Source organism: Schistocerca gregaria, chromosome 9 (assembly GCF_023897955.1).
Source record: "Schistocerca gregaria isolate iqSchGreg1 chromosome 9, iqSchGreg1.2, whole genome shotgun sequence".
Taxonomy (NCBI): domain Eukaryota; kingdom Metazoa; phylum Arthropoda; class Insecta; order Orthoptera; family Acrididae; genus Schistocerca; species Schistocerca gregaria.
The window spans coordinates 140,333,281-140,477,459 of NC_064928.1; positions in this window are offsets into that span (position 1 = coordinate 140,333,281).

Genomic DNA, 144,179 nt, shown 5'->3' on the forward strand with positions numbered 1-144,179 from the left:
CGTCTGATTTTTAACGAAACCGCCCATTCTAACAAACATGGAAGTTTGTTTTATGTGTGAGTTAATGATACGAAATGGGCTACTGAAGAAAAGTACATTCTAAAATATTTGCGATGAAATGAAGTCCATGTATTATAACTATGAATAAAATTGTACATATAACTGCTGTATTTTGAGGTTGTCTTAAGGAAAAATAACCCACTCTAAATCTTCCGGTTTTATGTCTGGTTGGAGATAGTATAAATGTGCTCTCTGTAAGAAATAATGTTGAGTAACCTGTAGTAAGAAGCTGTTGGATATTTGTAAGCGTTTCTTGTTGATGAATACGATGAATAGAAAGAGCGAGAATTTTTGTTAATTTATTGGTGAAGGACAGAATTTTAAATGTGGATATATATGTTCCTACCTTTCTAAGCCTAACTGGCACAGTTTATTGCTTAAATTTCTATTAAAATCATAGTTTCACTTAATGTCTGGCATTTAATTTTTTAGCACTTTTTTGCTTTCTACAAAAACATTACTTTCCATTGAAAAATTAAATTCTAAAATTTCCAGATAGTTTGTACATGACGGACCAGTTTAAAATATAGCGAAGGAAAAGCACAGTAAAATTCAAAATTTTCATTAAAAAGGAATAAATTAATTAATGTAGGGCAAATTGTGGTAATGCATGTATTTAGAACAGGGAATACTAGTCTGTTTGAAGGACAGGCATTGTTTGTACTTATAGAAGATAGGAAAATGAAAAATTGGAATTGTACAAAATTTTATTTTTCTTGCCAGTTAGAGAAATATGTGTACTGTGAAAGTACCAGGAATATGTGTTTGACAATGTGGCCATTCAGAGAATAGCATCATATTTTGATGAATTGTTGAGCACACTGCTCCATGACCATTTCAGTGTTTTTCAGGGAGGAGAAACAATTATAGTACGACGACTTGGAGACCATCTCTCAATCAACAATCAAGCCTTAATTTCTCAGCTCTGTGCCACTGCTTTGTATTCTGTCGGTGAACAAAATACACTCCTGGAATTGGAAAAAAGAACACATTGACACCGGTGTGTCAGACCCACAATACTTGCTCCGGACACTGCGAGAGGGCTGTACAAGCAGTGATCACACGCACGGCACAGCGGACACACCAGGAACCGCGGTGTTGGCCGTCGAATGGCGCTAGATGCGCAGCATTTGTGCACCGCCGCCGTCAGTGTCAGCCAGTTTGCCGTGGCATACGGAGCTCCATCGCAGTCTTTAACACTGGTAGCATGCCGCGACAGCGTGGACGTGAACCGTATGTGCAGTTGACGGACTTTGAGCGAGAGCGTATAGTGGGCATGCGGGAGGCCGGGTGGACGTACCGCCGAATTGCTCAACACGTGGGGCGTGAGGTCTTCACAGCACATCGATGTTGTCGCCAGTGGTCGGCGGAAGGTGCACGTGCCCGTCGACCTGGGACCGGACCGCAGCGACGCACGGATGCACGCCAAGACCGTAGGATCCTACGCAGTGCCGTAGGGGACCGCACCGCCACTTCCCAGCAAATTAGGGACACTGTTGCTCATGGGGTATCGGCGAGGACCATTCGCAACCGTCTCCATGAAGCTGGGCTACGGTCCCGCACACCGTTAGGCCGTCTTCCGGTCACGCCGGAGGGACGAATGGAGACGTGTCGTCTTCAGCGATGAGAGTCGCTTCTGCCTTGGTGCCAATGATGGTCGTATGCGTGTTTGGCGCCATGCAGGTGAGCGCCACAATCAGGACTGCAAACGACCGAGGCACACAGGGCCAACACCCGGCATCATGGTGTGGGGAGCGATCTCCTACACTGGCCGTACACCTCTGGTGATCGTCGAGGGGACACTGAATAGTGCACGGTACATCCAAACCTTCATCGAACCCATCGTTCTACCATTCCTAGACCGGCAAGGGAATTTGCTGTTCCAACAGGACAATGCACGTCCGCATGTATCCCGTGCCACCCAACGTGCTCTAGAAGGTGTAAGTCAACTACCCTGGCCAGCAAGATCTCCGGATATGTCCCCCATTGAGCATGTTTGGGACTGGATGAAGTCTCGTCACACGTGGTCTGCACGTCCAGCACGAACGCTGGTCCAACTGAGGCGACAGGTGGAAATGGCATGGCAAGCCGTTCCACAGGACTACATCCAGAATCTCTACGATCGTCTCCACGGGAGAATAGCAGCTTGCATTGCTGCGAAAGGTGGATATACACTGTACTAGTGCCGACATTGTGCATGCTCTGTTGCCTGTGTCTATGTGCCTGTGGTTCTGTCAGTGTGATCATGTGATGTATCTGACCCCAGGAATGTGTCAATAAAGTTTCCCCTTCCTGGGACAATGAATTCACGGTGTTCTTATTTCAATTTCCAGGAGTGTATAATGTAACTTACACAAATAAGAACCCTGTCTGTACGACTAAAACGGAATAAAGAAGGGAAATAAAGTAACTGATATTTCTTATGCGCTTGGCACGGTCTAATAGGAAGATAACCAACTGTCGCAAATAATAATAATAATAATAATAATAATAATAATAATAATAATAATAGTATTTTACTATTAATAACAGTAATAATAATAACCACACAGGCACTGACAAGTGATTAGATAACGTATTTCTTTTCTTTTCAGTGTGTAAGTCCTAATATGTACGCCTCTCTGTGAAGCAGATAACGATTTTGCTCACGTACGTTTCCATATTAAAAAAAATGGTTTTCGAAAGTCAGTTAACTTTCTGTGTATGTCTTTATTTTTAGACGGGATGGCTTTTGAAAATAGTTTATATTTACAAAATATGTCCATGATCTGAATAATAAAATGTTCACGCTCTTTGAGGACATATACTAAAGTCCACATTTATGTGGCTCTGTGTGTTAGAGGCAGACAACACCCACACCAGTGTCTCTTTTCAACCAGCTACCTTACGGTGTGTAGCGGTGGTTACTTCTGGTAACACTATCCTTTTCCCTGTTTCCTGTTCCAAAAGACCTAAAGAAAATTATTGATGATTCGAAATACAATGAAATTTGATGATATAAGATTATCTGTTAGGTAACACTTCATCAATGTCTCATGATTCAACGGTTGCTGATTTTTTAGTTTCGTAGTATATCACAAGACGCCAATGATATCTTTGTAACCGCAACTGTAGAAAAGTGGCTTGTAAGCCTAAATATGCGCTGCACAAAGTAAACGAAGTTTTTGAAGCATAAACGAAAGGTGTTTTTCCTTATGGAATAAAACTGATATGTTTGCTCCGAGGCATGCATTCAACAAAACGTTAGTTTCCTCATTATTGGGGAAATTTCACTTTCTGTTTGTATACAAACACTGTAGATGTGTGCGCCCCCGGTAGCTGAGTGGTCAGCGCGACAGAATGTCAATCTTCAGGGTCCGGGTTCGATTTCCCGCTGGGTCGGAGATTTTCTCCGCTCAGGGACTGGGTGTTGTGTTGTCCTAATCATCATCATTAAATCCCCATCGACGAACAAGTGGCGTCAAACCGAAAGACTTGCATCCTGCGAACAGTCTACCGCCGGCCGAAGAGGCCGAGCGGTTCTAGGCGCTTCAGTCTGGAACCTCGCGACAGCTACGGTAGCAGAATCGAATCCTGCCTCGGGCATGGGTGTGTGTGATGTCCTTCGGTTGGTTAGGTTTCAGTAGTTCTAAGTCTAGGGGACTGATGACCTCAGATGTTGTCCCATAGTGCTCAGAGCCATTTGAACCAGTTTTGAACAGTCTACCCACCGGAAGGCCCTAGTCACACGACGTAAAAATATCCTTCATGTGGTGACAGTTTATGGCAAACAGATAATTATTGCGTTTCGTCTTTCTGTAAGAGTTGTTCAAAGTGTCAGACAAACCTTTCCTGTTCCACTCTCGGGAAGAGCTAGGGCAACACGACTGTCTGTAGGCCTCCCTAAGGACCTTAATTTCTCAAATCTTATCTTCGTAGTCCTTACGGAGAATGTACACTACTGGTCATTAAAATTGCTACACCACAAAGATGACGTGCTACAGACGCGAAATTTAACCGACAGGAAGAAGGTGCTGTGATATGCAAATGATTAGCTTTTCAGAGCATTCACACTAGGTTGGCGCCGGTGGCGACACCGACGACGTGCTGACATGAGGAAAGTTTCCAAGCGATTTCTCATACACAAACAGCAGTTGACGGGCGTTGCCTGGTGAAACGTTGTTGTGATGCCTCGTGTAAGGAGGAGAAATGCGTACATCACGTTTCCGACTTTGATAAAGGTCGGATTGTAGCCTATCGCGATTGCGGTTTATGGTATCGCGACATTGCTGCTCGCATTGGTCGAAATCCAATGACTGTTAACAAAACATGGAATGGGTGGGTTCAGGCGGGTACTACGGAACGCCGTGCTGGATCCCAGCGGCCTCGTATCACTAGCAGTCGAGATGACAGGCATCTTATCCGCATGACTGTAACGGATCGTGCAGCCACGTCTCGATCCCAGAGTCAACAGATGGGGACGTTTACAAGACAACCATCTGTACGGATAGTTCGACGACGTTTGTAGCATCACGCACTATCAGCTCGGAGACCATGGCTGTGGTTACCCTTGACGCTGCATCACAGACAGGGCTGCCTGCAATGGTGTAATCAACGACTAACCTGGGTGCACGAATGGCAACACGTCATTGTTTCCGATGAATCCAGGTTCTGTGACAGCATCATTATGGTCGCATCCGTGTGTGGCGCGCGGTGAACGCACATTGGAAGCGTGTATTCGTCATCGCCATGCTGGCTAACTCCGGCGTGATAGTATGGGGTGCCATCGGTTACACATCTCGGTCACCTCTTGTTTGCAATGACGGCACTTTGAACAGTGGACGTTACATTTCAGATGTGTTACGGTCCTTGGTTCTACCCTTCATTCGATCCCTGCGAATCCCTACATTTCAGCAGGATAATTCATGACCGCATGTTGCAGGTCCTGTACGGGCCTTTCTGCATACATAAAATGTTCGACTGCTGCCCTGGCCAGCACATTCTCCAGATCTCTCACCAATTGAAAACGTCTGGTCAATGTTGGCCGAGTAAATGGTTCGTCATAATAAGCCAGTCACTACTATTGATGAACTGTGGTATCGTGTTGAAGCTGCTTGAGCAGCTGTACCAGTACACGCCATCCAAGCTCTGTTTGAGTCAATGTCCAGGCGTATCAAGGCCGTTATTAGGGCCATAGGTGGTTGTTCTGGGTACTGATTTCTCAGGATCTATGCACCCAAATTGCGTGAAAATGTAATCACATGTCAGTTCTAGTATAATATATTTGTCCAATTAATACCCGTTTAAGTTCTAGTATAATATATTTGTCCAATTAATACCCGTTTATCATCTGCATTTGTTCTTGGTGTAGCAATTTTAATGACCAGTAGTGTATGTTGATGGAAGTAGAATCGTTCAGCCAGCTTCAGATACCAGTTCTATAAATTTTCTCAATTGTGCTGCTCTAAAAGAAGGTCGCCTTCCATAAATTTATTCCCATGTGAGTTCCCAAAGCATCTCCATGCACGTACGTGTCGTTCGAACCTAGTGGTAAAAAAAAAAATCTAGCAACACACCTCTTAACTGCTTCGATAGGACTAGCGTCCTGTATACAGCCTCCTTTGCAGATGAAACACACTTCTCTTAAATTCTCCCAATAAACCAAAGTCGACAATTTGCCTTCCCTATCACAATCCTCAAGTGTTCGTTCCACCTCATATCGATTTCCAACGCTACGCTCAGATATTTAAACAACGCAACTGTGCCAACTAACAAACTACTAATGCTGTAAACGAATATTACGCATTTCTTTTCCCTATTCATCCATATTAACTTACTTTTTCTCTACATTCAGGGTTAGATGTCCCTCATCACACTAACTAGCAATTTTATGTCAGTCATCTTTGATCCAACTACAGTCACTCAACGCCTAGACCTTACCGTGCACCACAGCAACATCAGCAAACAGCCGGCAGATTACTTCTCACCACGTCGGCCACATCATTTATGTATGCAGGTAACAACAGCGCTTCTATGACGCTTCACTGGGGCACACCGGACGATGCTCTTGTCTCTAATGAACACTCGTTGTCGGGGACAACACCCTGGGTTCTATTGGTTAAGAAGTCTCTTAGTCACTCACATATCCAGGAACCTACTGCGCAAGGTCGTACCTTCGTTAACAGTCTGCAGTGTGGCATCATGTCAAATGCTCCTCGGAAATCTAGGAATATGGAATCGGCAATTTTCCATTCGTCCATAGTTCTTCTTTAATGGAGAAACACATTATAAATTAGAACAGAGAACGCGGTGTTCATTATCATCCATTTCGTTAGATGTTACAGTTGTTCCTACTCTTCTTTTGTAACGATAAACGATGAAGAAGCTAATAGAAGGTATCGTCCACCTTGCACAGGAATCATCAATTTGAGAGGCAGGAAAATCACTGCACCTGAGCTAGTGCCCTGTGCACGCCCATAAAGTAAAGAGGTTGCTGTGTAGTGTCAGATACGTCGGTAGTCTTCAGACCGATGCAGGCTTAGGTTGTGAGATTTTCAATCTCGGCCACAGAAAATCAGATAACGAACTGGTAGTGTATTAATGGATATATCCATCAGTGATAAAGAGTTACAGTATCTATGTGTGTTTCCTGCTCTGCACTTCTGCTAAAGCAAACACTCAGAGAATGATAACGATTCGCGACAGGCCAGAATTTTCTTAAATGTATTGCGAGAAGAACACTCATCAGTAACGTCGAATAATTCGGGATCGCATATTATTGTTACACTCACGCCCAAAAATAAAAAAACAATTGAGGACAAGCGAGAAATAATTAAGAGATGATTTTTATGATTCTGTAACTGGATTCACTGATAAATATGTTTTAAGTGTTGTCGGTTTTTGTTTTGAAAACATTTCAGTCAGTATAAATTTGAAAACTGAATAAATCACGGAATAATGTAGATAGAGAGGTACAAATTGACACACATGCTTGGAATTACATGGGGTTTTATTAGAATCAAACAAAGACAAAAGTTCAAAAAATGTCCCACAGATGGCGCTTCATCTGATCAGAATAACAATAATTTGCATAACAAAGTAAGACAAAACAAAGATGATGTTCTTTACAGGAAATTCTCAATATGTCCACCATCATTCCTCAACAATAGCTGTAGTCGAGGAATAATGTTGTGAACAGCACTGTAAAGCATGTCAGGAGTTATGGTGAGGCATTAGCGTCGTATGTTGTCGTTGAGGATCCCTAGAGATGTCGGTCGATCACGATACACTTGCGACTTCAGGTAACCCGAAAGCCGATAATCGCACGGACTGGGGTCTGAGGACGTGGGAGGCCAAGCATGATGAAAGTGGCGGCTGATCACACGATCATCACCAAGGTATCTTTCACGCGTCTAGCAGTACTTTTTTTTGTTCTAATAAAACCCCATGTCATTTCAAGCATGTGTGTCAACTTTTACCTCTCTATCTACATTATTCCGTGGTTTACTAAAAAAAATGGCTCTGAGCACTATGGGACTCAACTGCTGTGGTCATAAGTCCCCTAGAACTTAGAACTACTTAAACCTAACTAACCTAAGGACATCACACACATCCATGCCCGAGGCAGGATTCGAACCTGCGACCGTGGCAGTCGCACGGTTCCGGACTGCGCGCCTAGAACCGCGAGACCACCGCGGCCGGCGTGGTTTACTAAGTTTTCAAATTTATACTGACTTTTTGATCACCCAGTACATGAACATCAATGTAAGAAAATATTACATTGGAATTGATATCTGTGGTTACTTTTAGATATGATTTTGGTTGGTAAGTGCTCCTTTATTTATCCTGTTTCTTGAGTGAATGGCTATTTATTCTGTTTTTTTCTTTTGTTTTTTTATACTGTTTTATTGCATGTCTGGATATTTTGTTCCAAAATAAGGAAAGCACACTCCTTACTCTCTCCAGCAGCTGGACACAGACTGAGTCCTTTTCCCACCATTTTTCCCCAGAGCGCCAGGGAAAATTTACGAGTTGTTTGCGTGTCTGTACATCAGTGAACTGCATTACTTTGGTGATTTATGAGTAGTCTGGAGGTTTGTAGGTTATGTATTATGACTGCAAGTATGTCAGAGTGAGTGTTTTGTATTAGCATAATAAGTAAATTACGTGAAATCCATCCCTAGGTAAATTGTTCCAAGTTCCCACTGAAAATAAATAAAGTACACTCCTTCCTCTCTCCAGCAGCCCTGCACAGGCTAAGTCTTTTTCCTGCCAGTTCCAAGGAAGAGGTGATGATTGGATGACTTAGGTTAGTGGAGGTAGCCCACTTGACCTTTTTTCCCCCACCAAAACTTTACGGCAAAAGTTGAACTTCCCATCATTTTCTTGGGGAGGGTGAGGACAGGGTGAGAGGGGGTGGGTGGAGGATGTTAGGCTAGTGGAGGAAACCCAATTGACCTATTTTCCTGCCATAATTTCAACTTCCCTCCATGACACCATTGTCACATTGTCACATCTATCGCCGCCATCTTGGATCTGCCATCTTGAATAAATTTGGCAACAACGCAAAGTTGCCCCACTACTGTTGCCCTACTACTCACACATATGCATGATGACAATCGAGATCGGCAACTTAAAGGGGCCTCTAATAGGAAGAAGGTACAACAATTATGAGTCAGCAAGAAGGAAATACCAAATGGAAAAACTGTTGTGGTTGGCAGGAGAGCCAACACCGTGTTATTAAAGGAGGCCGAAATGCACGCGTTTTAGCTCACACAGGCACTTCTAATTCCCTTGTCATGTATCGAGCTGGAATGGTATCACTTTGCCGTTAATGTCCAAGTCCACAAAAAGTTTATTGTCCTGCTGACGACAAGAGCGACTGTCTCATGCAACGTGAACTGACACTGGTACATAATCACTTGTGGCTTGACGGGAGTTCCGGCGATGTCGACGCACACTATTTTTGGGACGAACACAGTCACTGTGAGAGAGAGTGGCACTGAGTGGTGTGGAAGGAACTACATGAATTTCCATGGGCGAAGGTTCGCGAGCCTGAGTATCCTTGGTTCGATTCCGATTCCAGCGCGAAGCAAAGGGCCTGGAATGGTTTTGAGCTTCGGATCTGAGCTTTTTCTGGCAAACACTCTGAACATGTCCTTTTTTATTACAATAAAAGCAAATAGCTTGGCGTGACGGGCAATTCTCACGCGAATGTTCAGTAGCACATCGCGGGCATGATTTGATCACTGCATTTGCTTGCCGGCGCGGCACACGCTGAGAGCCTGGCGGCAGCGGCGCGGCCGGGCGCGAGGGCTGTATACTGCTGCCACACTGCTGGCGAAGTTTCAAATGATTCCTGTGCAAAGTCAAGTGTGTCCTGCCGATCCAATATGTCCATCACTTGTTGAAGGGATGGATTTCTAGTTTCAAAATCTGTTCCCTTATACGAACATCAGAAACGTTCTGTGCAATTGCATCACGTACCATAGTATCTGAATAAGGGAGTCCACATTGACACTCAAAAGCACAATCCCTAGTACGGCCTTGCAAAGTTGCAACCCACTCCCGATTAGTCTGCCCTGCCGTACGTTTTGTACGAAAGAAGGAATACCGTTTCGCAACTATATTGACTGATTCCTTGAAATATGCATCTAATGCAGACAAAATTTCTTCGTAGGACAGAGTTGCTACGTCGTGGCGCGGAAATAATTTGACTATCACACGGTACGTGTTCACGCCGACCGACGATAACAAAAAAGGCTGCCGCTCGTTACCTTGAATTCTGTAGGCGGCGAGATGGAATCCAAATTGGCATGACCACTCCGTCCAGCTTTCCAGTGCAGCATCAAAAGGTCGAAAAGTGCTGATTCTGTAAGCGATAAAATTCGGACAATACATCTGGAGATTGTGGCGAAGCCATTACACAAGTAAATCAGGGCAATATCGATAAGAACACTTTTACTCTCGTCGTCAATGTTGTGGTTGGCAGGAGAGCCAACCCGTATACCTAAAGGAGGCCGAAATGCACGCGTTTTAGCTCACGCAGGCTGGCGTGAGGTCTGGAACATGACAAGGGAATTAGAAGTGAGAGAAACGGACGTAGCTGGTGGAATACTTAATTTTAATCCATTAATGACGAATGCCGCTCTCGACATTACATGATTCACAGTATCAATCGTAACTGATAATGGCGCCTTGCTAGGTCGTAGCAAATAACGTAGCTGAAGGCTATGCTGACTATCGTCTCGGCAAATGAGAGCGTAGAAGTAAGTGAACCATCGCTAGCAAAGTCGGCTGTACAACTGGGGCGAGTGCTAGGTAGTCTTTCTGGACCTGCCGTGTGGCGGCGCTCGGTCTGCAATCATTGATAGTGGCGACACGCGGGTCCGACGTATACTAACGGACCGCTGCCGATTTAAAGGCTACAACCTAGCAAGTGTGGTGTCTGGCGGTGACACCACATTCCTCCCCCGCAAATCGGCGTACGGTTGTGGCATAAGACTTCTGCCCGCTGTGGGGAGGACCCCATGTTCACGTATGAGACGAGGTGGGGAGCCTAACAACAGGCGAGGCTGTGCCACCCGCACCCTGCCATTCGGACCGCAGGGAGCTGGGAAATGCCTGCTCCGGGGTGCACGCCAACATGCGGTGTATGCGCTCGTAGAGAGACAGGAGGGGCCGAAGGGTCGACCTCCATCGGGCCGGGGCACCCGACGGGCGAAGACGACATATGGTCCGAAGCGGGCAAGAGTTCCGTGTCGGAGGAAGTTACGGGAAGCGATCGGTGGCGCGTGCCCCGGGGAGGCGCCCGGCGGTTGCAGTGACGCGTCCACCGCAGGCGTCGCCGGCGGGAGAACAGGCGGCGGAGGCGGTGGCGGCGGCGCGTCGCCATGGGGCAAAATGGAAGGCAGCGCCGGTAACACCTGGGGCTGAGGCGAGCCAGTAGATGGGTCCCCGGGGCGCTGACCGGACGGGTAGGGAGACACGATATAGAACAAACAGCCACCACCATGAATGTTTAGAAACCTATCTGTTAAATCTTAATTAAAAACTGATAGTGTTTTTTTGGATGGATATCTTACATACAGTCGACTAAAAGATGTCTTATGGTAAAGTAACCTCATTATGCTATTCGTATAAGTGTACTTAGCATTACGCGTACATGTTTAAAACATGTACCGTTTGTTGACAATTTGCAGAAATGCCATTCATATTTCTCAAACAGAGAATATTGAGAAATTTATAAGCAGCTGTCTTAAGGTGTTCCACAAGACATCGTCACTTGAGGATAAATCTGAGACCGAGAGAAGCTACTACACTTTCGAAATGAATTTCCCATGGATGCACTGGTCCATAAAAGTCATGGTGTTGTATCCTGTATGAGGCGTAACATTTTCCTATTGAAATCATCTCTCCTGTGTTCGTGTTTGAGTACGGTGAAGTGTTTATAAACGTTGCAATATTCTTCAGTGAGCTATGGAGGAGTCTGAAGAATACTGACATGTCTGACACTGCACACCAAACTATTTACTTTCTGGGCGTGCACAGGGCCCTAGCTCAGCTAGAGAGTTTTTCGCGCCTCTCGAATTGGTGATTTCTGTTCAAGGTGGAATATACCTTCTCAGACCAAAACCTACCATTTTCTTCCCCGTCTATTGTTACACTTGAACTCTAGGAACAACTGTATCATCTAATGGACTGGATGACAATGATCACCGCGTTCTCTGTTGTAATGTATAATCTATTTATTTCTCAATTAAAGAACTACGGATGGATGGCAAATGACGGATGCCATATTCCCAGATTTCCAAAAGGCATCTGACACGGTGCCACACTGCGACTGTTAACCAAGGTACGAGCATATGCACCAGGTCCCCAGATACGTGAGCGGCTCAGAGGCTTCTTAAGCAACAGAACCCAGTATGTTGTCCCAGACAGAGTGTTCATTAGAGACAAAGGTATGATTGGAGTGCCCCAGGGATATGTAATAGTAACCACTCCTGTTATTTGCGTACATAAATGATATGGCCGACAGGGTGAGAAGCAATCTGCCCGTTGTTTGCTGACGATGCTGTGGTGTATGGGAAGGTATCGGCGTTGATTGACGGTATTTGGATTAGATTAGATTAGATTACTTTTTCGTTCCATAGATCCGTGTTGAGGAGATCCTCGTGGATGTGGAACATGTCACGTTTTTTTAAAAAAAAAAGCTGAAATAACAATACTAATAGTATGAATATATACAATACATCATTTGTTTCTATTAAAAAACTCGTCAATGGAGTAGAAGGAGTTGGCCACTAGTAAGTCTTTCAGGCTCCTTTTAAACTGATCTTTATTTGTTACTAAATTTTTAATGTTTGCTGGCAAATTATTGAAGATGAGTGTTCCTGAGTAGTGGACCCCTTTTTGAACTAAAGTAAGTGCTTTTAACTTAGTGATACATTCAAATTTTCTGAGGGAATACATGCAGAGAATATCTGAGTGTTACTCAGATGCCTGAGGCAGAATGTCTAGTTGGTGTGATGAATGCAGCTATAAATGTAGAAAAATCTAAGTTAATTCAAATGAATAGGAAAAACAAACAAACTCGTAATATTCGTTTACAGTAATAGTAGATTGCTGGTTGACACAGTCATGTCGTTTAAATGTCTGCCCGTTACGTTGGGAAGCGATATGAGGTGGAACGATCAGGCGAGGACTGTGGTAGGAAAGGCGAATGGTCGACTTCTGTTTCTTGGCAGAATTTAAGGGAAGTGTGGTTCATCTGTAAAGCAGGTCGCGAATAGGACACTAGGGCATCTCATTTTTGAGTACTGTTCGACTGTTTGGGATCTGCATCACGTCGGTTTAAATCAAGACATTGATGCAATTCAGAGTCTGACTGCTAGATTTGTTACCGGTAGTTTCTAACGACAAGTAAGTGTTACAGAGATACTTCGGGAACTCATACGGGAATCACTGCAGGGAGGGCGACATTCTTTTCGAACAACACTACCGATAAAATTCAGAGAACCCGAATTTGAGGCTGACCGCAGAACTGTTCCACTGCCGCCAACATACGAGGTCTATCCACAAAGTACATTACGTTATGGAATTAAAAATAAATAAAGAATTGGAATTTTTGTTATTATATACAGATGAAAGCCACACTTATATACTACTTTTCTACACAGTTGCCATTTAAGTTAAGGCACTTATCGTAGTGATGGACGAGCTTGGAAATTCCTTCGTCCTAAAATTCGGCCGCCTGAGCCTTCAACCACATGGTTAGCTCTCCTTGAAGCTGTGCGTCGTCATCAAAACGCTGCATAGCCAACCACTTCTTCATTGCTGGGAATAAGTGGAAGTCGCTCGGGACTGTACGGCGGATGAGGAAACAACTCCCACTTAAAAGATTCGAGAACTTCACGAGTGGCATTTGCCGTGTGGGCCCGGGCGTTGTCGTGAATCAGCAAGATCTTCGAGCCCAACTTTCCCCTGCGCTTGTTTTGTGTTGCTCTTCTGAGGTTGTTCAGAGTTTGGCAATACCCTTGAGAGTTTATTGTAGTGCCTCTTTCCAGGAAATCCACAAAAATCGTATTTCTACCGGGTTACTGATTAACCACGTTGTTGAAGGCGCAGGCGGCCGAATTTTAGGACGAAGGAATTTCCAAGCTCGTCCATCGCTACGATAAGTGCCTTAATTTAAATGGCAACTACGTAGAAAAGTAGTATTTAAGTGTGGCTTTCATCTGTATATAATAAAAAAATTTCGAATAGTTTATTTATTTTTAATTCCAAAACGTAATATACTTTGTGGATAGCCCTCGTACATTGCACGTAAGGACCACCAAGGTGAGATATAAGAAATTTATGTCCGTACGGACTGATATAGACAGTAGTGCTTGCCCAGCTCTATCTGCCAGTGGAACCGGACAGGGCTATGTGATACTTTGATCATCTGTTACAGATGAAACGCAGTAATTAGCTGTTTGTCATAAACTGTCGCCACATCAAGGATCGTTTTACTCACAGAGTGTTTGTATACAAACAGAAAGTGAAATTTCCCCAATAATGAAGAAACTAACGTTATGTTGAATTTATGCCTTGGAGCAAACATACACATTTTATTCCCTACGGAAACACGTCTTTCGCTTATGCTTAAAAAATAACGTCATTTTGTGCAACGCATATTTAGGCTTAGAAGTCACTTTTCTATAGTTGCGGCTACAACGTTATCGTTGGCGTCTTGTGGTGTGCTATGAAACAAAGAATCTGTATCCACTGAATGATAAGACATTTAAGAAGTGTTACCTAACAGATAGTCTTATGATGATGATGATGAGTGCCATACTTATTTACAGAGCGTAGGGGAGCGACGCCTTACTAGGCAAGGTCCTAGTGGAGGTGGTTTGCCATTGCCTTCCTCCGACCGTAATGGGAATGAATGATGATGATGAAGACTACACAACAACATCCAGTCACCTCGAGGCAGAAAAAATCCCTGACCCCGCCGGAAATCGAACCTGGAAACCCCTGATCGGGAAGCGAGAACGCTACCGCCAGTCTTATCACCAAATATCATTGTAAATCGGGATATATTTTGAATCACCAGAAAATTTCTTTAGGTCCTTTGGAAAAGATAACAGGGAAAAGCACAGTGTTACCGAAATACCCTCCGCTACACACAGTAGGGTGGCTAGTGCAGTAGAGATGTGGGTGTTATCTGTCTCTAGCATACAGATCCACATATATATGTACGTTTGTATTTGTCCTCAAAGACCATGAACATTTTACTATTCAAATACTGGACATATTTTGTAAATATAGGCCTAAACTATTTTCGACAGTCATCCCGTCAAAAAACTTACGTGAGCAAAACCATTATTTATTTCACAGATACGCTGACATCTGGAAAACCAAAGGTTCTAGGACGCGAACACTGAAAAAACAAAACACTCTGTAGACAAGTAACCATATTGTTTTAATAACTGGGTGATTGTTAAAAAGAACATTGTTGTTGTTGGGGTCTTCAGTCCTAAGACTGGTGTGATGCAGCTCTCCATGCTACTCTATCCTGTGCAAGTTTCTTCATCTCCCAATTCGTACTGCAGCCTACATCCTTCTGAATCTGTTTAGTGTATTCATCTCTTGGTCTCCCTCTACGATTCCCCCCCCCCCCCCCCTACGCTGCCCTCCAATACTAAATTGGTAATTCCTTGATGCCTCAGAACATGTCCTACCAACCGATCCCTTCTTCTTGTCAAGTTGTGCCACAAACTCCTATTCCCCCCAATCCTATTCAATACTTCCTCTTTAGTTGCGTGATCTACCCATATAATCTTCAGCATTCTTCTGTAGCACCATATTTCAAAGGCTTCTATTCTCTTCTTGTCCAAACTATTTATCGTCCATGTTTCACTTCCATACACGGCTACACACCATACAGATACTTTCACAAATGACTTCCTGACATTTAAATCTATACTCGATGTTAACAAATTTCTCTTCTTCAGAAACGCTTTCCTTGCCATTGCCAGTCTACATTTTATATCCTCTCTACTTCGACCATCATCAGTTACTTTGCTCCCCAAATAGCAAAACTCCTTTACTGCTTTAAGTGTCTCATTTCATAATCTAATTCCCTCAGCATCACCCGACTTCATTCGACTACATTCCATTATCCTCGTTTTCCTTTTTTTGATGTTCATCTTATATCCTCCCTTCAAGACACTGTCCATTCCGTTCAACTGCTCTTCCAAGTGCTTTGCTGTCTCTGACACAATTACAATGTCATCGGTGAACCTTAAAGTTTTTATTTCTTCTCCATGGATTTTAATACCAACTCCGAATTTTTGTTTTGTTTCCTTTACTGCTTGCTCAATATACAGATTGAATAACATCGGGGAGAGGCTACAACCCTGTCTCACTCCCTTCCCAACCACTGCTTCCCTTTCATGTCCATCGACTCTTATGACTGCCATCTGGTTTCTGTACAAATTGTAAATACCCTTTCGCTCCCTGTATTTTACCCTGCCACCTTCAGAATTTGAAAGAGAGTATTACAGTCAACACTGTCAAAAAATTTCTCTAAGTCTACAAATGCTAGAAAGGTAGGTTTGCCTTTTCTTAATCTTTCTTCTAAGATAAGTCTTACAGTCAGTATTGTCTCACGTGTTCCAACATTTCTACGGAATCCAAACTGATCTTCCCCGAGGTCGGCTTCTGCCAGTCCTTCCATTCGTCTGTACAGAATTCGCGTTAGTATTTTGCAGCTGTGACTTATTAAACTGATAGTTCGGTAATTTTCACATCTGTCAATGCCTGCTTCCTTTGGGATTGGAATTATTATATTCTTCTTGAAGTCTGAGGGTATTTCACCTGTCTCATACATCTTGCTCACCAGACGGTAGAATTTTGCCAGGACTGGCTCTCCCAAGGCTGTCAGTAGTTCTAATGGAATGTTGTCTACTCCCGGGGCCTTGTTTCGACTCAGGTCTTTCAGTGTTCTGCCAAACTCACGCAGTATCATATCTCCCATTTCATCTTTAACTACATCCTCTTCCATTTCCATAATATTGTCCTCAAGAACATCGCCCTTGTACAGTCTACTCCTTCCACCTTTCTGCTTTCCCTTCATTGCTTAGAGCTGAGTTTCCATCTGAGCCCCTGATATTCATACAATTCGTCTGTTTCAGTTAGTGATAGATTCGAATTTTCTGAGGGAAGACATGCAGAGGATATCTGAGTGTTACTGCAGCGTCTGTGCTGTTCTGCAGTACGATGCAATGAAGGGCTTATCGTGATAACCGGGAAATCCAGTTTTGAGTCCGGGTCGGGCACAAGTTTCCACTGTCGTTATTCCAGTATCCAGCTGGTGGCTTTCCACATTCGCCACTGCGAAAGCATTTCACGTATTTCATGGCGGCTGTAGTCGTTAAAGTGTCCGTTCTGAAAAACGCACGCGACAGCAGTATCGGATTTATGCGCCGACACAGTGCAACGGACTTCCATTTAAAATGACTCTGCTGTACGGGAGTACACATAATGAATGCACGAGTGTAGGTTGTAGACACATGGTTCACGACAAATGGCAATTTGGGTGTAGCCACGAAGCGTGCTCGAACAGCCTATGGTAAGACGACAGCTTGCTATAAGCGGCAAATCCGGGTTCGAGTCGCAGTTAGGCACGAATTTTTACTGTCGTCCTTTCATTATGCTGCTGATGGTTATCCATATTCGCAACTGCCAATAAATTTCATGTTGACCTTTAAATTTCATGTCGTACTTCTGTCATTGTCTATCGGGTCATGAGTTTTCAGAATGAACTGTAACAAGCGACCTGAATCATTGATTTAGGTGCGTTTCAATACGCAGTGCCCGTAGCATGCTTTTTCTGAACTGTTTTTCATTTGTTTCATCACCTTGTGTTTGAGGTTATGTCTACGCTACTGTCCGTGAAAAATTGCTACGTTACTATAGTTTTTATTAATATTTGCGGCGGCGTCTGGTGGTTATTGTACAGTATTAAGGTTTGGTACCAGATAATGTGATTCAGCTCCAGAAAAGACAAGAGAAAGAAAAAATAACCAGTACAATATAAAGAAATATTACGCTGTTCTACAAAGAAAACCTTTCTTTCTATTTCTGATAAAAAATATTGTGATCCTAGTTGTAGTTTGAGAGCTGAATTGAAAACTGTTTTTGGTTTTTTTTCTGCCAGGGATAGTTTATGAGTAATCGCAATTTTATTTCTCTTTTCAATTCCTGATATAGTGCAGCAAATGTGAGGTGAAATTCGGCAAACAAATGCACATCTTTATGATGTTATAAGTTCATCACATTAATGGAGAGTGGGATCTAACATACAACACAGTAACCTTTGTGTATACACTTCGAAGCATTTATTTGACATGAGAAATTACAGAAAATTGACAAACAATGAGCCACTGCCTTGTAATGCACATCACTTTTTTCTCTTGTATTGTGAATCTTTCTTCTCTCTAATGATATTCCAGCAATAACCTGCTAACATAGAAGGTACCCACTTCCCTTCATAGCGCCTTTCTATGGAGAAATATCTTTATGGAATCTTTCCCCATGTTCGTTCGATACGTCACTACAACTCTCTGTGAAGTAGTCCAGATGTACCTTCAAAGACATATTGCACCCCAAATCCTGATATGCTTTGATCAAATCCTTCACCATTGCTTTGTACTTAGTAGCTCTTCTTCTTCCGAGGAAGTTTTCCGACACTTTCTTGAAACAGTCCCATGCGGTTTTTTCTTTATCAGTTAAACATGTTTCAAAATTTGCATCTTTCTGCAGCTCCCTGATCTGTGGGCTTACAAATACACCTTCCTTTATTTTTACAGCTGAGAGACGAGGGAATTTGATAGCTAGATATGCAAACCCACAGCCTGTTGGATCCATGGCCTTCACGAATTGTTTCATCAGGCCAAGTTTGATGTGAAGCGGTGGAAGTAGTATTTATTCAGGAGCTACCAGACTTTAAGGTTGTATATTCTTTTCTCCAACTTTCCACCTTCGCCTAGGCAATTTCTTTTTCACGTAGTCGGTCTCGACTATCCCAGTTGCAAAGAAAACAGGCATACTTTATGTAGCCTTGTTGCATTCCCTGTACCATAGAAATTACCTTGAAATCTGCACATATTTTCCATTTGTGTTTATTGTATTTTAATGAATTTCGCATCCTTTGTACGAATTCGTAATTCTCTTTTGTCAAACTAGCGTAAGCTACTGGAACAGAGGGTATTTTATTTCCGTTATGGAGCAAAACACCCTTCAGACTTGTTTTCGATGCATCTATGAAAAGTCTCCACTCCTGTGAAATATAAGTGAAGTTCGGCACTTTCATCAGGCCAGCAACATCATTGCAAAATTTCAGTGCTTCGTCAGTTGAAAAATAAGAAATAAAGGCACGTTCTCTGTGCCTGAACACACTGATTTTAGTACTTTGGTGCAGTAGATTATACCCTTGTAATCTTGAACCAAGCAGCTGCGCCTTTTGTTTACTTAGTCCTACATCAAGTACTAAATCATTTAAATCTGCCTGTGTTAACAAATGTGGCGATGACTCAGTTGTGCAATGATATAAAGAATCATCATCTGTGATTTCTTCAGTACTACTTATTTCACTGTCACTCGGAATTTGACCTCGAGCTCTTTAAGGTACTGGAAGGTTGTCGGCATTCTCGCTGAAGGCATATCTGGGTAAACAATGTGCCTCTTCGACTTTTTGTTTGTAAAACTCTGAATTTTTGTTAGACAGAAATAACAATCAGTAACATGGTCCTTAGGCTCCCTCCACACCATGGGAACAGCAAACAACGCCACATTCTCTTTACCTTTCCACCACTGAATTACTTTGCAGTAACATGTAGCACAACAGAAATGTGGTGCCCATTCATTATCTTGATCTCCTACCTCTACTCCAAAGTAATGTTTGTATGCTTTCTTTATGACTGAAGAAATTTTCTTCCTATTTCTAGCAAAAGTGAACTTCTCACAGATGTAGCAAAAGTTGTCCGGCTTATATCGACATCCACGACGACGCGGCATTTCTGCAAATTTAAAAATACCACTTTGGTAATACACCTGTATTAAATTAATAGTAGGGAACTAGAGGAACGCTGATGTGTAAAAACAAGCAGTAGTTTTACCTTCAGCACTAGGCTCAATCAGTTTACACACAGGAACTAAAAAATACAACCGCGCTCGGAAATATGACAGTCAGTTACTTGTCAGACAAAACACCTACTCGTTAAGACTGACACAAATTGCGGCTAACACCACTGTTGTAAACTCGATGCACCTGCCCCTAGGAGGCGTGAAGCTTTACTGCCGAGACAGCGACCGGTTGTCGCCGTTCGAGTTAATGAGATGTTTCAAGTGGTCTTAATGACATAGGTGTGGCGGGGGATAACGTAATGATGTCTGATTCTTCCCACCTGCTGTTGCACAAGAAGTTATCACGTTCTATCACCACTGGATGCGGCAACATACCCGTATTTCTCTATAACGTCTCTGTGTTTGCCATGAATTATATATATATATATATATATATATATATATATATATATATATATATATATATATATATTAAAAAGTATCCCTGACAACGATATTTTGTTTACATATTTGAATTTCCCCCGGTAAAATGGTCTAGAAGCACATACTTTAATATCAGGACTAGAACCCATGTCGAACAGTGTTATTAAAACATCTCGTGTCAGAAGAGAACACTACATTGACCATAGTGGAGTTGGAAGAAGCGAGTGGTTCACCTTCCAGGTATGTGTCATTAACAACATACTGTTCGCCTCGGAACAGACCTACTTATTCATTTATAGGATCTGACTAATTGGAAGCGCTGTCGTTTTTATCAGAGGTGCCGGAGAAACTGTTATAAGCAGTTTGATGATGTTGACAGAACTGATTCACTGAATATTTTTTGGGTCCCAAAAATGAAAAAGATTTATATCTACAGAGCATGAATATTGTATATGAAATGGTGAAATGGGTAAACACCGGTAAAGATAACAAGAAGCCAGCTTCAACGAAAAAGTTTCAAATATTGCGTGCTAGTACGTGAAAAAAAGAAGAGAGTTGTAGAGAAGCCTATTTTAGACTTTACGGCGTTTCAGATAAGAGAATAAGAGATTTTCGAAAACTCTTGTTGGAGGGAAAATCCGTCAAAGATAAGTGAGGCTGTCATCCCTCTTCTTTGATAAATGAAGGGACTGATCTTATTCAAGTGCGGCCAAATATAAGTTCTCTCCCTGTCAAACAGGCTCGTTATACTTGAGACAGTTGCACTTACTCTGCAGCAGTACTTTGTTCCTTCAATGTACAGAATTATTGAAGAAAGTTAACACGATTTAAGAATTTATATGAGTTATATTTACGGTATTTCAGTGAAAATTTTAATGTCAAGTTTGGCAGGCCATGGATAGATAATCGTTACCAACGTGAGGAGAAGGAGCTGAAGTACAGGTTGTCAAACGATGCTGCTGGAAGAGCAAATGATGTAGAGTTAATGCTTCACCAAAGGAAATCGTAACAATTTACATAGCCTATACATGTGATTTAACGAAAGTCTAAATATTATGAGATTCTGAGGCTTATTTGCAACTACATGCAGTATCTTTTACTACCAAAAATTCCTGTACAGGAAATTTTGTGTCTAAAAGAATTACCATAAACTTGTTCCCTATGTATAACATGAATGATGATCTAACGCAATACCACATATACCACAAAGGAGAAGCTCGGAAAGGGGTGAATGAGGTTGCACTCCTTGCTTTTTGCTTGACTAAATCAATAATAATGTGCAATATAATGTCCAGGAGCTTAAGATCTTTGCAGAAAACTATTCAGTGGGAAGTAGGAAACACACCTTGTCGAGTTTATGCTTGGCTCTCACAGATACTGGGCGATTCAAGACAGTCACGCTGTTTTTCCCACATGGAGGTCAACCGAACTTTCCTTGTGACAGAAAGTGGCCGTTCGACACACTGAAGGACATCTGCGGTTTCATTTGTGATGGGATCAAGGTGACTCGAGAAACTGTAATAATATCTGAGAAAAATATAATTCTTGCAAACGATCAATCAACTCACTTGAGACCCGGAATGCTCCTCGTTCAGAAAGATAACGTCCCAGCATATCCACGTAACATTATTTTGATTTCGGAAGTGAGCTGAAAGGTGTTGTGAAGGACGAGTAGCCGTCTATACTCACAACTCCTGCCATACGTTTGTACTTCACGAAACGACACCAGTGAACCTTCACTATAGCAACTTCACAATCATTACATCACTTGAAAATAACCTTAAATTGTTACGTAAAAATCTTATAAAAGCGTATATGACAAAGTAAACACGAGAGGTGGTGTCTGCGTGTGTGTGTGTGTGTGTGTGTGTGTGTGTGTGTGTGTCTGAATATGTTACAACTGGATGTGTGTGATTTAGAAGGGCTAGGTATTACCTAGCTATCTGAAAATAAACTCAAACAAGAGTGACATGCTAAAACAAACTGACTTGGGACTGTATTTGGTAAGCCATGTACTCATTGACAAGAACAATGCAATTTACCATCCCATTACCCATCATTCAGACCAATGCCTCGTACTACAATAATAATGTTTTGGAAACTTGCGGTAGCTTAACTTTCCATGACGTCATTCATCATGAAGTGTGCAGTAATGATTCTGAGGAACCTCATATTATTCAATAACAGTGACTAACTGGAACACGATCAGCAGGCCTTTGATTTACAATGCATATGACTCCAGCAACCACAATGACTGCCGTTTCACAACAATTTAACCACCCAAACGAATTTCATCAATGAGTGTACTACAACTACTATCAGATAGTTACATTCACCCTGGTATATGTAATTATTAGCCTTTGAAATAAACATTCTCAGAGGAGAACAGCTCAAAGAATGACACTGTAAAGACAGTCCTGATGAGAGGAAAGAGGGAGATAGATTGTATTGATGTGCGAAAGTGTGAAAGCCGAGTGTGGTGATAAAAAGCCATAACGCTTAACAGATCAGTACAATGGACATGCAGCAGTAAACTTGAAATACTTTTATTTCACATTTCTAATCGTATGGCGTCCTAAGGGTTGGTAAATATTCTTAACAGAGATAATTCATTATACTGGATTTCATATAATGTTCTAGGTAAGTGTTATTACCATTTCTTTTGTTATATAAATATTATGAAATAAATGAGGATTAATGCCATATTACTCATATTGTATTTCTTAAAGATATCAATAAACGTTATAATATCTGATTCACATATGTACATATACAAAACTGTAATACAACTAAATTATGAGTACAAATAACTGTGAAATCTGCATCAGGAACAATAATTGTATATTACTTACTGTCAACTGAAGGATCATGTGGAAATAGTACTTATTGTTAAAAGTTATAAACTTACTGTAAGGAGAAAAGTGGAGAAACGAATTGAATAAAGTTTATCACATGATTATGAATCTGGCTTGTGGAAAGGTATGAAGCACTGCAAACATGTGGCTACATTGAATTTGATGCAAACTGTTGAACGTTTTTGTTTCTCGGGACTACTGTTATTGGCACACCTTCAAAGGGTATCACTTTTGACCTTTCGCTGGTAGAGGCTGTCCTACATTTATAAGACGGATTGGTTTGGTTATAGTTGCTCAGCCATCAGCACGGTCTCCCTTCTTTCCTCTTCCAGTATGAACTACTAGGCCTTTTTTGATTCGTGCAGAGAAGTCACTAGTGATTTCAGCTTCTAACTGTGACCTGTATTTCAAGTGACTCACAGTTTTTTTGCGATACATACACTTCTGACGGTGATTTTACAGACGGTGTAGTTAATTATAATGCTTGTTTCAATACAGTAGTAAAATAACTTTAGCCACCATCGTCGGGATTTTCGTGAAATGTTATAGATAGAGAGAAGGTGATCAACACAATCCATTGCTCCCACATTTAAGCTGTAATACCTGTTTCATTCTGGACAACAAACGCTTTCCCTCACACCTTTCTATTAGTTCTCACACTCAGAATAATATACTCAGACTCAACATTATGTGTGGTGCTAGTAACAGTAACACACTTCTTTGCCCTGTCTTTGCATTTTGCTATTCCTATAACTTCAGCCATAACTGTACCACAGTCTCTCATCTTCAGGGTTTTGTCAGTAGCAAATTTTTGTGGAGAAAAGATCTTTCGTGTTTGTCTGACTGTGGCACAAGCAAACAAATTTTATCTTAGTACATGTTTCATCACAAAAGAAAAATTAGCGAAGAACGTACATTACCGTAGTCCTTCATAAGGAACTGAAAATTGTTCCTAGTCTTTGCCCACACAAAACCCGACATTTATAGACAGAATCCTGTTAGCACACGCAATCATCCATGCCTTAAAACCCCTTTCAATTGGTTTATTTGGCATATATTGTTTCAAGGAATTTGAATCTCACCCTATAATCATCAACTGTAAAATATTTTGGCAGGATGGAACAATTTCTTGAAAGCAGTATTCACATGTGAACATAGATCTAATTTTGTGCAATCGATAAAAAACAATTGCACCTTTTTATTGCAGTTAGAATTATCATTTAGGAGTAAACCTCACAAAATTTTCAGGAAAGGTTTTAAAAGCATCAGCTGCGCATCTCTATTGTTATATAAGTCTCTATCACTATTTCAGTACGGCCTAAAACCAGGTAGTGGATTGAATTATATAATAACACGTGTACCTAAGGATGCTTTCAGTTCGTTCACAGTTACATTAACTCATTTTTCTGTGGGGCATAAAAATTTGACTGAGCAGTAATCTGCTCCAAGAACTTATCAGTGAAAATGAGGTTCAAAACGGGCATCAGATTTCACTTCAGTCATGTTAGATATAGAAAGAGCGCTGAGAAAAGTAGAACTGTCGGGGCGCATGCCCTGCTCTACACCATGAGTTGGTTTCACTTACAACTCTATCAGTTTCATAGTCTCTTTCTGTTTTTTCGAAAACTGAAGAGTTCGGTATATTTCATGACAAATATGCATCACTGGTGTATGATGAGGATGTACGTAGCTGAACTGGTAGGCAATCATTTCCAACTTCGTCCCCGTCTTCTTATGGATCATCAGCCATCTCATCTAATTCTAGTTCCTCTAAAATTTACTTCTCCGTCAGGCATCTACTCATGAAACCCATGATTAGACCGACAAGAAAATGTAAGTTAAGAACTAATTCCTTCAGTAAACACTGCGGTTACAACTAATAATTTTTCGATGATGTTTCAACTAGTAAATTAAGGACAAACGTTCTCATTCGAGGCTGAAATCTTTTGTCACCTAACTTTTGGTGACATGTGTGATTATAACACTGTGACATCTTAGCCGATATTTTGAGAACGAAATTGTACCCACCACGTAAGGAAACACTCTTTAGTAAAACTTAATTATAAGCTACAATTTAATCAGAAAGACGAGAACTCAGTTCGAAAATGAACAAGTATCGATTGTTCTTAGCGGTTTGCGCAAAGCGTTAAGTTCATTATCGTAATAAATACTTCAGCGCGCGACGAAACTGAATAACTTATACCACAGTGTACCCAAAACTGAGCATGGAATTGTTGCCTTATCTTGGAATGCACTGACCTTAAGCGCTGCCTACCTTCAGAACAAGTTACTGTCGACTGTGTACAATACCACATCCAGAGACGCTTAACAATAAGAATGCTTAACACTCTCACTTGTTGTTACACGTTCAGAAGGCAGTGACGTGTGAATTGAAAAAATGGTACGTATTTCTGAAATTGTTCGCTAAAGTTCAAATGGTTCAAATGGCTCTGAGCACTATGGGACTTAACATCCGAGGTCATCAGTCCCCTAGAACTTAGAAATACTTAAACATAACTAACATAGGGACATCACAAACACCCATGCCCGAGGCAGGATTCGAACCTGCGACAGCAGCGGTTGCGCGGTTCCAAACTGAAGTGCCTAGAACAGCCCGGCGTTCGTTAAAGTAAGTGATTTGTTACAATAAAGGTCCATGTAAAAAGATCTTTCTGTATACAGAAGCGGATGGTAAGCGTACTTACCAGTAACCTATAAAGGAATAAAAAGTGACAATTAAGCACTAAAAACTTCAGTTTATGCAAAAATATATAATCTTAAATAGTAGAAAAACAGTTCCGTAGCGCTATCTGACTGGTAAAATTTAATTAAAACCCTCACACAGGCGCAAACTTTCATAATACGGATCAACTGAGAAAAATGGGTTTGGCCAGCTTTTATTTGAATACTACATAGTGAACGATGATTCCATAAATCAGTGAGCCCAGATTAAACTGACGTCAGTTTTCTGCCTGGAGCATCAAGCTGTGATATGACAAGATGATCTCAGTTTTGTAATTTATGACTAAACCAACAGAGGAAAATATAAATGTCATTTTTTATGAAACATCATAGCAACGAGTGCTTAATATCGGTACTCATGTTGCTTAAGTGAATTATCTGATGACATGGATGATGAAAGAAATTGTCTCATTAGTAAGACAAATCATAATGTAACTCAAATGACCGAGTTAACGAAAGAAATAGGCTTGATTTTTATAATAAGATAATTAACGATAAGTGCCATCATGCTGGATCGTTAGGTCATCAGATAAAGCAATGTCAGGCGGAAAAAGAAATCCGTAATGGTTGCTTTCGAAATACAAAAAATTTTCAAGATTATTAACATGGGTGACAACAGCAGATAATCGATGCCATAATACCTACTCAACTCCGCTACAGTGCCTTTTTTTTTTTTTTTTTTTGGGTCATCTGTCTACTGACTGGTTTGATGCGGCCCGCCACGAATTCCTCCCCTGTGCTAGCCTCTTCATCTCAGAGTAGCACTTGCAACCTACGTCCTCAATTATTTGCTTGACGTATTCCAATCTCTGTCTTCCTCTACAGTTTTTGCCCCCTACATCTCCCTCTAGTACCATGGAACTCATTCCCTCATGTCTTAGCAGATGACCTATCATCCTGTCCCTTCTCCTTATCAGTGTTTTCCACATATTCCTTTCCTCTCCGATTCTGCATAGAACCTCCTCATTCCTCGCCTTATCAGTCCACCTAATTTTCAACATTCGTCTATAGCACCACATCTCAAATGCTTCGATTCTCTTCTGTTCCGGTATTCCCACAGTCCATGTTTCGCTACCATACAATGCTGTACTTCATTGACTTCGTGACCATCAATCCTGATGTTAAGTTTCTCGCTGTTCTCATTTCTACTACTTCTCATTACCTTCGTCTTTCTCCGATTTACTCTCAAACCATACTGTGTACTCATTAGACTGTTCATTCCGTTCAGCAGATCATTTAATTCTTCTTGACTTTCACTCAGGATAGCAATGTCATCGGCGAATCGTACCATTGATATCCTTTCACCTTGTATTTTAATTCCACTTCTGAACCTTTCTTTTATTTCTATCATTGCTTCCTCGATGTACAGATTGAAGAGTAGGGGCGAAAGGCTACAGCCTTGTCTTACAATCTTCTTAATACGAGCACTTCGTTCTTAATCGTCCACTCTTGTTATTCCCTCTTGGTTGTTGTTCATATTGCATATGACCCGTCTCTCCCTATAGCTCACCCCTACTTTTTTCAGAATCTCTAACAGCTTGCACTATTTTATATTGTCGAACGCTTTTTCCAGATCGACAAATCCTATGAACGTGTCTTGATTTTTCTTCAGTCTTGCTTCCATTATTAGCCGTAACGTCAGAATTGCCTCTCTCGTGCCTTTGCTTTTCCTAAAGCCAAACTGATCGTCACCTAGCGCATTCTCAATTTTCTTTTCCATTCTTCTGTATATTATTCTTGTAAGCAGCTTCGATGCATTAGCTGTTAAGCTGATTGTGAGATAATTCTCGCACTTGTCAGCTCTTGCCGTCTTCGGAATTGTGTGGATTATGCTTTTCCGAAAGTCAGATGGTATGTCGCCAGACTCATATATTCTACACACCAACGTGAATAGTCGTTTTGTTGCCACTTCCCCTAATGATTTTAGAAATTCTGATGGAATGTTATCTATCCCTTCTGCCTTATTTGACCGTAAGTCCTCCAAAGCTCTTTTAAATTCCGATTCTAATACTGGATACCCTATCTCTTCTAAATCGACTCCTGTTTCTTCTTCTATCACATCAGACAAATCTTCACCCTCATAGAGGCTTTCAATGTATGCTTTCCACCTATCTGCTCTCTCCTCTGCATTTAACAGTGGAATTCCCGTAGCACTCTTCATGTTACCATCATTGCTTTTAATGTCACCAAAGGTTGTTTTGACTTTCCTGTGTGCTGAGTCTGTCCTTCCGACAATCATATCTTTTTCGATGTCTTCACATTTTTCCTGCAGCCATTTCGTCTTAGCTTCCCTGCACTTCCTATTTATTTCATTCTTCAGCGACTTGTATTTCTGTATTCTTGATTTTCCCGGGACATGATGGTACTTCCTCCTTTCATCAATCAACTGATGTATTTCTTCTGTTACCCATGGTTTCTTCGCAGCTACCTTCTTTGTACCTATGTTTTCCTTCCCAACTTCTGTGATGGCCCTTTTTAGAGATGTCCATTCCTCTTCAACTTTGCTGCCTACTGCGATATTCCTTATTGCTGTATCTATAGCGTTAGAGAACTTCAAACGTATCTCGTCATTCCTTAGAACTTCCGTATCCCACTTCTTTGCGTATTGATTCTTCCTGACTAATGTCTTGAACTTCAACCTACTCTTCATCAATACTATATTGTGATCTGAGTCTATATCTGCTCCTGGGTACACCTTACAATCCAGTATCTGATTTCGGAATCTCTGTCTGACCATGATGTAATATAATTGAAATCTTCCCGTATCTCCCGGCCTTTTCCAAGTATACCTCCTCCTCTTGTGGTTCTTGAACAGGGTATTCGCTATTACTAGCTGAAACTTGTTACAGAACTCAATTAGTCTGTCTCCTCTTTCATTCCTTGTCCCAAGCCCATACTCTCCTGTAACCTTTTCTTCTACTCCTTCCCCTACAACTGCATTCCAGTCGCCCATGACTATTAGATTTTCGTCCCCCTTTACATATTGCATTACCCTTTCAATATCCTCACATACTTTCTCTATCTGTTCATCTTCAGCTTGCGAAGTCGGCATGTATACCTGAACTATCGTTGTCGGTGTTGGTCTGCTGTCGATTCTGATTAGAACAACCCGGTCACTGAACTGTTCACAGTAACACACCCTCTGCCCTACCTTCCTATTCATAACAAATCCTACACCTGTTATACCATTTTCTGCTGCTGTTGATATTACTCGATACTCATCTGACCAGAAATCCTTGTCTTCCTTCCACTTCACTTCACTGACCCTTACTATATCTAGATTGAGCCTTTCATTTCCCTTTTCAGATTTTCTAGTTTCCCTACCACGTTCAAGCTTCTGACATTCCACGCCCCGACTCGTAGAACATTATCCTTTCGTCGATTATTCAATCTTTTTCTCATGGTAACCTCCCCCTTGGCAGTCCCCTACCGGAGATCAGAATGGGGGACTATTCCGGAATCATTTGCCAATGGAGAGATCATCATGACACTTCTTCAACTACAGGCCACATTTCCTGCGGATACACGTTACATGTCTTTAATGCAGTGGTTTCCATTGCCTTCTGCATCCTCATGTCGTTGATCATTGCTGAATCTTCCGCCTTTAGGGGCAATTTTCCACCCCTAGGACAAGAGAGTTCCCTGAACCTCTATCCTCTCCTCCGCCCTTTTTGACAAGGCCGTTGGCAGAATGAGGCTGACTTCTTATGCCGGAAGTCTTTATCAATTAATCTGCTCTATTCTAAACATCGAGGACAAAAGAGAACGCTAATCAGAGCGAGTACAGTTGTATAAGTTATTTCCAAAATTTTGTATCACTATATAGATAGAAACGTAGCGCGCAGATCGTCGCTGGGATCTGTACAGAAATATAGCAAGGCGTAGTTAACAATTTTGCACGTACGTGCTATTATCACCGAATGGAAAAGAAATTTATTACATAGTAAACGTGGTTTCACATTCTAAAGTCTTTGTTGAGTATTAGTTTAGATCTTTGACCAATGGCTTCTGTTACAATCAGTACAGATCGTATTATATTTCATTTGTTTACAAAACAAGTATGTTAGGAGTGAGAAACATAGAAGTGTAAGTTGTTTGTAGCGTTACTAATTCCAGAGTATGCCTTAGTCCAGTTCATATTAAAGTTTGTTATACTGGTGCGCATAGCAATTTTTTTAAAAAAGAAACCTTTCTGTGGTAGAGGCACATTTTTTAATACAAAGAGCATTTGCATACTTTGTCTATTTAACATAAGTGGACTCCCTACCAGAGGTTGGATTAAGGATCCCTAGGCCATCTCTTCCGTTCCCCATATCGAATGTGAACTATGGCAAACCATGGTATTCTCATACCAGAGTAGCTTGGTCTTTTTGTTACCGTCAGTCCATTTTTTTTAAGTTTTACAGTTAATTTTCGACACATAAGTTTCATTGTTAGAAGAGTGGAAAGTTTTACAAAATATGGAAGTAATACTTATATATTCATCAACAGCGTTACATCGTGAGTAGGAACTATGCTCGTTAGCTCTTATGAACTTTTTTTCTTTTGTGAGTACAAGTTAATTATAGTAATAAAAATTATTATCATTCCTTGTTGAGTGGAGGACGAGCTTTACACAGTGCATATAGTTCCACGGAAGAGAAATAATCCTTGTGGTAAATCACATGACAGTGTATTACATATGTAGGATTCTGACGGTGCAGTGGTGTGTCGTCTTGAATAGGCCAACCAATGGTGTGAGGTCGTATCAGCTAAGAGGGACTCCCAGGATGGACCAACAATAGTCCACAGAACAGCCATGCAGTATGCCAGATATGGAGGACATGAAACATCTGTAAATATGTATGAATGACTCACAAAATCTGAAGCTAGTTGGAAAATAAACACCATTAGAATACAGAAGCACAGGCATCTGTTATCACAGATTCAACGAGCTAACATAACTAATCTCAAGTAAATCCGAGGATAGACTATATTCAGTACTTTGTTTGACATTAACACACATATCTGCCTGTGACAGAAGCAGATCACTATCTATCATACTTAACATGCCACAAGTAAGACCTCATAGTTGTTCATAACGGCTACACACACAATCACCTAGCATCCTTGTAGAGTTAACTGTATTAAATGCAAATTACATTTCAAATCAACAGTGGATACGTTATAGGGATTCGAGCACAATCTGGCTTGGCAAGTTCTTGATTGTCACCGTACCATCTGCAGTACATAGGGCTGTCATGTGATCAGTCCCAAAGGCAGTGTCTGAGTACTGTTTCCATGGGTTTTAGACGACATGTCGAAACCTATGCTCATGGACAGTTCTGCAGTTTACACATACACACAAGGAACTGACTTTCCAGCTCAAAAATCGAGCGGTGCTGTTAAAAGGTAAGTGACAAAGCTCAGTTCTAAGCAAGGTTAGACTAAATTTGTTACCTATGACATCACTCATAGGTCGGCAACGGCCTTGCCGCAGTGGATAACCGGTTCCCGTGAGATAACCGAAGTTAAGCGCCGTCGGGCGTGGTTGGCGCTTGGATAGATGACCATCCAGGCTGCCATGCACTGTTGCCATTTTTCGGGGTGCACTCAGCCTCGTGATGCCAATTGAGCTACTCGACCGATTAGTAGCGTCTTCGGTCAAGAATACCATCATAAAGACCGGCAGAGCGGTCTGCTGACCCCACGCCTCTCCTATCCGCATCCTTTCCCTGAGGATGACATGGCGGTCGGATGGTCCCGGTAGGCAACTCGTGGCGTGACGACAGAGTGCTTTATCACCCACAGGTGTTTTTAGCACAAATTTGACTTACACTTTTCAACAGTGTAAAGTCTTAACCTTCCGGCAAGCGAGCCTAAGGGCACGTTTGCGCTGCATCGTCGTTGCTGACACCTCGCTGCCGGCACACCACACCTCGCTGGGCAGTGGCGCTGCTGGAGTGGCCTTGAAGCAACCAATCACAGCTCTCTTTTCAGGACATACGGCGATGGTCTGAGTGTGAAACACAAACCAGGTTGATATCATCACCTTAGGACGATCGTAGTGAGCATGACGGAGAGCAGCGATGGTACAGGTCGAGTGGGCCACTCTGGTAAGACTCAGTGGATTTGCTTCATCATCGTCGTGTCACGCCAGCAAACACTGGGCAGTACAGTAAGGTGGTAGTGTAAACGCACCCTAATGTTGTCAAAGGAGCAGGTGCATATTGTAAAATTTACAACTTGGACATTTTTAGGTAAAGGAAGTCTACAGCAAACAAACTATTATTCATACACTAAGACAAGAAAGAGACTCACTCCAAAGCGATTATCCGAAGTAGGGAAAACAAACTGAGCATGTCAATAATGCGTTGGCCTACCTCTGGCCCTTATCAAGCATTTATTTAGCTTGTCACTTACTGTAAGAGCTGTTAGATGTCTCCTGAGCGATATCGTGTCACATTCTGTCCAACTGTTGCATTAGATCGTCAAAACCGCGAGCTGGTTGGAGGGCCCTGCTCATAATAGTCGAGACGTTCTCAGTTAGGCCCAGGCACAGTGACCTTGCCGTCCAAGGCAGGTTTTGCTACGCCCAAAGACAAGCAGTAGAAAGTGTCACCATGTAGGTGCTGCCATAACCTTGCTGAAATGTAAACACTGGATGGCCTGCCTTGAAGGGCAACAAAATGGGCCTCAGATACCGCCGACCTACAGCTGTGTTGTAAGGGTACCGCAAATGACAACCAAAGGGATTCCTGCCATGAAGACAAGTGGTACCTCAATCTATCAGTCCTGGTTATTGGATGATATGGTGGGCAACAAACTGGTAGGTAGCCCAACAACGTCCAGCACATCGCTGGTCATCAGGGCTTAATTAAAAGCAGGACTCATCACTGAAGACAGTTCCAATGAGATTCCAGGCCGACAGTGCCCAACAGTATCACAAACGGTCTTCTTGGTGTAAAGAGGTCAACAGTATTCGGCGCAAGCACCGCCATGGTCCTTGTGGTCATTGAAGCACTAGTAGTCCGTTGGATGAATCATAATGATGAATCCGAGGCTCTGAGCACCCCTCTAATGATTGCTCGTTTTTCACTTGATAGGCCACTTCCTTCTTGATACTGCGTTCAGCCATTGTACACCCATACCTGCCAAACTGTCAAACAGTGGCATCGCTCTTAGTCCAACGTAGAGCGATTCATCATAAACCAGCTTCTTTGAACCCAGCTACATATCGTCTCTCAAATTCTGACATCTGTACATACATACATCAAAAAAAGTTTTTCATCACTTCGGTTCCGAGAGTTCCGGAACTTGTACAGAAAATTGGGATGGATATCAACATAAACATAAACATCATTTCCGCCCTTTTTATTGCTCGTGAAAACCACACATTGCATGTTGTACAATCATACAGGAAGACCTTCAGAGGTGGTGGTCCAGGCTGTTGTACACACCAGTTCCTCTAATACCCAGTAGCACGGCCTCTTACATTGATGCATGCCTGTATTCTACGTGGCATAGTATTCACAAGTTCATCAAGGCACTGTTGGTCCAGATTATCCCATACCTCAACGGCGATTTGGTGTAGGTCCGTCTGAGTGGTTGGAGGGTCACATCGTCCATAAACAGACCTTTTCAGTCTATACCAGGCATGATCGGTAGGGTTTATGTATGGACAACATGCTGGCCACTCTACTCTAGCGATATCATTACCCTTAAGGAAGTCATCCACAAGATGTGCACGATTGGGGCGCAAATTGTCGTCCATGAAGACCAATGCCTCGCCAATATGCTGCCGATATGGTTGCACTATCGGTCGGAGGAAGGCATTCACGTATCGTACAGCAGTTGCGGCGCCTTCCATGACCACCAGCGGCGTACGTAGGCCCCACATAATCCCATCTCAAAGCACCTTGCTGGACAGTGTGTTCATTTTGACCGGGTTGCCTCCAAACACGTCTCCGACTATTGTCTGGTTGAAGGCATATGCGACAATCATCGGTGAAGAGAACGCGATGCCAATCCTGAGCGCTCGAGTCGGCATGTTGTTGGGCCCATCTGTACCGCGTTGCATGGTGTCGTGGTTGCAAAGGTGAACTTCGCCATGGACGTCGGGAGTGAAGTTCCGCAGCATGCAGCCTATTGCGCACAGTCTGAGTCGTAACACATCTTTGGGCGGGCTTAGTGACAGCTCTGAACAGTTAAAGGGACTGTGTTTGTGATACAATTCGACGTCTATATTCAGGAGTTCTGGGAACCCGGGGGTAGCAAAACTTTTTTTGGTGTGTGTATCTTGTTCACGTTCCTGTCTGCGAGTCATAGTTACTGTGCAATTGAATACAAGAAATGAAATTCGGAAATACTCTGTGCCCTCGTATCGACGTGTTTCCTGTTTACTATCCTTGTCAGCTGCGCAGCGAAATTGCACTCCAAGCGTCACACATTCATCCATTGGCCACCATAGTCTACAATTTTGCATTTTCCATTGATAGCTATCTGAATATCAAATTATGACATGCCTGCAAGTTTTCACCACTCGTTCGTGGTGTCTATTTACCCTTTTTTTGTCTTAGACTGTATTTAGAATCGATCACTTACCGTATGTTCATTTAACCATCTATAATCACAACAGATTCTACACTCTCTTGTCCTGTCAGGTAACTTTTTCAGCACGATTGTTGTACTTTCTGACAAAGGACTACCGCTGTGTCTATTATGCGTTCTTTGAGTTGTTGATCTACGACTTGTTCTATTGACGGCTGGAGATGTTTCGGTAACCCACACTGCTTACGGTGCACTGGAACATGGCTACCCGTCGGAATACGAGGCTGTGTTATGGTTGTGGCTGGAAAAGGACCTACTCAACAGAACAATCATCTGCACCAAAGTAACAGTGACTCCATTACCGATGGAACATTACCCTTTAAAAGGATAATCTAGTTACATAATGGAGACGTGATGACGATTACAGAAAAGTGTATAACTGGCATCTTTCAGAACGAAACAAAATCAAAAATAAATATGAAGCAAATGTGGAAATCCAATTTTTTATAGTAACTAGTAATACCTTAAAAAATCTCCATTAATGAGGCGTGGAGTGAATGACCCAATAACAATTGATTACAATCATTCCCACCGAGTCAATGTCTACCAAGCATTTGAACTTGCTGCTTTATCAGCAACTGAAACGTATCTTGAAGGTGGCGTAATAACTGCAGCAGATAATCTTATCATGAATTGGCTATCGTTGAGAAATGTGCGAAAAAAGATTACATTATCTTGTTTAATCTACAAGTAAACTGTCTGTACGAACAATGCGTCGTGGAACATACAGAACGCGAGACATTAGTGATGTCGTGGACTTTTAAAAGCGAAAGAAGGTTGACTTACGTAACGCAAATCTACGAGTGTTATATTTGTTAAGGAAGAACGAACTGTATCGACAGTAAATACGATTACTACAGAAAGATCGTTAATGGCTGGTTTGGCTGATGAATAGGTGTTTATTTATTCAAGTGGATCATGCACACAAACAAATGACTGTTACGTTTACATTTGCTGCAACGAAAATTTGTGCTTTACGTGTTCTCATTTTGCACACAAATCAAAAAAATTACGTGCATGCCTTTCAATCTGAAAAGGATTCTTTAAAGGAAAATTGTCAGAAGCACTTCCAACCAAAAATAACCATGACAGATGGTAGCAGCATAGAACTAAATGCCTTACGAGCTGTACTTCCAAACAGCAGGTTACTTCTCTGCATATTTCATGTTAATCAAGCTCTTTGGTGTTCGTCGTGGCAAGTGATCACGACGTTATGAAGAAATCCGAACTGTAATGTACGCCACCCCTACAATGCAAGAAACCGAACTCAGAATGGCTGGCCGGCCAGAGTGGCCGAGCGGTACTAGGCGCTTCAGTCTGGAACTGTGAGACCGCTACGGTCACAGGTTCGAATACTGCCTCGGGCATGGATGTGTGTGATGTACTAAGGTTAGTTAGGTTTAAGTAGTTCTAAGTTCTATGGGACTGATGACCTCAGAAGTTAAGTACAATAGTGCTCAAAACCATTTGAACCATCAGAATGCCTGATTTATTAAATGAGGAGAAAGTAAGGAAAAATAAGAAGTTGGAAAACACCTAACAATTTTGTAGGAACTCTGCCAGGAGTGGTAATTAGCATATCACCCAGACGCCTTAACACAAGGTAAATACACGTATAATTTCTGTGAATCCTCAATAATAATTGTAAATACGTAGCACTGCATCCATGTAACGTTTTTGAAGTTTCCACATTAGTACACTATATCGCGAAGACTTTTGAAACATAATGGAAGAAGAGGTTGATTTAGTTTTGCAAAGTGAGAGCGAGGAATCTTACGTTAGCATATAAAAAATAAGGATATTGTACATGTGGATGACAATACTTATTTCGTCAGAGAGAAGACTTTTGTGTACGTTGTTGATTTTCAAATGGCAACATGTGACTGTGTATATGGAGCTGGAGGTCGATTTTGTAAGCATCTCTGTGCTGTAAGGAAAAAAACACGTCGGTCTGTACTTATCACATAATTATATTTAAATGATTCTGATCGACAACAGTTCGGAGCATATGCTCTGGATGACTCATTATGAGCGTCGTTCTTCGAAAATGTTACTGATGAATCAAGCGCAAATAATGAAAGCAACCAAACTGACTCAATTATATCAGATGAAGTACCGGACACATTTAAACTTCCAATTCATCTAGAAGAAAGCACCACAACTATCAATAATAAAAATATTTCAAATTTTTAAAGTCTAGCGACAAAGAATTACTGATATCTTGGAACGGAATTCAGATGCTGAAAACTCAAAAATCGTCACCAACTTTGGATCTAACTTGCCGAAGCTACAGACTTCATCAAGCATTACATTACTTACTGTTGAAATAATCAGCGAAAATTAATGGACAATATGCAGTCGCTTGGTGCAAAGAAAACAGCAGAATAATTCAAACAGAAACCCACCCAAGTCCGGATTCACGAATAAATAACATGTTCACAAAATTTCATCGATAATGAACATACTGCCAAAAAATCGTTGATTTTATAGAAATACACTATGATATTTGTATATGCATATAGTTACGTTGATTACCTTACACCATGGGCGGCCAAGATTTTGGCATGCGGCTTGTGCTAGGGCACAAACGCCTAAGTGCTCAACCTCCCTTCACATTTCCCATCCCCCTCCCCCCCCCCCCCTCCCCGCGCTGTCTGAGCTCGAGGAGGTTCAAATGGTTCAAATGGTTCTGGCCACTGTGGGACTTAACATCTGAGTCATCAGTCCCCTAGACTTAAAAGACTTAAACCCAACTAAGCTATGGACATCACACACATCCATGCCCGAGGCAGTATTCGAACCTGCAGCGCGGTTCCGGACTGAAGCGCCTAGAACCGCTCGGCCACAAGCGCCGGCTGCGCGAGGAGGGGAAGACTGCGAACGCACCGCATTTAAATGGCAGTTCAGTCGCACTGCACGCCACTTGGTTTTATATGTCACATTGCTCAGCAAAATAAATGTACTGTATTATTTAATTATTTATGGAGCGCTTAAGAAATAAAAGAATTTTTCCTCCGGTGCAGACTGTCGGCATACAGGCAGGTGCGGAAAATTTCACGGATTTTCGTGCTCCAGTTGCTGTGTGATCGTCTATTATTTCGTTTCATAATCGAAAAAAAGGTCTTTCACACTCATATGTCGATCGACATACTGTAGTACTTTTGCCACCTCATTATGGAGATTTGGAAACTACACCGGAAAATTATTCCATGCATGCCCCTTGACTTAACTAATGCACTTAGTAATAGATGAAGTCCCCATACTATTCGTTCAGTTCCATTGCAGCTGACAATGAAATAATGCATGCAACTTCAGAAATTTTTTCTATTCGCACAAGCAATTTCTTCACGTGCTCCAGGCGTGTAAATTTAGCACAACGTGGTTTTTAATGTGCGTAACAATGAATCCCTCCTGTCGACCGTTGTAATTGTTTTCTCCTTTTATAGTCAATAAAATCCTTAAGTTCTTTTTAATGTTATTATAACGTCGTTTCATAGAAAAAGTACAGTACGTGTCTCTTACGCCAATTAAGAATTCTCATCCCTCTCTTCTCTCACTCCCACTCATTTTAAAGAGTTGCGTCAACTTATCATTAGAGTGCCTCATTTTGTACAAACAGTCCCGTGCGGTTCTAGGGCAACCGCTATGGTTGCAGATTCGAATCCTGCCTCGGGCATGGTGTTCTTAGGTTAGTTAGGTTTAAGTAGTTCTAAGTTCGAGGGGACTGATGACCTTAAGGATTTCCGAAACAGAATGTCCAATGCGTCTACCTACAACAACCATTACATGTTTACTTCCCGTTGGAAACCTTTTCACACGATTCACCTGAGTACAAGTGACAGCTTCACCAATGCACTGCCCTTTTATACCTCGTGTACACAATATTACCGCCTTCTGTGCATGTGCATATCGCTATAATATGACTTATCTCACCTCAGCATACAGCATCACTTGTGTTTAAGTTTGTGTGGCAAAATATTTTTCTGTGAATTTTTTGTGTGTATTATTGCTGACTTCGTATTACTTAAGGTTTTAATTTCATGCTAAATGTCCTATTGAAGGATGGTTTGCTATATGTGTATGATGTCATTTTATTACTGTTTACATGCATTTCTTCAGTATTGAAATGGGATGAAAGAGTAGCGAGGGAGTTGAATACGTAAATGGTTATCTGATCTGGGGTTGCAAATATGAGTAAATGTAGTGACACACACAACTTCCTGTATTGTGTTTGATATTCCTGTTTAAGATGGTTTGCAAATGTTGAGGTGTTTCCATGCCCTGCTGTGTTCATTAGACCTCGTATTAAGAGTTCTCGTCAGTTATCCTGATTTCGATCTCACCACAGCATCTGAATTTCAGCTGTTAGAGAGCATACTGATGTGATTACTTCCCTAAATACTTAGGTGACCACCCTCGATCAGGCACGTTCAATTAACTGCACGAACCTGTGAAAGAAAACTGTCGCAGGAATAAATGAATTCTACAAAATAGCCCGAGAGATGTGGGAAGCAAATGCAGAGACGCTGTGTAGTCTCAGCCGTGTAGTCAGCCGCTGAACATCGTGCCTCTGTGTAGTATAACAGCATCTGAATGAGGCCACGAGAACCATTACTGGCGCTGTCAAATCCACTCACACACAATGGCTACCTGTTCTGTTACGGCGTAAAGACAAGCGCCGGCACGCCACTCGGGAACAAGAGAGCAGTGAGGGCTGTGAGAAGACGTCAGCCAATCGCACGCTGACCAACCCCTCTACAGCAACGACATCTATGTGAAGAGGATATAAGCGCCGCGCCAGACTGGCCGCGACCCCGCCGAGAGCGGCCTGAGCTGGCGAGGCGTGCGCATCGCTGCCGTTGCGCGCTACGCTAACTCGGCCGTTGAGAGCTCGTGAAGAGGTTTCTGTGCTGTGGGAGCCGCGCAGAGCAAATTGTCGTGTGTTGTTTTGACAACGCGTGCAGATTGTCGTGTTTCGCGCCTCACAGCATGGGAAAGAAGGGTGCGCAGAGGAAACCTGCCGCTACGAAGGGTCCTTCGGTTGCGCAACTCACTAAGTCTGCCGACCATGCAAGGAACTCCCGAGAAGACGAGTCGCGGCCTGTCCCCCCTTTATACATCAAGTGTAAAGGTGGGTGGACAGCGCTGTTCGACACCATGACGAACTGCGCACGGAACGAAGTGGTCTACGAGTCTGTTGACACAGACTCGCTGATCTGCGTTCGAGCCGCAAACGTGGCCGACCACAGGGCGATCAAGGTCGCAGTGGCCGACCACATCGTCGACGCGCCGCCGGCGCGTGAGAAGGCACCTTCCCCAGGAAGGATGAAGACGACCAAGGCGCTCCTCAGGGGGCTACCTTGGTGCTGTGACGAGGCAGCGGTCCGGGAAGGGCTGCTGCGAGCCGGGTTTGGTGGTGTAACCGCAAGGCTGCACAACCGGACCAACAAGAAGAGGGCGCCGCTCTATGCCGTTACCGTGCATACGGTCGACGGCGGGAGCGACATCTTCGACTTGCGGAAGCTGCTGGGCTTCCCGGTGACGTCAGAGGCTCTCCCGACCGCCATGGACCCCCTGCCCCAGTGCTTCAGGTGCCAGGGCGAGGGCCATGTTGCGAAGTATTGCCGCAACGCGGTGCGGTGCGTCAAGTGCTCAGGGGAGCACGACAGCCGCGCCTGCGACCGCGGCAGCAACGTTCTACCGACCTGTGTCCGGTGTGGCGGCCCGCACGTCGCCAGCTGGCGCGGCTGTGCTGCTTTTTCAAGCCTCAGCCGTGTCGGGGGCGGCGAGGCGGCCGCGGCCGCACCGACACAGCGGAAGATGCGAAGACGACGTCGGAAACGGCGTAGGGCGCAGAACAGCCCGGCGCAGCAGAGGGACGGCGCAGCAGCAGCTCCACCTGCCAGGAGCAGGGAAGACCGCTTGGAAACGGGCGGCCAGGACGCAGCCCGCGCTCCCGAGAAGATACGTGACCTCGAACTCGGCAACGCCGTGAAGGAGGCCACTGCAGCCCTCAGAACCGTCATTGCGACAGAGAGGGCTGCCTTCGCAGCCGCCGTGGCTGCAGAGAAAGAAGAGGCCTTAAGGCAGCTGCACGCAGTCTTCGCCCGAGGCCCCGGCGCAGTAGAACCTGCGAACACTCCTGCGACCTCGCAGAAGGACGTCCGCGCGCCTGAGCCAGCGGCTGCCCCAGCAGCACCGCAGGTGAAAGGTGCTAAGAAGAAAACCGCCGCTCCAGCTGGACCGGTGGCAACGCCGACCGCGACGGGAGCGGGTCCCCCAAGGGATCGAGAAGCCGAAAGGGCAGCCTTCGTCGCCAAGATGCGACTGACCTTCGACACTTCCTCGGACGCTGAACTGTCGCATCTCTTCGAACAAACGGAGCTCCTTGGAGCTGCATTGGAAAAGGGCTGCGGCGTGCAGTAGAGGAGGACACTGAACGGTAGCCGATCGCTGTCGTTCTGCACCAGCCTGATGAAGCTGCACCAGGTCACCGACGACAAGGCGCAGCAGAGGGCCCAACAGCAACGCATGCGTTGCCGCGCCAAACTCATATGTTACAGGGAGGAAGCCACTGCAGCCGGCCCAGGGGACTACAAGCGAGCCCAGCCGCAGCACTCGGACTGACCCAGCTAACGGACACGCAGACATAGGTAACGATGCATGATACCTCACGCTAACCGACCTCACCTTGCATGCTCTATCGCAGCTAGCAAGCCGCTACTGCCCTTACTACCCGTCCTACTGTCGCAGAGGTTTTTTTTCCCTTGGCTCTGGCCTTGGCACTTTTTTTCCCTCTGCCCTTACAACCGCTACCCTTCAATCGCTTTCGACCACTTCTATCTCCTGATGGACCATGTAAATGAGTAATCTTACCCAGACGCATGGACAACATCACAGCCTGCATCCTGTGACGCCTGATTCAAAACTAACATGCTTACGGAGGTGACAGTAGAACTTTTGGTTTGGTCACCACGTTGATGCGGGCGTGGAGGGGCCCCATCCTTTTGCTTTTTTTTTTGTTGGCCGCGACCCACTCCGCTGCTCGACTCGCTTCGGCTCACTTCGTTACCGTCGCTCCCGCACTCCAGCGCCACTAGCCCAACGCCATGCCGAGAAGTAGGAATGGAGGAAGAGGCAAGATTGCTGCTGCTGCTGTGGAGCTCCTGCTAAACGCAATGGTTGTGGCAACAAGAAGATGAAGCAGAAGCCTGTGGCACAATTACAGTGCTATAAATGTCAAAAGCCTGGACACATAGCCAAGGGTTGCGACGGTGTGGTTGCGTGTGGTAAGTGCGAGAAACCGCACGACACGCGCTACTGCACCAAACTGAGGGGTACGGCAGCGCTGTGCGTAAACTGCGGTGGCTCGCACGCCGCAAACGCGCGCAGCTGCAGTTACCTGAAGACGTGGAAGCAGCGAAAGTTGGCCACCACACACGAAGAGGTGGCCCAAGAAGAGGAAATGGTCACCCCGCCCCCTGCCTTAGTAGGGGAAGCGGGCCGCGCCACCAAGACGATGTGGACGCCTTCCTCCAGGCACTGCGGGAAGCCAACGAGGACGCAATCACTGCGCTCAAATCCGCCATGGCGGAGGAGAGTGCGGCCCTGAGAGCAGAACTAGAAGAGATGGTGACTCAACTGAGGGTCGCCTTGTACCTCGCGTCCCGCACGACGCCGGACCTGGTACCGACCCCCACCAATACGGCGGTAGACGTGGCAACACAAGCGACCGGCTCCCTGGCCGACGTGGCAACGCAGGTTGCTAGGGAGGTGGTCATACAGTCGGGGAAAATCATCGACAAGAAGGAGATGGCCCCCTCAGAAGAAGTCATCACTCCTGTCTCTGCGGAAACGCAGACGACACAGGAAGTGTCGATGGAGACCGAAGGAGAAGAAGAAGACGAGCCGTTCGAGTGCCTCCCTCTCCCCAACAAGAACTGTGTGAGGGAGGTACTCACAGAGATCGCCGATTCCCCGCGAGATGGTAGCTACCCCTATCATGATCATCCTTACCTTTCACGGTAGATAACGCCCCTCCCCTTCCTCACAAACCTTATCATTTCCACTGGTGGTGTGAATCCTTGAACCAGAAGCTGCACGGGAGGGAACTCGTCAGGCGTGGAGATCTAGAGCTCATAAACAAGCACCCGACCTTCACCCACGAGGACTGGAAATACATGACTGAGGAAGCAGTCAAGTACATCCGCACACAGACGCCGCCAGTGGACTACTCCCGCCTGAAGAAAATAGAATTCGGGCAGTCAGGAAGCAGTAAGAAGAAGAAGAAGAACAAGAAGCCGCCGGAATCAGCCGGCAGACAGGCTACTGCATGCACAGAAACCAAAGGACAGACCAACACGCGAAGAAATATGTGGTGTCACTGCCAGACACCACACTTGCTAGGTGGTAGCCTTTAAATCGGCCGCGGTCCGGTAGTATACGTCGGACCCGCGTGTCGCCACTATCAATGATTGCAGACCGAGCGCCGCCACACGGCAGGTCTAGAGAGACTTCCTAGCACTCAGCCCAGTTCACAGCCGACTTTGCTAGCGATGGTTCACTGACTTCTACGCTCTCATTTGCCGAGACGATAGTTAGCATAGCCTCCAGTTACGTTGTTTGCTACGACCTAGCAAGGCGCCAGTATCCGTACTATAGATATTGTGAATCATGTACCATAAAGAGCGACGTTCTCCATCAATGGATTAAAGTTAAGTATTCCACCAGCTACGTCCGTTTTTCTCACTTCTAATTCCCTTGTCATGTTCCAGACCTCACGCCGGCCTGCGTGAGCTAAAACGCGTGCATATCGGCCTCCTTTAATAACCCTGGTTGGCTCTCCTGCCAACCACAACATTGGCGACGAGAGTTAAGTGTTTTATCTAATTTGCCCTGATTTACTTGTGTTGTGGCTTCGCCACATTCTCCAGATGTACTGTCCGAATTTTATCGCTTACAGAATCAGCAGACGCAGGCCTTACTGGATGCCCTTGGAGAGCTCGTCCAGGGTCAACGTGCGATGCAAAACGATGCGGCAGCAGCCGCTTCACCGCTAACGCAGCCACAACACGCTGTTGCACCCACTTTTCGACCTTCTGATGCTGCACTGGAAAGCTGGACGGAGTGGTCACGCCAATTTGGATTCCATCTCGCCGCCTACAGAATTCAAGGTAACGAGCGGCAGCCTTTTCTGCTTTTATCCGTCGGGGTGATCGCGTACCGTGTGATAGTCAAATTATTTCCCCGACGCGACGTGGCAACTCTGCCCTACGAAGAAATATTCTCTGCATTAGATGCATATTTCAAAGAATTAGTCAGTGTAGTTGCGAAAAGGTATACCTTCTTTCGTACAAAACGTACGGCAGGTCAGACTAATCGGGAGTGGGTTGCAACCTTGCAAGGCCTTACTAGGGATTGTGCTTTTGAGTGTCAATGTGGACTCCCTTATTCAGATACTTTGGTACGTGATGCGATTGCACAGAACGTTTCTGATGTTCGAATAAGGGAACAGATTTTGAAACTTGTAAATCCCTCCCTTCAACAAGTGATGGACATATTGGATCGGCAGGACACACTTGACTTTGCTCAGGAATGATTTGCAACTTCGCCAGCAGTGTGTCAGATTAACCGGCCCGTCGGGCGAGCTGCATGGAACAGTAAACAGTCCTCGCGCCCCACCGCGCCGCTGCCGCCAGGCTCTCAGCCACGTGTACCGCGACGGCAGCTAATGCAGTGTTCAAATCATGCCCGCTGTGTGCTACTAAACATTCGCGTGGGAATTGCCCGCCACGCCAAGCTATTTGCTTTTATCGTAATAAAAAAGGACATGTTCAGAGTGTTTGCCAGAAAAAGCTAAGAGTGGAAGCTCAAAACCGTTCCAGGCCCTTTGCTTCGCGCCGGAATCGGAATCGAACCAAGGATACTCAGGCTCGCTAAACTTCGCCCATGGAAATTCATTCCACTCCGCCCAGTGCCACTCTCTCTCTCAGTGACTGTGTTCGTCGCAAAAATAGTGTGCGTCGACATCGCCGGATCTCCCGTCAAGTCGCAAGTGATTATGTACCAGTGTCAGTTCACGTTGCACGAGACAGTCGCTCTTGTCGTCAGCAGGACAATAAACTGTTTGGGGACTTGGACATTAACGGCAAAGTGATACCATTCCAGATCGATACCGGAGCTGCAGTTTCACTAATCAATCAAGACACTTACAAACTGCTGGGCACACCTCCGTTGCGTGCCGCAAATGTTAAGCTACGTAGTTATTCCAGTCAAAACATCCCTGTGTTAGGACAGTGCAGCCTTCTTGCAACATACAAAGGACAAACAAAACTTGTGTCATTTTACGTCCTTCGTTCTTCTTCTGCAGTGAACTTGTTTGGTTTCGATTTATTTCAGTTGTTTAACTTTTCTATAGTAAATCAGGTCCTATCAGTGAACCAGACGTTGCCTTCAGACAGTGTTTCTTGTCTATGTGAAGAATTTCCAGACATTTTTGCACCGGGCCTCGGTTGCGCTAAGAACTATAAAGCACATTTGGAACTGAAAGTAAACGCGCAACCGAAATTTTTCAGAGCGTGCCATGTCCCCCACGCATTGTGTGATGAGGTCGCAAAAACATTACACGATTTGGAATCTCAATTTGTAATTGAACGTGTGCAAGCTTCTCTATGGGCATCACCCTCAGTAATTTTGGTAAAACCGTCCGGCAAATTGAGACTTTGTGTGGACTTCAAGGCAACAGTGAATCCATAACTAGTGATTGCAACTTTTCCTTTACCCCTCCAGGAAGATCTTTTTGACAAACTGTGCCCAGGTAAATATTTTTCAAAGTTGGACCTCGCAGATGCGTACTTGCAAATACCGGTGGACGAAGAATCCCGGCGTGTTTTGGTGGTTATCACGCATTTTGGGTTGTATCAATTCAAACGACTGCCATTCGGGTGTGCATCCGACCCTGCATTGTTTCAGTAATATCTGCAAACTGTTTGTGCGTCGGTCCCAAATGCAGCAAATTATCTGGATGATATTGTGATCTCCGGAAAGACGGAAGAAGAACATTTGGCCAATCTCGGAACATTATTTCAGGTCTCGCGACAAAATGGTCTTCGCTTGCGGAAGGACAAATGTGTATTTCTTGCTCGGGACTTGCCATACCTGGGACATGTAATCAATGCCCAAGGCATACATCCCAGTCCCACGCACCTTCGTGCCATTCGCGACTTGCCTTCGCCGCAGAATTTGAAGCAGCTACAGAGTGTGCTGGGAAAAATAAATTACTACCATCGCTATGTGCCGCATGCCTCTTCCATTTCAGCTTCGCTTCATCGCTTACGCCGTAAGGGTGTTCCATTCGTCTGGACGACGGAATGCGAACGCGCCTTTCGCCAGTTAAAATCGGCGTTGCTTTCCAATACTTGCCTAACGCCATTCGATCCCCAGAAGCCCCTCTTGTTGATGGTGGATGCATCGGATTTCGGGATCGGTGCTGTGCTTGCGCACAAAGATGGATCGCACGATCGCCCTATTGCCTTTGCGTCCAAATTGCTGTCGTCTGCTCAAAGAAATTATTCACAGATCGAGAAAGAAACATTGGCTCTCGTATTTGGTGTTACAAAGTTTCATGATTTCTTGTATGGTCTTCACTTTACCATAATCACAGACCACAAACCTTTGACATCGCTTTTTCATCCGACCAAGCCTGTACCTCCAAGTACAGCGCACAAATTCATTCGCTGGTCTATTTTCCTCTCGCAGTACCGCTACGATGTCTTGTATCGGTCCACTGCTAAGCACGGAAACACCGATGCGTTGTCCCGCTTGCCTGTTGCTGAGGATAGGGCATTCAATTCCTCCGAACTTGCTTGCATGTTCATTGATGCGGAAACCGATGATGTGGTCGAATCGTTTCCGATTGATTTTCGTCGTGTAGCTACAGCCACAGCTGCCGACCCTGTCCTTGCTCCCGTTCTGCGTTTTGTTGCTACGCAATGGCCCTTGTCAAAGTCACGCATCGGGGACCCGTTGGTTCTCCGATTTTTTGCTCACAAGGAGAGACTTTTTGTACGACGTGGTGTTTTGCTGTTGCGTGCTGATAATGATCAGTCCAGGGTCGTGGTACCACGTTCGTTACAGTCCTCTGTCTTACAGCTTCTGCACCAAGGACATTGGGGTATAGTGAGAATGAAACAACTTGCTCGTCAGCACTGTTCGGAAACGATGCCGCGATTACGAATATGTGCTCTTCTTGCATGGTGTGTGCCGAACAACAATCAGCACCACCGCGGAAATCTTTGCATGGCCAAAAGCCCTTCCCCCTGGCAACGCTTACACATCGATTTTGCTGGTCCATTCTGGAATCCTCGATGGTTGGTTGTGGTAGATTCATTCAGTAATTTTCCTTTTGTTGTCCGGATGTCTTCCACGACGTAATCTGTCACCATCCAACTGTTATCTGCTATCTTTTGCATTGAAGGTCTTCCACAGACTATTGTTTCCGACAATGGCCCACAATTCATGTCCGCAGAATTTGTCATTCTGCAAGGCCAATGGTATTCAACATCTGACGTCCGAGCCGTTTCCGCCACAGTCAAACGGTGCCAGCTACGTCCGTTTTTTTCACTTCTAATTCCATTGTCATGTTCCAGACCTCACGCCAGCCTGCGTGAGCTAAAACGCGTGCATATCGGCCTCCTTTACTAACCCTGGTTGGCTCTCCTGCCAACCACAACAAAAAACATTCCAAACCGAGAGGACTTCAGGAGCAACAGCTGAAAACAGCTTAAACTCCGCTACCTCAGGCCAAGGCAGGCCCGTCAGTATAGTGAGTGAGTGAGTGGCTGCGGCCCAGTCGAGCAGCAACCTCAAGACTACCAACTCGAATAGCAGCGTCTAGGCCCATGTGTTCACTTGTATTAGAACTGTTATAGTGAAGAAGCTTGTTAATGTCGGAAGTCGCTCTTTGCTTGTGACACATTTAAGTAATTCTCACGGTCAAGTATTGACATTTACTTTACGTGATGAAACTCAGTAACGCGATTTGCTTGATTTTTGTCTAGCGATCCTAGAAAGCATTGAAACGGTACAGTAGTTTCCGCTCTAAGCAGCAGGTTTTGCTGCTCGCTCGCACCGAGAAATAGAAACAGAGGCGGCTCTCCCGCCAATTTTATTGCACGACGCGGCCAGCCGCGGGTGCAACAGAACCCCTGTGGACGGGTGGAAGGAAATGTGTCAGGCTTTATAATACGTATTTATATGTAACGTGTATTAAACATTTCTTGTACATGAATGTGAATCTGCACATGAACTTTCCTAATCCTCCTCACACCTTTCCGTAAAGTGTGGCCAAATCTTAGTTGGGAAGCAGTTCTGTAGAATAGTAGTGCCAACCTTACTCCTGGCTAGGGGATCAGAGCGACAGCACAGGCAGGTAAAAGTGAAAGACTTTCCAGTGTCACAAGATCTGGGGAGGAGAGGTTGGTGACAGCCAAGTGGTTCGACCAGCCCCTCCACCGGGGCCCAGGAAGACCTCCGGGTGCCCGCCAAATTCGTGGAGTGTTACAGAAGACGTGTAAGTGAGCAGACGTGCCCTCAGTGCGTCTGTCTCTATGTTCAGGCGTGGAAGAGAGGTATTTGAATATTTTTACTAATTCGTTTATTTCCAGCTTCGGATTGTGTAAGGAAATGAATGTTTTCGTTTAATTTCGGATATTTGACCCCCTGTGTTAATGTATCTGGTCCCCAGTTTGCCCGTTATCCTCCCCACGTAGTGGATGTCCCGTGTAAAAGATGGGGAGGCTTCGGAGGTATACATACGCAATTCCATCTTGCCTGTAGAATTGTGCGTGCAGATTAGTACATACTATACCGGAGCTATAAGTTGTAAAATTGTAATATCTGTACACTGGAACGATTGCTGCAACCGCTGTAAAATCGAGTGATAATGTTTAAAATAAGTAGGTAACCAGTCGTCATCAATCTTTAACATACCTTAAAAATCACAAAGAAGTCAAGTTAAAAGAATTCATTTAAAATAAAAGATATAGAATGCACGGACCCACACATCAGCGTGTGAGCCCTCCAGCCCCTTGCCAAGTATCGTACAGAAAGGGCACGCTCTCTAGGTAGCGCTCTCAAGCTCCCCTCCCCAATTATCCGTTGCGCATTTTCATTCAGGGCTTGACGACATCAACTTTTATCTGGCGTCCTTAGGCAAGGAGGTTAGACGGGAATCTTTCCTGGAAACCCCATATTCGATGACTAGACACGATTCAACAAGTTCCCCCTTATATCGCTCCCCCAGATTCAGAGGATAGCTGGCAAGGTGCGATCTGTTAAGAAGGTCGAGTTCTATAGAACTCGTTTCCAGGTAGTGCTTTTTCGACTCCATCACCTATAAGCCCGATGTCACGCAAGCCACCACAGAGCAGTCTTCTTGCCATACTCGTCTTTAAGTGGAAAGAACTCGAATTCAAAATGATTCTTCGAAGGTTGCAGGGATTTCCGAATGCGACAAGGGAGAAGCGTGGTTGCTGTGAAAGAGCTGCGTGTCGCTGTGGTGCCAAGGGAGAGACAATAAGTTTCTGGATGACTGACCACCCTGATACTGCAAAAGGTCTGAAATATTGGCGTGATGTGGCAAGAATCGCTGTGATCTGGTTGTCAAGTTTAAAAAGTAACCTGTCAATTCATCGTGTGCCTACATGTACTTGTTCTGTTCGCCGTACGGTAAAAGTAGTAATAATAATGATAGTAACAACAGTTTGTCATCCAACTGATGCGCACTTCTAAGTACCAACCACGGCCGCATCATTTACTTGCGGCAGTGTTACCTGGCTAGTACAGCCCTGCATTTGTTCGACATTAGGTTGGTGTTTGAGAAGTCGAGATTGTCTACGATGCTACATCCCTCCCTCCTCCCATTCAGTTGCAGAGGTGGTAATTGCACAGCGTGTACAGAAACCAGAATGCAGTTGTGAGAATCGGTGGAGATGGAAGGAAAGCAGTGGTTGAGAACAGAGTGAAATATTCAAGGGAAACTGCAACACTCTTTCAGTGAGCACTAGACGGAGAAACGGTAGGCTCTAGTTCAATAGGTTCACGTTACCCATTGCACAGAAATGTATACGCTGTTGAGTAAGTTTCATTTCAAGTGGGTTTCCACCTAAACTGAAAAATTGAGCCGGCTGTTGTGGCCGTGCGGTTCTAGGCGCTTCAGTCTGGAACTGCGTGACCTCTACGGTCGCCTCGGGCATGGATGTGTGTGATGTCCTTAGGTTAGTTAGGTTTAAGTAGTTCTAAGTTCTAGGGGACTGATGACCACAGATTTTAAGTCCCATAGTGCTCAGAGCCTTTTGAACCATTTTTTTGAAAAATTGAGTGATAAGCTCCAAGCACTCGCCGTTTTATTAATTCCTTAATTCTTTGTTTACAACTTTTCTGATCAGCCGTTCTGTCTACTATTTGTACTGACTCGTTCCAGAAACGGTAGTTTCAGCTCGCCTGGTCCCACAGAACACAAGTGCTGGCTGCTCAGACTTATAGGCCGACACTCCACCTGAATCTTACTGATCTTGTATTTGAACTATGTCCTGAAATAATGGATCAGGCTGTTTCAAAATCTGTTCTCTAATTCTGACACAGTACACGATCACATCATGCAACATAACATCTAAAGATAGAGCATCACAGGCACATTTGAGTTTGGATTTCCTCGTTATACCCTGCAAATCTGTGACCCACTCGCCAAAAGTTTGCCCGGGCTGTTTCTTGCAATTAAAGAACTGAAACGTAGCTGCTACCACATTCACTTGTTGGTCATAATAGTGAGTTAGCGAATCTACAACATGTTCATAGAAAAGTTCGCCTGCCAGAGTGGCCGTGCGGTTCTAGGCGCTGCAGTCTGGAGCTGAACGACCGTTATGGCCGCAGGTTCGAATCCTGCCTCGGGCATGGATGCGTGTGATGTCCTTAGGTTAGTTCTAACTTCTGGGCGACTGATGACCTCAGAAATTAGATCGCATTGTGCACAGAACCATTTTGAACCATTTTTAGGAAAGTTCACTCGGATTGGCGTTAGGGGAGAGTTTCTGGGCCAGCCGAAACACTGCACTTCCTAGCGTTGACAAGAAATAATGGATTTTCACAGTACCTGGTATGCTGTGAACAATTACGTGGGCTTCAAACTGTTGCAACCACTCGAGCCATACTTTCGTTCATGAAACTAGCGAAAAGGGGCAGAGCACTTGGAGCTGCTGTAGGTGTAGTTTCAAAAAAATGGCTCTAAGCACTATGGGACTTAACATCTGAGGTCATCAGTCCCCTAGACTTAGAAGTACATAAACCTAACTAACCTAAGAACATCACACACATCCATGCCCGAGGCAGGATTCGAACCTGCGACCGTAGCAGCAGCGCGGTTATGGACTAAAGCACCTAGAACCGCTCGGCCACAAGGTGTAGTTTGTTGTTCTATCGGGCGCGCAGAATTGGCCAGTAGCTGCTGCACCGTTTAGTGGCAACGAAATTTGTTAATTTGTTGGCTCTGAAACTCAAATATCTGCATAAGCTGCGTTGCATCTATCGCTTACATCTGAGGCGCCTGAGCAGGTGGTGGGATAGGTGCGACAAACAGACAAGGCAAGCACTAACAATCAGTACAAAACCAAAGAAAACTTCTGAACGCCAACCTGAAAACACTGATTAGTAAAAATACTATAGTTGACACTATTGGAGCAAGTAAATAAACCCCCGCAAAGATAAGACAAAGTAGAATTAACGCGCCAGCAAACCACAAAAGAAAATTTCGATGACTGAAAGGCGCCAACGTTGAGTCCTGCCTCTTGTTGTTGTTGTTGTTGTTGTTGTTGTTGTTGTTGTCTTCAGTCCTGAGACTGGTTTGATGCAGCTCTCCATACTACTCTATCCTGCGCAAGCTCCTTCATCTACCAGTACCTACTGCAACCTACATCCTTCAGAATCTGCTTAGTGTATTCATCTCTTGGTCTCCCTCTACGATTTTTACCCTCCACGCTGCCCTCCAGTACTAAATTGGTGATCCCTCGATGTCTCAGACAATGTCCTACCAACCGATCCCTTCTTCTAGTCAAGTTGTGCCACAAGCTCCTCTTCTCCCCAATTTTATTCAATACCTCCTCATTAGTTATGTGATCTACCCATCTAATCTTCAGCATTCTTCTGTAGCACCACATTTCGAAAGCTTGTATTCTCTTCTTGTGTAAACTATTTATCGTCCACGTTTCACTTGCATACATGGCTACACTCAATACGAATACTTTCAGAAACGACTTCCTGACATTTAAGTCTATACTCGATGTTAACAAATTTTTCTTCTTCAGAAACGCTTTCCTTACCATTTCCAGTCTACATTTTATATTCTCTCTACTTCGACCATCATCAGTTATTTTGCTCCCCAAATAGCAAAACTCCTTTACTACTTTAAGTGTTTCATTTCCTAATCTAATTCCCTTTTGTTGATGTTCATCTTATACCGTCCTTTTAAGACACTGTCCATTCTGTTCAACTGCTCTTCCAAGTCCTTTGCTGTCTCTGACAGAATTACAATGTCATCGGCGAAACTCAAACCTTTTATTTATTCTCCATGGATTTTAATACCTACTCCGAACTTTTCTTTTGTTTCCTTTATTGCTTGCTCAATATACAGATTGAATAACATCGGGGATAGGCTACAACCCTGTCTCACTCCCTTCCCCACCACTGCTTCCATTTCATACCCCTCGACTCTTATAACTGCCATCTGGTTTATGTACAAATTGTAAATAGCCTTTCGCTCCCTGTATTTTACCCCCGCCACCTTCAGAATTTGAAAGAGAGTATTCCAGAATGAGATTTTCACTCTGCAGCGGAGTGGGCGCTGATATGATACTTCCTGGCAGATTAAAACTGTGTGCCCGACCGAGACTCGAACTCGGGACCTTTCCCTTTCGCGGGCAAGTGCTCTACCAACTGAGCTACCGAAGCACGACTCACGCCCGGTACTCACAGCTTTACTTCTGCCAGTATCCGTCTCCTACCTTCCAAACTTTACAGAAGCTCTCCTGCGAACCTTGCCCGACCTGCGAACCCTCGTCTTTTTTCCTACTTTATCCTCTGCTGCTTTCACTACTTCATCCCTCAAAGCTACCCATTCTTCTTCTACTGTATTTCTTTCCCCCATTCCTGTCAATTGTTCCCTTATGCTCTCCTTGAAACTCTGTACAACCTCTGGTTCTTTCAGCTTATCCAGACACCATGTCCTTAAATTCCCACCTTTTTGCAGTTTCTTCTGTTTTAACCTATAGGTCATAACCAATAGAGTCCACATCCGCCCCTGGAATTGTCCTACAATTTAAAACCTGATTCCTAAATCTCTGCTTACCATTATATAATCTATCTAAATTTTTTTACTATCTCCAGGATTCTTCCATGTATACAACCTTGTTTTATGATTCTTGAACCAAGTGATAGCTATGATTAAGTTATGATCTGTGCAACATTCTACCAGGCGGCTTCCTCTTTCAGTTCTTAGCCCCAATCCATAATCACCTGCTATGTTTCCTTCTCTCCCTTTTCCTACTGACGAATTCCAGTCACCCATGACTATTAAATTTACGTCTCCCTTCACTACCTGAATAATTTCTTATATCTCATCATACATTTCATCAATTTCTTCATCATCTGCAGAGCTAGTTGGCATACAAACTTGCACTACTGTAGTAGGTGTGGGCTTCGTGTCTAACTTGGCCACTATAATACGTTCACTATGCTGTTTGTAGTAGCTTACCCGCATTCCTATTTTCCTATTCATTATGAAACCTACTCCAGCATTAACCCTATTTGATTTTGTATTTATAACCCTGTATTCACCTGACCAAAAGTCTTGTTCCTCCTGCCACCGAACTTCACTATTTCCCAGTATATCTAACTTTAACCTATCCATTTCCCTTTTTATATTTTCTAACCTACCTGCCCGATTAAGGGATCTGACATTCCACGCTCCTTTCCATAGAACGCCAGTTTTCTTTCTCCTGATAACGACGTCCTCCTGAGTAGTCCCCGCCCGGAGATCCGAATGGGGGACTATTTTACCTCCGGAATATTTTACCCAAGAGGACGCCATCATCATTTAATGATACAGTAAAGCTGCATGCCCTTGGAAAAAATTACGGCTGTAGTTTCCCCTTGCTTTCAGCTGTTCGTAGTACCAGCACAGCAAGGCCGTTTTGATTAATGTTGCAAGGCCAGATCAGTCAATCATCCAGACTGTTGCCCCTGCAACTACTGAAAAGGCTGCTGCCCCTCTTCAGGAACCACATGTTTGTCTGCCCTCTCAACAGATACCCCTCCGTTGTGGTTGCACCTACAGTACGGCCATCTGTATCGCTGAGGCACGCAAGCCTCCCCACCAACGGCAAGGTCCATGGTTCATGGGGGGAGCTGTGACTTATTATAGTTCGGTAATTTTCACATCTGTTAACACCTGCTTTCTTTGGTCCTGGCTACCCAACGAATATGAGGTGCCTAGGAAACCTGCTTTCCCGGGTCGCTAGACAACATTTCAAGCAAATCGAATTAATGAATTTTTATTACAGTAAGATAAATGACAATACTTTGAGAATTGTTTACTCTTATGTGTCACAAAGAATTGGCGACAGACAAAATAAGCAATGCCACTAGTAAAGACAATGCCTAATACAAGTAAAATTATGGAGTTTCGCTGGTGTAGAGCTCATAGAACGGACAGTCTTCAACTGGGCTGCAGACAGGCAGCGCGGTGTTTGTGTTCTCTTCGCCTTGAGGCCGCTGCTGTCTCGTTGCCGTCTTAGACAGGTGTCGGTCAGCGCGCTATTGGCTGATGTCTCCTTCATAGCCCTCGCTACTTCCTCGTTCCCGACTGGGGCGCCGGCGCTTGACTTTTACGCCAGAACAGATGACAAACGAATTGAAAGACCAGTTGACAGATGGATGGTGTCTCGAATAGAGTCCATAAGATTAGTATCAGCATGTGCAAAACAAGAGTAATGGTACTCATGGGCATCAGTTCAGACAAAACTGAGGGAATTTTACACAGAATAGCCAAAGAAACTGGTACACATGGCTAATATCGTGTAGGGCCTGTGATATTCGCTATTTTTGACTTCATTAAAACAGAAAATAGTTAATAATTTCAGCCAGAAAGCAAATACATGTTTATAAAGAATGATTAATGTATAATAAGGCGTCGCATAGCGGCGGTGGAATTTCCTAAATAATGTAATTCGTCGTCCTTGGGCGGCAATAAGAAAAATATGGATAGATATGCGATCCTTCACTATTTTGTTCGCTAGAGAACAAATGAAGCCTTGAGCGATAAACACTTGGAATGTTTTTCTTAAGTAAGACGGACGCAGATTTGTGGCAGTCTGATCTAATTTTCACTAAATGTATAAAAACGTGTTATGTCTGAGTGAAGTGTAAAAAAAAGAACTGTTATAACTTCGTGACGGCGCACGAGCGGTTCAGAGAGGACAATAGCTATATAAAACACCGCTCAATGGACATGAAATGGACACAAAAATCTAGCGTCATTGTAGTACTAAGCTTAAGGTACGATATATGTTTTAGTTATAATAAATATTTGTTCCGGGAATACCGAACCATTTAGCAGTGCTCATTCCTATCATCTAAGTATTATTTTCATTTAAACTTTGCATTTTGCTAAGATTACAGACACCAAGATCAGCATCCAATGTGTGTGTTACATTGATAAAAAGAAAACTGTTTTATCGTCTTCTTGCATCAGCTTTAACATTGAATTTCCCTTTTGTGTGATGTTACAGTTGTTTTTGCGCCCTTAAGAACTTTCTGGTCCCTTAGGAAATTGTTTTGTCATAACAATAACTTCACAACCGGGTATGATCGTACCTACGACCATGAAGTAATTAGAAAGACGATAATGCAATTTCTTAATCAATGGCATGCTAGCAGTGACTGCTTCCAGCCACGCGAAACTGCAAGTAAAGACTATTCACATTTCATAGTGCAATATTTTATGACAATGGTCAATCCATGATTCTTACGCCAATTGTGATTGATAAAACAGTAAGCGAAATCTCAAATTCAAACTTTGATATGGAATAACAACATCACTTTTATTTTGTTACATCACAGGCCCCCGCGATAGCGCATAAGTGCCACAAGACGACATGGCATGGACTCTACTAATGTCTGAATTAGTGATAGAGGGGACACGATGAAGCCTTTAGGGATGTCCATAAATCAGTAAAAGTACAAGGGGGTTGAGATTTCTTCTGAACAGTACGTTGCGTATATGATCAATAATGTTTATGTCTGGGGAGTTTGGTGGCAAGCGGAAGTGTTTAAATTCAATTCTGGACGTGTGCGGTGTGGCATTGTCCTGCTGGAATTTCCCATGTCCACCGGAGTGCCTAATGCACATGAATGGATGCAGGTGATCAGACAGGATGCTCACGTACGTCTCACCTCAGAGTCGTATCAGGGGTACCATACCACTCCAACCGCACACGCCCCACACTATTACAGAGCCTTCTCCATCATGAACAGTCCACTGCTGACATGCATGGTCCATGGATTCATGAGGTTGTCTCCATATCCGTACACGTCCATCCACTCGGTACAATTTGAAATGAGACGTCCGACCAGGCAACATGTTCCTGTCATCAACAGTCCAATCTCTGTGTTGACGGAGCAGGCGAGATATAAAGCCTTGTGTTGTGGAGCCATCAGGGGTGCACTAGTGGGAGATCCACTCCGGGAGAGTTCCGTTAGTGGGAGCCCCTCTGATCCTCAATTGATAAATTAAATGTTCCCTTTTCAAATGTTTTAGTCCCGGGCACTCCCGAGGCTTCGGATGGCTGGTCTCGTCTCCCTGTAACACAATGAAACGAACAGATTCTGTTCCACACCAAATACAATTTAATCAAATACCAATCAATGATGATAATTGCCCCAGCAACCGTAAATCGAAACCACGCTCTACTACCAATGAGGTGTCAAGTCAGAGGGATGTTCTGAACACAATTTCGACACAAAGCAGCTCAATAGGCTGTGGAGTGGAAGGGGTAGGCTAGCAATAGAACAGTGCATCGCCATTGACTAGACACATTTATTGAACACATAAGTCAGGTATTATCCAAAAGGATCAATCAGTACAAATTAGAAAATAATATTCTTTTCCTTTAAGTCACTCAAACATTTAAACAGGCAATTAGCAATCATTTAACTGAAAGCCTTTTAAGAAAGCAAGACTAGACAATTTGAATGATGAGTTAAAATCATATTTAAATAGGCTCTGACCGAGCACATATTTTAAAACTAAATACTTCCTTTAAGGAACCAGCGATCAAAATTACATAATCCTCAACAACCATCTTACATCCAAGACATTTAAGATTAAACAGTAATATATAGCATCAGAGAGCTGCAGTCCCAAGTTTTAAGCAGCACTTTTCAGATGGACTGCACTGCAACAGTACAATACAAGCCCCTCAGAGGATCTCCCCACACGGGAAGTTATTGCCGCAATCGACAAAATATCAACATCATTCCATGTACAGACCTAAAACAAACTAAAAGCTCTCTTAGGTTGGAACAGTTAATTCCCTTTCAACATAACATACATCACAAGTCTACCCCTAGGACGCCACCGACACCCCACAATTTAGAACGCGAAAACTACAGCGATGCACTCATCACGTATCCTTACACAATACAATAACAGAGTGTCGGCTCCCCAGTAGCGGAACATTTAACCACGCGCAGCGTGCGGGTCTGCGGGATGCTGATCTCGCCCTTAACCTCAACACCAGTTCAAATACTAGTCAGCCTCCAGTCTTGAACCACCATACACATTCCTTCAGTTGCTGCATAGAAAGCCAGTGTGATAGGCAAACAGACCAGCATATGATAAAAGCTTAAGCAATTTCTTTACTAGACAACCCTTATGAATAGTAGCTGTAAATATTTTTTTAACGTGAGCACACCCACAATCAAAAGACAAACAACGCCAATCATAAGGACAGTAGCACGTAAGCAAGTAGCAATGGTAAATTATGCTTAGATTGGATACAAATCAGCGGGTGATTTAACGCACCAGAGAACAGTCTTTACGATATAACCATCAATACAATAGCAAATTACTCACTCGTGTACTCCCCCACGATTTCGATTCGCAAAGCCATGGACAAAACGTGGAGAACGTATCACTTAGAGCAACATAATGGTGCTCCCTCAGTTACCACCAATATCTTACTCCCTTAGTTGCACAGCAAAGAACCAGACCTAATGAAACCACCACAGTTTTCGCCTCTAAATTGTCACAGTACAAGTGAGACTCAATCACAAATGTAATTTTACATCAGTTCCCGTATAGTCAATACAAGCGCCTGATTTTCACCAGTTTATAACAGCAGGCGTAGACACAAGCTCTTACCAATTCTCTTCTCCGAAAGCAGCCACCGCAACTATCGGGAACCACTGGGACATCCAATACAAAAATCGTCACTCCTTCACACAAATTACAGGACGCCCGCTTCTCGCTACTTGGTACGGCCCCTTCCGTTCAGAGCCAACTTGTATATTTCCATGCGATAGGTCCGGTCCCACACTCGCTACATCAACCCCACAACCGTCTTCCCCCACGTCCTGGAGCACCCCCCCCCCCCCCCCCCCCACAGGACCTCGCCTCGTTACTCCTCGCTTAGGCCCCAGAGGGCACTGCTTACCGCCCTGACCTTGGCACGAAAGATTAACCACCAGAGTGGCGCTATCGACATGAGCCGCCACGGCTCAGTGGGTGTTCAGCTCCATAAGCCCATATCGACGATGTTTCGTTAAATGTTTCGCACGCTAACACTTGTTGATGGCCCAGCATTGAAATCTGCAGCAATTTGCGGAAGGGTTGCACTTCTGTCACGTTGAACGATTGTCTTCAGTCGTCGTTGGTTCCGTCCTTGCAGGATCCTTTTCCGGTAGCAGCGATGTCGGAGATTTGATGTTTTTCCGGATTCCTGATATTCACAGTACGCCCGAGAAAATCCCCACTTCATTGCTACCTCGGAGAAGCTGTGTCCCTTCCGTCGTGCGCCTACTATAACACCACCTTCGAACTCACTTAAATATTGATAACGTGCCATTGTAGCAGCAGGAACCGATGTACCAACTGCTCCAGACACTTGTTGTCTTATATAGGTATTGCCGACCGCAGCGCTGTATTCTACCCTCACATATCTCTGTATCTAAATACGCATGCCTATATCAGTGTCTTTGGCGCTTCAGTGTATTACAAAATGTATTATAAAATGAAACACTGATAGCAAAGAAGAGTTTCCTTATTTGAGTAGCAAAATAACGCGATGGACGAAGTTGTGAGGATATCAGTGTAGATGGGCAACAGCAAGAAAATCATTTTCGGAAAAGTGTGTTAACATCTAATATAACTTTGAGTGTTAGGAATGTTTTTTTGAAGTTACTTGTCTGGAGTGTAGCCTTATAGGAACTGAAACGTGGATGACAAACAGTTCACACGTGAACATAAATAAAGATTTCGGGTTGTGGTATATCAAAGTTACTGAGGAATGTGTGGGTAGATCGGTCAACTAATGGATTGGTACTGACTCCATTTAGGGTGAGAAAAAAATTGTGAGGTAACTTGACGAAAAGAAGAGATCGGTTGAGAAGAGAAATCCAGAAGCACTAACGACTTGTCAGTTTGGAAATGGAAGTGTGCGTGTGCCTGGGATGGGGCAGATAAAAATTGTAGAGGAAGATAAAGGCTTGAATACAGCGAATACAGGATGCTCCTAAATTCCCGTTACAAACTCAGAGGACTCGTAGAGGGGAGTACATCATATTTTGATTAGGAACCCACGTCCGCAAACGCTATCGGGGGACGCGATAGAGCTTCAAAGTTATAGGCGTCGGAGCCTGTACGTCTGTGTATATACAGACAGGTTGATTCCGTGATGATGTACAAACTTTCTGGGATGATGGAGAAGGATAGATGTATCAATATGAGGTAAGGGTCCCTGGTTCGAAAACGAACGAATCGAGAGTTATAAGCGAAAGCCGCCCGATACCTCTGACAATGGGATACGTGTATTGGTACTCTTGTTGCCGAGAGTGTAGGGCAGGGAACTTTCAGGGATAGTAGTATGGATGAAAACATGGAAAAATGTATAGTAAACATGGTCTCTAAAACGCATACCTAAGAGCTATGAGCACATGTTCACAAGAGAAGACGTGTTTCACTGTAGCGAAGATGAACAAGTGTTCATAGCAGATATTCATTTTACAGCTTACGTTTACTGGCCTTCTTTCCTTACAATCTTAGCAACAATGGTACCAGTACACGTATTTCACTGACAGAGGTACCAGAATCATTTTCGCTTATAACTTTCAACTCTTTTGTTTCCGGTACACGTCTCTTACCTCAAACTGATACATTTATCATTCTCCATCACCCTAGAAAGACTGTAACATCGTTACGGGATTACTTCATATATACATACATTTACAGGCGGTGGCGCCTGTACCTTTGACATTCTGTAGCATCATTGGATAGCGTTTCCAGACTTGGGTTCCTACTCAAAATATTATGTACTCACTCCCCGCTACAAGTTCTAGACGTTTGTAACGAGAATTTACGAACACCCGGTAGGTTGAAATGGAAGTAGGTAGTGGAAGTTTTAAATAGATAAAGATCCTTCACAAGACAGAATAACTTGGATAGCTGTATCAAACCATTCCTCTGACTGGAAACCGCATACATAAAAGTATTCGAAATTTTCAACTAAATTTACTAAAATTCACACACGTACTGCTGAGTTTTCTTCACATGTAATATATAACTTGAGCAATTAAAAAGCGTATTACGTATTACACGTCAGTATAAAATTAAACGATACTTCTTTTATTTCTGTCCCATCTTTTTCGATGTCATTCATACGGTTTAGTTACCTGTGATAACATAAATCTGAGATACTTTAACATAAGAATCCATAGACGCTTAGTATACGAACTTTAAGAATCTTTGACGCACTTTCCTTCCACTCGTTACATTATGTGAGGAGAAAGATAACTAGGCGGCCGTTATTAAATATTCTTCTTTTACATTAACAACTGTGCTGGCACCTGTTTAGAGAATTAGAAGTATACACCTTTTACTTATGATCCTAAATGCAAACCACTTAGTGACGATGGTTCTCATTTTAGGCACCTGAGACAATTACTCTACATTCGAAATCTTTTCCATGTATACGCAGGAAACAGAAAAAGTTATTGAAACCTGATCCCCAAGAAAGGCAGGACTCGGTTACGATTGTGGACGAGGCTGTATTGGTTGGCTTTTCTTGTACTCACACACAATTTATTTAAAATTGACAACAAATTAAAATAATAGCAATAACTTAGGAATTGTTTGACGTCTGAAGGCCTTAATAGCAATAAAATAAGAATTGTTTAAACTTGTTGCAACTTACAATTACAGTTATTAAAGTATAAAAGACATATCACCAAAGATCTTAAAGTTCACTACAAAAATAGAATTACCAAATCAGGATTTTAAAACAAGTAACCATGCTCACAGCTGCAGACCTTAACGGCAATAAATTAAGAACCCTTTCACGGCTGAAGGTCTTAAGCACCAAGAATGGCAATTATTAAAAAAAATTAACGAACATACATAAAATACAGACACAGCAAATAATGTTTTGAAACAAGCAAGTGTGGTCGCAATTATAATCTCAAGGCAAGTAACCACAGTCACGGCTGAAAATCTTTAACGTCAAGAATGGCAGTTATTTAAAAAATTTAACAGCATACAATAAAACAGCAAATATAATAACAAAGGTTAATTGAAAAGGACAAGCAATTCATCACGAAACAGGTGAGACAAATGATGGTAACTTGGTAATACAATAATAAAATAATAACAATAAAAAAACACAAGGGCCAGTCACAGACGGTGCTCCAGGAATCGCCCTCTGAGTAGGTCAGGCCAAAAAAAAAACTTTCGCGAGCGATGAGAAAGGCAGCCAAGAGTTGCATTCACACCACAAGATGATAACTTAGACAAGCGGCAGTCTAGCAGTGACTAATGATAATCTTGGTGAGACTACCTGACGTCCTATATACCAAATGCAAAGATGTAAAAATACGCCAAAGCAGGAACCGGCGGTCTGGACTCCGCCCGCAGAATACTGTGCTTAAAGCGTCCAGAACAACAAAGGAATCGCTACCACCAAGGTAGAAGAATCGGCAACCAACCTACAATCGAGAAAGCTGTCAAACTTACACGCCTCACCGGCCAGCGGCGGTAAGTCGAGGAAACGTACACTGCCGTCACATACACAAGCCCCCCACCCCAGCGCAGGCAACTGGGGCGTTAGCGACCAACAGGCGGGTTGAACTTGACAATTGTAACTAGCTGAAGGTAGTAAACAGTAATTAGTCCCAGGAAGGCTATCAGATCCGCATTCCCCAAGCACTCCAATCGCTGCTCTTTACCTCGGCGACACTACGAACAGCAACACGAACCCAAGTCACTGGAGAATCGTGAGATTTCAAAATGATGGAGGTTTGTCAACTCGAATTGCAATAACAACAAACTTGCAGGATGCGGTTTCGGCGAGGTCGTATACCCTCGTGACCACAGCCCTTCCATCCGGCAGTCCATGCGCGCCGCCTGCGGTCCCAGCGTGTTCGCGCTCGGCACGGTTGTGGCTCCTACTGCATCCTCAACCAAACTGCTCTCTCACACGACACGGAAGAACGACGTCACCCCAAAGATAGGGCCACAGTCACTATATATCGATAGCGACGCTGCTGCCACTAGAGGAGAGGCAATGCTTGAGAAACCGAGTGGCGCCAGTCAAGACGAGAAGAAGACAAACAACCGCAACCATGTCAACTAAACGATACAGTCTCGCCTCCAACAGAGGACGGAAACCTACAACAGCTCTAACGCGAGCCGGTGCGTGGCTCAACCTCCCCTTCTTAAGGAGAAACCTTTGGGGGAGGGTGTTAGGAGACCCAACTAGGGGCCTAACCAAACTTAATTTGATTAAGGTGGACCCGGTATTGCTCAATAGCACGGTTGTCCTTAACCAGAAGACTAACTGGGGCTAAAATCCGCATAATCGTACACTTACCCAGAAAATGGGGAGTAAAATTACCAAGATTGCCTACACGCACCTCCTGGGAAACTTATGGACGTACACCTGATCTCCCGGCTGAAGGCTTGACGATTACAGCCGACCAGCTTGTTTGTTGTGGGCCCTGACAATATTGCGCCTGACACGATTCCAGTTTTCCTTGACGACCTGAGGGGTTACCTCCACAGGAATTAAGGTCTTGAGTCCCCCAAAGTTCGAAAGGGGGAAATTAACAGGATACGCAAACACGAAGGAAACTGGAGTAGTCTTCAAAGTCTCATGGTTGGCGGTATTCAAGACAAAACTAAGCCAAGGGAGACTGGAATCCCACTTACTAGGAGACTTCTGATGAAAGATAATCAGTGTGGATTTAAGGTTACGATTGACCCTTTCCGCAAAGGACCCCTGAGGATAATACGGAGAGGTAGTTACATGCTCAACACCGCTTTGAAAACAGAAGGCCCTGAAGGGAGCCGAAAGTAAGGCCGGTGCATTATCACTAACGGTTTGCTTAGGAGGGCCAAACACACTAGTGAAATGCGCAATGCTGGTGGCAGCAGTCACATTACGACTCGGAAGAAGCCAGGTAAACCTCTAAAACGCGTCAGTAATGACTAATACATACCGATGGCCTCTTTTGGTGTGAGGTAAGAGCCCCGCATAATCACTATAAAGTTTATCCATGGGGCAAGATTCAAGCTCAGAGCTAAGGAACCCCTGTTGAAGAGCGTTATACGGTTTGGCCACACGACACAACTGACCCTGAGAAAGCATTTATCTAACGTCTCGGTCAATAGACGGCCAAGTCGGATGCTCCTTAATCTTCTGTAAGGTCTTACAGATTCCTAAATGCCCGCCAATCAACGAGTTGTGAAAATAATCGAAAAACGAGAGTATTAGGGTGATTGGTAGACAGAGCTTAACCTTCTTGGTACATCCCACCTTTTTACACAAAATGCCCTTCCTGATAATGTATTCATCCAAGTGCTCACCCACCGAAAGCCGTTTCTTAACCGGCCCCCAAGGGGCGTCCTTATCCTGATGGTGGCAACGTCATTTAACAAATGAGGAATACCGCCTAATACGCCACAACTAAGATTGCGTCCCGCAGCTTCTTGGGCACCCTCACTAGATGGTTGTTCAGTAATCATACGACTGTGGACGTCCGCGAGCACATTCTCAGTGCCTCTAACGTGCTTAACCTCGAAGTGAGACGCCGAAATGCATGCTGCCCACCTGGCGTTATGGCCAGTTTACGCGGCCTGGCTACCACCCAGCTTAAGGCTTGATTGTCGGTCTCTAGCTGAAATACTCTATGTTCGAGATAAAACAGGCACTTATCCAGTACGAGCAAGACGCCCAATGCCTCACATTCGTAAACAGAATATTTAAGCTCGGCGTTGATTTACCGACGAGACGCGTATGCTAATGACTGCCTTTCACCTTAGAACTGGAAGAGGACTACCGAAATATCCGCATTTGATGCGGCGGTTTGGACAATAAATTTCTTATTAAAATCGGCACTCTGAGAATGGGAGGATTTGCTCTGGCCACCTTAATATGCTCAAACACGGCCTCTTGAGCAGGTCCTCACTCAAAACGCACCCCTTTTTCGGCGCAGTTCATGTAGAGGAGCCGCCAGCTGAACAAAATTAGGAACAACATGCCTCAAATAATTCGCCATCCCTATGAGCTTGGCAATCCCTCGCTTATGAGTGGGCGGCGGAAGGGCTCTCAAGGCCTTAGCCTGCTCCTGATCGATGCGAATACTATCGCCTGAAACTAGGTGACCTGCCTAATGTCTCATTATTGGGTTTAACAGTCAAACCGGCCACCTGCAACCTAGCAAAAACTTGCTGGATATGTACCAAATGCTCTTGAAACGAACGACTATAAATTACCAAATCTTGCAGGTAATTGTAAACTCAGACTAATTTCAAGTCTCCCAGAATAGTATCCAGCAAACGAGTAAGGACGGCTGCAACAGTGGCCAAACCAAAGGGAACCCTATTAAATTCAAACAGGTTCCAATCAGTACAAAATGCTGTAACGTGTTTACATTCTTCGGCTAAGGGAATCTGATAATAGGCTTGATTCAGGTCGAGCACAGTAAAACATTTAGTCCCAGCAAACCAAGTAAAGGAGTTATGAAGATCAGGTGAAGGGACCGATTCAAGGACGACCTTCTTCTTAGGCGACGGTAGTCAACAACAGGCGTTCCTTACGAACGAGGAATATAGGGGAAGCATAAGCGGATGTAGAAGGCCTAATAACTCCCTGCTCAAGCATTTTGGAGATCTTTTACCTTAGTATCTTCACCTTAGGCAGTGAGAGGCAATACGGGGACTGCCTGACGGAAATATGGTAAGACACACGAATATGGTAGTCAAGAACATTAATCACCCTGAGTCTATCACAGAGAAGCTCCGGGAACCTCTCCAACAAACCCCCTGGTTCAGAGGCGTGCTGGGGAGAAAGATGGGTGATAAACTCACTAGCCTTAACATCAACAGCCAGAATTCCAGCATCTCAATGCACCTTACATTTCGTACACTCACAGAACCCAAATTTATGACCAGAAGTGAACTTAAAGAGAAAAGGTGTATCCTGAATAATCCAAGACAAGACCAGTTTTACCGATAAAATCACATCCCAAAATCAAATAAACCGGCAGCTCCTTAACCAAGGCCAAAGACAAGAGCCACGAGAGGTCACCAACCGAGATACTCCCTCGGACCCAACCATGCAGAGGCAATACCTGCCCTTGGCAACCCGACATCTCTGCACCGAAGAAGGGGCCAAATTCAAGAACCATTCCAAGCTCAACAATGAACAGGAGCTACCAGAATCCAAAAGAGCACAAATCGGTTCACCACCTGCTCGAGGATAAATATAGGGCAGTGGGGGTGATGATGGAGCACCGACACGGGCACACCAAGGATTAAAGACTTGATCCCGGGGTCGCTGCCCAGCCGGGAGTGATTTATTAACTCTGGTTGTCCACGGCTGAACGCAAGTACGAACGAAATGCCCTGTTCGGCCGCACCTGAAACAACACCGTGATTCCCCTTTAGCAAATTTATTGACTCTGGGTGTCCACAGCCGAACGCAAGTACGAAGTAAATGCCCAGTTCGACCGCATCTAAAACAATGCCACGATTCCTCTTTAGCAGCCTCTGCTGATGTTTGTAATCTGGAGTTCCGTTTGGTGAAGCCCATGGGCTGAACTTTAACTTGACAGTGTCTATCATCCGAGAGCGGCAATGCGGATATCGCCACAACGGCTGCTTGCAGTTCTTCCCTACTCGAGGGACTACCACGAAAAACAAAATGTGATTTACCAAAAAAAAATGGTTCAAATGGCTCTGAGCACTATGGGACTTAACATCTATGGTCATCAGTCCCCTAGAACTTAGAACTACTTAAACCTAACTAACCTAAGGACATCACACAACACCCAGCCATCACGAGGCAGAGAAAATCCCTGACCCCGCCGGGAATCGAACCCGGTAACCCGGGCGTGGGAAGCGAAAACGCTACCGCACGACCACGAGATGCGGGCATGTGACTTACCCACTACTCACATTCCCCTCAGGACAATTGACATTCTCACGTTCTAGCAAGTCAACTAACAAGGCCAACGCTTTCCACGTATTGATGCAACTCCTCCCTATCTTGCTGTATCTGCCAAATATAGCGACACTCGAGCTGTTTATGAAGTCCCGTGGTCAATCTTTCACTGATCACAAGCTCCCTCAACTGCAGCAATAAAAACCATTCCGCCATGACCCTGGATACCACAGTAATCATTTCGCCTCTAGTTAAAGGATACAATAGAGACAAAATTACCTGATGCAAAATATAAAACGCATCAGTGTATTGCTCGAAGCGAAGAAACCTTTCAATTTGCTCGAGTCGGTCTATAGCTAAATCTGTTATGTCTCGAAACAGATGCACCATGGGATTAGGCAATTTAGCAAATGCCCCAACTAACCCCTCGGAGGACATAAGGGCGTTATTACCGGGTTCGATAATGCACCGCTTGGAAGGTAACAAGTCCTGCTCCCTGGTCCTCTTCCCATCAAGCTCTAAACATGTGACCTTAAACTGCAATTCATTATCCCAGGACCCTAATTCAGTGGTTGATTCCATCTCACGATCCTCTGATTTTAATGCCCTTAAGTCAGATATCCGGTTGGCTAGATTTACCAACTGTGCCCGCACCCTGTCTAACTTCCACTAGGTTGAGTGCCCTCTAAAAAGCCGATATTGTCCTCAAGACTCCTAACAGCTTTAAACAAGAATGGCTGCCTTTGTGTCACCCACAACAGATGTCGTGACGTCAGCCGGCTGCAGAACAGTATTATGCAAGCGGGCTGCCAAATCCAAACCACTGTCCTCAATAGGCTGGTGTCTTATCGCCAGCTCATAAATGAGGTGGTCCTTCCTCAATAGGCGCACCCTGGGGCACTGCCTAACCGCCATTACAGAGCTGATCACCTAAAACAGAACCGAACACCAAAGGCAGAAATCATACAACAGTAACAAAGTTTAACATATCAAACCAACAGTAACTGAAATGGCAATATTACAGTCGTAACCACGTTCTGCTACCATTTGAAACCTGATAGTCAAGGAAGGAAGGATTCGGTTACGATTGTAGACATTGCCATAATCAGTTACTATTGGTTGACTTTTCTTTTAATCATACACAATTTATTTAAAATCAAAGACAAATTAAAATAATGGCAATAATTTAGGAATTGTTTAGTGGCTGAAGGCCTCAATAGGAATAAATTAAAAAAATTTTTAACTTGTTGTAACTTACAATTACAGTTATTAAAATATAAAAGACGTATCCCAAAGACCTTAAAGCTCACTTCGCCGCCAGCAGTCCCTGCATGTTCTCGCTCTGCACGGACCTGTCCCCTCCTGTGTCCCCGACCGAACTGCCACACTCACCTGACACGGAAGAACAATGACGTCACCAAAAGATAGGGCCACAGTCACCACATATCGATAACGCAGCTGCTGCCACTAGCGGAGAGGCAACGCTTGCGAAACCAAGTGGCGCCAGTCAACACAAGAAGAAGACAAACAACCGCAACCATGTCAACTAAACGATACAGTCTCTGGCCTCCAACAGAGGACGGAAACCTACAACAGCACCAACTCGCGCCGGAGCACAGCTCAATTATTGTACTGTTTAAGGATATTTGCGTATCGTTCTGACGCTGCAGCTATTAGAGAGAAATTGATCGCTCATTCTTGTTCGCTCAATTCGAACTTGAATCTGCTCGATTTCTTTTCGAAGATTCACTCTGACACGAGTTACAACTAAAATGATATACTTTATGCAATAAGTTACCTGGAAGTACGAGCTAATAATGTTTCATCACTCTGTACATGACTAAAGTTAGATAATTTGGCCGCGTGCGGTAGCCGCGCGGTCTAGGTCGCCTTGCCACGGTTGGCGCGGCTCCCCCCCTAGGAGGTTCTTGTCCTCCCTCAGGCATGGGTGTGTTTTGTCCTTAGCGTAAGTTAGTTTAAGTTAGATTAAGTAGTGTCTAAGCCTAGGGACCGATGGCCTCAGCAGTTTGGTCCCATAGGAACTTACCAGAAATTTAGTATTTTCAATTCAGTTCGAGATTATATATATAATCAATTTTATTTTTAAACAAGAAGAGTACAGTAGGTCTAATTCTTTCTGCTTTCACCAAAAGCTTTTACATATCTCAGGTGTTCCGTAAGGGTAAATGAATTGTTTCTTCTTCAAACGTTCAGCACTGGAATAAGATTCAGAAGTTTATTTGTACTACAGAGAAATGGCTACATAGTATTTATTTTAAAAGGGTATGCAACCCATTTCAGTGATCACTAGATTGATATTTATTTTAATGGTCTTACTTAGAGCCGAAGAAAAGGTGAGTAATGTCTGAAGGCGATGAAGTAGGGGGAGGGGAGGAAGGAGGCAGTGACATGCAGGAAGTTATCTGGCCTCAGGCGCCTCCATCTGGAAACCCAACCCCAGGACTCGAGCACAGAATCTGTGGACTTACCAAACTGGGCTAAGGAGACGGAACAGCCTACAACGCCTGTAGCATGGACGTGTCGACTGCAACTGTTGATGGTGGTGGTCACGTACGTGTCACGCGAGGCGGTCAGGGCTCCCTCAAATAATACCGCCGTCATTGCTTTACCCATCAGTGTCTTACGAGTTCAGACCAACTGATCTGTCTCTGACCTGGATGACGTGTGAAGGGGGCGGTCATCATATATATGATGCAGAGGGTGACGGAACAGCTGAACCGCAGACGAGCTGAACCGGGGACGGCTGTCTGCCACAGACGTGCGGGTAGCGTACTCGGTTGTACAGGCTACGGATGGCAGAGTCTGCTGTTACTAGTCATATGTGTCGCTTAAGATAAACTTGAGAGCGCAAACACTATCAGCAACCGAACTCTTCCGTGAAATGGTCAGGCGAATTCCGCTTAAACATGATTGTGAACTGTATTCAGTATGGCGTATTCTTCAACAAAATACTCTTCATGCAAAATGGTACCCCTCGTTGTGCACAGGTGGGTGAAATAGAGCATCGGCGTTTGCCTGTTGAACAGTGAGATGATAATTTATTCCATAATTACAGTTGATTAGACATAGTGCCTATCACTGCAGTTATTTGGCCGTTTAATGTGGGGGCTTGCTGTAGGGGCCAAAGTGCGTGATCACCGACTTAAGGCCTGTTAGTAGGCGGAATTTTGTGCCATGCAGGAATACATCGAACTTTTATATACTGTAAATTATTGTTAAGCCTGTTTGTCAATCTGAGAGTAGTGCATCATTGCCACAGTTAATGTTCTAACATGTATGTTGTGTTGTGTGATGGTACAAAGACTGTGCGATAGCACAAAACCAATACCATATTGAGATGTATCAGTAGCTAAAGTTTAGTGCACGTATGGTGGCAAGGTTTCCAGTGAGGGAGCAAATTTGAGACAATTTTTTTTCGGTTGAAGCGAGCGTGCTGTCAATATTAATATTTTCCACCCTCTTTGCAGACTGTGGTCAAAGAAATTGCAATTTACGACGGTGTACGTATAAATTTCTACTAATATGCATTGGTCAAAAGTGATTGTAAGTTTTTTAGATTCTGCCCCAAAAGCAATCTAATTCTAGTTTTCATGTGGTTTGAGGCAGATTTAGGACTGTTCCTGCAGACTTTATTCCTGTCTAAAAAAAGAACTATTAATGCACAAAATCTGCCCGTGAGTGGGTGAACAGCATTTGGAGGCTTAATATATCCTGCTCACCTGTGGCCGCCGTTCCAGTAATGTCAGCAGTGAAATACGCCTAGTGCTCTAGCCACTCCAAAAGGTAACAAGCTATGACAGCACGTGTTGTATACATAGTTCTGCATAGTCAGCGCGTACACAACTTTCCCACTAGAGCGCGTCCCGCTAAGCACAACAGCGCAGGCTCAGCGCCCGTCCATCTCCGCACTACGAGATGGCGCTGCCATAGAGACGGACCGAATTCTGTTTCCGCCTATCTGTGTATTAATATGTAATACAGCCAATGACATTGCTGCTAACGTAGAACATTTTATTCTCGCGGATCACACTCGCGCAGTGATACATCAACGTGCAAGGTATTATAACGAGTGTACAGACCTCCGATTAGCCAGCGTGCATTTGTCTGCACCAGTCTGTACCAACCAGTCTGCATTAGTCTGCATTTGTCTGTACCAGTCTATAGTCAAGTTTCAGTCTGCGCCTGATGAGATTATCATATTCCTGTACATAGCCATGAAGATAAATGAATAGACACTTTGTCAAGTATCAGAGATATGTGAGAATAAGACTAACGCACCAAGGTCAAAGGAACTTCAGATTGTCAATTGTAAACAGCATCCAGAACCAAGTTTAGTAAGGCTTATGATGTTATTATTTTAATGAATGTGTGTGAAAATTAATCAAGTTCTGTTTAAAGTTGGTCACCGTCAATCTGCAACTCTAAGCGTGCAAGTGGCATTTCTATCGTCTGACCCAATGGTAGAAGATAAAGACGCCACGACAAGACCAGGAGACATATTGCTGACACTCGCCTACTTCCTTAGAGCGACAAGTCAAATAATCTGATATTGTTTGTACCGAAGGTCTTACAGTACGCACACCAAAACATGCTGAACAGCATATTGATCACCAAGGTCTGTCGCATTTACTCATACAACGGTAGATAGCATGCGCTTTCGACATCAGTCTTAAACAATTACTTTGCACAACCAGTAGTTCTTCTGGACACAGTACTGGATACAGATCAATTTGTGATAGCGTGTTGTGATCACCGAAGAGATGGGTCCTACCATTAGGTTTTTTTGCTACAAGTATGGCATTTTTAAACATACTTACTGATATAGACGAAATAAAACCTCTGTGATTCTACATCTGTGCTCGCCAATCCACCTTACAGTGCTTGGCGGAGAGTACTCGTGGTATTGTTATCGCATCTCCTCTTCCCTGTTCTATTCGCGAATGGCGCGTGGGAAGAACGACTGTCTGAAAAATCTCCGTACTACCTCTGATTTATCGAATTTCCTCGTTGGGGACGTTTCACGAAACGTATGTGGGAGAAAGTAGTATGTTGTCAGACTCTTCCCACTACATACTCTCGGAATTTCAACAGTAAATCTCTCCATGGTACACAATGCCTCTCTTCTAGCCTCTGCCATTGGAGTTGTAGGGCATCTCCAGAACGCTCTTGCGCTTACTAAACAAATCGATGACGAAACGATTCGCTTTGTTTGATCTTCACTACCTCTTCTACCTGGTAAGAATCTCAGGCCGATGAGCAGTACTCATTTCCTTAAGATTCTTCCTATGACTCTCGATCTTGTATCTGTCTTTCATATTAATGTTTATACTGGTTACTGCTGTATGAAAAATCACTGGCTGTGCTGTGCGCAGTCTGTGGCTAGTTTGCATTGTTGTCTGCCATTGTAGTGTTGGGCAGCGGCTGCTGGATGTTAACAGCGCGTAGCGTTGCGCAGTTGGAGGTGAGCCGCCAGCAGTGGTGGACGTGGGGAGAGAGATGGCGGAGTTTTGAAATTTGTAAGAATTGGTGTCATGAACTGCTATATATATTATGACTAGTGAGGTAAATACATTGTTTTTTCTCTATTAAAATCTTTCATTTGCTAACTATGCCTATCAGTAGATAGTGCCTTCCGTAGTTTGAATCTTTTATTTAGCTGGCAGTAGTGGTGCTCGCGGTATTGCAGTAGCTTGAGTAACGAAGATTTTTGTGAGGTAAGTGATTTGTGAAACGTATAGGTTAATGTTAGTCAGGGCCATTCTTTTGTAGGGATTATTGAAAGTCAGCTTGCGTTACGCTAAAAACTATTGTGTGTCAGTTTAAGCACAGTCTTGTATAATTTTTCTAAGGGGACGTTTCACTATGTATGAGCAATACATTACATGTATTTAAATTCAGGATCAATTGCCGGTCCCAGCAACATTTATCAATTATCTACAGGACTTCCTGCAGTTTGCTACACTCTTATGACGTTGTTACTATCTTACACCCAACCTCATCATCTGTTAATGGCCTAATGGACCTTTCGAAGTTATCCAGTTGATCATTTATACAGGGTGTTACAAAAAGGTACGGCCAAACTTTCAGGAAACATTCCTCACACACAAGTAAAGAAAAGATGTTATGTGCACACGTGTCCGGAAACGCTTAATTTCCATGTTAGAGCTCATTTTAGTTTCGTCAGTGTGTACTGTACTTCCTCGATTCACCGCCAGTTGGCCTAATTGAAGGAAGGTAATGTTGACTTCGGAGCTTGTGTTGACATGCGACTCGTTGCTCTACTGTACTAGCATCAAGCACATCAGTACGTAGCATCAACGTGGTTTTGCAGTCAGTGCAATGTTTACAAATGCGGGATTCCAGATGCCCATTTGATGTATGGATCAGCACGGGGCAATAGCCGTGGCGCGGTACGTTTGTATCGAGACAGATTTCCAGAACGAAGGTGTATCGACAGGAAGACGTTCGAAGCAATTGATCGGCGTCTTAGGGAGCACAGAACATTCCAGCCTATGACTCGCGACTGGGGAAGACCTATAACGACGAGGACACCTGCAATGGACGAGGCAATTCTTCGTGAAGTTTACGATAACCCTAATGTCAGCGTCAGAGAAGTTGCTTCTGTACAAGGTAACGTTGACCACGTCACTGTATGGAGAGTGCTACGGGAGAACCAGTTGTTTCCGTACCATGTACAGCGTGTGCAGGCACTATCAGCAGCTGATTGGCCTCTACGGGTACACTTCTGCGAATGGTTTATCCAACAAGTGTTTGAAGTCACGCTGGTACGTTCTGTTGCTGTGTGTTTCCATTCCATGATTAATGTGATTTGAAGAGAAGTAATAAAATGAGCTCTAACACGGAAATTAAGCGTTTCCGGACACATGTTCACATAACATATTTTCTTTCTTTGTGTGTGAGGAATGTTTCCTGAAAGTTTGGTCGTACCTTTTTGTAACACCCTGTATACACTGCAAAGAGTAATGCTTCCTTGGGGTTCTCCTGGTAGTACCTACGTATGTGTCGAGTTTGGTCCGCTAAAAGCGACTTGTTGAGTTCTGTCTGCGAGGGAATCTTGAATTCAGTCACAAATTTAATCGCATTTTTATCAGTAACCGACATTATGCGACCGTATCAAATGCCTTCCTGAAGTCAAGAAACATGGCATGAACCTGAGTGCCAACGTCTTGAATTCTGCGGATCTCAAGGAGGAACAGAGCGAGCTGAGTTTCACAAGATCTCTGTTTCCGTTATCCATGTTGGTTTAAATAATTTTTATAGAGATACTCGCGCGCATCTCGTGATTCCCATGCCGGTATTAGAACCAAGACAACGAGAAGTCAGTCGATCGTTGTCATTTCCTTCACAGGCTCTCTTCGTCTGATACGTATATTTGTATTTCACAACGAGCTACGGTGGAGGTGTGTGACATGTGGAAGTATGGGTCGATCCGGGTAGCGTGTCCGAATAGCCTGAGTGCTAAGGCGACCGTTCGCGATAAGCGAGACCTCCGGGTTCGACTTCCGGTCGGGCACAAATACACTACTGGTCATTAAAATTGCTACAACACGAAGATGCCGTGCTACAGACGCGAAATATAATCGACAGGAAGAAGATGCTGTGATATGCAAATAATTAGCTTTTCAGAGCATTCACACAAGGTTGTAGCCGGTGGCGACACCTACAACGTGCTGACATTAGGAAAGTTTCCAACCGATTTCTCATACACAAACAGCAGTTGAACGGCGTTGCCTGGTGAAACGTTGTTTTGATGCCTCGTTAAGGAGGAGAATTGCGTACATCACGTTTACGACTTTGATAAAGGTCGGATTGTAGCCTATCGCGATTGCGGTTTATCGTATCGCGACATTGGTTCTCGCGTTGGTCGAGATCCAATGACTGTTAGCGGAATATGGAATCGGTGGGTTCAGGAGGGTAATACGGAAAGCCGTGTTGGATTCCAACGGCCTCGTATCACTAGCAGTCGAGATGACAGGCATCTTATCCACATTGCTGTAACGGATCGTGTAGCCACGTCTCGATTCCTGATTCAAAACAACAACCATGTGGACGATCAGTTCGACGACGTTTGCAACAGCATGGACTATCAGCTCAGACACCGTGGCCGCGGTTACCCTTGATCATCATCACAGACAGTAGCGCCTGCAATGGTGTACTCAACGACAAACCTGGATGCACGAATGGCAAAACGTCATTTTTCGAATGAATCCACGTTCTGTTTACAGCATCATGATGGTCGCATTCGTCTTTGGCGACATCGCGGTGAACGCACATTGAAAAGGTGTATTCGTCATCGCCGTACTGGCGTACCGCCTGGCGTGATGGTATGGGGTGCCATTGGTTACACGTCTCGGTCACCTCTTGTTCGCAATGACGGCACTTTGAACAATGGACGTTACATTTCAGATGTGTTACGACCCGTGGCTCTACCCTTCATTCGATCCCGACAAAACACTACATTTCAGCAGGATAATGCACGACAGCATGTTGGAGGTCCTGTACGGTCCTTTCTGGATACTGAAAATGTTCGACTTGTGCCCTGGCCAGCACTTTCTCCAGATCTCTTACCAACTGAAAACGTCTGGTCAATGGTGGCCGAGCAACTGGCTCGTCACAATGAACTGTTGAAGCTGCATGGGCAGCTGTACCTGGTTCAAAAATGGTTCAAATGGCTCTGAGCACAATGGGACTTAACTTCTCTGGTCATCAGTCCCCTAGAACTTAGAACTACTTAAACCTAGCTAACCTAAGGACATCACACACATCCATGCCCGAGGCAGAATTCGAACCTGCGACCGTAGCGGACGCGCGGTTCCAGACTGTAGCGCCTAGAACCGAATGCCCACTGCGGCCGGCACCTGTACCTGTACACACCATCTAAGCTATGTTTGACTCAATGCCCAGGCGTATCAAGGACGTTATTACAGCCAGAGGTGGTTGTTCTGGGTACTGATTTCTCAGGATCTATGCACCCAAACTGCGTGAAAATATAATGACATGTCAGTTCTAGTATAATATATTCGTCCAGTGAATACCCGTTTATCATCTGCATTTCTTCTTGGTGTAACAATTTTAATGGCCAGTAGAGCATTCATATATCGCTTTACGTAGCTCTTCTATACCTGTTACATTGAAGCTGAATTTCAGGAATAAATTTCTATATTTATAATATTACTTGAAAATACAGCTCTTTGGTTGCACAGGTAAAAAATTTTCAACTTTACCTAGGTTTCAACTGCTCTAAGGCAGCCTTCATCAGAAGTAAAAAAAATTACATTACCTATAACAGAGTTTTGGAATAATATAAAAATTATAAAATTAAACATATGTAATACAATTACATCATAGCTAACTGCTGCGGTACAGTAGACAAAGAAAGCAAACTTACATAGAGTAAATAATTATGAAATGGTTTAGAGCAACAGTGCTCACGTTAAAGATCAAAATATATTTGTACATTATAATTTTTTTTTTCCTAGGAATGCACAACTTGATTAAGACGCGCCGCTAAGGGTCGCGTGTGCGGCCGGCACTCTAAGCAGCATCTGACTGACAGGCGCGCGCGCGCCGTCGATGTTAGCAAGTCGGCACCTTGCATCGCGCCATCTAGTATTGAATGCTTGTAATTTACAGTGGCAACAGCTGTCAGGAGCATTGGATCAGGAGTGCACGTAATGTGCTGCTTACTTTATGTCGGATAGTATATAACAGCTGTCCATTGAATTCTAAATAATTGTACTTTGTTACGATCTGCATTAGGTTAATGCAGATCGTAACAAAATACAATTATTTCGAATTCAATGGACAGCTGTACCAACAACCTGATGGTCTTGCTATGGGCAATTCCTTAGCTGGCATTCTAGCAGATATTTTTATCAACTTTCTAGAAGAGACATTTTTTTTAAATTTCCTCTACCACCTCAGGAATTGTTTGGTATTCTAGGTACGTCGATGACATTTTAATCGTCTATAACGGAACGAACAATGGCATTAACCACCTGTTCGAGATCTTTAACAAACTACATGAAAAAATCACCTTCACATGTGAACTTGAAAACAGCTCAAGTCGGTTAAATTATTTAGACTTAACTTTGACAATAGTGAATGACTAAATCTCTTTCAATATTTTTCGTAAGGATTCTTTTTCTGACCAAATTGTGCCAGCCTGTTACACACACCCACGATCTCACAAGAAAGCATTTTTTCACTCTCCTATTCATAGAGCAATCACTACCCCTTTGTCGTCTCAAAATTTAAAAACCGAATTGAATCTAATTAAAACCATAGCAGTTAATAATGGTTACGAATCAAATATAGTAGATGATCTCTTCAGACAGAAAACCAATAACAGAATTACCACGCTTGGGACCACTATTGATGAGCCTAGCGATTTGAAGAAATATTTCTCTTTACCGTATGTAGGGCCAATAACCCACAGATTGCAACGTCTCCTTAAAAATAAATATGGCTGCAACCTGTTAGTCTGATGCTGCTTAGAGTGCCGGACGCACACGAGACACTTAGCGGCGCGTCTTAATCAAGTTGTGCATTCCTAGGAAGAAAAATTTATAATGTACAAATACACTTCTGGAAATGGAAAAAAGAACACATTGACACCTGTGTGTCAGACCCACCATACTTCCTCCGGACACTGCGAGAGGGCTGTACAAGCAATGATCACACGCACAGCACAGCGGACACACCAGGAACCGCGGTGTTGGCCATCGAATGGCGCTAGCTGCGCAGCATTTGTGCACCGCCGCCGTCAGTGCCATCCAGTTTGCCGTGGCATACAGAGCTCCATCGCAGACTTTAACACTGGTAGCATGCCGCGACAGCGTGGACGTGAACCGTATGTGCAGTTGACGGACTTTGAGCGAGGGCGTATAGTGGGCATGCGGGAGGCCGGGTGGACGTACCGCCGAATTGCTCAACACGTGGGGCGTGAGGTCTCCACAGTACATCGATGTTGTCGCCAGTGGTCGGCGGAAGGTGCACGTGCCCGTCGACTGGGAACCGGACCGCAGCGACGCACGGATGCACGCCAAGACCGTAGGATCCTACGCAGTGCCGTAGGGGACCGCACCGCCACTTCCCAGCAAATTAGGGACACTGTTGCTCCTGGGGTATCGGCGAGGACCATTCGCAACCGTCTCCATGAAGCTGGGCTACGGTCCCGCACACCGATAGGCCGTCTTCCGCTCACGCCCCAACATCGTGCAGCCCGTCTCCAGTGGTGTCGCTACAGGCGTGAATGGAGGGATGAATGGAGACGTGTCGTCTTCAGCGATGAGAGTCGCTTCTGCCTTGGTGCCAATGATGGTCGTATGCGTGTTTGGCGCCGTGCAGGTGAGCGCCACAATCAGGACTGCATACGACCGAGGCACACAGGGCCAACACCCAGCATCATGGTGTGGGGAGCGATCTCCTACACTGGCCGTACACCTCTGGTGATCGTCGAGGGGCCACTGAATAGTGCACGGTACATCCAAACCGTCATCCAACCCATCGTTCTACCATTCCTAGACCGGCAAGGGAACTTGCTGTTCCAACAGGACAATGCACGTCCGCATGTATCCCGTGCAACCCAACGTGCTCTAGAAGGTGTAAGTCAACTACCCTGGCCAGCAAGAGCTCCGGATCTGTCCCCCATTGAGCATGTTTGGGACTGGATGAAGCGTCGTCTCACGCGGTCTGCACGTCCAGCACGAACGCTGGTCCAACTGAGGCGCCAGGTGGAAATGGCATGACAAGCCGTTCCACAGGACTACATCCAGCATCTCTAAGATCGTCTCCATGGGAGAATAGCAGCCTGCATTGCTTCGAAAGATGGATATACACTGTACTAGTGCTGACATTGTGCATGCTCTGTTGCCTGTGTCTATGTGCCTGTGGTTCTGTCAGTGTGATCATGTGATGTATCTGACCCCAGGAATGTGTCAATAAAGTTTCCCCTTCCTGGGACAATGAATTCACGGTGTTCTTATTTCAATTTCCAGGATTTTGATCTGTAACGTGAGCACTGTTGCTCTAAACCATTTCATAATTATTTACTCTATGTAAGTATGCTTTCTTTGTATACTGTACCGCAGCAGTTAGCTAAGATGTAATTTTATTACGCATGTTTAATTTAATAATTTTTATATTATTGCAAAACTCTGTTATAGGTAATGTAAAATTTTTTTACTTCTGATGAAGGCTGCCTTAGAGCAGTTGAAACATAGATGAAGTTGAAAATTTTTTAACTGTGCAACCGAAGAGCTGTATTTTCAAGTAATATTATAAATTTCGTCTACGGTTGCTGCATTATCGACCATGTTCAAAATTGTAATAAATTTCTATAGTTATTTGCAGCTGGCCGCTGTAGACGAGCGGTTCTAGGCGCTTGAGTCAGGCAGTGCGTTACTGCTACTGTCGCAGGTTCGAATCCTGCCTCGGGCATGGATGTGTGTGATGTCCTTATGCTAGTTAGGTTTAAGTAGTTTTAAGTCTAGGGGACTGATGACCTCAGATGTTAAGTCCGATAGTACTTAGAGCCAATTGAATAGTTACTTGCATCTGTCTTACGATCCTTCTTGAAAACGTGAATGAATTACGCCTTTTTGCAGTCGCTACATATCCCCTAGACTTAAACTACTTAAACCTAACTAACCTAAGGACATCACACACATCCATGCGCGAGGCAGGAATCGAACCTGCAACAGTCGTAGCAGCGCGGTTTCGGACTGAAGCGCATAGAACCGCTCTTCCACAGCTGCCGGCATATTGCCAGAAACCTCACCCTCCCTTCTGAGGTCACGTAACTAATGGAAGTCCCCTTAATGTTGTTAGCCAGAGCAGTTAGCAAAATTTTACTTTCAAGGGCACTGAACGCTTCTCTCATTGCTCACGTTATGCTCATTTTCGGTTCATTGAGCTTTTACTTATCTGCTAGGTTTTCACTTCTCCTGAAGCTGAGGTGGAGCTTTCTTTATATAGCAATTAGTTCTCCTTTAATTGCTTGTCGCAAAGCGAAGAAAACAGGACAGGGACCGCAGAAGCAACTTTCGGCACTGTTTTAATGATATTGCTGCCTGAAAATTTGTGGGACAGCAGTGAGGAAATTCAAATAATTGTTCACACTATATACACGTTTTGCACAGCCTTTCTAGTGGAATCGTCCAGGTCACTAGATTGACTTGGGTATCTATTATGAGAACAAATTTTGTGACAACATCCGATCGAAAAATTTTAATGGCTAACGGCGAGTCAAACGGAAATCATGAGTGTACGGCCTGTGTCCCCATAAGTTACTTGTTTAGTGTATTTTTATGGCCATTGTTACCTGTCACTTCCTTCAGCGACCAATGAAGCGGTGATTAGCTGGTGTCCAGATTTATTGGCGCACAATGGCTTGAATTTCAAATTGGAACTGCTCCTGCTGATTTGCTATGAGGAGACTGTTTCCAGTATTGTCGGCTGCTGACACATACGAGGTGTGTGTGAAAAGTAACGAGGCGACAACGTTGCGAGCGATCTGGCAACGCTGCGACGTTATACTTGTGTAGAGCGGTTTGTTCATCCCTTCGAGATGCTCAGTCCGAGTTTCAGCTCCGTACAGCCATCACATAATGTTTGAGAGCGCTATCAGTAGAATTGTGTTTTTGTTGCGTGTTACGAAAATGAAACAGAGGAATTTAGAGCGAAGTTATGCAATCGCGTCTTGTGTTAAACTTGGGGAATGCGTGAGTACGATCTTTGAAAGTCTGAAACATGTCTATGGGGAACATTTCTCATCAAGAGCATAAATATTTCGCTGGCACAAACCATTTTTCGGAGGCCGAGAACACGCTCAGAAAGACCCTCAGTCAGGGAGATCTTCAACTTCAAAAACCGACGAGTATGTCGAACGTGTGGATGTTTTTGTGAGATCAGACAGACATTTAACAATAATGATGATTGGTGAGCTGTTAAACACTATCGCCGTACATCAGATTTTGAGTGAAGATTTGCACATGCGAAGGGTTGCGCCAAAATGGTGCCGAAAAACCTCACAAGTGACCCTAAGGACAGTAAAAAAAAAAAAAAAGTATGCTAACCTTTTTGATAGGATTGCCAGTGACCACAAATGGTTCAGTCGTCGCCTCACATGTGATGGACCTTAGATTTTTTAGTATGATCCTGAAACAAAGAGGCAAAGTGAGGAATAACTCACTGAGACATCTCCTCAATCGAAAAACGCTCGAATGAACAAATCAAAGATGAAATCTGTGTAGATTTGCTTTTTTGACAGCAAGGGTATTGCGCATATAGAATTTGTTCCTACAGGACAAACTGTCAATCAAGTGTTATTATAAGATGTGCTTCAAAGGATCAAGAAAAGGCTGAATGGTAGTGGCTCTGAGCACTATGGGACTTAACATCTGAGGTCATCAGTCCCCTAGAACTTAGAACTACTTAAACCTAACTAAACTACGGACATCACACACATCCATGCCCGAGGCAGGATTCGAACCTGCGACCGTAGCAGCCGCGCGGTTCCGGACTGAGCGCCTAGAAGCGCGAGACCACCGCGGCCGGGCTGAATGGTAGTTGTTCCACAAACCTCATATTCATCTGAGTCCTTGAGGATATTTTCTTATCCTGAAATTCAAAACTATCTTAAAAAGGCGTCATTTGGGACTTTGGCGGACATCCCAAAGAAGTGACCGACATGTTAAAGGCTCTACCATTTGAAGCCTTTCAGTGCTGCTACCAAGACTGGTAACGACTCCGCCGGTGTGTAGCCTCCGAAGGGAACTAGTTTGAAGGGGACAATATTGTTTGAAAAAAAATAAAAACTTTGGTAGATAAAAATTTCTGTCTCATTACTTTGTCCTACATCTGGTACCTGTGCAGAGGTGTCTTCCACTGTGCCGTTGACGCTTGCTCGTGCAGACACACTGAACACCAATTTTCGGACTTCCTGTATGCACAACACTTGGGCCTCATGCGAGGAGGAGGAGGAGGAGGAGGAGGAGACTAGCGTTTAACGTCCCGTCGACGACGAGGTCATTAGAGACGGTCCACAAGCTCGTGGTAGGGAAGGATAGGGAAGGAAATCGGCCGTGCCCTTTCAAAGGAATCATACTGGCATATGCCTTTAGCGATATAGGGAAATCACAGAAGACCCAAATCAGGATGACCGGACGCAGGTTTGAAACGTCGTCCTCCCGAATACGAGTCCAGTGTGCTGGCCACTGCGCCACCTCGCTCGGTTGTTGAAGTCACCATTCAGGGAGATGCGATGCTTTAAGGGGAGTTGGAGACGTTGCGGCGAAAGTGAGGTTTGCATTGGTTGTCACTTGCGCTGAAGGACGACAGTAGCCTTGGAAATCAATTTGAGAGCAGTATCCAAGTTTCGGAGGTGTAATTCGTCTACCTGTTGACCATTGATTCCGACGTCGTCTGCATGGAGTAGCAGCTATTGTAAAACGCACTGTGCAAAAAAAACAAATTTAAAACTATAATCACAAGAAGTATATACAGGTACTTCGGTTGCACAAAATTTTGTCAGTTGGCCATAGTTTCCGCTGCACTAGGGCAATCTTAATCAGAAAAAAAGTTAAATGGAATATCTAAAAATATAATGACATGGAGTGAAACAATATACACTTAATAGGATAATTTCCATAAATTATGTACAGACGGACTGTGCTTACATGTGATCACATCATAGTTACAACGTCTGAACAAAAGTGCTCTCGTCAAACAGAAATGTCATAGGAATAAAAACTAAAATGTAAAAGTGTAATATGATTGTCAACTAGATAAAATACTTTTTCCCCCTAGAAGACGTTCCTTGAATCTTGTTGCCCTGTGTAATAGGCTGGACAATTCCGAAAATAATTTTATAAACACCAGAATCTTGCAAAGGGGGAAGCGTTGATTTCAAATTACATATAATGTTACTTTTTAAAGAGTTATTAGTGGAAAAGGCTACTCTACAGTTATACCTACTTTGAAGCAGACGCAGTATTTTGTAAAAAAACTGGACCCAGAAATGATATAGAGAAAACTGTTTTTCATTATATTCATTACTAGAAATGCTTAGGGTGGTGATTCTCTTATTGCTCTTCTGAAAATATTATCTACTGTAGAAGGGTCATAGCCATTATTCACTGCAATAGTTTCAATCAGGCTGATTTCAGATTTGAAATTTTTACTAGAAATGGAGATGAAGATGGGTCTATGGACAGCTGAATGGAAAAACGATTTCTTATGAAAATGCGGGTGTACAGAAGTGAAAGGTATAATTTGATCAGAACTGTTTTCTTTATGGAAGATATTGAAGCTAATTTAGTCGTTTACTGTGGTAAGAGAGATCTAGATAGTTTAACTGCCGAAACTCATTTTAGAGTTCACAAGTGAAAGAAATATTTTCATGAAACTCATTAAAAATTTTGAAAAATCGATCAATACCGTCGTTATGTCCTTTGCAAATGATAAAGATGTAGTAGACGTATCTAGAGGATGAAAGAATGCCTACAGCTGATGCTGGGAAATTACTTAAAAATTTATTTCTAAGGAATTAATGAACACATCTTCAAGGATTCCTGCTAAGGGGTGCCCCATTTTAAGGCCATCTAGTTGCTGATATATCTTTCCATTAAAATAACTGCATTTCACTACGATAAATTCGTAAGATCGGTGAACTGTTCGTCAGATTAGTCTTTTTTGAATGAACGTAATTTTTTTTCTGCTATGTCTAAGATTGCAAATACTGGCAAGCTTGTGTACAGGTTTTTAATGTCAAAAGATAGTCGTATCCCTGTCAGGTATTTAATTTTAGTAACTAAATCTTGACTATCGGAAATTGAATAATTATTATGAAAAATGAACGATTTTTTTCAATATGTTTTGTACCAATGTGGCTAAGTCGTGACAGGCACTGTTCATACTGTTGGAAATAGCATCGGATGGTCTTTTTTATGGACTAGATTTGGCATCGTTAATTGCGGTTCTGACTTCTTTCTGCAAAGTTGGCGTGGGTCCTCATGTGGCTAGGAAATATCGTTTTCCTCAAAGAACTGCTGTGCTTTTGCGACAGTCTTCTTTACTAGCAATGGCAGGGCTATTATCCTTATCAGATTTCGTTACCAAAGCATCTTATTTTACAAGCTTGGTATTTATGATTAGTTTTTTGTCGGAGTAAACAGTATTATGAGAATAAGTAAGGTTTCTGCTGACAATATTACAAACGTCATGTGCTAAACCAATCTGACGGGAACTGTCCATTTCTACACTACCTAGGCCTGATATTAAATCAACAAGAAAATTGTCTAGCAACAGTTTGGTTAGATAACTGAGGCTTGACATTATACTTTAACCATTTCTCCAGTAGCGATATCTCAATTTTTGTAAAATTAATGTCACAATTATTTAAAAACCTTGTCGTAGAATTTATTATCAATTTTTTTAAACTATCCGTATTACACGAATTTACAGGCAGAAGGCATTGCAGTTTGCTTAATTTCTTTTCATGTCTAATGAGAATGTTTTGTCTACAGCTGTCTATACCTGTCGTTAATGTGGAACCAAAAAGCATAAACTTGAATATTACATTGAACCTTAAATTTTTTTTTGTTAATTCAAAGAACAAGTATTAAGCTTTGTATTTTAAACCATCCTTCATAGTATACACGGCACTTATTGCTTCAGACAAGATTTTTTGCATTAAATGTTTGAAAGTATGTGGTTCTTTTTCGCACTGCTTAACGTTCAAATAACGCTTCACACAATTAGGGACAAATCCCCTCACTTCACATTGTTTATTAGAATTAATTGGCATATCAGTGTCTTCATTTTAAAGTCTTTGTAATTCGTAACAGCCATAGATATTTGTCCAGATAGAAATTTTAAACATTTTTCTTTTTTTTTTTTTTTACTGTGATACAGCAACCGTACGCTATTTAATTACAGGAAATATATACATATATACAGCCACTTAGGTAGCACAAACGTTTATCAGTTGGCCAACGTATCGGTTTCACTAGGGCAGGAGCGATGGCAAGGGGCGGGGGGGGGGGGGGTGTATGCTATGGGGGCTATACCTCCCCCCCCCCCAATGGAGTTATCATATTACACTGGATAAAATGACTTCAGAAACCAGCGAATATATTACTTCAACAGATTCAATCATTTTTTTTATAATTATGTAGCAATAAAGATTGCAATGTATTTCCTTCACATTTTAACAAAAGAATAAGAGCGGCAAATAGCTTGCTATCTAAACCAATAAATATCATTTAACTTAAAATGGGCGTCTTATAATTTATTAATATACATTTTATGTATATTAATGTACTACTTACGATAATCAAGAAAGCTAAATACGCCGGGTATGCCTACCAAAAGTTGTAGACCCCAGACAAAAACTTCGAAATCGCCGGGCATCTGGGTCAAATCTTATTTTTCTCCCGGGCACACACATTCTGTAGTCCAGGTTTTTACAATCATGTCATCTTCTGGATCCAGAAAATTAATGAAAAGTTATTCGTTGTAAGTTGACCTTTTTTATGGATTATGTAATTTATAAAATCTTTTTTTTACTCCAAAACAGTTACCAAAAACTACTTAAAGGAATACCAAATTTTACCAGTTTGTCGGCGGACGACCCCAACTCTCCCTTTGTTAAGCGATATTCCATCCCCGCGTACCTCCTCCCTTCCCCCTCCCGCCAATAGCTCACCCTCGACCAACTCCTAGAAACGCCCCTGCATCAAAGCAATCTTCATAGGAATAAAGAGCTATGTAGAATACCTAAAAATATGACATGGATAGAAATAATATACACTCAATAGGGCCACTTCCATAAATTACGTACAGTCAGAATATACTTACATTGTAACCTCCCACAAAATAAAATAATATTCTCATTTAGCGTAACTACCCAACAGTGAAAATATAATACGATGTGACAAACCTATAACCTTTCAATAATTGACAGTCAAGTTAACCTGGTAAATTTTGGACGTCAGCAATGCTGCGTCATGGCCCTGACACATCATTCTGAATAAGCTGAAAAATCTTACCTTAATTAGGTCGCCGGATAACGCGTAAATATCTGCTCCTATAAGAAATTTTCCTGGCGCAGCTAAGTGCAATGCTGGCCGATTGATTTCTCCGGGATTGCCAAGGATTGGAGAAATTAGTGAATTCTTTAAATTGAGATAAATGTCAAAAGTTACTTTTTATGAGAAAGATTATTATTAACAGATTTTTTTTAAAAACATTTACATGGGACTTGATGTAACAATACTACATATGCGCGAGGCTGCTTTTAGCTTATCCTATAACGCTCACGCTCTGCCATCGCTGCACACAACCGGCCGAGCCAACACGATACACCAGACACGACTGCTCGCTAGCAACAACATACTGCTACTGCTACACAGTTCCTACTGCAGTCAATACTACTCTTTGGTCTCAGATTCTCTTCTAGCTTACATGTCGCAGGCAGCGCATGAGCAATACATCGAAATTACATCAGCTCGAGTGCGCTAGCAACAAGTTCTCTAATTATGGACCTCTTACAACATCTAATCACACACAGTATTTCCTTTGTAAAACAGACTGCTACGTTATGTTGTAACTTTCATACACTGTTTCAAATGGTTGAAATGGCTCTGAGCACTATGGGACTTAACATCTGAGGTCATCAGTCCACTAGAACTTAGAACTACTTAAATCTAACTAACCTAAGGACATCACACACATCCATGGCCGAGGTAGGATTCGAACCTGCGACAGTAGCGGTCACGCGGTTCCAGACTGAAGCACCTAAAACCGCTCAGCCACAGCGTACAATGATTCCTGTTTGTTACCAGCAATGTTTAAAATTGTTTTTGCAATGCCTTATTTACTTGTAAGTTGTCTGTATTTCGATTACTTACTGCTAGATGGCGCAAATCTGTTCTTGTGTCCACTTCGTGGCTACCTCGGCGTGTTAGCCGTTTAGTTTGATCCTAGCGGTCGTATCATACCACTCTTGGTCCCAAGTGACCTTGCGGTTGTCATTGTATTCCATGGAGTATTCTATCTGGTTGACAGTTATGCTATGCCTTTACATTTTAATTTTTATTCTTATGACATTTCTGTTTGACGAGAGCGCTTTTGCTACGACGTTTTATACCATGGTGTGACTGAATGTAAGTACATTCTGCCTGTACGTAATTTGTGGAAGTAATCCTATTAAGAGTATATTATTTCAGTCCATGTCATTATATTTTTTCGTATGACATGTAACTTCTTATTCTGATGAATATTTCCCTAGTGCAATCGGACTCGTAATCAACTGACAAAATATTGTACAACCGGTGTGGTTATATATACTTCCTGTAATCAAATAGCATAGGCTGCTTTATCACAGCTAATTAAATGTTTAAAATTTCACTTAAAATTTTGTTACTGAGTGTAACACTTTAGTGGGTATTGCTCAACAGTTTTGGAGCCTTACCAAGAAGGGTTAATAGACGAAGAGATCGAAAGAAGAGCGAGTGTTTCATTGACAAATTGTTTAGCAAGCGTGAGAATGTTACGGAGATGAGCGGCAGGCTCTACAAGAGAGGCGTTGTGCATCACACAAAAGTACACAGAATTTGCGAGAGAGTACACACTGAAAGAGTCGGGCAACGTACCATTTTCTCCACTTACGCCTCGCGGACTGGCGACAACGAGAAAACCCGAGAAGTCTGTGCTAATTCGGACGTTTATCGACATGGCATTCGCGAGTGGAATGGGGAAGCGGTGAGCAGAGAATGTAACCAGAAGCGCCCTCCTAGCCAACTGTAATGTGACATTCTGTCAGTGACGGTGACGTTCCTGATTAGCTTGGGTGCAGCGCTTTCTTCCCCCGTCTGTTAACCTTAACAGACGATAATGGCGCACTGCTGCTGCCTAGGAATGCGGTTTCAGGTGTGCCGTTATCGCCTAAGAAACTCAGAGACTTGCCTATACGGGCTTTCTGGGCAATCTTATCGCAGCATGAGCTACCTCTAGTGGAAGGAGGAAAACTGACACACAGTGCGGGGTCCATTTCACGTGCTTGTCGGGACACAACATGCTGCATGACACACATTCCCGTGTAACAAGCAGGCTTTCTATTGTATACGAACTGTGAGCTGCCTTCTCGCTGCTCGCTTCGGTGATAATTACTCGTCGATGGTGGACTATTTCATCGTTGACGAACGGTCTGTTGAAGTTCAATACGCACTTGACATGGCACTACTGGTTTATTACACTCGGGTGAGAAAAGTTATGGGCTATCTCTTAATATCGTGTCGGACCCCCTTTTGGACGGAGTAGTGGAGCAACTCATCAAGTCGTCGGAAGTCTCTTGCAGAAATATTGAGCTATGCTGCCTCTATAGTCGTTAAATGTTCGATGAGGTTCATGTCGGACGCTCTGGGTGGCCAAATCGATAGCACGAATTGTCCGGAGTGTTCTTCAAACCAGTCGCGAACCGCTTTCGCTCCATGACATATTGTCATCCGTAAATATTCCATTGTTGTTTGGGAACATGAAGAATCTGTGAATGCATTATCAGCCGTAAATATTCCATTGTTTTGTGGGGACATGATGTCAGTGAATGGCTGCAAACAGTTATAACATCCACTATATTACAAAAATTGAGATAATATATATATTACGAGTGGAATATGAACGTGTAGAAAATTACGTAACTCAATAATATTCATTTAATTATGTAATTATTTCTTAAAAAGATGATAATTATGTAAAACAGAGACAATATTTGTCTCACATTCTTTGTTAATCTATGTCATTCTTTTCTTTTGTCGTCTTCTTCTGATATAGGTCGCCGACGCAAGACGCGAATCGATTTGAGGTCTGCTGAATGAAAAACATTTAATGTAAAATTATTGTACTTTTATGTTCATTTGCTGGTAAAAGACAAATAGAGCCAAATGCGTTAAAACTATTTATGATTAATTATTGAAAAATCACTTCCTCTTTTAATTATGTGTTAATTGTTTTATTATAGCTGCAAGAAGCGCAGCCATTGTTAGTTGCGATTATATAGCAACTTTGTCTGTACTTCTAGTTGAAAATAGCATGGGTTTGTGTTAAACTAATTTTCAAAATAATTTGATAATTTGTTTATTGGTGGCATCAATTTAAATGATTAATTATTTATTGAGCAAAGGAAAATCTAAATTAAAAAAGAAATCCTCTATCTTTTGTTGGTCGCCATCTTAATAGCAGCAAATTTAAATTACTTGAAACTGCAAACAATATTCCGATGTGTAAGAAATAAATGTACACCACTGGTACTGAACTCTATTTATAAAAGAAAAAAATTAATCGAATCAGACTGCATTTTCTAAGAACAGTGCTGATGGTATTTATTGTTGAATAAGATTTCATTACTGATGTATGAGGCCAAAATTAAACTACGGACGAATCACGGAGAAAAATATTTCTGGTAGCATACGTCAGTGTTGTGTGCGGGTGGTATTCTGTGTTCCTTTTCATGATCAATTTGCTAAGAATAATTAAATCCATCGAAGACAAAAATTATAAAAGCTCTGATGTACGATCTGTAATTTTAGTGATATGAACACAACTTACAGTCAACATTATTACACTACAACAGGTGGAATTCTTGTGCAATTTGAACAAAATAATTATCTGGGAGAAGTTGTCGTATGAATAATGCATTATACATGTGTATAATGTTGTCAGTATCATTTACAAAATCAAATCAATGCAACTGCTAAAAAACAGAGTGAATTCAAACCGCAGAATACCAGAGTATCATATCATCCACATTCATTGCATTTGTCCCTGTCGATGATATGATACAAAAACTGCCACACAGTCTCCAAGTAGCCTAACAGCCGAAACTATTATTGAGCTACCGCTAGTTTGCGTAATGCCTTATTGACAACTTACGGCCTTGCCACAGTGGGTACACCAGTTTCCGTCAGATCACCGAAGTTAAATGCTGTCGGGCGTGGCCGGTGCTTCGATGGGCGAACATCCAGCCACAATGTCCTGTTGCCATTTTTCGGGATGCACTCAGCCTCGAGGTGCCACCTGAGGAGCTACTCGACCGAATAGTAGCAGCTCCTGCCCAAAGAATCCATCATAACGACCAGGAGAGCAGTGTGCTGACCACACGCCACTGCTATCTGCATCCTGAGCTGAGGATGACACGAAGGTCGGATGGCCCCGTTGGGACACTTGTGGCCTGAAGACAGAGTGCTTGTTGGCAACTTGGGTCCATGACTTTGTGGGGTCTGCGACACACTTCAACACTACCAACAGCTCTCACTACTGAAAGCTGACTTCAACCGATATCGTCAGGAACCCAGGAGAGGCACTGCAAGCAATGTCAAGTTGTAGGCAGTAGCGCCAGTCATCTGTGCCGGTCATCTGTAGCCATAGCCCATCAAAGCCAAATTTCACCTCACTGTCCTAAGGGATGTGTTTGTCGTACGTCCCAAACAGATATCTGCGGCTGTTCCACGCAGTGTTGCTTGTCTGTTAGCAAGAAGCTACTGCTCTCAGTCGTTAAGTGAAGTCCGTCGGCCACTGTGTTGTCCACGGTGAAAGCTAATCCCTGAAAGTTGGTTTTCTCTGGGTATTCTTGACAGTGTGGATCTCGGAATACTGAATTTCCTAACGATTGTAGCGTCTAGCTACATCTACCATGCCGTGTTCAAAGCCTGTTAATTCCTGTTGTCAGAAGCCTTTTCACGTGAATCATCGGGCTACAAATGACAGCTCCATCAGTGTGCTGCCCTTTTTCACTTTGTGGTCGTGATACTTCCGCTATCTGTCCCTATCGATATCCCACGACTTTTAACACCTCAGTGTATATCCGTTGCCGAAAAGCATTGTTGAGTTATATAAGCAGCGATCACAAAGTTTCCATTTGACGGCGTTGTTACAGAGTTTATGCGACGTAGCGCGACTAATGGCGAAACGCCCAGGAAATCATCGATAAGACGTGCTGCCGCTTCCATGATAACGCACGGCACCACCTAGCAAATGTCGCAACGCAGAAGGGACGCCAACTCATCTACGTCTACATACATACTCCGCAATCCATCATACGATGAGTGGCGGAGGGTACCTCGTACCACAAGTAGCATCTTATCTCCCTGTTCCACTCCCAAACAGAACGAGGTAAAAATGACTGCCTATATGCCTCTGTACGAGCCTTGATCTCTCTTCCGCGAAATATAAGTTGCCGGCAGTAAAATTGTGCTGCAGTCAGCCTCCAATGCTGGTTCTCTAAATTTCCTCAGTGGCGATTCACGAAACGAACGCCTCCTTTCCTCCAGAGACTCCCACCCATGTTCCTGAAGCATTTCCGTAACACTCGCCTGACGATCAAATCTACCAGTAATAAATCTAGCAGTCCGCCTCTGAATTGCTTCTATGTCCTCCCTCAATCCGACCTGATAGGGATCCTAAAAGCTCGAGCAGTACTCAAGAATAGGTCGTATTAGTGTTTTATAAGCGGTCTCCTTTACAGATGAACCACATCTTCCCAAAATGCTACAAATGAACCGAAGACGACTATCCGCCTTCCCCACAACTGCCATTACATGTTTGTCCCACTTCATATCGCTCTGCAATGTTACGCCCAAATATTTAATCGACGTGACTGTGTCAAGCGCTACACTGCAAACCGAGTATTCAAACATTACGGGATTCTTTTTCCTATTCATCTGCATTAATTTACGTTTATCTATACTTAGAGTTAGCTGTCATTCTTTACACCAATCACTCCTACAGTCACTCAACGACGACACCTTCCCGTACACCACAGCATCATCAGCAAACAGCCGCACATTGCTATCCACCTTATCCAAAATATCATTTATGTAGATAGAAAACAACAGCGGACCTACCCCTGGGGCACTCCAGATGATACCCTCACCTTCGATGAACACTCACCATCGAGGACAACTGTAAGTAGGCTGTTTAGGTTTTCTTATTGGTAACGCCACGTAGCGCTCTGTATGAAAATCACTGGCTGTGCTGTGTGCAGTCTGTGGCTGGTTTGCTTTGTTGTTGGCCATTGTAGTGTTGGGCAGTTGGAGGTGAGCCGCCAGCAGTGGTGGATGTGGGGAAGTGAGATGGCGGATTTTTGAGAATGGATAATCTGGAAGTGTGTCCATCAGAAACAGTACATTTGTAAGAATGGATGTCATGAACTGCTATATATATTATGACTATTAAGGTAAATACATTTTTTGCTCTCTATTAAAATCTTTCAGTTGCTAACTATGCCTATCAGTAGTTAGTGCCTTCCGTAGTTTGAATCTTTTATTTAGCTGGCAGTCGTGGCGCTCGCTGTATTGCAGTAGCTTGAGTAACGAAAATTTTTGTGAGGTAAGTGATTTGTGAAAGGTATAGTTTAATGATAGTCAGGACCATTCTTTTGTAGGGATTATTGAAAGTCAGATTGCGTTGCGCTAAAAAATATTGTGTCTCAGTTTATGCACAGTCATGTATAATTGTTCAAAGGGGACGTTTCATATGTTGACCCTTAGCCGAGGATACCTCACTGGAATCTTCTGTTTTTTTTTCTTGTAGTTTGTTTAATTAGTGTAGCTATTGTTTATTGCTATCGCGCAATTGAAGACAGAATCTCCTTTGTAGTTGCAGTTTTTCATTGTTGTACAGTAAAACAGTTGTGGTATGCATGTAGATTTGCAGCAAGTATTTCGCAGCTGCGCTTGCAATTAACGAGATATTATTTTCAGTGCTATGTTAATGTGTTCTCTTATTTTTGCTCTTCAAATTGTAATTTTCTGTGTTATCGTGTGAAATGTTATGACAATAATGGCGTGTGAAAAACGTAACACTAGGCTCCAAAGTAAACTGAGGAATAATAGCGGCGACGAGCGTAGCTTATCAGCACCACTGTGTAGTGAATTAACAGATATTCGAAGCAGTAATTTGGTAATTGTGCATAGGGAAATGGAGCGGGCGGCAAATAATGGTATAGACAATGAAACAAGTAGTGAACAGGGAAGCATTATCGATCGATCGGTTGGCAACAGCTCGCCTCAGGAATCCTAAATGACAGAACACAATATTTGCAAATACTGTAGATTCAAGTTTTGCGTCCTCACCGTTTTCTCAAATAAGTCAAGACACATTTTCTGCTTGTCAAAATGTGAATGTTGCCGGTGAAAAATGCACTGCCGAAAAGCATCGAGGAATAGATTCCAGACAGTAATACATTATTATTTCAATTAATGCAACAAATGAAACAAAATCAGAGACAGACACAGCAAAAGCTTCAAAAGTTAGACACAATGGAACAAAAGCTTCGGAAGTTAGACACCACACTTGAAGATTTAACAAATGAGTTACATAACATTGAATCGAAATGTCAAAAAGTCTGTTATGACGTAAAAACAAATTTGTGAGCATTTTCAACCTATTTTTCGCGGCATGAAAATGCATTACAGAATCACGAAGCAGCCATAAAAGAACTAAAAAATATTGTTCATGAAAATCATGAGACCTTGCAAGCTAAAATTGACTCAGTTGCATCTACCGATTCGGTTACGCAACTTGCAAAAACTTAAAGGACAGAGCAGATGCGATTTCAACACAAATGGACACTCTGAAACTTGGTTCAGAAAAACACACAGAGGAAATAATTTCACTATCGGATAAAGTAGCCGAACTTTCAGATCAGTTAACTAACTTATCTACAAAGGTAGATGATGATTTGAATGACAGAAGATCTGTAGCCTTCTCTGACACTGAAGAGTATGAACAAATTAGAAAGTTCAAACAAAATCAAAATCAAACAAATACACTGTACAAAAGAGAAATCCGGGAAGTACAAGATCAGTTGGCAAAGTAATACAAGAATTACATATTTCAGAAGACACTCGCGCTCCAGTACGGGAAGAGGGACATAGAAATACGGAACAACCACAAAATAATAACACAGGACACTTCGCAAATTATGAAAGAAAGTGGCAAGGCGCATTGAATTTTGAGATGGAACCGCCGAAACGACGTAACAATGAGCGATGTGCAACTCGACGACACTATGGTTTTGACTATAAGCTGTTCATTACTGCACGTAAATTCAAAACATTTAAGAATTCTGGCAACGACATTCATCCACGAGCATGGCTTCATCAGTTCTCTCATTGTTTTCCTCCCAGCTGGTCATTGCAGCACAGATTAGAATTTATGTGTGGCTACTTAGAGAACGAACCAGCTGTAAGAATGCGATCGGTCATTCACGATTGTCACAGTGAAGGAGAATTTGACCATGCCTTCCTCTCAGCATATTGGTCTCAAGGCACACAAGACCGAGTAAAACATAGCATCATAATGATGAAACATTTCAAACAATCTGAATTCTCCAGTCTTGTGAAATATTTTGAAGACATGCTGCACAAGAATCAGTACCTGTCAAACCCATACTGCCCCTCAAAACTCAGCCGCATTTACTTAACTAAATTACCTGAACATTTACGACATATTATTTTGGCAGGACGTTGCAAAGACGACATTGACGCTTTTCAGGGACTCTTACAAGAATTAGGAATTGACACTGATAATCGCGGAACGCAAAAACAGGAACACAACAATTACAGGTCACATCCGTCGCAATTCCGCGATGAAAGAAATAATAACTGGACACGACAAGGCTATTCTTACAACGTAAATCGAGACCAAAACAGACACCACCCGTATGACAACCGTTGGCAGAGTAAAATTAATTACAGAGAAAGATCGCATTTCCATAGTAATGACTATCACAGAGACTACCATAGAAACAGACAACATGGAAACCAAAACAATTATTATTACGGGAGACAAAATAACTTCAGACACAACGGTCCTCAGCGCAGTTACGACTCAGGGAGAAGCTCTCCACCACGTGACTGACAAGAAATTAATCACAGAAATTACCGACATGACGACAGACGATATAATCATAACGACAGACCTGAATTTCACCAGAACTGGCGAGATTCAAACAGAGCAGGGCACTCTCGACAAGGTGAATTTGAAGAAGTTAGGTTCAAATGGTTCAAATGGCTCTGAGCACTATGGGACTCAACTGCTGTGGTCATTAGTCCCCTAGAACTTAGAAGTAGTTAAACCTAACTAACCTAAGGACATCACACACATCCATGCCCGAGGCAGGATTCGAACCTGCGAGCGTAGCAGTCGCACGGTTCCGGACTGCGCGCCTAGAGCCGCGAGGCCACCGCGGCCGGCAGAAGTTAGGGCTCCTAATCCTAACAACGACGCGCGCCAACAAAGGGACAGACAGTGACTCGCACCACAAGCAGCCGCGTGCGCCGGCTGGCTCAGATAAAAATAAAAATAAAATAATTATTGAAAGATAATCTGCTTTATAACTTAGTCTTTGCCATAAAATTTTTCACTTCACGTTACTAGTATGCTTTGTCAGACTTAGAAACTGTTAACATGCAACAATGTTTTGAAGTTCACTATCCAGTCTAGAACCTAGGGAACATATTTAGACAGTATTTACGAGTGCATTGTTATAGTGCACAGACGACACAGTGTTATTGTGTGTGTACATTCTTGCTTGTTAGTTGCACGATTACGTAACGACTATAAGGCTGACATACTTAGAACATGTACCGGTACTGCTAATGCGATTTTAATCCAACATTTTGGTTTACTTGAAAATACATTCCAGATTTGAAGTACTTTCTGAGAGATACCAGATGACACAGTGGTTAGTTTATTTGACAGCTACACGATTATATCACGACGCTACTAATGAGTGACCATTTACAGTGTTGCTTTCGAGGTCTTTGTTTTATATCTGCTCAGTTTTTCTAATTCTTCTGGAAAGGAAAACATGTTTTAGTAGTAACTTTTGTTGTATAGCTACAAAGAGACAGCCTTTTCCGTAGCACAACAATACATTACAGTATAGTACTTTCTTGATCATGGTAAGGTTCGTAATAACTACGATATCTATGCGCAAAGCATTTCACTTTCGTTTATGATGAGGTAAGTACATTGACTTCATCAGAACTTTGCTTACAAAGGACGATAACTACGACACATCCACGCAATTATCTTACAGCAGGACGCACATTTAGCGCTACAGGACACGCATTTGAGAGATTAATTTTGTACTTAGGCCATTTATTTTTCAAGATTTTTGAATTACAAAGAAAGTTTTCCATGATACATTTCATTCCATTGCTGTAATCTGTAACACCTGAGGGTATAATTACATTAATCCTCAGGGGGTACACGCTTACTTTGTGTACCATGTGTATGGCAAGCACAAGGAGCTCTAGCTAATATGGTATTTGCTTATACAACTTTAAACATCGTTACCATGTTTCTCTAACACAGAATTACACAGCTATATGATCATTTAACTTACAGAGACAAATATTTATTTTACTACATCAGTGACAGATGGTTACGTAATTACACAGTTGGATAAATTCACACTTATGAAATTATATTTTGTCTGTACTTTGTGAACTCTTCATATTTTTTCGGAACCATTGTGATACTATAAGAGCTTTGAATGATGTATTTAGTATGGGATCATGATTTTTAAAGTGCGTTTAAGGTAGATGACACTTGACATGAGCAGAGAATTTTTTTTAGGTTTTGAAATTATTGGGGGAAGCTACGACGATTTTGAGATTTGGCTGACGTTTTATGATATTATGATGACGATGTGTATTACGCTGTTGCGGTATGTTTATGATCAATAAGCTGATGCTATATGAGGAATTTGATTATGCTACATATTTATTATGATGAAATATTGAAGAAGTGTCTACGAATATGTGTATGTGTAATAAACCAAAGAATAATGAATAGTGGTTAGGGACTCTGGTTTGTGAAAAAGGATGGTGGAAACCGAGATCGTACTTTAAGAGTTATGAAATGTATGTATATGCGTGAATGTATCACTATGCTGACGAAAATTTTTGGACACTGTTATATTTACAGGATTTTGTTTCTACAGACTTGAAACGCAAATTCTCGACCTGTGAAATTTTTATATGAGACTGTCACTGTAGTGCAAACTGGTGTCGTAAATATTTAGGTAGGAAAGTTAAGTGACCACCTGCACGTAATGCGTCATGGGCACCCAGCTGCGCGACAGTTGCCTGGAAAAAAAGCATTAGTGTGTGCGTTTCAGAGGCACAGGTGGAGAAAAAAAAAGAGGCCATTATCCTCACTATTGATATTCCTTTGTAGAAAGCATCACAAATACGACATGCTGAAACTTGAAAACATATGATTATACTGTGGAGCTCTTAATTTATGATATTTACTAAAATGCCTAATGAAATGATGAGAAACATTTTACATCTATTGTCTTTCTAGTTGAGAGATGCCTCATTTTGTTTAATATCTAGTTTCTAGCTGCACTGCAGCATTGGTTAAAATAAAACTTAATGGATGTACTAATATAGATATTTTATGCCTACAGATCCAGTAACAGTAATTTTACGATCTACTTCCAAAAAAACGAGGGAGCACAAAAAGACATTTCCCTTCACAGGAATTGCATACATAAGTTTTGTCAATGACTGGTAACTTTTTAGTAGTGTAAATTAAGGTGATGCATCACTCTAGTATTAAGTTCTGACATAGATATTAAACATGGCCATCCTTACTGTAATATTTTTTCTGCTTGAGCTTTGTCATGTTTAGGTATAAGTTATTGCATTTGCTGCTGCTGTGTGCCAGGCATAGTGCTACTGAATTTCACTTTGTATTACTCTGTTAAGCCAGCTTTACTACTGCTTTATTTTTCTTTTTGCTGCACAATGGCTCATATTAGTGATAATGTTGCATTTGCTTTGCTAACTTATATATAACTTATATATATTGTTGCTTGCTTTGCCAATTCGCATTTTTGTTGTCATTGCTGTTTGTGTTAATTGTTATGTGCTGCTGCACTGCCTCGTCTCTTGGTATATATATCTGAGCTCAGTAGATTTAAGTTAGCTTAAGAGGGGTAGACTATATAAGAGAATGAGTTGCGATGAATTGGAAGAAATGCATTGAGAAGTTTTACGAAAAAAGTACAGAAAGCAGGTATAGATAGCACTTTTGAAGTAATTAAGGATGAAGGGAGATCTCCAAGAAGTAAAGAAAGTTTTGTTTGCAAGATACTGCAGTAAAACAAACCCTGTCCTTTCCTTTTGAGTTATCCCTCTATGTGTTTGTGTACCCTTGTGTATTTGTGTTCTTCCTGTCTTTATGTGTTTAGTTAATAAGATTTATGTTGTAGAATTTTTCTAGTACTAAGCTACATTCACTATGATGAGGAACACTGTTATCCTCAAATATAATTTGCATTTATAATATGTTATTTTCTTTGTAAAGATGTTTAGACATAATTTATTCTGTTCTGTTTTAATGCTCATGTGTGGAATTTATGTTTCGAAAACTATTCTCATTTTTTTATATATTCACTTATGTCATAATTCCTGTAACACTGATGTATCTGTTTATTTCTATTCTTTTGTAAAGCCTGTACTACTACAAATTTATCTGTATTGTTATGTTCTTTAATTATGTATTTTGTACCTTTGTTGTTGTGTTCTTATGTTATGAAATTGTAATTGACACCAGTTCATCAAATTAAGTAACTTGTAAGTTACATTTCCCTGCACACATTTCTGTTGGTCATAGTTTATGGGCAATATGTGAGAAGTAGGGACTGATAGTGTTTGCACATGTGTTAATAATTCAGCAAGGGACTGGTTAACAACATTGCTGGTTCTAAGGACGCTTCCAAAAACTTTGTGCATGCACAAGCGGTGATTGCTGGACTTGCTATATTCTCCGCAAGACTCAGCGATAGTGATTGTGCACCTGCACAGTCGCAACAGATAGCTGCTGGCTGTCTCTACAAGGACTACAGTGGGGCTGCATCTTTGATGGCCCACCAATACCATTATTTCTACAAGAACTACAGTGGGTCTACACCTTTGATGACTCACCAATACCATCATCTCTACAAGGACTGCAGTGGGTCTGCACCTCTGGTGGCCCACCAATACCATACTCTCTACCAGGACTACAATGGGTCTGCTCTGTGATGACCTACCTACCAATATTCTTCAAAACTTCGAATGACTCTGCTGTGGGTTTGCTCTGTTGCGGACCATGACCTGTCTGCATGTCAAGAGCCAGCACTGTCTTTCCGTTGGAAGGACAACATTCTTCTTCAAGACTGCATGGAAATCCACTACTTCCATGTGCATTTTCTTTTACTGTTCAGACTTTGAGAAAAAAAAACACTGCTATTTTACTGTGATGAACGATCAGGACTGTCTTTATGGACTGTGAGAAAATTTTAGCTTTTGACCAACATTGTATCAATAAGTGTGTGCATTTGATTTCTTTGTTACTGTAATTATGAAATTTTTTTTTAAATCTGCATTGGCCAGTGCCCAAAACAATTTGTAAAATTTTTTGTGAGGAGCATGGGGGCTATGTAAGTAGTGTTTTATAAGTGGTCTACTTTACAGATGAACCACATCTTCCCAAAATGCTACAAATGAACCGAAGACGACTATCCGCCTTCCCCACAACTGCCATTACATGTTTGTCCCACTTCATATAGCTCTGCAATGTTACGCCCAAATATTTAATCGACGTGACTGTGTCAAGCGCTACACTGCAAACCGAGTATTCAAACATTACGGGATTCTTTTTCCTATTCATCTGCATTAATTTACGTTTATCTATACTTAGAGTTAGCTGTCATTCTTTACACCAATCACTCCTACAGTCACTCAACGACGACACCTTCCCGTACACCACAGCATCATCAGCAAACAGCCGCACATTGCTATCCACCTTATCCAAAATATCATTTATGTAGATAGAAAACAACAGCGGACCTACCCCTGGGGCACTCCAGATGATACCCTCACCTTCGATGAACACTCACCATCGAGGACAACTGTAAGTAGGCTGTTTAGGTTTTCTTATTGGTAACGCCACGTAGCGCTCTGTATGAAAATCACTGGCTGTGCTGTGTGCAGTCTGTGGCTGGTTTGCTTTGTTGTTGGCCATTGTAGTGTTGGGCAGTTGGAGGTGAGCCGCCAGCAGTGGTGGATGTGGGGAAGTGAGATGGCGGATTTTTGAGAATGGATAATCTGGAGGTGTGTCCATCAGAAACAGTACATTTGTAAGAATGGATGTCATGAACTGCTATATATATTATGACTATTAAGGTAAATACATTTTTTGTTCTCTATTAAAATCTTTCATTTGCTAACTATGCCTATCAGTAGTTAGTGCCTTCCGTAGTTTGAACCTTTTATTTAGCTGGCAGTCGTGGCGCTCGCTGTATTGCAGTAGCTTGAGTAACGAAGATTTTTGTGAGGTAAGTGATTTGTGAAAGCTATAGTTATGTTAGTCAGGACCATTCTTTTGTAGGGATTATTGAAAGTCAGATTGCGTTGCGCTAAAAAATATTGTGTCTCAGTTTATGCACAGTCATGTATAATTTTTCTAAGGACGTTTCACAACGTACTCGGTTCTATTACTTAAGACGTCTTCGAGTCACTTGCGTATTTGGGAACCAATCCCATATGCTCGTACCTTTGGAGTCTGCAGTGGGGTACCGAGTCAAACGCTTTCCTGAAGTCAAGGAATATGGCATCAGTCTTATACCCTTCATCCATGGTTCGCAAGATATCATGTGAAAAAAGGGCGAGTTGCGTTTCGTAGGAGCTATGCTTTCTAAAGCCGTGCTGATGCATGGACAGCAACTTCTCTGTTTCAAGGAAATTCATTATATTCGAACTGAGTATATGTTCGAGAATCCTGCAACAAACCGATGTTAAGGATATTGGTATGTAATTTGGAGGGTCCGTCCTTCTACACTTCTTATATACAGGCGTCACCTGCGCTTTTTTCCAGTCGCTCGGGACTTTACGTTGGGCAAGAGATTCACGACAAATGCAAGCTAAGTAAGGAGCCAATGCAGTAGAGTACTCTCAGTAAAACCGAATTGGAATCCCATCAGGACCTGGCGAATTATTTATTTTCACTCAAGTGAGAGACATTCGATCACCTGACATTTAGTCCTGCTCTCTTCCCATAACGTTACCACCTCTTCGCCCCCTTAAAAATGCCTTCAAGGATCGGCTACTCCCGCCGACCGAGGATGTGCAGCAGGCAGTTGCTAACTTCTTCCCGCTAAGCAAGACACAGTGTTTCATCAAACGGATATCTTCAGCGCGGTGTGTCAGTGAGATGTCAACGCTCACGACTATTTTGCCTCAGTGGTGACCCAATTCCAGACTGCACGGCCTACAAACGGAAACTTTTTGATCACCCCTCCTGCCAACGCTATCACGCCACGGGATGAGGATGAAACATGAAATTTCACGAACGCTTTTCTTGGACGACAGTCGTAACTTGAGAATTACTGTTCTGTACTCATCCGACACTCGGCCATCAAATTCATACCATTATTCGTCTTTCTTACAAATTTTTCCTCTTACATCGTCTAAAGATCCCTCTTAAACGACCCTCCGCGCTGCTTTGTGACCATGAACAAACCAACGTAAAACTGAATATCAAAGACAGAGATGGTCAAGCGCGTGTCTTCGCGCCTCACGCAAGTTTTATTTGTTCTGGTGTCGATGGAGATGTAGAAGCAGTGACCTCACAGACCACAACGACACTTGGAAGTAAACGAAAGTCGCTGGAGGATTACAACTGGTTACTGCGCCGGTACTTGGCCTTATGCGGGCAATGCCGTTACTGAGTGTACTCTCTGCCATGTACTTCAAAGTGGCTTGCACAGTGTGAGCATGGCTGTCGGCGTAGATTTAAGGGGATCAACAACAAAAAAATCTGTGTGAAATCTTATGGGACTTAACTCAAAAAAATGTTCAAATTTTATGAGGAGCAAAACAAAAGCATACAGTTGTGTTTTGGTCATGAAATGAAACTGTTTGTAAAAGATCATTCCCATAATCACTATTCCGTAAGGCTGTAATACTGATTACACAAATGTGATTTGTTCAAATGTGCGTGAAATCTTATGGGACTTAACTGCGAAGGTCATCAGTCCCTAAGCTTACACTATACTTAACCTAAATTATCCTTAAGGACAAACACACACACACCCATGCGTGAGGGAGGACTCGAACCTCCGCCCGGGACCAGCCACACAGTCCATGACTGCAGCGCTCCAGACCGCTCGGCTAATCCCGCGCGGCTATGGGACTTAACTGCTAAGGTCAACAGTCCCTAAGCTTACACAGTACTTAACCTAAATTATCCTAAGGACGAACACACACACACACACCCATCCCGAGGGAGGAATCGAACCTCCGCCGGGAACAGCCGCACAGTCCATGACTGCAACGCCTGAGACCGCTAAGCTAATCCCGCGCGGCTAAGTGGATCAGATAGTGAGCGTAATTCCTATTGTTTACCTTACTAACACTGGGGCACATTGTTCAAGTCATGCCGAATTTGAATCGTGTGTTAATTGTTATAACATATTCAAAGTGTAATACTTATATAAGAGTAACATTGTTCTCATAGCAGAAATTCACAGAAAATGATTACTTAAAAATAATGATATCTAAATATTATTGCACCTTTAATTTTATTGCCATAATTGTAGCACATTTTAGTGAAAGTGATGTAGTCAATTCTGATCCAGTTTCATTGGCGTAGATCTATTAGTCTCATAGAAAAATATACCTAAAGCTGAAAATACCGTACTTTCGAGAAAATGCATTTTATTTATTTATTTATTTATTGTCTTTTTGTCTGATCAGATTAGGGTCTTGAGCCACTCTCTGACATATGACCACGAACAACACATACAGAAAATATTACATAGCAATCACAATGATAATACATTAGAATATTAATAAAAATAATAACTAGAAACAATAATAAAAATAATTCAAACCGTAATAATGGTGATAAAATAATGGAGGCATTAAAAGTAATATTAATTAGTCATTACATAACAAATTTAATAATACTAATTTGAATTATTAAAAACAAGTAATAAAAATAATAATAATAATAATAATAATAATAATAATAATAATAATAATAATAATAATAATAATAAGCATGCACTAAGAATGATATTGATTGGTTTAACACTTTTGAAGCCTTGTTTGGTATTGAAAAAATTAGAAGGGGTAACGATTGAAATGAAAGTAGCAATGGCTGCTAAGAAAGAGGAATTTCAGTAGAGAACTCCGTAGATAAGGGGAGGGCGAAGTTGTGGGGGAGGGAAGGTGGATGAGAGTGAGCAGAAAGAAAGGAGAGATAGCTATTGTGATAGAAGGTGGGCCGTTAACTGTCTTTTGAAGTTTGAAAGGATTTTAGATTCTCTATCATTTTGAGGAAGATTGTTACAATGTCAAAAATGGTTCAAATGGCTCTGAGCACTATGCGACTTGACTTCTGAGGTCATCAGTCGCCTAGAACTTAGAACTAATTAAACCTAACTAACCTAAGGACATCACACACATCCATGTCCTAGGCAGGATTCGAACCTGCGACCGTAGCGGTCGCTCGGTTCCAGACTGTAGCGCCCAGAACCGCACGGCCACTCCGGCCGGCATTACAATGTCAGGTTACTGATACAGAAAATGATATAGAGAACAGGTCAATGTTGTGTAGTGGTACAGATAGGATTTTACTTTGTTGACGAGTATTTCTACTCTGTTCTTCAGATGTTAGTGTAAGGGTTCAAAATAAATAGGATGGAGTGCAATGATTGAGAAGATGATGCAGCAAACACAGGGTACGATAATCTCTACGCTTATCGTCACGCAGCCATGATAACTGTTCGTAGGCAGCAGTGATATGGTCGAAATAGCGCGGATCACAAATGTATCACACACAAGCGTTCATCATCAGTTTCAATTGACGTGAGCTCTTCTACGAAAGTTCCTGGTGCGTAGGATCACCATAATCAGGGATGGGAGCATTAGTAACTCTAAGATTTTCTTTTTTAGTTCGAGTGGAAATAATTTTTTTATATTTCTGTAATGGATGAAATGATGCTGAGACCTTCCTACAGACAGCAGTTGTATGTTCAGTTCAATATTGGCGATCGTCCAGAATTATCCACAAATTCTTTGCAGAAGAAGAAAAGCTGATTTACGTGGTGTTTAGGAGTAATGGTGGAAGTGATTCTCTGAACTAAGGGGTATAAATCTATTATAAGTCACTAAGATTCCTTGGGTTTTATATGGGTTAAGCTTCAGACCTATTTTGTGAACTTTCTGACAAAGCAAGTAAGTCAGTATTTACGTTCTGGATTGCTGTGCCCAGATTTTTTGGGCTTGCAATGAAGTATAACTGAAAGTCATCAGCATATAAATGATATTTTTAATGGGAGATAATATTCGACTCATAATTAACATATAATGAGGATATTAATGAGTCAAATACTGATTGTTGTGGGACTCCTGATACTATATTCTTCAATTCTGACCTCTTTGTTCCCATCATTACACACTGTTGGATGTAGGTAAGGTATGAGTGGAATAATTGCACAGAACTCGAAGAAAAGTTTTGACTTTCGAGTTTAGCTAGCAGAATATCAAAGCCGAGAGTGTCGAAAGCTTTTCAAAAGGCACGTAACTGACACCTCCTGTTTGTCCCTAGCTTGTTTCAGTTGGTCAGCGACGTCTATAGGAGCTGCGACTTTTCCGAAAACCAGACTGCTATTCAACTGGTAAGCTGATCGTAAACTACGTATTCTAAAGCCCTAGATAGTGCTGCTAAAATCTAGATGGGCCTGTAGTCGTAAGGTTCTTTCGCAGATTCCTTTTTGGGTACAGATTGTATGAGTTTTCTTTCCCAGGCCATTGGGAAGATGCTAGAGGTCAGACAATACGTTACTATTGGTAGTAATGGATCGACGATGAAACTGCTTGTATTATTGTCACTTTCTGCAGCTGCAGAACGAATTCGCGCAACTGGCTTTCTGACTGTGTTAAGACTCACTGCAGAAAAAAAATTTCGTTTCTACCAGCTTCAGATATTCCAAGGGATTCGATGGTTTGCGTCCTGGTGCTTTGCTAAAGTAAAGTTCTAGGCGTGACAAAATATTTAGATCCTCAATGGGAATGAGAGGTTCAGCTGCAGATTACAGTTTGCCTATTCCTAGCTGGCTTGTGAAATTCCTCAGTCAACGAGTGAGCATAGCTGAGTTTTGTATTTCTCACTCACTCACTAACGCGTAGTCTCTTGTAGGCGAGATAATCTCCGGAGGGTGGGTGCAGTCTATATTTCCTTGTGCTGCGTCTCTAATGCAAGGTGTTGAGTTGATCGATAAGACATTGGGCAGGTTTTCTCCCGACTTACAGAGCGTGTTTATCGTATAACTTCTTGAGTCTCTCGTTAAAATTAGATACTTCATGATTTAAGTAAAGTTATTTACTAATTACTGTTTTTAATATGATCTATTCAGCCTACATTGAAAATTAAAATTCGCAAGTTTCGTAGCTGTCACTGTTGAGGGTTTCCGTATCTTCCAGCTTACATTTACTGGTCCCGTTTTGAATTATGACCTCTTTTGTTATTTGTAGGGTGCTTTTGTCAGACTCCCGTCCATTCGGATAGTCACTGGACAGAAGTGTATCCTCCATGTTGACCCCAAGTTCACTGTCCATATCACTGATGAGTTTCAGCCAGTTGATTTACCCATCATCATCCATAGCATCAATTTTTAAGATTTTGAGTACCCACAATTACAGTTTTGGCAAAAGTTTCGCCACATACTTTTCTAAACCTTCGTTGGAATTCACATTCTCCCACGGATGGATTTATCAAGCAAGTTTTTGGGAGCTAAGTTTCTGTAGTAAGGTTTTATAACATCTACTACTGACATTGGTAGTTAGTTAGTTACGTGTTCCATTGATCAACCTCACGGAAACCGTTATGATGTGGAACGTGTCAAGTGCATAAGATGACATATGAATCAAGGATTTTTTTATACGCTTAAAATTTTCATTACCTCCCTCATTGCCTTAAATGACATAAAAGGCATATGTTATACCTACTGATTTATTTATTCCTATTCAAGAATTCATCTATGGTACAAAAGTTGTTGTCAAGGATATCTGATTTCAATTCTACATCTACATCTACATCTACATCCATACTCCGCAAGCCACCTGACGGTGTGTGGCGGAGGGTACCCTGAGTACCTCTATCGGTACTCCCTTCTATTTCAGTCTCGTATTGTACGTGGAAAGAAGGATTGTCGGTATGCTTCTGTGTGGGCTTTAATCTCTCTGATTTTATCCTCATGGTCTCTTCGCGAGATATACGTAGGAGGGAGCAATATACTGCTTGACTCTTCGGTGAAGGTATGTTCTCGGAGCTTTAACAAAAGCCCGTACCGAGCTACTGAGCGTCTCTTCTGCAGAGTCTTCCACTGGAGTTTATCTATCATCTCCGTAACGCTTTCGCGATTACTAAATGATCCTGTAACGAAGCGCGCTGCTCTCCGTTGGATCTTCTCTATCTCTTCTATCAACACTATCTGGTGCGGATCCCACACAGCTGAGCAGTATTCAAGCAGTGGGCGAACAAGCGTACTGTAACCTACTTCCTGTGTTGTCGGATTGCATTTCCTTAGGATTCTTCTAATGAATCTCAGTCTGGCATCTGCTTTACCGACGATCAACTTTATATGATCATTCCATTTTAAATCACTCCTAATGCGTACTCCCAGATAATTTATGGAATTAACTGCTTCCAGTTGCTGACCTGCTATTTTGTAGCTAAATGATAAGGGACCTATCTTTCTATGGATTCGCATCACATTACACTTGTCTACATTGAGATTCAATTGCCATTCCGTGCACCATTCGTCAATTCGCTGCAGATCCTCCTGCATTTCAGTACAATTTTCCATTGTTGCAACCTCTCGATACACCACAGCATCATCTGCAAAAAGCCTCAGTGAACTTCCGATGTCATCCACCAGGTCATGTATGTATATTGTGAATAGCAACGGTCCTATGACACTCCCCTGCGGCACACCTGAAATCACTCTTACTTCGGAAGACTTCTCTCCATTGAGAATAACATGCTGCGTTCTGTTATCTAGGAACTCCTCAATCCAATCACACAATTGATCTGATAGTCCGTATGCTCTTACTTTGTTCATTAAACGACTGTGGGGAACTGTGTCAAACGCCTTGCGGAAGTCAAGAAACACGGCATCTACCTGGGAACCCGTGTCTAAGGCCCTCTGAGTCTCGTGGACGTATAGCGCGAGCTGGGTTTCACACGATCGGCGTTTTCGAAACCCATGTTGATTCCTACAGAGTAGATTTCTAGTCTCCAGAAAAGACATTATACTCGAACATAATACGTGTTCCAAAATTCTACAACTGATCGACTTTAGAGATATAGGTCTATAGTTCTGCACATCTGTTCGACGTCCCTTCTTGAAAACGGGGATGACCTGTGCCCTTTTCTAATCCTTTGGAACGCTTCGCTCTTCTAGAGACCTACGGTACACCGCTGCAAGAAGGGGGGGGGGGCAAGTTCCTTCGCGTACTCTGTGTAAAATCGAACTGGTATCCCATCAGGACCAGCGGCCTTTCCTCTTTTGAGCGATTTTACTTGTTTCTCTATCCCTCTGTCGTCTATTTCAATATCTACCATTTTGTCAACTGTGCGACACTCTAGAGAAGGAAGCGCAGTGCAGTCTTCCTCTGTGAAACAGCTTTGGAAGAAGACATTTAGTATTTCGGCCTTTAGTCTGTCATCCTCTGTTTCAGTACCATTTTGGTCACAGAGTGTCTGGACATTTTGTTTTGAACCACCTACCGCTTTGACATAGGACCAAAATTTATTAGGATTTTCTGCCAAGTCAGTACATAGAACTTTACTTTCGAATTCATTGAAAGCCTCTCGCATAGCCCTTCTCACACTACATTTCGATTCGCGTAATTTTTGTTTGTCTGCAAGGCTTTGTCTATGTTTATGTTTGCTGTGAAGTTCCCTTTGCTTCCGCAGCAGTTTTCTAACTCGGTTGTTGTACCACGGTGGCTCTTTTCCATCTCTTACGGTCTTGCTTGGCACATCCTCAACTAACGCATATTGTACGATGGTTTTGAACTTTGTCCACTGATCCCCAACACTATCTGTACTTGAGACAAAACTTTTGTGTTGAGCCATCAAGTACTCTGAAATCTCCTTTTTGTCACTTTTGCTAAACAGAAAAATCTTCCTACCTTTTTTAGTATTTCTATTTACGGCTGAAATCATCTATGCAGTAACCGCTTTATGATCGCTGATTCCCTGTTCTGCATTAACTGATCCAAATAGTTCGGGTCTGTTTGTCACCAGAAGGTCTAATATGTTATCGCCACGAGTCGGTTCTCTGTTTAACTGCTCAAGGTAGTTTTCAGATAAAGCGTTTAAAAATATTTCGCTGGATTCTTTTTCCCTGCCACCCGTTATGAACTTTTGAGTCTCCCAGTCTATATCCGGCAAATTAAAATCTCCATCCAGAACCATAACATGGTAGGGAAATCTACTCGAAATATTCACCAAATTATTCTTCAGGTGCTGAGCCACAACAGCTGCTGAGCCCGGGGGCCTATAGAGACATCCAATTACCATGTCTGAGCCTGCTTTAACCGTGACCTTCACCCAAATCATTTCACAATTCGAATCTCCGTCAATTTCCTTCGATACTATTACATTTCTTATCGCTATAAACACGCCTCCCCCTTCACTGTCCAGCCTGTCTCTGCGGTATACATTCCAATCTGAGTTTAGGATTTCATTACTATTTACATGTGGTTTCAGCCAACTTTCTGTCCCTAGTACTATATGGGCGTTGTGACCGTTTATTAATGAGAGCAGTTCTGGGACCTTTCTATAGACGCTCCTGCAGTTTACTATTAGCACATTAATATTGTTATTACCTGTTGCATTTTGCCTACTCGTGCCTTGCCGCGTCTCAGGAGGCGTCTTGTCGGGCCTAGGGAGGGAATTCTCTAACCTAAAAAAAAACCATGTGCACTCCACACGTACTCTGCTACCCTCATAGCCGCTTCCGGCGTGTAGTGCACGCCTGACCTATTCAGGGGGACCCTACATTTCTCCACCCGATAGCGGAGGTCGAGAAATTTGCACCCTAGCTCTCCGCAGAATCGTCTGAGCCTCTGGTTTAAGCCTTCCACTCGGCTCCAAACCAGAGGACCGCGATCGGTTCTGGGAACGGTGCTACTTCCACCCCGCGAGCGTGGCTTTCCACCTTCACCATCTCGCCAACCGCCTGTGCGAACTGAGGATGACCTCTGAACCCAGACGGCAGGAGTCATTGGTGCCGACATGAGCAACAATTTGCAGTCGGGTGCACCCAGTGCTCTTTATCGCCTGGCCTCCTCCACATCTCGGATGAGACCCCCCGGCAAGCAGACAGAGTGAACAATGGCCTTCTTTCCCGACCTTTCCGCTATTTCCCTAAGGGGCTCCATCACCCGCCTAACGTTGGAACTCCCAATAACTAATAAACCCCTCCCCCCGTGTGCCTGCTCGGACCTTGCTGAAGGAGCAGCCACATGTCCATTCACAGGCAGAGCGGGCGATGCCACACGGCCAGCCTCCACATTGACCCTCCGCCTCGTGCGCCGCGAACGCCGCTGAACCCGCCACTCCCCTTGGGGAGAGGGTGGCCAGCCGCGCCCGGTACCCGCGAAGATGTCTCGACAGCAGGGACAGTGGGTGAAGCATGTAACACCTGGGGTGTACCTTGCGACGCACCAGACTCCCCACTGCCGCTACACTCAGAGGCAGCAGCCTGAAGACGGCTGACCGCGGCCATCAACACGCTCAGCTGTTCGCGAACAGTGGCCAGCTCCTCCTGCGTCCGTACACAGCAGTCACACATCCTATCCATCCTAAGGAATCAATTTACTGAAGAGACTTAATCAACTTTTAACTAGACTACTAATTCACTAAAGGCGACTGATTATTGACTAAACTGTGATTGCTAACCACTTCTTGTAGAAAACAATGAAAATAGCACTACCTGTCTCTGACCTGTATTCAAAACAAACACTAGCACTACTAGCACTATGGCTGACTAAAGGGACTCTCTCTGACTGTATTCAAAACAACACAAAATCTATGGAACACTATTAATAGCACTCAACAATTAAAGCTTCCAAAAAGCAAAAACACACGGAAGAAGAAGTGACAAGTAAGAAAAAAAACTGTTAATACTTAAATTAAGGTAGCTCGCTGCACAGCAGACGTGAAGCAGACGGCGGTTAGGGCGACAATTATTTTTGAAACTATTACTGCTCTCTGTCGACATTTTATTTCATCTGGTAATTTATCAAATAGTTTTACAGCAGCATATTTTACCCCTTTCTCTGCCAAAGATAGGTTAAGTAGAGGATAGTGTAAGTATTCCTTTCTTCTGGTATTAAAATCCTGAATGTCACTGTTGTTTTTAAACTGGTCCATGTTGTTGAGAATAAATTTCACTACTGAATAAATGTACTGTGAGGCTGTTGTAAGAATCCCTAACCTTTTAAACAGATGTCTACAAAATGCATGACTATGGTCCCATACAGTATTCTAACTACTTGCTTTTGAGAAGTGAATACTTTTTACTTAAGTTACCCCAAAATATTATTGCGTATGACATCAGAGAGTGAAAGTATGCAAAGTCCTGATAGCAAAAGTTGCTGAACCTAGTCGCTTTAGGAGATCCAAAATATGTATTTTCTAATTAAGATTCTCATTTATATGTACACCCACAAACTTAGTATGCTCTAGTCTGGGGTATTGACTTCTGTGGCTGTGTTATATTTATTGAGGGAACTGTACTCCTTGCAGTAGAACATTGGATTTTTCAAAGTTCAGAGCAAGTCCATTCGCAGGAAACCAATAACTTTTCCAGAGACATTATTTGTATCATTTTCTGTTGAAGTTTCTTTTACTGGATTAATAATGATGCTTGTATCATCAGCAAACAGTGTCAATTTAGCTTCTTGTTTCATATGTGGTGTAGAGAGTCTTGACAGTGGCATATTTTAACCTGTCTGGGAAAATACATTGAGTTAGTGACAGATTACAGATGTCACTCAGAACATCAGCTGTAACTGCTCCACATTGTTTTAATATGTTATTAGAGATGTAATCTGCTCACACAGAACATTTATTTTTCAAAGATTTAATGATTTTCCTTATTTCACAAGATGTTAGATGAAAATTAATTTGAGAAGGATTTTTCAAAACTGACTCTTCCATGTACTGCTTGGCCTTTTCTTTTGAATTCCTTCACCTACATTTAAGAAATGGTTGTTAAATATATTAGCTACTTGTGTACTGTTGGTTAAGATGGTCTCATTCTCTTTAATAGTAATACCACCTACCCCAGTAGCTACTTTTCTTGTCTCTCTTCAAACAACATTCCGTATTGACTTCATTTTATTGCCAGAGTTGTTAATTTCATCCCTAATATAAGTATTTTTTTATTTCCTGACAATTTTTCTCAGTATGCTACAATAATTTTTATAGGTTACAAGCACTTCTGGTCATTGCTAATTCTTGCTCTCTCATACAATTTTCGTTTTCTTCCTTGAAGACAGTTTAATACCAGTAGTAATGCTATGTTTCTTGAAAATTGTTTGGTGTTATATTTAGCAATGTTTTTGTGGCAACAGTGTTCGAAAATGGATATAAATTCATCAAGAAATATGTTGCATTTCTCATTAGCATTTGGCACATTATATACATCTCCCCAATTAAAATTTGTTAAACTTTCTCTAAAGAGCCTTACAAATTTACTTAATGGTTTCTGAGCTGTACACCCTGCTAGGTTTCGTAACTTAATCAATAGTGCATCATGGTCTTATAATCCATTTATCACAGGGAAAACATGTGTTAGTTTTACGTCCTCTTGCTGTACAAATACATTATGTATTAGAGTGCTACTATCTTGAGCTATATGTGCTGGGAAGTTCATAACACTCTGTTATATGTCATTAATAACATTTCTAGTTCACTTTTCCTGTGAGAACTGAAATCACCACAGATTAAAAACTTCTTCTTTTTGTTTGACAGAAAGCATAGTAGTGAGTCAACTTTTTTATGAATTGCTCTCAATCTCCTAATGTAACCTGTACACTGTTGCTAATATCAAAACCACATTATCTAATTGTAGTTCACATGCACAAACTTCAAAGTGCTGATGGACACAAAAGTGCTTACTTCTACAGTTTTGTACTTATACGCTTGTGTTGTGTAAATGACAACTCCTGCTTCGTCAATGCTAGATCTGCAAGTGTAAGATGCTAAATTATACCCGTTTACACAGACATAGTTTCATGGCGTTCAAACAGACGAAGCATATCAATGTCATTACAATTTTGAGATCATCTAAATACACTAGCAGCTCATGTATTATATTTTTTATTCCCCCGATATTTTTATGAAGTAAATTAATTCTACCGTCAGCATTATATCTATTTAGTATACATGAAGTTCCTTTTATTTCATTTTTCCTGATTGTTGTCTGTCTGGACTTTGGCTTTAACCGGAAAACCTCTCTGCCTGGTCCCATTAATCACAGGGAATGGATGAGTCTATACTCACCAAGAGTTACACTAGCTCTCTGATATTTTCACGATGTATCGGAGCCCTTTGACAGTAGAGAATGACAGAGGTCCCTGTCTGTAACAGTACTGTGAAAAAATGTGGCCCAAGCAGATTTTCTCATATCTTGTACATTATTCGGAACTCTCTGTATTATTCCGCCCATACATATCATCTATACCCGTGAAGTATAAGGATTATTCAAATGAAAAGGTACGAAACGTCCTAATAATCAAACCGCTTGAAAGTCGCATTTGCCGTATTGGGATAACGTAGTACGACATCTAGGGTTATGGAAGCGTGCGTTGTCTCCTCCCTCTAACGAAGCTCAAACCTGTGTCCTCAACAGGCAGGGTCGTGCTCAGCGACTTTTTCAACGACCGAACACTACAAACACAATAAGATTGCTTACTTCCCCTCAAACTGTACGGTGGTTGGAGTCGGAATAGACGGTAAGGTCGGGTCGGTTCCGACACGCTCTCTCTTCGATTACATTTGTGTGGATGTAGATACACAGTAAGTACAGTATTATTATTGCACAATAAAGTTAATTGATAATATGTTTCATGCCAATAATGTCTTATGTTGACACAACCGTTAGCCCTTATTGGCAGTCATATCCACCTACACAAAGTGAAACACAATTCCTATCGTTTTTGACAAAAGATAAAATAATACACACATCAAAAAAAAGTTCTGCGTCACCTCGGTTCCGAGAGTTACGGAACCTCTGCAGAAAACTAGAGCAGAGATCAACATAAACAACATTTCCACCCTGCTTATTGCATGTTGTACCACCATACAGCGAGACCTTCAAAGGTGGTGGTCCAGATTACTGTACACACCGATGCCTCTAATACCAAGTAGCATGTCCTCTTAGATTGATGCATGCATCTATTCGTCGTGGCGTAGTATCAACAAGTTCATTAAGGCACTATTGGTCCATATTGACCCACTCCTCAAAGGCGACTCGACATAGATCCCTCAGAGTGGTTGGTGGGTCACGTCGTCCATAAACAGTCCTTTTCAGTCCGTCCCAAGCATGTTCAATAGGATTCGTGTCTGGAGAAGATAATGGCTACTTTAGTCGAGCGGTGTCGTTATTCTGAAGGAAGTCATTCAAAGATGTGCACCATGGGGGCGCGAATTGTCGTCCGTTAAGACGAATACCTCGCCAATATGCTACCGATATGGTTGCACTATCGGTCGGAAGATGGCATTCACGTATCGTACAGCCGTTACGGCGCCTTCCATGACCGCTAGCGGTGTACGTGCGCTCCACATAATGACACCCCAAAACAGCAGGGAACCTCCACCTTGCTGCACTCATTGAACAGTGTGTCTCAGGCGGTCAGCCTGACCGGGTTGCCTCCAAGCACGTCTCCGACGTTTGTGTGGTTGAGGACATATGCGGCAATCATCGGAGTAGAGAACGTGATGCCAATCCTGAGCGTTCCATTCGGCGTATTGCTGGGCCCGTCTGTACCGTGCTGCATGGTGTCGTGGTTGCATAGATGGGCGTCGGCAGTGAAGTTGTACATCATGCAGCCTATTGCGTACAGTTTGAGTCGTAACACGACGTCTTGTTGGTGCGCGAAAAGCAGTATTCAACATGGTGGCGTTGCTGTCAGGGTTCCTCCGAGCCAGAACCCGTTGGTAGCGGTCATCCACTGCAGTAGTAGCAGTTTGGCGGCCTGAGCGAGGCATGAGGCATATCACCTATCTGTATCTCCTCCATGTCTTCCTTTGTTGAGAGCCTATCCTGGCACAAAGAAACAATGCGGACGCAATCGAACCGCGGTATTCACCATCTACACTTGGTTGAACTTCAGACAACACGAGCTGTGTACCTCCGTCCTGGTGGAATGACTGGAACTGATCGGCTGTCGGATCCCCGTCGTCTAATATCGCCGCTCATGCACGGTTGTTTACAGTATTTGGCGGCTTTAGTGACATCTCTGAATAGTCAAAGGGACTGTGTCTGTGATACAATTTCCACAGCGAACGTCTATCTTCAGATCTGGGAACCGGGGTGATGAAAAACTTTTTTTTTGATAGATATATAAAGAAAAAGTAAACACTTCCAGAAACAGATAGGAATATCGTATATTTGTATCCTCAATGCCGGCCGCGGTAGTCTCGCGGTTCTAGGCGCGCAGTCCGGAGCCGTGCGACTGCTACGGTCGCAGGTTCGAATCCTGCCTCGGACATGGATGTGTGTGATGCCCTTAAGTTAGTTAGGTTTAATTAGTTCTAAGTTCTAGGAGACTGATGACCTGAGAAGTTAAGTCGCATAGTGCTCAGAGCCATTTCAACCGTTTTTGAAACACTAAGTCAGGTAGTGTAAGAACGGACTGAGTCGGTATGGATAAATCATGCCTCTCGGTTGTTTGCTCTTTTCCCAGTATATGGGATGCCACACATGAAATAGAAGGTTCTGGCGTCGCACATGAAACTGTTTTTAGACAATACGTACCAGGTTTTGATGCTATAAACATTCTGAAGGAACACCTACCACGGAAGTTCAGTAATGTTTTATCCACCGTCAAATACTCTGACGCACAATACTGCAAACAATGACTTACAAAAGTATCCCATATTTCCCAAAACGCAGTAAATTTTTCTGTAGCCCTTCTCGACTGCCTGGTACTTTTATCAAATTTTGTGTTAGGAATATAAATATTTTCTGTGGCGTAGTACAAGGAAAGACCAGCGGTCCATAGTTTTCGGAAAACATATCATCTTGGCATAAGCCAGAATCTTTCAAGACACCACTCAGTTACGTCTGTCGGATGTAAGAATGAACTGCAGCGATCACGATACTTGAGCATTGAGTGTCACCCTTAGTTATTAGTATGACCAACAATTTCATCGGTCATAAAAAGTGAAAATAATTTTTTCATCCGTAATCCCTCGCGTCTTCCATTTAGGTACAGGCAGGTGAGTAATCACATTTGAGGAACTAGTTGGTGAATATCACGTGATCAAAAAGTCAGTATAAATTTGAAAACTGAATAAATGGGTACATGAGCGAGGAACGAGGAATAGAACACAGAAATTTTGAGTTAGGTGTAGATGAGCAAATAATCTGGATCGACAAGTGTTTACATTCAAAATACCAGGCGGTCAAAAAGTCAGTATAAATTTGAAAATAAACCACGGAATAATGTAGACAGAGAGGTACAAATTGACACACATGCTTGGAATGACATGGGGTTTTATTAGAACCAAAAAAGTAGAAAAGTTCAAAATATGTCCAACAGATGGCGCTTCACCTGATCAGAATAGCAATAATTAGCATAACGAAGTAAGACAAAGCAAAGATGATGTTCTTTACAGGAAATGCTCAATATGTCCACCACCATTCCTCAACAATAGCTGTAGTCGAGGAATAATATTGTGAACAGCACTGTAAAGCATTTCCGGAGTTATGACGAGGCACTGGAGTCGGATGTTGTCTTTCAGCATCCCTAGAGATGTCGGTCGATCACGATACACTTGGGACTTCAGGTAACCCCAAAGTCAATAATTGCACGGATTGAGGTCCGGGCACCTTTACAGGAAATGCTCAATATGTCCAACATCATTACTCAACAATAGCTGTAGTCGAGGAATAATGTTGTGAACAGTACTGTAAAGCATGTCCCGAGTTATGGTGAGGCATTGGCGTCGGATGTTGTCTTTCAGCATCCCTAGAGATGTCGGCCGATCACGATACACTTGAGACTTCAGGTAACCCCAAAGCCAATAATCGCACGTACTGAGGTGTGGGGATCTGGGAGACCAAGCATGACGAAAGTGACGGCTGAGCACACGATCATCACCAAACGACGCGCGCAAGAGATCCTTCACGCGTCTATCAATATGGGGTGGAGCGACATCCTGCATAAACATCGTACGTTCCAGCAGGTGTTTATCAGCCAGGCTGGGGATGATGCGATTCTGTAACATATCGGCGTACCTCTCACCCGTCACGGTAGCAGTTACAAAACCTATATCACGCATTTCCTCGAGGAAAAAAGGCCCTATACCGGTAGATGAGGTAATTCCAACCCATACCGTGACTTTCTCGTCGTGAAATGGAGTTTCCACAACAGCTCTAGTATTTTCGGTAGCCCAAATTCTGCAGTTGTGGGCATTGACAGACCCGCGGAGCGTTAAGTGAGCTTCGTCGGTCCACAACACGTTACTCAACCAAACGTCATCTTCTGCCATCTTTTGAAACGCCCACACCGCAAATGCCCCTCGCTTCACTAAACCGCCAGCTAACAGTTCATGATGCCGATGGATTTTGTACGGATAGCATCGGAGAGTACGCCTCAGTGCCAACCAAACAGTAGTGTATGCAATGCCGGTGCGACGTGCGACTGCACTGGCGCTGACTTCCCCGTACATAGACGAACCCGCTACAGCCTCCATTTCTTCCTGAACTGTCTCAGCAGCATTACGCCTTGTGCTCGATCGGCCACTACGGGGTATATCGTCTAAACAGCCCGTGGCTTCGAAATCATTCTCGCCACAGCTGCATTTGTCAACGGACCTTTACCCGTTCGAATCCCCTTCCTATGGCGATAGGGTCGTACCGCTGAACTAGCACATTCCCCATTCTGATAATACAGCTTCACTAAAAGCGCCTTTTCAGATAACCTCAACATGCTGCGACTGCTGGCGCATCTGATTCTCTCTCTCTCTCATTACAGCTCCTTTTATACACGATTGTCATGTGCAGTCACTGGCGTTTTGCTGTCCAGCGCCATCTGTCGGACATTTTGTGAACTTTGTTTTTTTTTTTTTGTTCTAATAAAATCCCACGTCATTCCAACCATGTGTGTCAACTTTTACCTCTCTGTCTACATTATTCCATGGTTTATTTTCAAATTTATACTGACTTTTTGACCACCTGGTATTTTGAACGTAAAGACTTGTCGATCCAGATTATTTGCTCATCTACACCTAACTCAAAATTTCTGTGTTCTATTCCTCGTTCCTCGCTCATGTACCTCTCAACCACATTATCAGAGTCGAAAATTTCTTCTTCATCACTGTTCATAGGACTTCCATTGTCAGATTCTGAGACCAACTCTGATAGGTCAAGGTCGCCGTCCTCCTGGCAACATAACCCAGCTAGAACTGCCTCAGGAGTATGAAACAACTGTTTCCGAGCTATTTTCGTATCAAAACTATGACACAGATACATTAGCAGTATTGAGAGATAACTACCAGTCATTACATCACGCATTAATTTTGATTTGTTCACAACTTTCGTGTGATACTACTTTCCTGCATCATCGGCAAACAGTCTAATGCCGCTGTCAATACCATCAGCCACATCTTTTATGTAAATCGTAAAAAGCAGTGGACCTATTACGCTGCCCTGGGGCACACCTGAAATTACACTTCTTTCTGTTGAAGTCACCCCGTTCAGGACGACATACTGATCCCTGTCTGTCATAAAACCTTCCATCCAACTGCATATGTCAACGGATAAACCGTAAGCGCGCACTTTTTGGAGCAAGTGACAGTGCGGAACTGAGTCGAACGCCTTTCGAAAGTCGAGAAATGTGGTATCAACCTGGGAACCGGTATTTAGAGCCTGTTGTATATCATGCACAAAGAGGGCCAGCTGTGTCTGGTATGACCGCTGTTTCCTAAAACCGGTTTCTGCAGATGAGCTTCTCAGAGTCTAGAAAAGTTATTAAGTCGGATACGATCCGGAATACACACAGCACGCCAAGGACAATTACGCGATAACCACAGTCATTCCAGCAGCCATCGCACGGCCGTCTAATATGGTCCCCGCACGGAGCGGGTAGTTCGGCCCCTGTAGCTGCGTGGTCAGCTTGACAGAATGTCAATCCTAAGGTCCCGGGTTCGATTTCCGACTAGGTCGGAGATTTTCTCCGCTCAGGTACTGGGTGTTATGTTGTCCTAATCATCATCATTTCATCCCCATCGACGCGCAGGTCGCCGAAGTGGCGTCAACTAGAAAGACCTGCACCAGGCGAACGGTCTACCCGACGGGAGGCTGTAGCCACACGACATTTCACTTCATTTCACTGAGCGGGTATAGCGACGAAGCCTACGGTTGTGCTATATCCTATACGAAGCGCCCCTCAGTTGTGTCCGTCTGGCTTCACAATGCGCTAGGGGATTTCGTGAAGGTAAGGAACCGGGGATGCGTGTGTGTTTTCAGTGTATAAGCTTGTGCTTGGTGTTTTGCGTGTGTTACTGGTCCCTTACGTGGCGTGTAAGGGTTAATGTCAGGTGTTTGTGAGAAGCTTCTAGTGGTTCTTAGCCTAAATTTTGAAAGATAATGTGGGGCGTAGTTTGTGTTCTTACGTAAAATTTATCCTGAATAAGTGCGCAGATACTGCGTTGATCTAAGAGGTCTCTTATATATATGTTGGAGACGTATCGGACGGCGCCTGAGATGGACGGAAAACTTTGTTTTCGAAACGCTGCAGGCTTGTTAGTGCTGCATCTGAGGCCACAGATCACACTTCCGAGCCATACAGTGTTGTAACTGCGACCAGGACGGTCGCGGGGTAGCAATGACAGAAAGCGCGGCGGGACGCGCAGAGAGGCCCGCGAACAACAGCACAACGGGAGAGGACGGACACGACCAACAAAGGATGGAACGAATGCAACAAGACCGAACGACAGTCACAAGGAAACAAACACGTCCACTCGTACACGAACAAGGAAGCAGGCTGTCTAGCGCAAAGTGAGGTGTAAACCGACGTAAGCGAGGTTAGGGATGATGATGCTAATAAAATACATACAAAGCAAGACAGGTAAAACAATAGACAGACAATTAAAAACACGGCGACAGTCTGGTTTCTGTTCGCAAAAGACAAAATTCACACCCAGCGACAGCATGCTTTCTGTTCGCAACACTAGAAAGACGAACAACACTGAACATTCACTGGAACTCTGCACTAAAAAGTTAGAAAATGTGACATACCACAGCTGAGAGCCATTGGGGGAAACTGGACAGATGATGGGAAAATAAAAAAAATGTGGGGGGGGGGAGACGGGGGAAGGAGAGGAAAAGCGAAGGGGGGGGGGGGGGGAGGCGGGAAGAGCCGGTGGAGGATGAGGACCCATAAGGGGTGGGGGGTGCCAGGAAGACACGACAGGGAGTGGGGAAGGCAGAGGAGAGGAATACAAAAGGACTCGGGGGGGGGGGGGGGGAGAGGTAGTGAGAGGGTTGGTGGGGAGAAAACAGGATGGAAGGGGTGGAACTGGCTGAGCGAGAGGCCGGCGCTTAAGTACGCTATCAGGGGCTCCACTATTGGCCGCTGGGACCACGTGTTCCTCTGCGGCGCCCTCACACTAAAAGCGGTCCAGGAGGCGCGCGCCGCCAGAGCTTACGGCGCCATGGTGCAGAGACCTCTTATGGGTCTTCGACGACCATGTCGTCAGGCACGGATTCAAATTCTGCTGCACGCGGTACCAGATACAGCATGACCTCAAGAAGGACTGACGCCAGAGGAAGATTTTACACTGAACGTTTAGTCTATCATCTTTAAGGAGGCGATACAACCATTAGAAAAGACCACAGCTTGTTCCACGGTAGGCGTCGATCGATCTCATGTTATCGAGTTTCTCTAAAACAATTTCCTGCCGCCAATGGCAGGTTGACGATCAGGGAACTTCATCTTGGGGGTAAAATAGATTGCCTGGCACTTTGAGGGTCGATCTTGATCTTCCATAGATAACACCGCTGCGTATTCTTGTTCAGGTGATGCTGAAGGTTGCAATGTACTTCGAGGAGGCTGCGACCACTTCTGTGAATGGCGGTGTAATCGATACAGAGAGTAATCTCTCCTCCGATTTGCTTAGGAACGTCGTTCGTGTATGTGGGACCCCTGTCGTAGCCTGCCGTATCTGGCTGGACTTGTCTCCGTTACTGACAGAGATATGTCTTCCTCTAATGAAGGAGTCAATGATCCAGATTATGTGTCCTGGGAAAGCCATTTGATCTAGCTTGTAAATTAGGCCATCGTGCTAGACACGTTCAGATGCCTTCTCTATGTCCAGGAATACTGCTCCTGCAGCTTCTCTCCTTGCCCTGGCCAGGGAAATGTGTTCTACCAAGCGGAGGGATTGCTGGGTAGCGGGATGCTCAGCGCAGAATACACACTGTTCATCTCCATCTACATTCATGCTCATAAATTGAGGGTAATTTCAGAATGTGGTGCTACACAACGTGGCACTACAAAAAACTGGAGCTAATAGCATAGGCACATAGGGAACATACACGACACACAAGTCCACGTTATTGGTGATAAGGTGAGAAAACCGCCCCGAAACGCATGTGCTACAAAACGCCACTGTTTCCTGCGCATGTATCCCAATGTCAATATGGGATATGATCACCATGCACACGTACACAGGCCGCACAACTGGTTGGCATATTCTGGATCAGGTGGTCGAGCAGTTGCTGGGGTATAGTCTCAATTCTTGCACCATTGCCTGTCGGAGCTCCGTAAATGTCCTAGGGGTTTCAAGACGTGCAGCGATTCGTCGACCGAGAGCATTCCAAACGTGCTCGATGGGGTTCAGGTCAAGCAGGCCGTTCGCCAGATATCTTTTGTTTCACGGTACTACTACATGATGGCAGCTCTTTGGAGTCGTGCTTTATCATCCATCATGAGGAAGGTGGGACCCACTGCACCCTTAAAAAGGCGCAAAATGACGTCCCAATACACCTGACCTGTTACAGTTTCTCTGTCAAGGACATGCAGAGGTGTAAGTGCACCAATCATAATCCCACTCCACACCATCAAATCACAACCTCCATACAGATCCCTTTCAAGGGCATTAAGCGGTTGGTTCCTGGTACACGCCAGATGGAAACCCGGCGAGAATTACTGTTCAGACTACCCCCAGACTCGTGTGTGAACATAACCTGGGACCACTGTTACAATGACCATGTACTGTGTTCTTGACACCAGGCTTTACGGGATCTCCTGTGACCAGGGGTCAGTGGAATGCACCTTGCAGGTCTCTGGGCCAATAAACCATGTCTGTACAGTCTGTGGACTGTGTGTCTGGAGACAACTGTTCCAGTGACTGAGGTAAGGTCCCGAACAAGGCTACCTGCACTACTCCATGGACATCTGCGGGCACTGATGGTGAGATATCGGTCTTCTTGTGGTGTTGTACACTGTGGACGTCCCATACTGTAGCGCCTGGACACGTTTCCTGTCTGCTGGAATCGTTGCCATAATCCTGAGATCACACATTGTGGCACACGGAGGGCCTGTGCTACGATCTGCTGTGTTTGACCCGCCTCCAGTCGCCATAGTATTCTACTCCTCATAACGTCGTTAATATGTGTTCTCTGAGCCATTTTCAACACACAGCCACCATTCGCACGTCTGAAAACGGCTGCACACTTACTCGATGCACCGTACTCTGACATACTCCAACACATGTCTGAGTATGTGGACTGCTGCCAGCGCCACCGTGCGACGACCGCAAACCGACCTCCAGAGCGTTGTTTCACCACGTATCAGCATTATCCTTAATTTACGAGCATGAGTGTACATACATCCTGCGCAAGATACCGCATGGTGGGTGGCGGAGGATACGCTCTACCATTATTAATTCCCTTTCCTGTTTCACTCGCAGACAGGGTGAGAGAAATACGACTGTCTATATGCCTTCGTATGAGCACTAATTTCTCGTATCTTGTTTTCGTGGTTCCTAAGCGAGATGTATGTTGGCGGCAGTAGGATCGTTATGCACTCAGCTTAAAATACCGGTTCTCTAAAATGTCTCACTAGCGTTCTTCGAAATGAGTTTCTTCTTCCCTCCAGGCACTCCCACTTGAGCTCCCGAAGCAAATCCGTAACACTTGCAGACTATTCGAGCCTACTGGTAACAAATCCAGCAGCGCGCCTCTGGAATACTTCTATGTCTTCCTTTAATCCGACCTGGTACGTATCCCACACACTCGAGTAGCAGTCAAGAATAGGTCGCACTAGCGTCCTATATGCATCTCTTCACAGATGAAACACACTTTCATAAAATTCTCCCAATAACCCGAAGATGAGCATTCGCCTTCCCTACCAGCATCCTCACATGCTCGTTCCATTTCATGTCGCTTCCCAACGTTACGCCTACATATTTAAACGTCGTAACTGTGTCTAGCAACCGTCCGGAGTGGTCGTGCGGTTCAAGGCGCTACAGTATGGAGCCGAGCGATCGCTCCGGTCGCAGGTTCGAATCCTGCCTCGGGCATGGATGTGTCTGATGTCCTTAGGTTAGTTAGGTTTAATTAGTTCTAAGTTCTAGGCCACTGATGACCTCAGAAGTTAAGTCGCATATTGCTGAGAGCCATTTGAACCATTTGTGTCTAGCAGGAAGCAACTGTTGTTTCATCTGAACATTATTGGTTTGTTTCTCCTACTCATCCACATAAACTGACATTTTTCTACATTTAGAGGCAGCCGCCATTCATCATTTTGTGTGGGTCACCTTCCATCATCCTACAGTCACTCAGCTTCGACCCCTTTCTGGACACCACAGCATCATTATCGAATAACCGCCGATCGCTGTCCACCTTGTCCGACGTATCATTTATGTATACAGAAAATAGGGACTGTCCCTGGGGGAACTCTGATGTTACTCCTGTCTACGATGAACACTCGCCGTCGGGGACAACGTTCTGGGTTCTATTACTGAAGAAGTCTTCGAGCCAATCACATATCTGGAAGCCTGCTCCGAACGCTCGTACCTTCGTTAGCAACCTGCAGTGGGAAACCGTGTCAAATACTTTTCGGAAATTTAGAAATATGGAATCTGCCTTTTTGCCCTTCGTCCATAGTTCGCAGCATATCATGTGAGAAAAGAGGAAGCTGGGTTTCACACGAGGGATGCTTTCTGAAGCGTTGGTGATTCGTGGACACGAGCTTTCCGGTCTCTAGGAAATTTATTACATTCGAACTCAGAATATTCTCAAGAATCCTACAGCAAACCGATGTTAAGGATATTGGTCTGTAATTTAGCGAGACGTTTCACCATTATTACACAGAATTGCGCTTTTTTCCAGTCGCTTGGCACTTTGCGCTGGTGGAGAGATTCGCGACAAATGCAAAGTATGTAATGAGCCAAGGATATTGTTTTCAATCAGGAACTGATGGTGGGGTAAAAGGATTATTAATTCTAGAATTTTACTGAGGCCAGTTAAGAGGGAAATGGGGTTGCAGCTTTCGAGAAGCAGATGGTTTTTTAGGTTTAGGTAGGGTGGTGACCTTCGCAGTTTTCCATCCTGGGGGTAAGTATGTCAGTTTCAGGCAGGCGTTATATATGCTTTCTAGGTGTGTTATGGCGGGAGGGATGAGGTGCTTTAGGTGTGAGTTGCGGATGCGTTCGGGACCAAGAGCCTTGTGGTTGCCGTGACGCTTAATGAGAGCCCATATTGTCGACTCGTTATCGGGCACACATTCTGTCACTGGGCGCGTGTTTCTCATCTGCGTCAATCGTCCGATAACTATTCTCTCCTGCTTTTCGCTCTCCTCATCGTCGGACTCGTCAGTTCGGGATTGTAGCTCCAATATTTTGCCATTACTTCAGCCTTTTCCTGCTCGTCGACGAGTGGCTTGTTTTCTCTGGTGAGAGCTTTCCGCTGCAGGGATATTTTCCAGATTTTGGGTCTGGGTAGACCTGCTTTGGCACATCTTAGTTTCGTCTCGCAGCAGCGGGCCCTGTGCGCCCGTAATCGTTGTCTCACCTGGTCTTCTGGACTCCACAACAGGCGAGCGTCGGCTGGAGCTCGAAAACCTTGCCTCAATCTACGCCTTTTGCGTTTGGCGGCTATGAGGACCTGTATGTCAGAAGTCAGGTCCCTTGTGTCAGGATCAGTGGTTATCTGACGCTAGTTGCACGAGTACAGGCGTTGGAGGTTGCCAGTGAATTTCTCAATGGTTTAATTGCCAGGACACTTAGAAGATGTAACACATCTAATAAAGAGACTTCCTGCGCTAGGCTTGTCCGTTCTCTTTCAGAATACTGCTGCGCGGTAGGGGATCCTTACCAGACAGGTTCAAATGGTTCAAATGGCTCTGAGCACTATGGGACTTACCTGCTGTGGTCATTAGTCCACTAGAACTTAGGACTACTTAAACCTAACTAACCTAAGGACATCACACACATCCATGCCCGAGGCAGGATTCGAACCTGCGACCGTAGCAGTCGCGCGGTTCCGGACTGAGCGCCTTTACCGCGAGACCACCGCGGCCGGCCTTACCACACAGGATTGATGGAGTATATCGAACAAGTTCAAAGAAGGGCAGCACATTTTGTATTATCGCGAAATAGTAGAGAGAGTGTCGCTGAAATGTTACAGGATTTGGGATGGAGATCATTAAAACAAAGCCGTTTTTCGCTGTAGCGGAACCTTCTCACGAAATTGCAGTCACCATCTTTCTCCTCCGAACGTGAAAATATTTTGTTGACGCTGTCCTACACAGGGAGAAACGATCATTGTAATAAAATAAGGGAAATCACTGCTCGCACGGAAAGATATAGCAGTTCGTTTATTCCGCGCGCTGTACGAGATTGGAATAGTAGAGGTTTATTGTGAAGATGGTTCGATGAACCCTCTGCCAGGCACTTAAATGTGATTTGCAGAGTATCTATGGCGATGTAGATGTAGATCTTGAAGATAGTAGTTTCGAATCTCATCAAACATAATATTTTTCTTATTTCTAAATATAATGAATACAATTTATTATTTTTATTGAATTAATTTGTAATGTAATGTTTTATTTCTAATACTTTGCCATGTCATTTTCATCATCGCAACGACTTTTTTATTTGCTGTAATTTCTCTACCTATCATTCTTCTCTCGCGGAGTTTGCTGTGTCGTGTATATACTGCAACCGAGTGGACTGCCCATCGGTTTGTGACGTGGCACTTTGTGTAGCCATTGACAGGACCGTTATAGGTAGCAAATGATATCAATTTGAATTTAGCGTTGAAAGCGAACCTTTTCTGTCCCTCTTGGTTTGCCCGTACAAGTCAGCTTTAACAGCGGTAAACAAAAAGATCTTGCTGTTAGGTCTGCCGCAGATGGGTGACCACCCCTTTCTCGGATACATTACGCATCGCGAAGTTGTAGCTAACTTCGGCCATCAGTTTAAATACAGGACTCCTGCCGCAGCTCAGTCATTGGTCAACTAAAATCAGCTGCCAACAGAGCGTCTCGCATTTCCGACGTATCTCGCGGCCGCCGCTTCCAACACTTTTCGTGTTACACGTTAACAGCATGTAAGTAGCCTGCTTAGGTATAAGTAGGCTGTTTAGGTTTTTATATTGGTAACGCCACGTAGCGCTCTGTATGAAAATCACTGGCTGTGCTGTGTGCAGTCTGTGGCTGGTTGGCATTGCTGTAATATTCGCTGTTGAAGTGTTGGGCAGTTGGATGTGAACAGCGCGTAGCGTTGCGCAGTTGAAGCCGCCAGCAGTGGTGGATGTGGGGAGAGAGATGGCCGAGTTTTGAGAGCGGATGATCTGGACGTGTGTCCATCAGAGACAGTAAATTTCTATGACTGGATATATATATATATATATATATATATATATATATATATATATATATATATATATATATATATATATGGCCGAGTTCTGAGAGCGTATGATCTGGGCGTGTGTCCATCAGAGACAGTAAATTTGTAAGAATATATATATAATGACTTTTGAATACTATTGAGGTAAACACATTGTTTGTTCTCTATCAAAATCTTTCATTCGCTAAGTATGCTTATCAGTAGTTAGTGCCTTCAGTAGTTAGAATCTTTTATTTAGCTGGCAGTAGTGGCGCTCGCTGTGTTGCAGTAGTTCGAATAACGAAGATTTTTGTGAGGTAAGTGATTCATGAAAGGTATAGGTTATTGTTAGCCAGGGCCATTCTTTTGTAGGGATTATTGAAAGTCAGAATGCGTTGCGCTAAAAATATTGTGTGTCAGTTTAGTGCTGATCAGAATAACTAAAGAGAGAAATGTGTGAGTACGTTCAATTTTTCTCAGCTGTTTGAAAATCAAATAACGTAAGGGGTTTAACTGCACAGTAATTCATTAATTTTTCTAAGGCGACGTTACAAGCATTTACGATGTGACCTGCCGTATTAGTGTGTTATCTATAACCGAGCGGTGGCTGGCGGCTGATGTGACAAAACCGTAGAGGAAAGTCAGCTATCAAGCTATTGTAATCTAACTGTAGATGTCACTATCTAAACTGAGCGACACAATTAAATGATAACTCACTGGAAACCTCGCCATTGTCTCCCACCGCGACGCATAAATTTGAAATTTAGCTCAGAGGTGCTTACAAACTTCGTCTGTAATGGTGCAAAAGCGTTCCGCCCTACGAAGTCGGCCAAACAAGGGTCGATACGTGCGAAAATTAGGCCCCAGCTGAGAAGTTCATGTGAGCTGTAAGGTACGTTAATGGTGGCACCCTGGCACAGAACTTCTCCACAACTCCGCACATCGCCATCGTGCACGCTTCATACGATGAGAACGACGCCACATCTCTCTTACCCACCTTGCAGCCCTTCTGTTGACGTCTCTGTGATGGAGGTCAGAACCGCGACACCTAGCGCTGAAATCACGCAGTTTTCTTGTGGGTAGCCGAGAGGAAACAATTCAGACGAACGCTCAGAACGACACGAAAATGCCTCAGAGGGTGGCATGGTGGACGTCTATGAAACTACCCTTTCGGTTGGGGCGTTGATTCCCACACATTACGCAGTCGGAAACAATAGTTCGCAGAGCGATGAGCAGCGGGACTACGTTCTTGATAACGTTCCACACTGCGGCCACGCCATGGGCGTTTCTATCCTACCATTAAGAACATCGTGAGGCTGCCATCGCACTGCACATAGTATTGTAACTTCCCCATCGATTATCGGCGTTAATGACAGTGAAAAATTAAACCGCGTGCACCTAATGGAAATTTGGGAAAAGCAATCGTCACCGAAGTTAATCTGTCGGTAAAGAGGGAGGAAAGGGGTACATCTAAATGAAAGAAAAAATGCAAATGAAATTGGTCGAAATTAATTTTGGGAAAAGGGTAAAATTAATAAAGAAAGTAAATGTGCGGTCGTTAAGTAAACAATTTACTGGCGTTAATTAGATATTTGAGATTTGGGGAAAATTAGGGTCTCCAGTCCTATGGACAGCTACTATAATAACTGAAAATGAAAGATTAATGCACATATAATTAGCACTAAAAGCGTAGCAACTGCACGTGTTGTGTGAAAACTGAACGTTTGTCACAAGTAATAAATTTCGCTACACTCTGACTTAATTTAGCAAAAGAATTAATAAAACTGGAAAATTGAAAGTTAATTTAGTGACTGAAATTAGTAGAGAACTTTGTTTCTGAAGCACTACAAAATTCAAGAAAATTAGGTTAGGCTTGGGCTACCTCAACAATCATTTCAAAAGCTACTTCAATCTACGCAATTTAGAAATAAGAGATTTAACTTTGAACTTGAATTAAATGATTCTGGACAATTAACAATAGTAAAATTTAGTATGTACCAAGCAGAGCTGCAGCCACAGGTAAGCTAAAATATGGTAACAAAACTTGCACTCTTAATTTCTGCTTGTGTAATCTAAATAGTGTAGCCAGCTATGAATAATTTAACTGGACTTTGAAATTAAAGCAGTGAAATGGAATGATATTACTTTACTGCTGGCGTATGAATTTCAACGACACTCGGCTTCATTCCAGAAAAGGAAGCGACCCTGCTTGGTAATGCAATTGGGACAATGACCAACAAAGGTTCATGCTAAGTTGCTGTATTTTTGTGACGCAACAGTTTGAAAAGCTGAGATCTGCCATACAGTTCTAAAACTTCACGTGCTTTTAGTCTTCCTTGTTGGTTGATTGAAGGTTTGCAGTCGTCGATCGGGGAGGTGGCGACAGTCACTAATTGTCAGCCGTCGCTGTTGCAGAAGCTGGACGTTAGCGTGCAGAAGCTGGATGTTGGCGCGCCTTCTTCTCGACACGGTCACCAGGTGAAGCGAACTCTTGATGTGCGCCAGCTAATGCTTCCCGTCCGCGACACCGTGTCAGAAACTATCATAACAAGTCGAGCGCAAATTACATGCTGCAAATCCCCGAAAGCGCGGCAAATCGCGGGAGCGTCACACAACACACCTGCTCCACCGCCCTACTCCAGCCAGACTCTGCTCTGCCCGCTCCACGCGGCAGAGTTAACACTACCGAAGATCCAAAACACTTTGGTTCTCCACATGACCTATCAATGTCGTCATTCGATAGCATAGTTTTCGCTGGGCAAGACCCAGCGTAAAAATACAAATAATATTTAGAAAACAAACCAATATATAAGGTGTTACAAAAAGGTATGGCCAAAGTTTCAGGAAGCATTCCTCCACACAAATAAAGAAAAGATGTTATGTGGACATGTGTCCGGAAACGCTTAATTTCCATGTTAGAGCTCATTTTAGTTTCGTCAGTATGTACTGTACTTCCTCAATTCACCGCCAGTTGGCCCAATTGAATGAAGGTAATGTTGACTTCAATGCTTGTGTTGACATTCGACTCATTGCTCTACAGTACTAGCATCAAGCACATCAGTACGTAGCATCAACAGGTTAGTGTTCATCACGAACGTGGTTTTGCAGTCAGTGCGATGTTGACAAATGCGGAGTTGGCAGATGCCCAATTGATGTACGGATTAGCATGGGGCAATAGTCGTGGCGCGGTACGTTTGTATCGAGACAGATTTTTCAGAACGAAGGTGCCCCGACAGGAAGACGTTCGAAACAATTGATCGGCGTCTTAGGGAGCACGGAACATTCCAGCCTATGACTCGCGACTGAGGAAGACCTAGAACGACGAGGACACCTGCAATGGACGAGGCAATTCTTCGTGCAGTTGACGATAACCCTAATGTCAGCGCCAGAGAGGTTGCTGCTGTACAAGGTAACGTTGACCACGTCACTGTATGGAAAGTGCTACGGGAGAACCAGTTGTTTCCGTACCATGTACAGCGTGTGCAGGCACTATCAGCAGCTGATTGGCCTCCACGGGTACACTTCTGCCAATGGTTCATCCAAAAGTGTGTCAATCCTTATTTCAGTGCAAACGTTCTCTTTACGGATTACGCTCCATTCCAACGTGATCAAATTATAAATGTTCACACTCAACATGTGTGGGCTGTCGAGAATCCGCACGCAATTGTGCAATCACGTCATCAACACAGATTTTATGTGAACGTTTGGGCAGGCATGTCCCTATTGGTCAATAGTGCAACAAGGGTTACTACAATGACTGCATCAGTAATTGACCATGTGGCCACAAATATAGACAGGGAAAAATGTGATGTAGCTGTAAAAGATCTCGGACTATCAGACCATCTCTGTCAAATAACAACAGTAAAATCAGGCATCGAATCATTCCCTAAACTAGAAGCCTATAAACGACATATATCAGAAATCAAAATAAAAGATTTTTCAAAAGAACTAGAAAAACCAAGCTGGGATGAAGTGTATAAGGAAACCAATGTGAATATGAAATTCTCCAAATTCTCCACATTGTTTAAATTGAACTTTGAAACAGCATTTCCAAAAGTATGCATGACTGTATCAACATCTCACAAAAACAGATGGATAACAGCAGGTATTAAGAAGTCCTCCCAAACACTTAAACACCTCAGTTCCATGAAAAAGATTCACAATGATCCAGAATTCTTAAATTTCTATCATAGATACAAAATGATTTATAGGAAGGTGCTGATTGCTGCAAAAAAGTCATTTAATGACAAAATAATATATAATGCAGAGAATAAAAGCAAAGCAGTCTGGGATGTTATAAAAAAGGAAACGGGGAGAGGCAAACAAACGCAGAATAACATACTGCTAAGGGAGGGGGATAAGGTAATAAATGATCCACAACACTTAGCAAACTATGTAAACGAGCATTTTTCAAGTATTGCAGAGAAGTTACAGCAAAAATTCCCCAAAACAAATATAACACCTGCAAAAATTGTTGCACTAGATACAATGATGTTACTTCCAACCACAGAGAATGAAGTCAATAAAACTGTTCAAAAGCTAAAAAATAAAAAGTCAGAAGGCTTAGATGATGTACCAATGTGTGTACTGAAACAATGCATAGGGATTATACAAGGCCCATTAACAAATATAATAAATGAATCCTTCACATCAGGGACATTTCCAGAGCAGCTAAAACAGGCAAGAGTTGTACCTTTGCTTAAGAAAGGTAATGCAGAAGACATAGAAAATTACCGGCCCATTTCCCTGCTGTCAGCATTCTCAAAAATAATAGAAGCAATTATGAAAGACAGATTAATGAATTATCTGAATAAATACAATCTTTTAAGCAAATCACAGTTTGGTTTTCGAAGTGGCAAAAATACGGAGTCAGCCATAGTAGAATTCACAAAAGTTGTACTTAATGCTCTTGATAAAGATGAGTGTGTCACAGGCATATTTTTGGATCTTTCTAAGGCTTTTGATACAGTCGACCACAAGATTCTATTAAATAAATTAGAAGCATTAGGAATAAGAGGGGTAGCTAATGACTGGTTTCGATCATACCTAACAGATAGGGTACAAAGAGTAGAGATAACACATACTTCAAATAGATCTAAACATTTAGTAAAATACTTATCAGAACCAAAACATATTAATATAGGGGTTCCACAAGGTAGCATATTAGGACCAATACTATTCCTGATATACATCAATGACTTTCCCAGTAGTGTTACTCATGGTGAGAAAATTCTCTTCGCTGATGACAGCAATATTATAGTCACTGAGAGAACAAGAGAACTCCTTACCGAGAAAGCAAATGAAACTCTCAAGGAAGTTTACGATTGGTCAATAAGCAACAAATTGACATTAAACATAAAGAAAACTAATGCCATGAACTTCAGTTTGAAGAGGAAAAATGACAATGTTAAATTAAATGTAGATGGCACCTCTATAGACTGTGTAACAAATGCAAAATTTCTAGGAATGAATATTGACTCTCAGCTGAAGTGGTGCGAACACACAAAGGTACTTGCAAACAGAATGTCATCAGCATGTTATGCCCTTAGAATTCTATCATCTGTGTGTAACATGCAGTGTCTTTTAGTTACATATTATTCATATGTATACTCAATTCTTAGCTATGGCATTCTTTTTTGGGGAACAAATCCACAAAATATGAACACAATTTTCAAACTCCAGAAAAGAGCCATAAGAATAATAACCAGAAATAGTAGTCGAGCTCATTGTAAAGATCTGTTCAAAACACTGGGAATTTTAACTGCTCCATGTGAACACATTTACCAGTCAGTTGTACACATCAAAAGTAACATTGGCAATTACTGCACAAACAGCTCTGTCCATGACCATGCAACAAGAGATAGACTCAACTTACATTTACCAAGAAAAAATAAACATAAAACTCAAAACAGCATTTTCTACCAAGGAATAAAACTGTACAATAAATTACCAAAAGAGATTAAAGAAATTTCAAAAATACACTTATTTAAGAAGGCAGCTAAAAAGTACCTGTTATGCAATACATTTTATACATTGAAGGATTACTTAGATAAAGCAGAGTAGGGGTTTGATAAAAAATGTTATACAAACAAATAATAATAATAATGATGATTATAAAACATCCAATATTCCACATAACACCTTCACTTTATTATTTTTCTTCTTTTTTCCTTTCTAGAGACACTCTCCCCTCAAGCTATGCGTAGCACAATACTAACACCTCTTCCTCTTTCTGAGCTCAACATCTCACTCATTATGAAGGGATGCTGACTCAGTTTTTCAGGATAGCAAATGGGAACTTGCAGTACAGAAAATGGCCCAAGGATCACCTGTGTGTGTGTGTGTGTGTGTGTGTGTGTGTGTGTGTGTGTCTGTGTGTATGTAGTGAGTGAAGTGTTATGAAACAATGTGTGTATAGTGTGTGCAGTGACTGATAGTGAAATATGAGTGAATAGTGTGGCATTACATTATTTAATGAGTTATTTGTAAATAAATTATTGTATACCAGGAGTAAAATCTAATGATTGTCTCTAACTAGAAGTCTGTAAATATATGTGTATACGAATTAGCTTATTGTAAATTGATCTAAGCTTGTAAATACTTTGACATGTCCTATATCCTTGTAAAAAGAGATCTACGGATGAATAAAACTACTACTACTACTGCTATTGTTGGTGATGTCTCGATTGGGTCCCATGTTCTTCCACCTACGCTCAATGGAGCACGTTGTCATTATTTCATACGGGATACTCTACCTGTGCTGCTAGAACATGTGCCTTTACAAGTACGACACATCATGTGGTTCATGCACGATGGAGCTCCTGCACATTTCAGTCGAAGCGTTCGCACGCTTCTCAACAACAGATTCGGTGACTGATGGATTGATAGACGCGGATCAATTCCATGGCCTCCACGCTCTCCTGACCTCAACGCTCTTGACTTTCATTTATAGGGGCATTTGAAAGCTCTTGTGTACGCAACCCCGGTATCAATATATATATATATATATATATATATATATATATATATATATATATATATATATATAAAGACACAGATATGTCATATCTTCAGATGACAAAATAAGGAAAAATATTTATAACACAATAGATGGAAATAGGAGAATATGCATTTCCGCCGTTACACGGTTCGACGAAATTCGAACGTGATCCAAAGCGGCAAAGGATGCTTACTCTTTTTAGCCCTCCTGTACAGAACGTTGTCAAGAACACCTTCCTTTTGTTAATCACATTGCGAACTGTCGTTTTCGACCGTGAAGTGTGTGGGAAACAACGCCCCAAGGGAAGGAGTGGTTTGATTGACACCTTTTATGCCACTTACTGAGGCCTTTTCGTGTTGAGTCACATACTGAGTGTATCTGGCTATTACCACAATTATATCTAATAGCGTTTCGTCGTATGCAGCGAGGTCAGAAATGGTATGAAAAGCTTGTGATTTACAGGGTAGCATTGAAATCGGCTGGTTAGGGCGCAAACTCAATAGTCCGGGCAGAGGCGGTGTCACCGAACGCGTTCTTCGTTTGGTTTCCTAAAATCGAACAAGGGAGCGATACAAAAATTGGACGTGGGACGGTACTGAGGACCGAACCCAGATCAAAGGCTCAGCAGTCTCCTGCGCTACCATCTGTGCAGTAAGAACAACTGACACTAATTTTATCTGGCGAGCTGCTTGAATTTGCGAGCGTAACTGCCTGATCTGCTACCTTCAGTGATAATTAGCTCAGAAACGGCGCAACTTACCTAATTTTTTCTTAACAATTATTTCTCAGGGCAACCTACCCTGGGACACTCTTACAAATTTTCAGAATATTTCTGACCACTCTGTATACCTTCATGACGTCAACATGAAAAGCCGAGACTAAACATAAAACTGCCTGTTACATGGTAAATGTATGCACTATCTGATCAAATGTAGCTCGACGCCTAACAGTGAACATTAATGTTTCACCCTTAACGTTTATGACACATTGATTCTCCTGGAAACACTTCCACTAAGGCGTCTGAATGGCTGCAGACGAATGGTAGACCATTCTTCGTCAAGAGCCGAAATCAGGGAAGCTAGTGGTACTGGAGGCTGGGGCCTGGAGCGAAATCGTCTTTCTATCTCGTCCCAAATGCAGTCCAGTGGTTTCAGGTCGGAACACAAGGCACTCCAGTCCATTTCAGGAATCTTATTGTCCATAAATCATTGTCTCACAGAGTTGCTTTATGACAGGGTGCATTGTCATACCGAAAAAAATGTTCATCCCGTGTTTCTGTACAATGTCGTATAATGTTTAGTCATCTGGGTCTACTGCGTCGTGTGTATCATAACGACATATATTATGGTATGAGATCAATATGCTGATATGTTCGATTACATATTTACATCTAAATTTTAACGCCGACTATAGCTCCACGAGCATCAAAGGAACAAACTTATACAGTATCCACAGCAAGTAAGTGATATCATACGAAGATCAGGACCACCTGATGTACACAGCAAAGGTATTCTGTAGTACGTTACGTTATTTACTTCAAAGTCTGAAATATTGTACCAAACCATGTTTTTCCACAGAACATGACGATGGCAATCATGTCGAAATCAGCCTATTGTAATAAAAATATAACTGAACACGGCAGTCTTGGTCTCATACCGTAATATACAGGGTGAATAACCTAACATTACCGCTGGATATATTTCGTAAACCACATCAGATACTGACGAATCGATTCCACAGACCGAACGTGAGAAAAGGGGCTAGTGTAATTGGTTAACACAAACCATAAAAAAATGCACAGAAGTATGTTTTTTAACACAAACCTACGTTTTTTTTAATGGAACCCCGTTAGTTTTGCTAGAACATCTGAACATATAAACAAATACGTAATCAGTGCCGTTTGTTGCATTGTTAAATGCTATTTACATCCGGAGATATTGTAACCTAAAGTTGATGCTTGAGTACCACTCCGCCGCTGTTCGATCGTGTGTATCGGAGAGCACCGAATTACGTAGGGATCCAAAGGGAACGGTGATGGACCTTAGGTACAGAAGAGACTGGAACAGCACATTACGTCCACATGCTAACACCTTTTTATTGGTCTTTTTCACTGACGCACATGTACATTACTATGAGGGGTGAGGTACACGTACACACGTGGTTTCCGTTTTCAATTACGGATTGGAATAGAGTGTTTCCCTACATGTCAGGCCAATAGATGTTCAATGTGGTGGCCATCATTTCTGCACACAATTGCAATCTCTGGCGTAATGAATGTCGTACACGCCGCAGTACATCTGGTGTAATGTCGCCGCAGGCTGCCGCAATACGTTGTTTCATATCCTTTGGGGTTGTAGCTACATCACGGTACACATTCTCCTTTAACGTACCCCACAGAAAGAAGTCCAGAGGTTTAAGATCAGGAGAACGGTCGTCATCGTAAACATGTCCCTGCAGATGCTGCTCGCCGACCGTGGCCCGTGTTTGTTACAACACGCAACTGAAAGTCGGAGGTTTCAAGCGCCAACTTTAGGTGACAATATCTCCGGATGTAATTAACATTTTACAATGCAACAAACGGCACTGATTACGTATTTGTTTATACGTTCAGATGTGTTAACAAAACTAACGTGGTTCCATTTTAAAAAACGTAGGTTTGTGTTAAAAAATACTTCCGTGCATTTTTTTATGGTTTGTATTAAACAATTACACTAGCCCCTCTCCTGACGTTCGGTCTGTGGAATCGGTTCGTCAGTATTTGATGTGGTTTACGAAATATATCCAGCGGTAACGTTAGGTGACTCACCCTGTATAATGATGTAAAATGTGTTCGTATCCTTCAGCAGTTAGCGTTTTCTTATGCGTGGTAAGCAGACCACACACACAGACTACGCAACACAAACAGCACCAGCTCCGCCCCACTCTACCGTTGGCAGCACACAGGATGGCCGCAACGTTCCCCAGGCGTTCGCCACACCCAGATCCTCCATCGGACTGCAGCCCTACTCGTCACCCCAAATCGCTTGTCTCCAGTCACCTCTGTAGACACCCTCAGGCGTCGCTTTGCACTGGCTGCAGAGACGGGAGGCCTGTGTGGAGCTGCCTCGACCGATGTCCCCTACTCACACGGAGTACCTATGATACCTGCGCTGCTACCAGCGCCCGACAACTCACGAGGGATTCCTTCCACCGATTTCCTGCCATTTTTTACAGCCACCCTCCGCAACCCACCACGGTCCCTCTCCATTAGTACACCTCGTGCGTTCCAACAAAGTAGTTTAACGTGAAGTAACATGCAACATTATTTACACAGTACGTATATACGAGAGCTATCAATAAAGTACATTACGTTTTGGAATTAAAAATAAATAAAGTATTGGAATTTTTTTTATTATATACAGATGAAAGACACACTTAAATACTACTTTTCTACATACTTTCCATTTAAATTTAGGCATTTATCGTAGCGATGGACGAGCTTGGAAATTCCTTCGTCGTAAAATTCGGCCGCCTGCGCCTTCAGCCACGTAATGACTGTCCTTTGGGACAGAAAAGGTGTGACTTTTGTGGATTTCCTGGAAAGAGGCACTACAATAAACTCTCTAAGGTATTGCCAAACTCTGCACAACCTCAGAAGAGCAATACAAAAACAAGCGCAGGGGAGAGTTGGGCTCAAAGATCTTGCTGATTCACGACAACGCCCGGGCTCTCACGGCAAATGCCAGTCGTGAAGTTCTCGAATCTTTTAAGTGGGAGTTGTTAACTCACCCATGGTACAGTCCTGACCTGGCACCGAGCGACTTCCACTTATTCCCAGCAATGAAGAAGTGGTTGGCTATGCAGCGTTTTGATGACGACGCACAGCTTCAAGAAGAGGTAACCACGTGATTAAAGGCGCAGGCGGCCGAATTTTATGACTAAGTAATTTCGTCCATCGCTACGATAAATGCCTTAATTTAAATGGCAACTATGTAGAGAAATAGTATTTAAGTGTGGCTTTCATCTGTATATAATAAAAAAATTCGAATACCTTATTTATTTTTAATTCAAAAACGTAATGTACTTTTTGGATAGCCCTCGTATCATGCAAGTTACATAATATGTCGTTATCATGGGGGTAAAAAAAGGGAGTTATCAGTACTTCACAGCCTTGAAGCCAAAGTCGACAATCTTACATAGCTCACAACAATGGGTTCCTGCATTTCTACTTCTACGATTCACCGCGGTGAAGAATCCCCGTGACCTCAATCTGATGTACATGAGCCCAGTTTCGACTGTTCTGGATGCCTATCGACTTCTGTGATCGCATCCCAAATGGGATCTGGAGCTTTAACTGCGTACACAAGTTGTAAGGTTTTGAGAACATAACAACAACCGTGTGAGCTGTGAATATATTGTTTTTTAATGTTGCAATCTTATTGCCGGGAATCTGGTGTACATGAGCCCAGTTTCGACTGTTCTGGATGCCTATCGACTTCTGTGATCGCATCCCAAATGGCATCTGGTGCTTTGATTGTGAGCGGAAGTTGTAAGGTTTTGAGAACAGAACAACAACCGTGTGAGCTGTAAATATATTTTTTTAATGTTGCAATCTTATTGCCGGCAATCTGATGTATACGGGCCCAGTTTCGGCTGTTCAGGATGCCTATCGACTTCTGTGATCGCGTCCCAAATGGCATCTGGTGCTTTGATTGCGTGCAGAAGTTGTAAGGTTTTGAGAACAGAACAACAACCGTGTGAGCTGTAAATATTTTTTTAAAATGTTGCAGTCTTATTGCCGGCCGACATGGCTGAGCGGCTCTAGGCGCTACAGTCCGGAGCTGAACCACCTCTACGGTCGCAGGTTCGAATCCGGCCTCTGGCATGGATGTGTGTGATGTCCTTAGGTTAGTTAGGTTTAAGTAGTTCTAAGTTCTAGGGGACTGATGACCTCAGCAGTTAAGTCCCATAGTGCTCAGAGCTATTTTGCAATCTTTTCACAAAAATACATGGATTTACACAGTTTGCAATGTGACAATGTTACGACAGTTGTCAAACGAACACATCCCATCTTCAGAAAGCGAAATAATCCTAAGCCCAACAATGGTAGATTTTAACTAGATGTTTCTTTGCAAAATTATTTTTACGACTACATTATATTGTTGGCCAGTGCTATGATAAATCATCTGATTCCAGTTCAAAGTTCGGTATTATTTAGGATGACAATTAAGTCTATGGAGGATGGTTAGTGACAAGCTGAGCAAAATATTACCCATGGTCGCTCGAGTTTACTGTGGATGCAAACTGGTGAACCAAAATTTAAGCCTTTTAGCTGCAATGAGCTGTCGTCTGCATGGCTGCTCTCGTCCTCTGAAATTCCTATAAAAACTAATTAAGCTTTAGCTGATTTTTCCAGCAGAGACCCTCCCTGTTTCTCGTTATGCGAGAAAATATGTACTCATTCCTAATCTTGGAATATGGCGATATGCACACACATGGCTGGAGCAGTGTGCATATTAAAATGCCCTCTCAGTCCTCACAAGAACAATTAATTGACTGGCTGGTTCGTTTCTCCACAGTTGGAGCTCAACGATACAACAGCTAATAGCTAGCTAAATGTCAGCCGCAGTGAATGCAGTGTTCACACAAATTTCTCCTCTGCGTCGTACAGAGCATTATGAGCCCCCTTCTGCACTTGATGGCACTTCAGAGAAGATACCCGAAAATTTCACTCTTCTCTTTCTCGTAGCCGAACTGTCTCCCCACCTGTATTCTTTCGTTCTCCACGTCATGCCGTTTTCCGACCAACAGGAGCGTTCCTCTTATTTTTATGGAAGCTCTCTTTGCCAATCGCAACGGCCCTACCATTAAACTGCGTCGAAATCTCGACCATTTCATCCTTCCTAGTTCGTTTCCGCCAATCGGACGTTTTGTGCCCTCTCCTGAAGCCTAAAAGTTACATACGTACATCACATGTGTACCACTAACTGTTCGCATGATCAACTGCGTCAATGGTATCCATTTGGAATTCCGAAACACAGTTTTCTAAAGCTGTTTTCTGTCCTACTTCCGCTGGCTCGTTATTTGCTCTCCAGTATGCGTCACCTGTCCGGTCGCTGACTCCCACCACAGGACGCCCCCTAACAGGTTTTCGTGGTGCCTGCCATGGTGCAGCCTCTGCTTCTGTCTGTGCCTGCTTCCACACAAAACGTTTCCTCTCGCTGCTTGTTTCACCTTCTGCTCATTGACATATATAGGAGCGGTGTATTAATACCATCGATTGAGTGTCATCCCTTTTTCATTACATGCTTACAGGCAAATCTTCCCATTACCGCTGAAGTACTGTCATATTCACCTTCCCATTGTGATGTATAAAACACTTATGTAAGGTGTGAAATTGACTTTCTTTTATTCTGACATATTACAACGCAGTAGTTTCATCAAAGATGCCAGCTTGCGTCAGCTATGGGTGGATTAATCGTAATTTAAAGTTTAAAGGAGTCATATTTCATTCGTAAGTGTTGAAGTTAGACAATATTTCCTTTTGTATTCGTGAATTATGGTTCTGCTGTTTTCCTTTATCGAAGTGGTTTTATTTCTTTCATTTGACTTTCGATTTCTTGTCAATCCAACTAGCAAAGGTAGGCCTATGTGTTGCACACATTAGGTTGCCATTACTAAATGTATGTGTTGTATCCACGGACCCAACCAACCAACTCGCTCACACATGCCCTGACCGCGACATCGCTGGCCACAGCTCCTGTAGCGGCCGTCGGCGTCTCAGGGCGTTACCGCCGACGGAAGAGGTCGCGCCATGGCTGAGCTCGGGTCTGCACCGCCCTCTGCCTTTTGCATATAAGGAGGAGTGCTGGCCCCGAGACATCTTCCTGCCTCCTCCTCAGGGCTCCCTCTCCTCCCCCTCCCTCCTCCTGAGCGGCTTCCCCCTCCTACTCCCCCTCCATCTCTTGTGCCTCGTTTCAGTGTCTCTGCTCTCCCTCCTGCCCCGTCTTCCCTCTTCCTCTCCCGCCCCACGTGTCTCCTGCCTCATCGTGAACCCACTGATGCCCCTCCTCTCTTCATCCCGCCGCTTCCCCAGGCTGCCCCTTGCTCTCCCCTCCTTTTCCATCCTCTCTGACCTTTCCCTCGGCAGGTCCCACCTGGCAGTTTTATTCTTCGTCATGTGTGTTCCAAGTGGGTTTTAAGAGTGTTGTTCCGAAGTGTTTTTAATACTGTGGCCGACCTTTAACCTGTGCATGCGCATTCAGTGTCTTCTCTGTGTTTTAAGAATCTCCAACAGTGGTTTTTAACTTTCTGGTGACTTTTTTAACTGTCCTCCATGAACGTCTCTCCATGTCTGTGTATTTTTATCTCCATTTTCTCCCCTTTCTCTGTTTTATGTTCCCTTTTTTTATCTCCTTATGTATGTATCATTTTATTCTTGTTTTAGCTGTAGTGTCACTCACCTGAAGAGCGGCGGATTGTGCCTCTGACAGCCCTCCCCTGCCCATATGAGGCAGGGGAATGAAATCACAATTTAAAAAAAAGGAAAAAACCCGATACGGGCAGTCTATTGTCTATGGTCTATTGCTAGCCCTTTGTGGAGTTCATAGTGGAGCCATTGCAGTGTGATATTTGCTATTGTATTCGACTAGGCTCAGTACATGGATTACTCTTGGATATTACTTGGACTTGTATTGCTGGTGCATGTTTCGTCAGAAGTAAAGATAAGTTATCTTTTCATTCTAGCTGGCGCAATTTTTTGGCCAACACACATAGCTACATCCTAGTCACTACCCACGCTTCATACAATTCGTGGTGGCTGCCCCAAAAGTACCGCCGAGACCTTGGGTTTGGGAGCCGTCACAAAAGTATGTTTTAGCAAAATACTAATTTATGGCATCTAAGCGTTTCAGACCTTTCCTTTAATCACATTTATAGTATTGGACCTCTATCTATTCCGACATTTCAATAATCTTTGAGAGGCACAACATAAGTTAGAGTGCCTCGTTTATTTCCTTATTCCACGTTTTTCTGGGCTAACAAAGAACAAGTAGGTAGGTTTTTTGCAAACGTTTACATTAAAAACGTTGTGCAGGCGAGTTGAAGGCTGAAAATGTAACGAACAAGAAGCAGTACCAAGAGGCAAACAAACATTCGTTTCTGAGTTCTAGCTTCATTTGCTGTCGATACAAATACAGTGTAAGTGGAATTAAATACGTTAAAAAGTAGATCCTTTTCACTTCACAACCTTCCCTCCTTGATTATTCGCAATATATCGACAAATAACAAGTTACTTTAACGAGGTCAAATCTGTCGCATTACTAGAGCAAAATCACACTCAAGAGTAGGAAAACTTCCGAAATTGTCTTCCTGACAGTACGTTATTCATGTAAGCACTGAAATTTATAGTGTTTAAAACAGCTGTTGCGTGCACGTGACAGAAATAGTGAACAAGAAGCAATCGTAAACAGTAGTCTGCTATTTTTTTGGGCTATTTAAGATGGAGGCAAGTCCTGCTCACTCTGGCTTCCAAACATGGTCATTAGGAAAGCAGAGATACAACACACCTCAGAAACGTCGTTCATTGATTCCCCCATGAAGTCTGCTTGGTCTCAGTTTTGCTGTGCTTATTCGTTCAAGTTTCCACTTCATCATCGCCTCATCGGCTTAGAGGAGTTCGAAGGATGCTGATGGATTTATTGGTCAGGTAACGTCCTGTGGCTAGACCACACTTTCGCTGCACTCCACTGACCCAACCATCCTGCTGTAACTGCTCATCTCCTGACAAAGCATAACTCGCTGCATGCTTTCATACTTGTGCCACAGCCTCTCGTGACATCTAGCGGTCTGTTCACAATTACATGGGGGGAGGGGGGTCTGGATAACTTTGATCAGGATGTGTAACATTAGCACGAGCGGTCTAAGGCACTGCAGTCATTGACTGTGCGGATGGTCCCGGCGGAGGTTCGAGTCCTCCTTCTGGCATGGGTGTGTGTGTTCGTCCTTTGGTTAAGTAGCGTGTAAGCTTAGGGACTGATGACCTCAGCAGTTAAGTCCCATAAGATTTCACACATATTTGTGTAACATTAGCAGTACTACTTCCATCACATATCCCCATCCTTAGGGGCGACTCTGGATTCCTGGAGCACACTGCCTTCAAAGAGACAATATGTCATCAGACGAGTAACGTAGCTGCTGAAATATTTTGCTTCTATCAGTACATGCTTCTCATAAACAATGAACTTGTCTCCTCATTGCGTAAGGTAGTATTATAAAGACACTCCGTCATCAGGCCACAAGTGGCTCATCGTTATCATCCGACCGCAGTGTCATCCTCAGTTCAGGATGCGGATAGGAGGGCGTTGGGTCAGCACACAGCTCTCTGGGTCGTTACGATGGTTTTCTTTGACCGGAGCCTCTACTATTCGGTCGAGTAACTCCTCAATTAGCATCACGCGGTTGAGTGCACTCCGAAAAATGGCAACAGCGCATGGTGGCCTGGATGGTCACCCATCCAAGTGCCGGCCACACCTGAGAGCGCTTAACTTCGGTTATCTCACGGGAACCGGTGTATCCACTGTGGCAAGTCAGTTGCCAAGGTAGTATTATAGTCCGTGCTTATGTCAGAAGACGTGAGAGGAGCATAGAAAACGATGGTACGTGACATGTTAACGTTACAGACGTCTGCATTCTGTTCTAATCCTTTACCTTGAGTAATATGTGTGAAATGCGGACAGACAGTTATCAGTACTGTTTTCCGTTGGGAAATATCTTCCAGTCGTGAAGCAGAATATTCGTCATTTCAAGTACTCGAGATGCTGTCCTGTTGATCAACGCTACCTTTTTTCTTATGATCGTATGTGCACAGGAGCTGTACTACAATGTTAAGAAAAAAAAACAGAACCTTTGAACAACTACAGATAGGATATTCATATTCACAGGACATGTACTAAGCAGAATGATAAGCATTGGAACCATGTCGGCCGGCGGGTTCAAGGCCAACATCGATATCGCGGTGCTGCACTACTTACCGGTAAAATCGAATGTAGTCATCAGTGTGACCTGTGCAGACTTGCAGGAGGTGCGAACTGTACCCTCAAATGGATCAAATGGCTCTGAGCACTATGCGACTTAACTTCTGAGGTCACCAGTCCCCTGGAACTTAGAACAAACCTAACTAACCTAAGAACATTACACACATTCATGCCCAAGGCAGGATTCGAAACTGCGACCGTAGCGGTCGCGCGGTTCCAGACTGTAGCGCCTAGAACCGCACCGTACCCTCAAATCAGTTTGTTTGAAAGAGGGTGCATTAATGGTATACGACAAAATGATGCATCCATCCGGGCGATTACTGTCCGTGTGGGACGAACTGTTTCGTCTGTGGAAGGGCTATGTACAGAATGGTTCACGGAACGTGACGGCATGGCTCAGGTCGCACCACACAGACCAACTTCCCGAGAAGCTCGACACTTCATTCATGAGATCCCCTGCGATACTCGCAGGACAGGACAGATAGTTTAATTTGTGGAAAGGGGCCAAAATGAGTGGCTCTCAGTTTCACTCGTTCATACTACTTTATTCATTTGACAAACATTGCAAGAGTAAAGAAAACAGAGAAAGCCAAACATTAATTTTGGAACTAAATTCCCGGCTAAATGCGCCATTCAATCTGACGCTTCAAGGGCAAAATTAATTTAAAACCGGCTGTTGGCCATAAACTTAAGACTAAAAAACAGGAATTTTAAATTAAAAGGCAGAAGCCTTATCTTAAAACATTTATCTAAATTAGGCTGAAGGCCCAAACAATCTCACGTCTTAATTTAAAATCGACTGAAGGTGAATAACTTAAGACTCAAAAACAGGAATTTGAATTTAAAATGCAGAAGGCCTCATCCTAAAACATTTCTCTAAATTAGACTGAAGGCCCAAACAATCTTACGCCTTAGGGGCACAACAACTTTAACTTAAAATCTGCTAGAAGCCATGCGTAAACAAACAACAAGGACAAATTAAAATAAGGTGTAAGTAGGCACCCTCAAACTTGAAAACATGATTACACTCTAGAGTTCTTAATTTATGATATTTACTGAAATGAAATGATGAGCAACGTTTCATGTCTATTGTTTTGCTAGTTGGAAGATTGTTTACAGCATTATGAAATGCCTCATGGCTAGTGAATGACGTTTCACGCCTTGCTTTGCCTATTTTGTTTAATATCTAGTTTCTAGCTCCACTGCAGCATTGGTTAAAATAAAATTTAATAGATGTACTAATATAGTTATATACAGACCCAGTAAAAAAATTATGATCTACTTCCATGAAAACGAGGGAACATAAATAGGCATTTCCCTTCACAGGAATTGCATAAATAATTTTTTTTACGATTTGGTAACTTGTCTGCTAGCGTATGTTCTCGTGATGCATCACTTTAGTGTTAAGATGTGACATAGGTATTAAACATTTTTACTGTAATATTTTTTCTGCTTCAGCTTTGTCATGTTTAGATATAAATTATTACATTTATTGCTGTTCGCTATGCTTACTTGCATTTTTTTTGTCATTGCCGTTTGTATTAACTGTTTTGTGCCGCTGCATTGCCTCGTCCCTTATTTAAGCATCTGAGCTCAGTAGATTTAAGTTAGCTTAAGAGGGGGTAGCCTATATAAGAGAATGAGTTGCGATGGATTTGAAGAAATGCACTGAGTGGTTATATGAGAAAAGTACAGAAAGCAGGTATAGATAGGACTTTTTGGAAATAATGAAAAACGAAGGGAGATCTCCGAGAAGTAAAGAAAGTTTTGTTTGTAAAATACTGCAGTAAAACAAACCCTGTCCTTTCCTTTCGTATTATCCCTCTATGTGTCTATGTACCCTTGTGTATTTGTCTTTTTCCTGTCT